The sequence below is a fragment of the Podarcis pityusensis genome (assembly GCF_964106645.2).
Source record: "Podarcis pityusensis genome assembly, chromosome: 11".
Lineage (NCBI taxonomy): Eukaryota > Metazoa > Chordata > Lepidosauria > Squamata > Lacertidae > Podarcis > Podarcis pityusensis.
In genome coordinates, this window is record NC_138036.1 from 37,887,180 (window position 1) to 38,025,112 (window position 137,933).

The window sequence follows — 137,933 nt, forward strand, 5'->3', positions numbered from 1 at the left end:
CTTGTATGCAGTTTCGTACTTATCCTTCTCATTCCTGGAAAGGGGGGAAGTTCAGGACAGCATTTATGAAGTCAATGTCATTTGAAATACTTGGGGGAGAGTCTTGTGGTGTCACAATAATTACATCTATTTACAAAGATACAAACTGAATAGTTTTATAGCTGATCAAGAACAAACATACAAGCTAGCTGTGAATCCCCAAATCTGTGTCAAAACTCTGGAAACTGCATTTTTTTTTTAGAGCAAAACATCTTAATAACACTCTGTAGACAGAGCCAAATTCTGGTGCCAGCCCTGATGCTGGCATGTGGGTGTGACTCAAGACATATTTCAATAGATCTCGTAATCTATACGTATTTCAAATCCAGATGCTTGGAACAAAGAGTTTCTTGACGCAGCCAGTTGTCCATCTGCATCCATTTGTTCCTCCAATGGTGACCAGGACATGCCAAAGCCTCAAAGAGCCCCTTTCCTTGACAGAAAGTCAGCCACCAGCAGTGCTGGCTCCAGGCTTTGGAGGGCAAGGCACCCTTCCATGGGACCCCTTCTCTCAGTGAATCGACTTCCTCACTGCCATTATCACCAGCTCCAGCTCCTCTCCCTCATCGTGGAGGCTGCTTGCTGGCCTGCCAGTCCGGGAGCCAGCGAGCAACCAGGCAGCAGCATCTACTATTCCTCTGTCTGTTGGGTGGAACAAAGAGAGAGCTGGGCAACCAAGCAAGCAAGCAGGTTGTGATGCTGAACAGGCCCAGGGGCTCCTCTCAGTGGACTCCAGCTGAGGTGTGGGCCCTCTGCAAATGCCTGACCATCCCCACTCTCAATGTTGACCTTGGGTCAGTACTCTCTGACACCCTGATCTACTCTAGGGGATAAAAGGGGGAAGTATATTCACTCTCTTGAGCTCCTTGGAACAAAGGTGGTGGCATATAAGTGAATCAGTAACCTTTAAAAAATAGTGATATTTTACCAGGAGCTGAGCGCCCACACAAGGCAGGAGCTGACCTAGTTGTTGAGCATTAAGTTGCCTGTTCATCAATGTACTTGGACTGACCTGAAGAAGGGTGACGAAACAGAGATTTCACCCAGAGGATGTCTCGCTGTCAGAGTCCTCCTCGTACACAGTTTCTCAACCACAAGATTTAACACAGGGAATCTGCACTCTGGTCTTCAGTACATTACAGTTGAAACCTTGAACCTGGTGACGGTGGAAATTAATCTGTAAGTTTCTATATACCTCTTCAAGATTGATCTGAGACTGTATACATATATATTCTTTAAGCTCACGTTATTCTGAGTCATAGTACGTGTTGCGTTGAGATATTTAGTGTACAATATACTCTTATTTCATATATAGAGTTGTGCTTGATGCGTGTCTTTGCACTGCACTGACCTCCTTGCTTCCTCACCCCCACATCCTCTCCTTCCCAGCAAGCATTGGTGGCTCAGATGCCGCCCTGTCTTCCAAGGGCCAAATGCTAGTGGTGGGCGGAGACAGAGGCAAACTGGGCAAAGCAAGAAACATGAATATAGCAGGCTAATTTCTTCACACTCACCCATCCCTCTCTATCCTTCATCTGGAAAAACAAAAAAACACTGTCTGACACATGCCAGTCAGGAAAAAACGCTCAGTATTAGAAACTCTCCCCTTTGGATCTCGTAGAATAAAACCCCTGCCTCCAAAGCTTTCCCAGTGTGGTGTAGTGGTTAAGAGCGGTAGACTCGTAATCTGGTGAACCGGGTTTGCTTCCCCGCTCCTCCACATGCAGCTGCTGGGTGACCTTGGGCTAGTCACACTTCTCTGAAGTCTCTCAGCCTCACTCACCTCACAGAGTGTTTGTTGTGGGGGAGGAAGGGAAAGGAGAATGTTAGCCACTTTGAGACTCCTTAGGGTAGTGATAAAGCGGGATATCAAATCCAAACTCTTCTTCTCTTCTTCCCTAGTTTAGCAGACACTAGGAGAAATGGCTAGAGTTTACTCTCCCGCTTTGCCTTATAAAAAGAAGACAGCACAATAGCAGACCCTCACAGCTTCCACTTCCTCCAGCCTTGGATGATCAATGGGATACAGACTACCAAAGACACCCACACACAAAATCAGGGTCAGAAGGCTGTTAAGCTGATTCAGTGGAAAGTAGCAAAGATAACACCAGTGTGGCTGAACTCTGTCTGACAGGCTGCTGTCTGATCCTAGCAATGTGAAGCCTGCTTGCCAGTGCTTCCTCTTTCAAGAGGACTCATCAAAGTACATCATGTCTGAATCAACCAAAGCTACATTTGCCCTTTGCTAAGGGGTGCAGCCGTGGCTGTCAAAATCAGTTCCTTGTAGTTACATGTCTGAACCGACATGCATAGGATACACACACGTGCCACTCTGCTTCCATCCACTTCTAACAAAATCCGAGGTGGTGACATGTGTGTCTGCTTTCCCAACTAATATCCAGCAACATAACGCTGGTTAGGTGACATAATTCTACCCTGCATTATTGATTCATTGGCTTCTGCAAAACTGGAATGGAAAGGGAGGCAGAAGGGGATCTAAAAGGAAGCAGATTGCATATTCTTTGGTGGTTTCTGAAAAACTAAGTGATTTATTCATAAAATGACCATCATAAAATATCCATAAAACAAATCCCATTGTTTCCCATGAGGCTTATTTCCTAGTAAGTAAGCTTAAGATGGCTGTCCAAAGTTCTGCCACTGCTGTTGTTCTGGAGCCATAAGAAGTGGTTGAGTGGGCTGTGAGAGAGCTCCTAACTTCAAAATAGTGGGTGCCCAAGAATTTGCTGTCCGAAGCTGAACAAATCGTTCCACTCCCCACAAATCATGGTACCATTCTAGTTACTGCCATCAGTAGATTCACAAAGGGTGAGGAAATTTCCTAACGGCTACAAAGGGTAGAGGTTTCAAGCAAGGCTTCTGGACCTTCAAAGCAGCCAGGGGTGCCATCTCGCCCTCAGGGTTGTGGGTGCCCGCCACCAAACACAGACATGCGATGTCACACCCACACACCCCTGCAAGTAGAGCATGTGGTGTCAGGTTTGTGTGTGTGACATCGCACGCCCATGTTGCAGCAGCCAGCAGTGGCTCTTCTTTCTCTTCTTCACAGCCAGTGAGGGACCCTTTTCTGTGGGAAGGGGCTCAGACTTGGAAACAGAGAGACTCTGCCTCTGTGTCTGAGGCCCCCCCCCAAAAAAGGGTACCTCACTCGCTGGCTGTGGAGGGCAGAGCTGAACTTCTCTCTCAGAGGCAGCACCACTGCTGCCTGACAGCATTTCTCATGGAGTTTGTGGGTCCCCAGCCCCCACAATTATATTATTGTGGGTGCCCAAGCACCCACGGCCCCTTGGAGTTGGCTGCTACACACAAAGCAGAGGGGTTTCTGAATACTTACTCCAGGAATCCTCTACCTTCAGAGATGAAATGCAAAGCTACCATGGACAGGGCATTTTCAGTGGTTGCATCAAGACTTTAATACACACTCCCCAGGACCTTTCTCAGGTTTTCTACAGTGCTACCTTTTAGGAGCCAGTTAAAAGCATTTTTATGTGCCATGCTTTGAGCAGCATTTAATTTTCTGACTTCCGACTGTTTCTTTGCTGCTTTATGGCTTCTGTATCTTATCTGTTGTTGTTGTTGTTTTAAAAAAATAGTTTTTATTAAATATTTTATTTGATTACAAAAGTACATGCATGTTTCTATTTTCGGGTTGTGGCTACAGATCAGTTACATTCGATGTGAGACATTGATGTTGTATACATTATAAAGTGATGGGTTGTGCTTTTAACCATTTGTTGTAAGCTACTTATGGACAAAACTAGTGGGAAGGATGGTATAACAAGGTTTTAAATAGATAAATAAATGCCCAGACAGCTAGGTTTATTTTATTGAACGTTATCACTATAGTTATATAAGGCCATGCAATTAAAATGATAAAATACAATTAAAATGCATCATAAGCATAGTTTGGCAAACCAGGCCCACAGTTATCAAAACACTTTATATAAAGCAGTGGTTTTTCTTCTTACCAATTGTGATGGGACGATGAGCTGCTTGTGTGTAAAATCCTAGTCCCTCAGAGTTTGGTCAAGTTTGCAAACCTCTGTCTGTAACGGAGCCCCTTAAACATGGCTCCGTCAGTCGCTGGCAGATTCCGACAGTGGTTGCTTTCGGAATCGCTTCCAACATAAAAGCTCCTTAACGGAAACACGTCTTCTGGACTCTCTGCGTGACAGTTTCCGGCGAGGAGTGGGTGTCCCTACAGGAGGTCCTGAAACCTCCCCACTGTTTTCGCTGGAAGTGTCTCTGAGCCATCCCTCCAGCTCCCTTTCCCTCAGCTCAGCTCCTCTCCCCCTACTGGTTCCCTCTTCAGCTGCTGAGTCTCTCCCAACCTGTGTGAGCCCTTTCACTTCCCTTCCTTCCGATGGCAGTTCCCTGACATCCACCTCCCCTCCAGGGCCCCCTTCATCCCCTCTCGCCCCCTCCTCTACGGGCGGTGAGGAGGCAAAACCCCGGAATGAACTTCCTTCATCTTCCGATGTCCCGAACACTTCTCTCCACCTGTTGCGGTTCCTGGTCTCGAAGTACTCCTCCTCCTCAGAGTCCATCTCCCCTTCCCCTTCCGATTCCGAGAATCCTTCCAACTCCTCCTCCTCATCGGTGGTCCCAAAGTATTCCCTCCGGAACCTCTCCACAGGCTGAGGTTTCCTTGGGAACCTTTGATGGAACGTTTCTATCAATACCTCGTCATTGATATCTTCTGCCATTACCCAAGTGTTTTCTGACTCCGGTTCTCCTTCCCACGCTACCAAATACTCCACCTGATCCCCCTTCCACCTGGCGTCGAGGATTTCTGCCACATGGCTGCTGCATTCCCTTTCTTCTATGACCGGTCCCCGAGTGGCCATCCCTTCTCGTCCCCCCTCATACGGTGACAGTAACGACCTGTGAAATACTGGGTGCAGTTTCATGTGGTTGGGTAACCGGAGCCTGAAAGCCACTGGGTTGACCTGTTGAATGACCTCAAAGGGACCCAATCTCCTGGGTCTTAATTTCTTACAACCTCCTTTGAACGGCAACCCTTGGGTTGACAGCCACACCCTATCTCCCACCCTTATGGTTTCACCTTCCCTTCGGTTCTTGTCTGCCTGCCTCTTGTATTCTTCCTTCGCCCTTTCTAAGTTGAGTTGGAGCTGACGATGGATTGCTTCCATTTCTTCTACAAAATGCTCGGCTGCCGGGACACCCCATCTCTCCCCTTCTCCCCCTGGGAAAGCCCTGGGATGACACCCATAATTAGCCAAGAAGGGGCTCATCCCTGTGGACACATTCTCGGCATTGTTGTAGGCAAATTCCGCCAGCGCCAACTTTTCTACCCAGTCATTCTCTCTGTCATTGACATAACACCTCAGGTATTGCTGGAGGACCCCGTTTGCTCTTTCCGCCTGCCCGTTGGTTTCAGGGTGCCGGGCAGTCGAAAAGTTGACCTCCACCTGCAGTAAGCTCATGAGCTTCCTCCAGAACCTGGAAGTAAATTGTTTTCCTCGGTCTGAGACCACCCTCAATGGCACCCCGTGCAACCTAAAAATGTGTTCTACAAATAACTTCGCTGTCTCTTCCGCCGTGACTGCATGCGAGCAGGCTACAAAGTGGCACATCTTTGTTAGTAGGTCTACCACCACCATGATGGCTGTTTTCCCCTTGGACTTCGGCAGATCAGTCATAAAATCTATCGACACTGCCTCCCAAGGTCGTTCTGGGGTTGGTAAGGGTTCTAATAGCCCCGCCGGTGCCCGCCTCTCCCCTTTGGCTCGCTGGCATTGCTCACACCCTCTTACATACTCCCGTACATCTTCCCTCACCTTAGGCCACCAAAATTCCCTGGTGACCAACCACATGGTTTTGTGTTGTCCAAAATGCCCCGCCGTGGGGCTGTCGTGCAACTGCTTGAGTACCCTCCCCCTTAAGTCTCCTTCAGGGATATACAGTGCCCCTTTGTAATACAAAGCTCCATTTCTTTCCTCGAAACCCCCTGGTTCCTCTCCCTCACCCCTAAGACCTCTGAGCTTATTCTGGGCGTATTCATCATTCTCTGTTTCCTCTACCAGTTCTCTTTGTCCCACCAATGCCGCCCCACACACCCAGCGGTCCTCTGGAATGACATGTCTCTCTTCGGGTGCTCCCTCCCCCTCCAAATATTCAGGTTTGCGTGAGAGAGCGTCCGCCCTAATGTTCTCTGGGCCTGGCACGTAACAAATCTCAAAGTTAAATTTGGAGAACTCCTGGGCCCATCTCACTTGCCGTTGGTTGAGCACTCGTGCCGTCCTCCAATACTCTAGGTTCTTGTGGTCAGTGCACACTTGCACCTTATGTTGTGCGCCAATTAGCAGGTGCCTCCATCTCCGGAACGCCTCATGAATGGCTAGTAGTTCTCGGTCATACACCGTGTAGTTCCTCTCGGATTTGTTCAGCTTTCGCGAAAAAAAGGCACACGGTCTCCACTCTGACTCCTCCTTCCCTGGCTGCAGAAGCACCGCCCCAATAGCTCTGTCTGATGCGTCAGTTTCCACTCTCATCGGTTTTTGTAAATCCACATGCAGGAGTTGTTGTTCCGAGGCGAAGGCCCTTTTTAGTTCCTCAAATGCTCGCTCCGCCTCCTCAGTCCAAACGAACTTCTTCTTACTGCTGAGACAGTCCGTAATGGGCGCCGTCAGGTGGGCAAAGTTTCGGATGAACTTACGATAGAAGTTCCCAAATCCTAGGAACCTCTGCACATCCTTCCTTGTTTTGGGTGTTTTCCATTCCAGCACCGCCTGGACCTTGCCGGGATCCATGGCCAATCCCTTGTCTGACAGGCGATACCCCAGGAATTCCACCTCCTTGGTATGAAACTGACACTTCTCCAGTTTCACCCACAGCTGGTTGGCTTGCAGCCTGCTCAACACTTCTCTGACGTCTCTCACATGCTGCTCCTCATTCTCAGAATACACCAACACGTCGTCTAAGAAGGCCACACAATTCTTGTAAAGCAAAGGCCCCAGGACGTGGTTCATAAACGATTGAAAGCACGCGGAGCCTCCTTGTAGGCCGAAGGGCATAACTAAATATTCAAATGCCCCCAAAGGGGTGAACATGGTGGTTTTCCATTCATCCCCCTTCCTTATTCGTATCAGGTTGTACGCCCCCCCTTAGGTCCAGTTTAGTAAAAATCTTTCCCTTCCTGACCCTTGTCAAAATGTCGTCAATCCTGGGCATAGGGAAAGCCACTGGTTCTGACACTGCATTTAAGGCCCTGAAGTCACACACAAGCCTCGGCTTGTTCGTGTTTTTTTTATCCACAAAAAACACTGGGCTGCCCCCCACCGCCCTGGACTCTCTGATGAACCCTCTCTTCAGGTTCTTGTCAATGAACTCTCTTAGCTCCTGCATCTCTCTGTCTGACATGGCGTACAGCTTGCCTACAGGGAGCTGTGCCCCAGGGAGTAAATTGATTTGACAGTCAAAGGGTCTATGCGGGGGTAGTTGGTCAGCTTCCCTTTCGCTGAAGACGTCGCGGAGATCTGCGTATTGTCGTGGTACCTTCACGTTCTCCGTTACTTCAGTCCCTGCTAGGGTGGCTTGGGCCCCTGCCAAACCCTTTCCCTCTTTGCAGTGTTCTAAGCAATGTGCTGAACCAAAAGAAACCACTCTCTGATGCCAGCCCACCAGCGGATCATGTAACGCTAGCCAGCTCATCCCCAATATAATGGGAGCTCCTCCCAAGGTGGCCACATTAAACGCTATCAGTTCGGTGTGCCTTGCCACCTTCATTATCATTGGGACGGTCTGCAAGCTGACTTCTCCTCCCAACAGCTCCCTGCCATCGATCGTGGTCACCTGCAGGGGGTTGCTTAAAGGGATCGTCTGTATCTGGTGTTCAGCTGCAAACTCTTTGCTCATGAAATTGCAGGAGCTGCCTGAGTCCAACAGCGCCTTTATCTTTAGAGGGTGTCCGTTTGGCAGCTCTAGCGCCACTTCTATCACTAGGGCGGGTTTAGGAGGTTCTGGCGTGGGCACTTTCACTGCTCTTTGGCCTGGCTGCTGTGCCCCGACGGTGGCAGCCAGGCGTTGGCTTTTACTTGCTTCGGTATTTCTTCCTCTCTTCCCTCCACAGCTCCTACCATCCCTTGCCATTCCTTCCTCTGGGGGCAGACTCTGGCAAAGTGACCTGGCTGTTGGCAGAGATAGCATTTCCGGGCGCCTTTTCCCTCCTTCTTTCCCCCCTCACTGGGCTTTGAAACTGCGCGCGCGCGCGCTGTTCCGATTTCCATCGGCTCTGCCGGCGGGAAAGTTGGCTCTGGAATGTCTGGAATGCGGAACTCCTTCCAACGTTCCCCCTTCCCTTCCCGCCTCTCCAATGCTCTCGCCTCCTGGCGCGCTCCTATGGTCAGCGCTGATTTGGTCAGCTGGTCCATAGACTCCGCCCTGGGCGCCCGGGAAAGTTCGTCTTTCACAGCCGAAGAAAGCCCTTCTTCAAAGAGCATTTGAATGGGTTCCGCCGATAGATCCCACCCCAATTTATGGATCAACATGGTGAACTCAGTCCAGTACTCACGGACAGATCGGCTCCCCTGTTTGCAAGCCATTAACTGTCTGCGGACCACTCCCTGTTCAATATCGCTGGAAAACATCAGATCCATGGCGCGAAAGAACTTCATCGTGTCCTTTAGGACGTCACTATTCGCTGCCATCAGGGGTCTAACCCAGTCTCTCGCCCCCTTTTCAAGATGCCCAATCACGAAAGCCACTCGTGATTCCTCGTCAGGGAATTCATCAAACTGCAGATTGAGGGCATATTGCATCTCTGTCCGAAAGCCATGATAGTCTTTGGGCTCCCCCCCAAACTTCTGCACCAATCCTGGTACCTTTCTGACGAGCTGGGTGTCTTTCCCCTTTTTGTCTGCATCCTGAGCCCTCCTCTCCTCAAGCCTCGCCGTCTGCAGCGCTAGCTGGACCTCCAACACCCGGTACCTTTCTTCCAGGCTTGGACCCGCTCCAGCTCCTGCTTCTCCGGTTCCGGCTGGGTTGCTCATGATGCCTTCTCCTGCACAAGCTGCTCACGAAGACTGTCGGAATGCTGTGAGGGGACGATGAGCTGCTTGTGTGTAAAATCCTAGTCCCTCAGAGTTTGGTCAAGTTTGCAAACCTCTGTCTGTAACGGAGCCCCTTAAACATGGCTCCGTCAGTCGCTGGCAGATTCCGACAGTGGTTGCTTTCGGAATCGCTTCCAACATAAAAGCTCCTTAACGGAAACACGTCTTCTGGACTCTCTGCGTGACAGTTTCCGGCGAGGAGTGGGTGTCCCTACAGGAGGTCCTGAAACCTCCCCACTGTTTTCGCTGGAAGTGTCTCTGAGCCATCCCTCCAGCTCCCTTTCCCTCAGCTCAGCTCCTCTCCCCCTACTGGTTCCCTCTTCAGCTGCTGAGTCTCTCCCAACCTGTGTGAGCCCTTTCACTTCCCTTCCTTCCGATGGCAGTTCCCTGACACCAATATACTGGAGAGGAGAAGGAGAAGATAATCTTCCCTTTTGGCTCATCTCTCTCTCTCTCTCTCTCTCTCTCTCTCTCTCTCCCTATTTAAATGTTCAGTTGAAGCTGCTGCCAGTTCCTCCTAATCCTGTACCTTCCATTTGGTGTGAGATAGCTGTGTGTTGTTTTCCGAACCCTTCACACTGGGAAACAGATTACAGGGTGAGTTTGCCTTTGACATTGCAACCAGTACTCCCACTTGAAAGACTTCTTCTCTCAAGCAGGAACTCTTCCCAGTTTTCATCCTCGTGGGATAAGTTAACATGCTTTCAGTTCCAAAAAGGTTCAGACACTTTTCAGATCATAAAAATGTCCCTATGCTTTAAAATCCCCATTAAGTCAAATTATTCAAAATGGAAAATCTTCAAAGAGCCTCTTCTAAGTAGTTGCCAAGGGGAATATCAGGAAGGGAGGGGGTCTTCTTTCTCTCTCTCCACAGATGCCACCCCCTGCGCCACAAGCAGCGTGCTTGGTAAAAGGATAGGAAGAGTATGGATGACATGTTCAAAGGGAAATATTTTAATTTCCTAGATAACCTTCACCACCTTGTTGTATCGAGTGGCAATGTTAACTGATAAGATTACTCTCTTCCAATGTGAAAAATATGTTAGTTGTTGATTTTATTGTATTTGGAAAGCCCCAAATTGTTTTGTCACACAGGCGAGAAACATTTCGGATAAATAAAAATGCACTTTGCGTTCCTAGAGGACTAACTGTGTCAATCTGTAGCAGTAAAAACAAATCATGTAGCACCCTAAAGACTATGAAGCCATAAGCTTAAATTCAGAGTGCTGGAAATGCAAGTAGACTGTGCAGAAAGGAAACTCCAAACTAGGTGAATGGGCAATGGATGATTAAGGCAAGCATAAATAGAAGCAACCTGGGGCAAAAAGTATTGACTTCACCTATATACTGATGGGATCTGAATTAGTGCCGAACAGGAAAGAGACTCAGGACGGGGGAGAAACTTGATTCAGTTTGTATTTAAAGGCCCGTCTACTTTCTGAAACAAAACAGAAAATGAAATGCAGCCATCCTCTGAAACTGAATTTTGCACTTCCGGGTTGGCGCCATCGCCGAATGGCGGACTCCCTCCGAGCTCCGGAGGGAGTCTGCTCGGCAGGGGCTGGGTCCTACCGCACCGGCGATGCGGGGACCCTTAAAAACCACGGCCACGAGGGTCGTGGACATGGAGACTCGGCTGGCACCGCTAGCGCCCTCCCGACTCGTGAAGGAGCCTTTTTAAAGGCTACGGATCGGGTGCCGGGGAGAAGCGTGGTGCTTTGAGTCCTCTGCTATCCCTGCCGAGCGCAGCCGCATGCCATCCGGCGGAGAGCGCTGACTTCTTCTATTGAAAATTCGGACTTTTAGACAACAACCCGTGAGTAATCTGGAAACTGGGTTTAAAAGGAGGAAAAAAAGAATTTCTTTTTGAATTGGATACGAGCGGGGGGGGATCCAAAAAGGAAGTCAGTCCCCCCCCTATTGTAAACCTTTCAAGACAAGGACGGGGCAACCAAGGTCCAAAAAGATTTGTATTGCTGATAAAAACTAAGAATTCCACGATGGGGAATTATAAGAACTGTGCTGGAGGATGAACTGAGGGAGAAGAAACGTAACCCCCCCCCCTGGGAACCGGGGTGATTGAAGAGAGAGCCTGGTAAAAAGAGTCGGAGATTTTGACAGCTGTCAAAGTAGCTGTCAAAGTCGGAAAGCAGAGAGGATTTTATTATGAGAACTTTGCTGGCTAAATTTGTTACAATTTGCTACAACTTGTTAAAACTTGGATACAAAATGGCGAAAACATGGATAACAATCGGACTTTTGGACTAGAGAAGACAAAGTTACAACAATCCCCCTAGAGGAGTTTCGGGACATTACAAAGATGGTCGTAAGTGAAAAAAACACCATTGGAATTTTACAGGACTGGTTATTTTTTGGGAAAGCTGCGAAACGGAAATAATATTTTGTCTACAGGGTGTTCAGCTAAAGGAGACAATAGAATTTTCTATTGAAGAAAGGAAGGGACTGAACGCAAGTTTTTGTTCCTGAATAACAATAATCCCTGCAGACTTACTAAGCTTCTGAATTAGAACGTTTCAGCAGCAGAACAAGAGGAAACTGGACTACAATTTGGAAAGAACAATGGGGGGAGTTTTATTAAAGATCTGAAGTTAAGTGTTTTAAAAATGATTATGAAAGGGGAAAAAAAAAAAAAAAAGAAACAACCAGCAAGGAGTTGGGGGAAATAGGTGATTTATGGATTGTAAGAATCCCAGGCGGATAACATGGTTTGGTGGTCAGGGGGAAATTAAACCGGGGACAGGGGGGGAGAACTACAATCCAAAGGCTTGTTAACTTCTTTTTTTTTGAACTGGCTTTGTCTCATCTATTATACTCTTTATTTCTTATTTCTGATATTTTTATTATGTGGGGTGTTTTTATTATTAAAAAAAGGGAAATTGTGGAATGAAAATGGGGTGGGCCCTGGGAAAGAAATTTTTTGTGTTTTCTTAAGGGTATTGATGTGGAGTGCAGAAATTTTAAATTCGAATAATGGTTTAAACAAATTAAGTTTTTAATTAGAACTGAGAGCTTGTGGAGCCAACAATATGAAAAAGGAATACGGTAGGGGTGGGGGAAGGGGGGAGTCCCAGAAAGTGAATATATGAAAATAAGGCTATGAACGTATTTTAATTCTTGCTTTCTGTATGTTCTTTTTTTTTGAAAATCTTAATAAATATTATTTAAAAAAAAAAAATGAAACTGAATTTTGCAATGCAGTTCTCCATCCAAGGAATGTGTACAAAAATGCATATAATCAGGTAAATTGTGCATTAAAATGCATAGCCGTTGGCATCCATCTGTCTCTCGAAAGACAATGGAGTGCGCCTCATGGGGGTAAAGCCAGATGACTGCAGGAATTGCCAGAAGGAGGCTTATGAGGCACCATCCAATAGAGAAAGTAACATTAAATGCATTCCATCAGGGGAAATTAATTTGCAAAAATGTGTATATTAAAGAAAATTGCATACAAGCATGTGTATATTAGGTGAAATTCACACAAAAATGCTGATTGGTTTTCATGAGGACTTTTTTTTAAAAAAATGGTGAACTGATGTGGAAATATGAAGAACCGAAGACTGGAAAAATGAAAAACTGGGAGAAAATAACACTGACAGATTCCCCCATCCCCTGAGAAGAGACCTTGAAGCTGTGCAGGTCATTCAATGGAAATATTGAATGCTAGGAATTATTAGGAAAACAAATACATGGTGGGGCCACAATTGGAATACAGCAGTTCTGATTACCACATCTCAAAAAAACTATTGTATAGATGAAAATTTTCTCCATGAGAAAAGGGAATCCTTGTAGGTTGCCGGGGGGGAAAAAAAGGTGACAGGGGAAGAATAAAGATTTGCAAATTATGCAAAATATACATTATGCTGAAATTATATGTTTTATTATTTAATGTTATTTATTTTATATTGAACTCTTCTGATAAGCTCCCCATCCCCATTCTGAGCCATTACCATCTTAAAATAAACCCTTTTTCCTTTGGAAACCTGGAAGTTGGCTAGTTGTTTCAGGACACTACAGTATCTCATCACCCAGAGGCTCTAGCAATTTGATCCAAAGTTTGCAAAAACAGAATTTGAGGAGGAATGGGTTGACCCTCATGTGACAGGAGGGAGTTTGCTGGCAGTTTCCCAATTCACTTTTTAAAAAAGAGAAAAAAGCAGGATGGCTGTGGCGACGTCTGTTCCCCACTTGGCAGGGTGTAGGCAGTAGTTCCTAATTGTCAGAGCTTTATCCCCTTCCCCAAAAGATAATTTTTACCTGGAGAGAATTTTTTTAAAAAAGAAATAAAAATCCTGAACTGATCTGACATGTCAGGTTGTGGAAGAGACAGTTCTGTTCTGTTATATTCCTCTCCCTTTTATTATATTGTCCTTTGTTCTAAGAACAGCTGGTGGCTGATAAAGTGCTTGGATTTTTCCAATAATCATGGTGTTCTGAATCTGACAAGTGCTTCATTCTCTTCTGCACCCGGTGCCTCAGAATTTCTGCTATATTTCAGAGCTTAATTTACTATTACCAATGGTGGTATTGGTGAGAGAAACAGACGGACAGACAGACAGATCTCTCCCCACATCTCTCACTCACAAACACAAGCTTCTTATGCTCACAAGCTTGTTATGTTTGTATGTGGAGAATAAATACCTGCAGTGCTTTCTTTCGGGGGTACACAGGGGTACGCATACCCCTAAACATTTTGTGAATCTAAGTTTGGCCTCATTGAGGGGCAGTATTTCAATATGAGTAGGAAAATGAGAGTACCCCTAAATGTGTTTTTTTGAGGCGGGAAGCACTGCATACCTGTTCAGGGCCGGATTTAGGTTTGATGAGGTCCTAATCTACTAAAGGTAATGGGGCCCTTTATATGTCCAGCTGTCCTTTGTCAACAACAAATTGTCGCTGTTTTTGTGTTGAATATATGCTATATGGTAATTTATGGACCTAATAGGTATCTAAAGCCATTTGCACATGCAGAATGTAGGCACCCTATAGGCACTCATAGAAATAAGCAAACCAGTGATGTTTTAGGGAGCGGCTAGCAGGCAGGGCCCATTACTTACATCATAGGAGCCTACACAACACAAAACACTGTTGCTGTATGTAGGCTTTATTTTATTTTATTTTATTTTTATCTCATATTTTTGAAAATGTACATCCAGTTTTTTTTCCTTTAAATTTTTGTGGGGCCCTAAACTATAGCTTGTTTAGCTTATACGTAATCTGGCACTGTACCTGTCTGTAAGCGAGAGAGAGAAAGAGAGAGACTTAAAAGTGTTTGTGTGCGCATGTTATACACGCATACCTTTCTCTCTCCATCTCTCTCACACAAAACCTTTGTATTTGTGTGAGTGAGAGATAGAGAGACCTCTCACATACACACACTCTCTCTCTCACACACACATAGATCTTTATAGTTATGCATTCTCCACACACAAACATACAAAGCTTTAGATTATGCTGAACACTATGCATTATTAATTGCTCCTTCTCTCGCAACCACCCACTGAGCTGCGCACTAATGCGCATATATACCTGAGCCTGAGCAGGCACTTTGTCTTTGATTATTTCTCGATGCCAGGCTGCTAAGCAATGCTCATTAAAAGAGAAAAGGGGGGAAATTATAGAGTTCCTAGGCTATTATTCCCAAACAAACATTTTTATTAATAAATCGGCTTTTATGAACCTCCTTTATGAACTAAGAAGAAATGTCAGCAATATCACAGCAGTTCCAGTAGGTCAAAATGCACAAGGAGGCCTTTTGAAAGTCAGATCATTGCCGCCGAAGAAATGATGAAGGTCCTGTGTGAATGTCTGGAGGCGGTTGGAGGATGGATGGGGGCTAACAGATTGAGGTTGAATCCTGACAAGACAGAAGTACTGTTTTGGGGGGACAGGAGGCAGGCGGGTGTGGAGGACTCCCTGGTCCTGAATGGGGTAACTGTGCCACTGAAGGACCAGGTGTGCAGCCTGGGAGTCATTCTGGACTCACAGCTGTCCATGGAGGCACAGGTCAATTCTGTGTCCAGGGCAGCTATTTATCAGCTCCATCTGATACGCAGGCTGAGACCCTACCTGCCCACAGACTGTCTCGCCAGAGTGGTGCATGCTCTAATTATCTCTCGCTTTGACTACTGCAATGCGCTGTATATGGGGCTACTTTTGAAGGTAACCCGGAAACTACAACTAATCCAGAATGCGGCAGCTAGACTGGTGACTGGGAACGGCCGCCGACACCATATAACACCAGTCTTGAAAGACCTAAACTGGCTCCCAGTATGTTTCTGTGCACAATTCAAAGTGTTGGTGCTGACCTTTAAAGCCCTAAACGGCCTCGGTTCAGTATACCCAAAGGAGCGTCTCCACCTCCATCGTTCAGCCCGAACACTGAGATCCAGCGCTGAGGGCCTTCTGGCGGTTCCCTCGCTGCGAGAAGCCAAGTTACAGGGAACCAGGCAGAGGGCCTTCTTGGTAGTGGCACCCGCCCTGTGGAACGCCCTCCTGCCAGATGTCAAAGAGAAAAATAACTACCAAACGTTTAGAAGACATCTGAAGGCAGCCCTGCTTAGGGAAGCTTTTAATGTTTAATAGGTTATTGTATTTTGTTGGAAGCCACCCAGAGTGGCTGGGGAAACCCAGCCAGATGGGTGGGTATAAATGAATTATTATTATTATTATTATTATTGGTTTATAAACGTATATGAGGACTAACCATTCAAAAGGGACAGCTCACGCTGCAATTATTTTCTTTCACAGATGGTGCCAAAAGAACTAAGAATATAAGAAGAGGCTGCTGGATGAGGCCCATCTAGTCCAGCATCCTCTTCTCACAGTGGCCAACCAGATGCCTGAGGGAAAACCCTATGGTTTTCAGAACTGGTATTCAGAAGCAGAGCTGGCCCACCCATGAGGTGGGATGAAATGGCTGCCTCAGCCCCACTGCTTTCGCCACCTAACCCCACTTACCTGGAAATAAGCCCTTGGGACTTCTAGGTAAACATGGTTACGGTCGTACTGCATGAGTATTAAGGACTGCAGCCTAAGTAGGCTTACTACATACAGTGGAACCTGGGTTTTTGAGCATCTCAGAAGCTTAACATTTTGGTTTTCGAACACCGAAAACCCAGAAGTAATTGCTTCCGTTTTCAAACGTGCCTTGGAAGTCGAACAGCTTCCGCTGCGTGTTTTTCAATTTTTTCAATTGAACTTGCAGCCAGTCCTTTGCGCCTCGGTTTTCAAACGTTTCGGGAGTCAAACGGTCTTCTGGAACGGATTACATTTGAGAACCAAGGTATCACTGTACTTGAATTCTGTGGGGTTGACTTCTGGCATGCATAGGACTGCACTGTAGCTTGCTTGCTCTGTCTTCCACACTGTCCCAAGGGCTCAGAATGAGTTAAAGTTTTATAAAATTTAAAATACACTCAGTTGATTTTTTAAAACAACAACAACACACATCTCTGAGAACATTGAAGATTGGGTTGGGACTATTATCAGAAGGGTGTGCATATCAGAAAATGTGACACAGTTTAGAATGCTGTGCACAAGTGACTCTGGATCAAACATCTGATCTCCACAACTATGTTACGGAAACCTGAAAATTGCATGTGTTAATGACAGATTACTTGTGATGAGGAACTCACTGTCAATAGTAGATAGCTCCCACAGAGCCATATTATCAGCAGGCATAGTTAACGGCAACTCAGTTTATGCCTAAATCTCATACCTGTCAGTCTGGCCTATAAGGCATTTTATCTTCATAGATATGACTGATAAAAATCTCTCTTTCAGCTTGATTTAGCACTTCTTATCAGCATTCAGTTTGCATGACCACTCGTTATTCATTAAGCAGGAGCTGCAAAGTTACTTCTTTGTATTAAGAAGCGGCCAACGGCATTCACCAAAATGATTCAGCATATATTGATGACAAGGCTTAGTTTGTGTGTCACTGATATGTGTATTTTAAAACAGCAAGTATAATCAGTAGATTGGATACTATCCAAACCTTCAAAATTAAGTGTGCTATATCCTGTAGCTATGACTGTAGAGATACCACTATAGCATTTGGAATAGTGCATTTTTACTATTTTCTTGTAAATGTAACATAATGGGCCGATTCAAAACACATTTAAGTTGTTGATGGAACTTAACCATAACTCTTGCTACCAGCTGCCAAATCAGTGAATTCCAGGACGACGACCAGGAACAGAACTTGCTGACTAGTAACTTGATTTTTATTTAGTTTTATTATATACAGCAGAATAAAGCACAGCTTTGTACAAGTCACTATATATACACAGACGAGATTCAAACTCCTATTCCAAACTCAACACTCCAACAACAAACTGCTGTGTCATACTGCTTATAAGGGAGAACTAGCCAATCACCACCTGTTGCTAGGCTTCCTGTCTCCAAGCAGAATTTCTCACGTACAGTGGACGCTCGGGTTGCGAACGTGATCCGTGTGGGATGCACGTTCGCAACCAGTGTCTGTGCGCTTCTGCGCTTCTGCGCATGTGCAACCACCAAAACCTGGAAGTAACCCGTTCCGGTACTTCCGGGTTTCAGCAGTCCGTAACCCGAAGAAACACAACCTGAAGCGGCTGTAACCCGAGGTATGACTGTACTCTGTTTAACTTGACTTGTAGCCAACACACTAATTGTCTACTCCAAAAGCTGCACATACTCAAAGTCTCAACAAGTGGGTTGCCCTTAGAGGGATAGCATCTGCACATTGCAATACCATTTTAGGTTATGGTCTGGATGCACAGAGAACTGCCTTAATGGCCACTCTTACAGATTATGGGTTGATTCCCCCGATACTCCACTTGTAGCAATTTCCTACCATTCACAGTGCAGTCCTCTGTTTGCCTATTATGTTGATTCAATGGGACTTACTCCCAAGAAAATGTGTATAGGATTCCAGCAAATTGTCCCATTTAAGCAGCACCTGCTCCAGCGTTTAATGGTAAACATTAATGCAAAATTGCTGTTCCCCTATGCAAAATTGTAGCAACTCCTCCAGGCCCTTGCTTTTTCTTTCCTAACCGGATCCCTCTCTTGCTCCTCCTCTGTTTTCTTGCTGAAACCTTTATGGCAGCAGAACCACTTTATGCTGCACCTGGAAATGTTCCCTTAATGAGTAGGGTTGCCATACGTATGGATTTTTGGGAAATTGGCAAAATGTCTGGGAAAAGCTCAACAACTTTGAGTTTCATTTCCTAAAGAAAGCTCAACAACTTTTGTGTCCTGAATTTTACTTCTAGATATATGGCAACCCTATTCAGCGGCGTAGCGTGGGTTGTCAGCACCCGGAGCAAGGCAAGTAATTTGTGCCCCCTAACCCGGGGCAAGGCAAGTAATTTGCGCCCCCTAACCCGGGGCAAGGCAAGTAATTTGCGCCCCCTAACCCCTAACCTGCCGCCGCTGCCAGCTTCTTCTTGCTGCTGCCTGGTCTGGTCTGGTGTGGTTCTCTCCCGCGCTCAGCGCTGCGCTGGGTGGCCGCTGCACTGTCCCTCCCCCAGATAGTCCCTCGCTCTCTCTCCGCACCGCACGCCTGGCACCCACGCCCTCCACAGTGGGCGGCGACCCAGCGGCTCGGATCGGATTCGCACAGCCAGCACTGCAGTGAGAGAGAGTGAGTGAGCCAGGTAGGGGCAGAGAGCTGCGAGTGCGAGCGCGCCCCCCCAGATGTTGCGCCCAGTGCGGCCGCCCCCCCCTGCACCCCCCACGCTATGCCACTGACCCTATTAATGATTTTTGAGGCAACTTCCTACACTGGGAAAGTGCCATAGATTAGTGGTAGAGCACATGCATTGCGTCCTAGGTTTAATTCCTGGCAACAGCCTCTGTCAGAAACTCTAAAGAACTGCTGCCTGTCAGCATAAGGGCAATGCAGAAATAGATAGGCAGTTTCCTGTGTTGATATCTTACAGTTGTGCTGGACACATATAAATAATCTGCAATGTTCCAGAAGGAGCCTACTTAACTTGGTCAGTTTATCATAATCTCAACAAACCAGCTCCCTTGTACGCCACAATTTCATTATTGATTCTTCCTAAATCGCTGGAGCAGGAGTGAGTTGCAAGTTAATAATCACAATTATGAGTTTAGTGATAAAAACAGTTCTGAGCTAGAGTAAGAAATTCAATTTCAGAGACTTACCCGTTCCTGGCCTTTGCAATTATGAAAAGCTCTTGCATTTTAAATCTTGTAGTCCCTCACTCAGCCTGAGATTATTCTGCCACAGGCAAACCCCAAAGACACGTATCACTTTCTAACTAAAGTTGTTAATATGAAGTTGGAGGAGCTTTCTGCATTTAAATCAACCTGCTGCAGATTCCCTGAACCTCAATTGCTTTTGAATCCAGACAGCTGCAAAGGAAGGTAGGGGAGAGCAATCACCAACCAGAGTACAGGAATATTCTAAATTGCCAAAGTGTCCCATTTTCATTAAAATCCTACCATTAGCTGAGAAATAAATCAGACGGCAAACCAGCTCCGCAGCTGAATATTGATACGAACCTTAAAATGTAACATGTAACAGCTGCATGAAAATAATGCTCTTGGAAATAAATCAAAATATATGTTCTAGTAAATCCAACTCAAGGCCTTTGTTCAAAAACAAAAGAACAACAACCCCAGAATGCATCACATTAATACAAGGGAGTGGGGGAAGCAGAAAATTAGACATTTGGCTTCTGCTCCTGGTATTATTATACACACTGCAAAAATTAATCTTCACCCTTCACAAAACTCTGCTGATGTCATTGAAGTTTAACCTCAGGTAACCCAGCTATCATTTTCTAAGTGCAGTTTCAAGGTCACCCACCGTTTTATCTGTGCAATATGAATGTTATTTGAACTGCTGTCTTCTCTCCATAAAAGAATCATGAGAAGAAGCTTTCGGGTTGTTGTCGTTTTTTTAAGGGAAGGATCATTCAAGTTTTATGGACTTTATGAGCAAATTAGATAGCATTGTCTTTACTTATTGTTATTTCAGATCGTTCTGTATTTTCCAAACGACTGAGTTTCATGAACGTTTTCATGTTTCATTACCGCTTTGTGAAGAATTTGGGGGGTGGGGTGGCCCTGAAGCAGTTCCCCAGTGATTCTGCGCTAGCTCCAGTTATTTGATGCCAGCCTGAACCTACAGGGCCCCGGAAAGAACATATTCTGCATCATCCCTTGTATCGGTGACACAAGGCCGTCGGCACCCTCACCTTCGTGAGGTCATCCTTCCTTTCCTTCATAAATGTACTTAATTAATTGCTTAGTTTATGGGCTGCTTTTCCAGCAGGAAACTGCATCACTTTCACAGCTGATGCAACAGATTTTAGTTATTTTTTACATTTATATCTTGCCTTCTGTTCCCCCAAAGAGTTCAAGGTGGTATTCATTGTTAAGTACGGGGGTACCTCAGGTTAAGTACTTAATTCATTCCGGAGGTCCGTTCTTAACCTGAAACTGTTCTTAACCTGAAGCACCACTTTAGCTAATGGGACCTCCCACTGCCGCCGCTGTGCAATTTCTGTTCACATCCTGAAGCAAAGTTCTTAATCCAAGGTAATATTTCTGGGTTAGTGGAGTCTGTAACCTGAAGCATATGTAACCTGAAGCGTATGTAACCTGAAGTGTATGTAACCCGAGGTACCACTGTATAAGCGATTTAATTCACACAGAAATGAAAAATGTATGTGTATTAATGAAGGTTTAAAATAGAAAATTGCTGATGGGTTGCTAGCATTTTCCAGTGTTGTTTTCTAAAGGACTCTGAGCTCCTTAATGGGTTAATGAATAACTGTTGATAGTTTTCTACTCTGTGCTGAGAAGGAACCTTTGATCATGTGATGAAGGTATGGAGTTGCAAATTCACCATCTTGGAAGGGTGGTGGCTGTTTCCCTGCCCCCTCTCTCAAACTCCATGGAGTGAGGATGTAAATATAGCTCTCCTGAAGGGAGAATAAACAGCCTAAGGAGGCAGGAATGCAGGCTGTGGAGAGAGACTGACCTCTGCTTCTAGGTCTGTTTGGATTATTTCATATTTTCTGAGATGCTGAGCCTGTGTTGGCCAGCACAACACATTGTATGGCTTTTTTGGATGTATCTTTGATGGGAGTAAGTTCTTAGGCTTCCAGTCGCTGTGCAAATATTAATATCTGCAACATTCATGAGCCTCACAACCACCATACACAAACTCTTAGAATCCATGTGAGGTAGATTAGGTCGAGAACTGGTGGTCGACCAGTGAGGTTCATGGCCATGTGCAGAACTCAGAACTAGCATTCAACTATATAGCGGCAAATTAAACATTTTAAATATGTTGTAAAGTGCAAAACACAAATGTGACACTAGATGGCGACAGTGAGCTATGGCAAATTCAATGTATTTTTCAAAACGTTTTTTAAAAATAGCATTTTCACAGTGGGGTTTGGGTTTTCTTTTATTGCGTGTGTTTAGATTCCACCCTTGTCTACTCCACCCACTGTACTACACTGACTGAATTATTCCCCTTTTCTCCAATTTATGAACGCCAAATCAGCATTGATAAGTAAAGGTCAGTAGGGCATGAGACTCTTAATCTCAGGGCCATGGTTTTGAGCCCCACATTTGGCAAAAGATTCCTGCATCACAGGGGGGTTGGACTTGATGGCCTTTGTGGTCCCTTCCAACTGTATAATTCTAGGTTTCTATAATTCTGTTTTTTCTTGCAATTTATAATACAGACTGGTCCGGGTCAGCTTGCCTAAGCCCCCTCATATTGCTTTCCCAGCAAACTAGTTGATGGACGGAGATTTGAAACCAGGACTTATTAGCTCATAGCTCATGATCTTATCCGCAAGGCCACAATTAAGGCTTTCTCACCTTAATTGCTTATGAATCCATTTGAAAATCTTATCAAGGCATTAGAGATTTAAATTAAGACAAATAAATAAATAAAGATCAATCAGAGATCAATTACTTGTGTGAGGCAGTGGCAACAAAAAGAGAATTTCTAGGGATGTAATTAAGATGGAAAATTCTAGTGGGAGGGCAATTAGGAATTGTTTGGCAACGCAGCAAAGAGTTGCCAGGAGCAGCTGCACAACTGCTATCAGTTCATACATTTTCAAGGTTACTCCTGACACCCATCAATTTAAAAAGTTCAATAGCAATCAAATTATTCTGCCATAGGGGGATAGGATAGATGACCCACGAGAGATCTCTTCCCTATCAAATGATATAATGGACTATTTGAGTTGAAATTAATGAAATGCTAACATTGTTGCATGAAAAAAGTATTAATATTCATTGCTTATCTGACATTCGCAAACTGGAGGGGGGTGGAAACTGTCTTTCTGAGCACACTATCAATCTTCCCAGGTGTCTCCAGCATAACAAATGTATGCAGTATAATTTGGAGAAGAAAGAGAAAGTAAACATGGATGATCCTGGACAGAAGTTATGCAACATGTGCTTCATCTTTCCAAGAGATGCGGGTGGCGCTGTGGTCTAAACCACTGAGCCTCTTGGAAGGTTGGTGGTTCGAATCCCTGCGACGGGGTGAGCTCCCATTGCTCTGTCCCAGCTCCTGCCAACCTAGCAGTTCGAAAGCACATCAGTGCAAGTAGATAAGTAGGTACCGCTATGGCGGGAAGGTAAATGGCATTTCCGTGTGCTCTGGTTTCCGTCAAGGTGTTCCGGTGCACCAGAAGTGGTTTAGTCATGCTGGCCACATGACCCAGAAAGCTGCCTGTGGACAAACGCCGGTTCAGCCTGAAAGCAAGATGAGCGCCGCAACCCCATAGTCACCTTTGACTGGACTTTAACCGTCCAGGGGTCCTTTACCTTTTGCCTTTACTTTTCATATTTCCAGGTCAATTGTCATCAAGGAGCTTGCAATACAAGGATGGTGCTCTCACCAAGAAAAGCAAAATTATTTCATTCCTCAGTAGAAATAATCACTGTTGCCATGCCCTGATGTATTTCATTTAATAAGGCATGGATGGGGAACCTTCGGCCCAGGAGCCCAATGTGGCCCTCAGGTCTCTCTCTATGGCCCCTGTGACTCTCCTTGGGTAGCACACCCTCTCTCCCCAGAGCACCCTGCTTCATGAACCTGCTCCACACCTTTGGGTGCTTTTGCCTGGCTGGAACATGATCTGGGATAAAACTTATGTTTCCTCAATGGAGGGGAGAGGTATCTATGTGGAACCCAGGTTGAAATGTAACCTGCCAAGGTCAGAGTTGCCTCCTCACACTTTTCCTTCTGACTCCACCTACCACTGGAATGGAGTCCATGGAAGGCAGGCATCAAGGGAATGTAGCTTTGGGGCCGAAAAAGATCCCTCACCCTTTTCATGAAGCATAGGCCAAAGTCAAACATCTTCAGCACCGTGGATTCCATGAAGAAGAAGAAGAAGAAGAAGAAGAAGAAGAAGAAGAAGAGGAGTTTGGATTTGATATCCCGCTTTATCACTACCCAAAGGAGTCTCAAAGCGGCTAACAATCTCCTTTCCCTTCCTTCCCCACAACAAACACTCTGTGAGGTGAGTGGGGCTGAGAGACTTCAGAGAAGTGTGACTAGCCCAAGGTCACCCAGCAGCTGCATGTGGAGGAGCGGGGAATTGAACCCAGTTCACCAGATTACGAGTCTACCGCTCTTAACCACTAGTCAAGATCAGGGGTAGGCAACCTAAGGCCCATGGGCCACAAGCGCCCACAGGGGTTGTTTAACTGGCCCATGAGCCACCTCCGAACCGAGCCGCCCATTTGGCTAGTCCCTGCGCTCTGCGCTAAAACGGCACAGCGTGGCGTGGGGACCCGCTTCTGCGGCGCCGGAAATCATGTCTGCACGGGCGCTGGCCCATGGAGGGATCTCCGCCAGAGTGAACCGGCCCAGGCAAGGTAAACCTTGCCCACCCCTCGTCAAGATACATGAGAGTAAGCAGCTCGTTCCATGTGCTTAAAGGAGATATTTGAAGTGAGCAGGGATGTTCATTTTATGGAGACCCAGGCTGGGTCCTGGGGGTGTGAAGGGGTCTCTGGCATCTGTGGGCACCTGGAAAAGTTTATCAGCAATTAGCAGCAACAATAGCAGAAGGAACTTTACACTGGCTTCACAACCACCTCTCACTTTTGCTTGGGCAGAAGTCTGGGGTCCGGGGCTGACAGCTCAGCAACCAAGGGGCGACATAATTGAGCTCCTGAGACACGGAACGTGTTGCCCCACAGGGGAGCTGCAGAAAGAATGTACAGTGGTACCTCGGGTTACATACGCTTCAGATTACATATGCTTCAGGTTACAGACTCCGCTAACCCAGAAACAGTACCTCGGGTTAAGAACTTTGCTTCAGGATGAGAACAGAAATCGTGCTCCGGTGGCACGGCGGCAGTGGGAGGCCCCATTAGCTAAAGTGCTGCTTCAGGTTAAGAACAGTTTCAGGTTAAGAACGGACCTCCGGAACGAATTAAGTACTTAACCCGAGGTACCACTGTAATTGGTCAAGGGAGCCATGGACTCCAAAAGGTTAAAAACCTTTGCTATAGATGTTAAATTGCACTGGGAACAAATTGGCACCCTGCGGCACATCACAGCATAGCAGGTGAAGTACAATCCCCCAGTGCTACAGTCTAAAGCCAGCCCCCAATACTGTGCGCCCCCAGCTCCTGCCTCACAAACCAGTCCTGAAGGATACCATGATCAAAGAAATCACCACAGAGAAATCAAATAAGAGTAACAACCTCACACTTCCCCTTTCCCTCTTGTTGGTAAAGGGCATCCAACACAGTGACCAGGTTCCGATTCTGTCCCATAATGAGGGCTGAACCCAAAATGGGTGCATCTGCAACTGGGTAGCCGACCAGCAGCAGTAGATCCTGCCAGATACCTAGTACCCTGAGAAATGCCTAAGGATGTTGGGTGTTGCCTCCAGGCCTGGTGTAGCTTCATAATAAAATGATGATGACTAGAAGCAGGCACAGAGGGATTGGTTGGGGGATGGATGTGTACCAAATACCAATTCGGGAGGTGTAGCCTCATTAATCTCTTGCTGCAAAGTTGATCAAGAATCTTGTGACCCTCTTAGGTAAAGGGTAAAGGGGACCCCCGACCATTAGGTCCATTCGTGACCGACTCTGATGTTTCGGCGCTCATCTCGCTTTATTGGCTGAGGGAGCCGGCATACAGCTTCCGGGTCATGTGGCCAGCATGACTAAGCCGCTTCTGGCGAACCAGAGCAGCGCACTGAAATGCCGTTTACCTTCTGCCAGAGCGGTGCCTATTTATCTACTTGCACTTCGTGGTTTCAAACTGCTAAGTTGGCAGGAGCAGGGACCGAGCAACAGGAGCTCACCCCGTTGCGGGGATTCAAACCGCTGACCTTCTGATTGGCAAGTCCTAGGCTCTGTGGTTTAACCCACAGCGCCACCCGCGTCCCTGTGACCCTCTTAAAGACTAACAAATTTATTATGGCACAAGGACTAGAATTGTGATGTGGAAAACTTTATCTCATAATACATTTGTTGTTCTTTCTCTTTTGAAATCATTTTTATTTGATTTTACAAATATAAATTTATAACATTCCGAATGCATATCCATATATAGAGATTACTCTGAATCTCGAGACTCTCCCCCCCCCCATCCCCTCCATGGGTCCTATTGTCAACATTTACAACTGCATATTATTCCATATTCTATATTTTAAATCAATACATCTTATCCATAGTATTTGTTACATTACAAGTGGGTTTCAAAGCCTGCTAATGTTTTCATGTGCTTGCAGCGGTCTCCTAGATAAATTATAAAAAATTTCCCATTCTTCTCTAAAGTTTTTGTCCTCTTGGTTCCTGAGTTTTCCAGTCAGCTTTGCTATTTCAGCCTAGTCCATCAAGTTTGTTATTCTTTAAGGGTTTCTTGCTGCTTTTATGGAAAACAAAGTTATCTTTCTTCCAAAACGACTCACCCTTCAATTCTGTACATCAGGATGTTGGATCAACAGCACCCAGCAGCTGGAGAAATCTTTCTGCTTGCTCTCAACAGTCCACTGTGTACAGAACAGCTCAAAGAAGCCTGTTTATTATACCAATGCTAATGTCATTGTGGATTCCCCCGCCCCTCTCCTGCCTCTAACTTTGAAGCTTAGCCAAAGAAGATGGGCAGCTTTCATTGCATCTTCTGCAATGTTTCCAGTTGCTTAAAACCCAAAGGAAACCCCAGAGGGGATCATTCTTCTAAGTGTCAGAAAGGGCTGGAAATCAGACAAAAATCAGGCAAGGAACGGCTGCCAAAGCCAAGGTCCCTTGTGTTGATGATGAACTGAAGGGGCCAATTCTGGACTGAATTACAATGTGTTTATTTCATTACTGTGTTTATTTTAATCCTAACAAGCTAAGTACTTAGACATGCTGCCTAATCTTCCTTGAGAGAAAAGGAAGAGCGGTTTTCTCCTTACTAGAGTTCTCTCATTTCCCAAGCCAGGGAAAGAAAGAAAGAAAGAAAGAAAGAAAGAAAGAAAGAAAGAAAGAAAGAACCCTCATTCATGACATGATACAGGAAGGGGAATGGGGAAGATGCTGGAACAGCATGACAAAACAGCCTCACAGGCAAGCTTCCTGGGATTGCTTTGAACTCTTCCTCATCATTATTTCATGCACAGGATAGCTTTTACGCTTATGAGAGGGGAGGGAGAAGGAAGAGAGGAACAACCAAAGTTGCCTTCAGGATTTTTAAAATCAAAGCTGCTGCTTTGCTGATTCCTGCTGCAGTGAGTTTTCGGTCAGGGAGATTCAAGTCTGGTGACCTATACACGACAACCTTTTTTTTTTTTTTACAAACACCACTGGGCCTGCAAGTGATTTATCAGAGACAACAGATATGGCTGTCCTATTTCTGGAAGATAATCACGCATCTTGACAATGGAGTACAGGTTTTTGCTCTTATTTGATCTGATCTTCTGATGTCACTCGGACGCGTGTGCCATACACACCATCTTATGGACTACGGAAAGATGGTCATTCCAAATGTACTCAAGGGAGAATGGGATGTTAATGATGCTTACGGTTTTCTGAGCTGTACCTTCAATAATTAAGGTGTTATTTGGGGGAGCAGGAAGCAGGTTGTTAAACAACGGTATCTCAGCTCAGTGAGCATGTGGTCAGCACCGCATCTTCTGCCAAAGTGGTTCCATCAGAGGATGTATTTATTTAATATATTGCAATGCAATATACAATTTTAAGACCACTATGCCTAAAAGACCACATTTCCCCATATAAATCTGCCCTGACCATGAGGCACTTTTCTGTATGCCGTATCTGAGTAAGGCTTAAAGGCAGCAGTGAGAGTCAGGCTTTCTCTATACTATGCTCCCCCCACCAATGTTTTCAAGAATGCTGTCCCTGGGGAAGACTGCCTGGTACCCATATTATCATCATTTTGGCACCCAGAAAATGCTTTTTTGATTTCCCAGACATTTGAGCAGCATCAGTAGTAGGCTATTGCACTATAAAATCTGTTTTTAATAATGTTATTTATTTGCATTTTTATTTTTTTTACTTCGGATGTATGTTGATCGCTTTAGGACTATTTTTCGTGGGAAATAAAGTATAAACTCAATAAACGCAATAGATTATACTGAGATTTGTTTCGTTCTAAAAGGAAAATGGAACCAGAGAATTAAAATATTGAAACACAGGCAATTATTTGACTATGTTTCATTAGAATATCAAATAAAAGATCACTATAAGAGATAAATACAACAATTATGTCTATGCACTGTGCTCCACAAATAAAAAAGGAGATCTACACTTGATTCCTAGAATGAGAAAAAAGTATTGATACATTTCTGGGCATTTGGTATATTTATTGCAGCCCCAAAGAGCTAAAATGCTGTTACCCGGTTGAGAAATGTAGTGTTGCATTTTTAGGACCGTTTCTTACAGCACCATCACTGCTGGTTTCTCAAACTGCAGAACTTCAGTGACCTACAAACAGATCAATTTTTGAACCTGGAGTTTCAGGCCTTTTATTAGGCTCCCAAGTGGCTTTGGATACACACACGACAAAGAGCAAAAGATCATTGCTAGCCCCTCTCCTGCTGTCTTCCCTGCCCAGGCTCTTCTCTTCTTTGAACACTGAACAAGCAGCTCTGCTTGAAAAGGCAGAAGCTCCTCCTCTCCTGTTGAGAGGACATTTCTCCCCCTCCCCAATTATACCTCCTCTGTATCAGGGGGCAGAAACATTTCAAAAGGCACTAAACCACTTTTATGAAAACTCCTGGCACACCAGCAATAAAGATACAGGCCTTTCCAATTGTGCTGAAAAATGGCATTCCGCTTTAGCGTATTCAAAACTTCTAAGAACGTTCCTATTAAAACCTATGGTGGCACCACGTTATACAGGGAGGGAGACAAATAAGTCAAAAAGTAGATTCTGAGCAGGCAAGCGCCATCCCTCATACTGAACTTCCGAAAACATGAGCACCATAACACTAAAAATATTGACCAAGCTGATTTCCAACAGTTTTGCACCCAAGTAAGTATAGTTAAGATTGGAGCCTTAATTAAAAGTCTGTTTTAAAAGCCAAACTGCACAATGTCAAAGAGAAAAACAACTACCAGACTTTTAGAAGACATCTGAAGGCAGCCCTGTTTAATAGACTATTGTGCAGTGGACGCTCGGGTTGTGAACATGATCCGTGTGGGATGCACGTTTGCAACCCGCAGCGTTTGCAACCTGCAGTGGCACATCTGCGCACGTGCAGGTTGTGATTCAGCGCTTCTGCACATGCGCGACCACCGAAACCCGGAAGTAACCCGTTCCAGTACTTCCGGGTTTCAGCGGGTGCGTAACCCCAAAAAACGCAACCTGAAGTGGCTGTAACCCAAGGTATGACTGTATTTGAATATTCTGTTGGAAGCCGCCCAGAGTGGCTGGGGAAACCCAGCCAGATGGGAGGGGTATAAATAATAAGTTGTTGTTGTTGTTGTTGTTGTTTCTGGATTCCTCCCATCACTCTCCATTTCCTCCCTCCATTTTTCTAATGTTTTACTAAGTTTTTATAAATGCTGCAAGCTGCCCAGAGTGGCTGGGGCAACCCAGTCAGATGGGCGGGGTAGAAATAAATTGTTGTTGTTGTTGTTGTTTTTCAGGGTGGGGTGAACACAATTGTGTCCAATCCCAGCTTTATTAATTTTATCGAATTTATCCATGGATGTCTATGGCCTGCCATTTCTTCCATCCCAGGGAACATTTAAAAACAGCTTCTTTGTGTGAAGCAGCAAATAACTTACCCAGACAATGAGATGGTTCTTTCTTCCATATTTTTCACTCTATTTCCTCCCTCCATTCAAGAGTCTCTCCGTGTTCCATGCCATTGAGTTATCATGGGATTGTTTTAGGGCTCTTTCCCCCCACCTAGTTTTCTTGTGCTTGTGTATCCCTTGAGGTTACCCTGAGTCTTGTCAGTATTTCTTTCTCGTGTGTCACTGATGTGGTTTTGGCAACCTAAAGCATGAACACCATGGGAAGAACTGAAGAACTATTAGCTGTTCGGGAACCTTCTCTTATTTGCCCTTTTCCTGAAAGTGGGACAATTTGCTTTGAACAATAGCAAACCAGAAAGCCAACTGAGTAAGCTTTTCCTAGCAAGATGGCAAAGTGATGGGGAGCTTCTGGTCTTAAATGCCTGCCTGCCATGCAGCTGATTACGAAACCCTGGCAGAAACACAGGTGAGCACTACAGATTTCATGTTGTATCAAAGGTGCCTTAAGGCATAATTTGGTACTTAAGGCATAAATCTGGATACTTCAAGTTGGCAAGCCAATTAACACACTTCAAGGCAGTGGGGCAGTTAGGAGAATTCCTGGATACTAGCTATCCAATTCAGAGGGGAAAGGAGGACTCACTGAAATGAAAACACAAAGCCGAAGAGAGAAATACTAGTTAAACATGTAGGAGCTGGGTGCAAGTTATTGCCAAAGTTCGGCTTTACTTGACTTGCAATCATAGCTGTCAACGTTTCCCTTTTTTAAAAGGGAAATTCCCTTATTCCCAATAGGATTCCTCACAAGAAAAGGGAAAAGTTGACAGCTATGCTTAGAATACAGGATCCTGCTCATAATGCCCATCTGTCCCCTGCTAAGAAAAAGAAAGAAAGAAAGAAAGAAAGAAAGAAAGAAAGAAAGAAAGAAAACAAAAGATCAACAGCATCAGGACTCATAGTTTCTATGATGCACACAATAAGGCCGAGGATACAGTACTCTGCACCTCCCTGACACCTCTGTGGTTGAAATTGTAGAAGTTGCGGAAGGCATTCCCATCCCACAGCACTCCTAGTTATTATATCACGTCTCAGAGATGTTACGGCTTTGTCTTCCAGACCATAAAGAGAGCTATGGATAATTTGCATGCCTGGCATCTTATTCCACATATCCAGCTACCAGTCTTTGCCTGCTGGTAGCTGGCAAGTCTTGGGATAGGGCACAAGTGAACTGGTGAGTGATCTGCCCCCTTAGGTAATCTGCTGCACTGGGGGTGCCAAGGCTGATTAATATCTGGAAGAAGGGCCACTGAGATTGCCCACGTGAGCTGCATTGAGGAAGCCATTTAGGTGTAAGCATATAAATAAACCAAAGCCAAGTCTGGAATAAGATAACTGGGCTCTTTAACCCAGTCTGCACCCATTTCAAAATTATTTTTACATATGAAAATGCTTTTAAGCATATGGAATGATTTTTGTTACTTGTATACATAAAATTGTTTTTACATACAAAATTGCTTTTAATTTGTTATTTAATTTTTTTACTGTAACTTCACTTCTTGATTTCTCTGTTTGTCCCAGAGGGGGCACAGGAGAACTAATACTTGCTGTGAAATTCAGGAATGACCTCTGATTCAAAGAACGTGTGGAGGGCAAAGTTTCTGCCTGACTTTCCCAGGAGGGTGAGGATGCTCTCTGAAAAATAAAAAAAGAAAGTTTACTCCAACAGCCCTAGTGAATTCAGGAAAGCTACCTAAGCAATGGTGTTGTGCTAATAAAGGGACCATGGACTTTCCTTTTCCTTCTGATTCTGCCTTGGGGGAATATTGTTTACTTATTCATTCATTCATTCCAAATGCAGTCCGGCTCCAGAAATGAACTACTACAACAACAGATAATAACAACTGCTCTGACTGGCAATCAGAAAGGGAAGGGATGCAGGAGGCATGGGGATAATGAAACATCTGGAAATAAAAGAGGGAACCTGGAGATTAAAAATAAAAGAAAAAAGTGGCAGGCACTGTGAGCAGAGTAAAGAAAGAGTGAGTTGCAAAAGGTAGGCAAGAAAGTCACTTCCTGTCTCATGGCAGAGACCAGGAGGGGCAGCCAGCTGATGGTCCAGATGTTCAGGTACATTCCAGCGGTTTCCGCGAAGGGAGGGGGCAGCGAGCGAGAGGCTGGGACTGGGAGCCGAGCCTGGGAGCAGCGCTGCCTTCGCCTCCCTCATTTGTTTGCGGCGAGACCGTGGCGCTGTCGTTAAAGGCACCTCGTCGCCTGCCCGCCTTCTCCCTCCCTCCTCTGTCTCTCCCTCCCTCCCTCCCTTTGTGTCAACGCTACTGAGCGCAGGAGGCCGGAGCGGAGCGAGCGCTTCTGGTGGCGGATCCGGAGACCCCGGAGGAGCCGCACCTCCTCGCTGGCTGGCTGGCTGGCAGCGCGGGGAGCGTCAGCGATGCAAGTGACGAGGCGATGCTCGCGGTGAGTTTCTTTTCCCGCGGGGGAGGGAGGGAGCGGGAGGGAGATGGACTTTCCCTGCCTCTCCCACTCCTTTGCGGCGGGGGGGTCGGCCTCTCCCCCGCCCCAAATAGAACCTGGGAAATCACTTGTGGAGGGAATTCGCCTCGGGCCAACCTCACACCTGGAGTTTGCAGGCGCCGGCGGGAAAAAGTGCTCCGTCCATGCGAGGCTCCGAGCGCTAGTCTGGCTCTGTCTGAGCCTCATCCGGCGGCAGGGAAAGGCTGCGGAGAGAAAGCTACTTAGGATCGAGGAGCGGCGCAGCCGGATCCTGAGCCACACTGCTTTCAAAGTGTGTGTGTGGGGGGGGGGGGTCGTTAGTGTCGTCCACGCGCTTTACCCGGGAGCAAGCCCAGCACACACATTGGGATTTCTCAGTAAGCAGTCAAGAGATGGTGGATCTCGACGACTGGGGCGATCAGGTCATGCCTACACCAGGATCCCTTTATACTGAGTGACCAGATCGTCGTTGCAAAAGGATCTCTTTATAACCAGCGATCTCCAGTGCCTGCCTGAGTCCAGCAACCGGCACCTGCCGTAACAATAAGGAGCAGCGATCTTTTGTTATCAGTAACTGAGATTAGCCCCCCTCCCCTTCCAAAGCACATGGAGGAATTTTCTTTTTTGTATTGTGGGGAAGGCAACGGGGATGAGAGCAGCCAGCTTGCTGCGGAGAATGAAGCAACCACATCCCATTGGTTCTCACCTGTCCGTTTTTATCCTCGCAACAACCCTGAGAGGTAGGCTCGGCTGAGAGAGGCAGGGAGTGCCCACCCAACGAGCTTCGTGGCTGAACGCACGAGTGTGAAACCCGAAGTCCTGGTCTGACCCTCTAACCACTATGCCACACTGCCTCGCTTTCAAACGATTTCCTTGGAAGCTGCCCGTGTACATTACCCTGGAATGTCATTCTCAAGGCTTTTGCTATCCTTAAATCCAGTTTTCCTGGGAATAAAATCTAGGCTCCGGAGCATCAGGCTGCGATCTTTGAATTTTCAGAGCGTGGTGATCCCACAGTCCGCTCCTAAAATACCCCTCCTTGCAAGGATCTCAAGGATTTCAGTGGGCTTCCATACTTCTAAGCAAAGCCGGAGGCGGGGGGTGGGTGGGGGGAGGTTGGTTCCGTAACACCCTCGGTCGATTGGCAGGTAAAATCCTAGCATGTAATATATACTTGGGAGACACTGAGACTCTTAATCTTAGGGTCGTGAGTTCGAGCCGCACGTTGGGCGACAGATTCCTGTATCGCAGGGGTTGGACTAGATGACCCTCGTGGTCCCTTCCAACTCTACAGTTCTGGGATTCTAAGAGTTTTCTGAGATATCTTTCTTCCAAGTAAAGCGTGCCCATTTCCGCGGTTTCACCAAACTGGGAGGGAAACTGGTTTTGCCCGCACTTGACGCTGGAAGGAAAGAAGCCAGGAGCTAACTGAGCTTCGCGGAGTAAGTTGCGTCTGATGTGTCCTTCTCAATTTCAGGGCAGCTAATCTGCAATGTCGGACCCTACCTTAAAAAAGAAAGTGCGGGGAGCCCCACCCCCAGTCTTCCTGACAGCCGTAATAACCCGCGTTTTTAGGAAAGCAAAGAGCTTGAAAAACACATGAAAGGGCTCTGTCTTCCTTGCTGGAAAGCAAGAGGTTAAACTTTGTTTCGGAGGGACGAGCGTGCTGGTTTCCTGAGATAAATGGGCAGGAAGCAAATTGCTTCCCCTGCTCTCTGGCCAGCGGCTCCCAAATGCTTTTTGCACCTGCTACTCTGCATTTTTGCAGTTCGGCGCTGCAAAAAAAAAAACACAAAAAAAACTCCCCCCGCGCGATCGCATCACTTCCTTCCAGCCTGGCTCGAGCAGAAAGCCCCTTTCCCCCGGCTCCGGGAAGAGGGACCGTCTCGCCGCTACCTTGATTTTTTATTTATTTATTTACGATTGCTGTTGTTGTTTTCGCTGCTGATCAGGTCCTGAACTACCCGGCGTCCCATCCTCGGAGATGCAGGTTTGACGACGCCCTCGGTTTGCTCGGCGCCGCAAGGGTTAAAGATGATGTAAGTAGCCAAGTATTTTTTTCTTCTTCTTCTTCTTCCCCCGAAGCGGATTTATTAAGCGCTCCGTGGTGGGTGCGCGCGCGCGCGCGTTTGTGCCCAGACTTCCCCAGATGGCCGGAGGAGAGAAGCGATGGAGGGAGCTGGAATGGGACCCCGGGAGTTCTGGGTTCGAGTTTTACAACTAACCCCCTGGCGGACTGAATCTGTCCACACACAGACCCCATCCACCAAGTTTCCAGGATTAAGAATGGTGTGCTGGCAAAAACAGTTCTGCAAACGGAAATCGCATCCACAGGGGGGCAGTTCAAGCAGCTCACGTCCCTTCTGGGGACTAGTGCTGTTTGAAAGAGAAGCCACAGTTTCTTTCACTAACGTTCCTAGCATATGCTTGACACATGACCAGCTACACGATCCTTCAGTTTCACTTTCCCCTTACCTTGGGTTTTCTGTTTACATGCTGATGCCTCCTTCCTGGACAGTAACTGCTGGATCCTAAGTGTGAAGGAAAGCTGACTGGATCCCCAGTTAGGTGTTCATTCATATAGGGTCTCCCAGCCTAGCTGGGCAAACCAGGCAGGTGTCAGTGGCTGCGAGCCACTTTCAGGTGGAAAGATTTCACCCCTAGATACTTTATCTAAAAGCGTCTGCTTTCAAGGGAATCTGTTCCCAAAGAAAAGTGCTCAAAACTGGGACCTTAATGCCTCTTTACTTGTAAGTACATCTGAGGGGTACTTGCCAATAAACTTGCAAATAAACAAGATTATGGTGCTCACGGCTCTTGCCGTTTGACTTCCATCAAGTAAGGCGGTTAAGGATGAGAGGTAAAAAAACCGAGTGTTCTTGTTACAGTTTAATGGATTTAGGAGGAGTCTGAAGTGCTCTGGTGCTTTGTGTGGATTTAAGCTAAAACCGTGTGTGGATCTGTCTTGTTGATGGCAGCACTGGCCATCGGGGGGGGGGCTGGCACGTGTCCCGGGGGCGTGGTGTGCCTCCTGCAGGGGCGTGACGCACGTCCTGGGGGCATGGCATGCTGCCTGCGGGGGCGTGGTACCCAGCATGGGCGGGGGGGCAGCCATGATGGCACCCCACCGGGATCGTGCTGCTGGGGGTGGTGCGCTCCCCCCACACTCCTCTTCCTCCGCCAGTGGATGGCAGCGTTTTCTTGCTTTCTCAAAGTCCCGGCAAGGGATGGAGTCGCCCTCAAACGGAGGCCAACTCCTATCATCCCTCACCATTGGCCATGTTGGTTGAGGCTGATGGGAGCTGGAGTCCAGTAATATCTGGAAGGCCGCAGGTTCCACATCCCTGTCTTAAAACACACACACACATTCTTCTGAGTAGCCATATTTAGGCTTGAAACTATGTCACACTGAATTAAGTAGGGCCAACTAGTGAGTTAGCAATCAAGGTGACCGTGGCATTTCCTTCAAAAGGCTCCTGCCATAGGAACATGGTCGGTGGATGACAGACAACATCTACTATTGCAGCTGGTAACATGTGGAACACATGTGGTCCAAACTTAAGGGGGTCCTCCGTCAGCATAAGGAGAAACTGAACTGCTCAGTGGTTTATTTCCAGTTGATGGTTTTGTTGGAACTTTGCAAACACATGCCAGCACTTCAAACACCAAACTTTTTGGTCACAACAGATCTAAATAAGACTTCATTAGTGGACATCTTTTTTTTTTAAAGCGGGGGGAGTAACCTTTCTAATTCAGGGGTATTATGTCGGCATCAGCATATTTAATAAATAAATAAATAAAGACAATGTATATGTAGCACATCTCTTAACAGTGGCATTTATATCATCGCAAAAGATGCAACTGAAAAGCATCATTTCGCAGCCTCTCTACAACTGAACAATCAAGCCCCCTTTGGTGAAATGTAGCTTCTTTTAATGAAAGCTGTAACATTTCATGACCTGTGTGTTTACAATAACTCAAGAGCGCCCTCTACAGTGTGAAGGGCTGCCATGCAGTAGAACGAGAGCAGAGAGAGCCGTTTCCTCCAGCGTTTCTTTTTTTAAAAAAAGAAATTTTCTGCATTCAGTGATGGTCTTCCTGTAATCTATGCTGAAGAGTCAACTGCCCTGAAAAAAAACCACTTGCATTTTATATACTTATATAAGTTGACATATTGATTTTTTCCAACTTCAATTCATTTTCTCTATATACCCTGAATCTAGTACAGGTTACAGCTGTTAACAGAGCTTTAAAGAGGGCAGGGCCCCAACTCTTCCAGTGGTCATACTTCAGAAATGCATAATTGTCTTAATGCAGGTGGAGGTGTAGCACAAGTCGTGACCAGTGTCTCTTTATTGTTTAAAAAAATTACCAGAGACAAATCGTTTGTGAATCTCTGGCAAAACAGATATTTTACTATTTAGGCAAAGTGCACTCCTATGCATATTTATTCAGAAGTATGTCACTGAATTTAAAAGGAGTGAGTCAAAAGTAGATGTGTATATAACTGCAGACTCAGTTCTACTGAAGTCTGTGGGACTTGGAATGAAACAGATGGGCTGTAAACTAGCTAAAATCACACAGTGGTTTTATAAGATTTTATGGTGATATTAGAAATTTGTACACCTTAAGTGGTTTACTTTGCCTCACAAATGTATCCAATGAATGCAATGACTTTGTTGAGAAGCACTTGGTTTTGAGGCAGTAATTAAATACACTCTATTTAGTACAGTTTGGTACATATTTACTCAGGAAGGAAGTCCTGGGTTCAATTGAGCTTACTTCCACATAAGTGGTAAAGAACTGAAACAACAGGTTCTCTGTGGGAGTTCATGCATCTCAAAAGCCACTTTTGCTAGTCATTATAACTTGATGGATGTGCAGTGTGTACTGTCCTCAAAACTAGATTAGGGATCTGGAACTTGTGGTCCACTAGATGTTGTCAGACTTCAGTTACCAACAGACCCAGTCAGCAGAGAAAATGGCCAGGTTGTGGAGGTTCCCCATCCCCGCTTCAGATCTTGCTAGACCACCAGCTGTTATATAAACCAACTGAGTGTTGATTGCTGGCCCATGTTTGTGTGAACAGAGATGGCTGGTGCCCATTGAGGTTGGAAGGGCAGAATGCAGGGATCCCAAACAGTAGGTGGCGCTTGAGCCAGTACCAGACAAAGTCAACTAATTTTAGTTTCCCCATCATCCTCTTTCCTGCTAAATTATACAAGGGCAACTCTGGGACTAAGGAAGAAGTTGATGGGTTCTCCCACTACTCACTGCACTAGTTGTGAGAAATAAGGTGGGCAGGTGGGGGCTGGTTGGCAAGGCACTGCCCCACTTGCCCCAATGAACCAGCCACCACTGTTCACGACTCTCTGCCTGTACAGTGGTGCCTCGGGTTACATACGCTTCAGGTTACACACAGTTCAGGTTACAGACTCCGCTAACCCAGAAATAGTACCTTGGGTTAAGAACTTTGCTTCAGGATGAGAATAGAAATCGTGCGGCGGCAGCGGGAGGCCCCATTAGCTAAAGTGGTGCTTCAGGTTAAGAACAGTTTCAGGTTAAGAACGGACCTCCGGAACCAATTAAGTTCTTAACCAGAGGTACCACTGTATAGGTAGGTTTGCATTCTCTTATTGACATGGATATAATCCATGGGGGGGGGGTTGGGGGACTTCATCTGATCAACTTGTGCAGTTCAGACTTTTGCCAAAGGCACAGGAGCAGCATTGGTTAAAACAATTGCAAAATAAACTGCCTGGATTGCTTGCTTGAAATGTGTGACTATACTGTTGTTTATAAGTGAAACCTGAAACACTCCCTCAAATCATTCCAAAGGCTTTAGAATGATGGTGGTATTTCAAGTTAGATTTTGTGACCTTGGTGGGACTTCCAAACACATATTTTGGGGGTTGAGGGCACCTGTTTAACAAGGCCCTTGTGCCCTTGCTAGAGAGTCACTCCCCTTGAACTCAGTGGGGGGTACAGGGATGCTGTGGCTGCAACTAATAGCAAGTTCTTGCCTAAATGACTTCAGGATTAGGTTAAAGTAGGATCGGTCAACATTTCCTCTGGCTCAATTCCAGGCCTCTCATTTTTGCATAACAATTCTTCCAAGAAACAGCCTCTATCCAGGTTGGAGGAAAGAGGGTTAATTTTTTTTTAAAAAGGAGCCCTTCTGACTGCCCCAAGGAGATATGCGTGCGAGCTGATGAAAAGGAAAGTGTATTCAAGTGTTAAAGCAATTCGTGAAGATTAGATTCCACTTCACACTTACAGATAAGGAAACTGGATGCTGTTAGACACCCCCCCCCCTCGCTTCCACGTTGTGTATATCCCGCCCCTCTCCGGCAGACTCCTTGTCCGCGTGCCTGGCAGCAATTTAGTACACTGCCTTCAGCCTCTGGATAGGGGAGAGACAGAAGCAGCAGCAGCTCAGTACGAGATCAGTGCAGCTAACGTTTACATCACAATCCATAAACTATTTCAATAAGAGCTGCCCTCCTGCCAATAAGTCATTATTCTATAGATGCTTAGTCAAGGTAGCGTAACGCGGATTAGTTGCTCTTTAAATTGCCCTGTTTCGCTTAAGCCGCTTTAATGCACCAACCGTACACCAATTGCTTGGGGGGGGTGTAGCCCTCTCTCCCCCGATCTTTCTTTCTAGAAAATACATTCGACCTAAGAATAGGCAGGTTGCTAATTATAGACACCCCCCCCCGCATGATAATACACCGTATATAAGTGGAGCTTCCGGTCTCCTTGTTGTTCTTTACAATTCACTAGAGAAGGGTGGTTGTTACGGATTAATTATACCAGTTCAAACAAAACAACACCCTTTTAAAATGAGAACTGGAAGTGACCAATTGGAGGACGCCTCAGTCCTAATGATGACTAATTTCAAAGCATGCTTGTTTAGGATGGCAACAATAAAATCCAGCCCTTTCTTTAGGGATGCCTAGGGAAGTCGTACGCCCCACTTTCCCCGTCTAACAAATAACTTCGCTGCTAAATCGAGGAGGCAAAACGTTAACAGGAAATTTAACTTGAAGCTGAATCTCTACTGGGGAGAAGACACAGCGCTCTCTCGACCCCTTCAGGCAGAATCCTACGGGCAAACCCCACCCCTACTTTCCAAACGTGTTGCTGAAAACAAGCAGCCTTCAACCTTGTTCCAGGATTCTAATTTGGAAGGTTTGTCTAGTCAACGTTCCAGTTTTAGGAGTACGGGGCTGCGCTGGGCCGGGAACGTGATTGGCCGCTTAAAAGGAAAAAAAAGTTGAATCACGTGGGGGGACCCCCTCCCCTCGAAAGAACAGCTTAGATTACATCAAGCCAGCGCTCACCGGTCGGATCTCTAGTATAGTCTCGGCAGGAATGTGTGCGCTGGGAGGAAGGAGACGCGGCCCGGGGGTGGTGCGTAAAAGCGCAGACTTCCCGGCAGCGAGGGGGTGGGAATCACTGGAGTGTGAGGGCTCCGCAGTAAAAACAAAAAAGTCTCTTCCAGGCGGGTCGTTTCCCTCCTAGTGTAAGGAGACTCTGCACTAGATCTGCAGCCTGCTTTCCGCTTTTTTGTGCAATTGGCCAGAGCAAAAATAATAATACCGACAGCCAGCCATTGCAAACAGTAAACACCTAAGCAGTAGTACAGGCTCCTTGGAGAAGAAGAAGAAAAATCTACTCCAGAAATTGGTTTAGTTAGGTGGAGGAGGGAGAAGGAGGAGGAGGAGGTAAGTTCCGGCCTCCTATGAGGGTTGCCTTTGTTTGGCTGAACGGGCTCTCGGAGCCAATGGGAGCGCGCCGGGAGGAGTGGGGCGGGCGGGCGAGCCTGGTGTGAGTGTGTGTGGAGAGCCGAGATTGCTTCCAGTGGGAAGGGTGTCGGTCTGCTTTTCTGCTGCCAGGTCTCGCTCCGCTCGGCGTGAGGACGGGGCCGACCATCTCCGGGGCTGCTCGGTGGCTTTCCGCTCACCCGCTTTGTGTCTCTCTTCTTTCTCCCCTCTTCCTCCTCCCGTCCTCCAACCAACCGCCGCCTCTCCGCGATGCCGCCCTCGCTGGCCTCCGCGTCTGCTCCCGTGTGGCCTGGCGGCCTCTTTCCGCCGTGGGGTTGATCCGAAGGAGGAAGAAGAGGAAGCGCGGAGGCCCGATCGCCTGCTCATGCAGCAGCCCCATCGCCGCCGCCGCCGCCCCACCGTTGGAGTCCCGTCGAGCTGCATGGACGGGCATGGGGAGAGCGGCCCCTCTCTGCGCCATCGCCGCCGCCAACGCCGCCAGGGCTGAGCAGCAGCAGCGCCGCCCCCCGCCTGCCCTCCTCGTCCTTTTCAGCCTGGGGCTGCTTCTACACACAGGTACCGCCTGGGCCCCTCTTTGGGCGGGGGTGGGAGGTGGAAACCCCCAAGAAAACGGGCCGGGATGGAGCGGGAAGCGACGCCTCGACGGCTGCGGAGCTGTATAGTGAGACGTGTTTGTTCGCGAGTTGTTGGTTTGGGGGTTCCCTTTCTTTCTTTTTTTAACGGGACGTTTGGTGGGCGAGCTGGGCGGCCCAGATCCGGAGTTTACTTCCTCGGGAGCAAGTGGAAAGCCCGCGATCGCGGAAAGTACGCGCGCGCGTATTTATATGTGTGTGTAGAGGAATCTGAAGTTTTTGCGCGACCCACCTGGAGCGTCGCAGGCGGGGCGGACGGCTCCTTGCTGAAGGAGCGTGGTGTTCCGAGGCTGCTCTTGCAAGTGGGAGTCGCTTGTGCCAAAACGCTTGTTTTGCAGCCCGGAGGAATCTGACACACACGCGAAGGCTTCTCCCTCCTCCTCCTCCTCTCCTTTCCTTTCCTTTCCGCGGTCTCTGCTTTTAAAAAGCAAGGCTGCGAGCCTTCTCTCCCCAGCAAGGCGGGGGCGCGGAGCTGGCCCCGCTCGACGGAGCGGGGGAGGGGGCTGCCGTGTCTGGGTGAGTTTGATTGGCACCGCTCCCTCCCTGCCCGGGTGTTTACTAAGTGAGCGCCGAGATCAGGTTTCTCTTCTCCTCGCCGCCGCCTCCGCCTCCTCCTTCGCGACGCAGGAAAGAGAGCGCCTGGGCTCTCCTAATCTGCAGCTGGCGTTGAAGGATTTTGGGAGGAGAAGGCGAGGCGATCTCGGTGAAAAGTCGTCGCTTTCCCTTCTTCCCAGCGGCTGAACTTTGAATGCGGATCTGTTTGCGCGGCTGGAATTCTCACTTTTTCTTTTCTTTGCTCCAATGGTGCAACTTGATGAGGCTTGCTGCTCCTGTTTTGTTTTCTGCAAGATGCCTTTGTCTTGTCAGCTGTCATACTTTTTTAAAAAATTGTATTTCTGTTGGCCTTCCTGTAGGAGCCCAAACCTTGCTGGGTTGTAGCCTTTTCCTTTTCCTTTCGCCCAGGGAAGCTTGCTGGGCAAAGGACTCCTCCGGCTCAGGCAAACTCATGAACAAAGGTTGGGTTTGTAACATGGCTTGGGTGGGTGGGGGGACTTTATGGTGTGCATTGGGGAAGGGCAGAGTCTGGTTTGTGTGCAGCAGGTCCCAGCTTCAATCCTTGGCCATCCCCAGGTTAGGGATGGGAGAGTCCGAAATCCTGGTAGGATTCCGCCAGTAGAGCTAGATGGACCATTGCCTGACTCCGTATAAGGCAGATTTCGTCTGTTCTTCCTAGCAAAGCTTCTTACATCAGTGTGTGAAGGGGATCTGGGTCCCCAACTGTTTTTCTGATAGGGCTTCTGTGCCTTTCACACTTTTGCTTACAAATCAAGTAAGACCTTTTCCTGTAATATTGACACACCATAGCAATTTTCAGCTTCTGAATGTCTTGCTTTTAAAGATTTTATTACTGCTTTTCTTTATTTCGGAGGGAGCACCCAAGAAGTTTCCTAAAAATGAAAAGTCTCTGAAATCAATAGGATTTTGTGCTGGGGTATTTGGTGAGGCATACAGTTTTAAATATTTGTAGGCCCCCTTTCTGGACAACGTGCTCTGAAGGTGACAGCGGTGATATGATACAATATCAGTTTAGAAACTATTTAAAACTACAACAGTTAGTAGAAATACTTGAAAATATTGTTCAGTCAGTAGAAAGAAACTGAGAGAGGCCCACTCTTGGTGTTCCTTGGTGCAAATGCAGAGATCAGATACAAGAGTCTCAATGAAAATCTACACAGACGTATTTTGTGAAGTTCTAGATTGCACAAAATTATGCAGTAATACAACCTTGGACTGCTGTGAGAAGAGCTTACTAGAGACATTTCACAGAGTGAGATCACCGTGTCAGAGATTTGTAGAATTGTAGAGTTAGAAGGGGTCAATCATCTAGTCCAACCTCCTGCAATGGAGGAATCTCAGCTAGATCATACATAACAGATGTCCATCCAACCTGTGCTTTAAAATCTCTAAGGAAGGAGAGTCCATCACTTGTGGCAGTCTGTTCCACTGTCAAACAGCTCTTACCATCAGAAAGTTCTTCCCGTTGTTTAGTTGGAATCACCTTTCTTGTAACTTGAATTGATTGATAGAGGTCCTAGCCTCTGGAGCAGGAGAAAACAAGCTTGTTTCATCTTCTATGTGACAGTCCTTTAGATGTTTGAAGATGGCAATCGTGTTTCCTCTCAGTCTCTTCTTTACCAGGCTAAACATACCCAACTCCCTCGACCATTCCTCATAAGGCTTGGTTTCCAGACCCTTGATCATCTTGGTCACCCTCTTCTGCACACATTCCAGTTTGTTGATATTCTTCTTAAATGGTGGCGCTGAGAACTGGACACAGTATTCCACGTGTGGTCTGTCCAAGGCATAAGAGAGTGGTATTACTGTGGTTGTTTTAAGGAAAGAGTTGATTTTAGTTTTCCCAATGAGATTTAACTATATGAAACTGTATTATATAGCTTCTGACAGAGCACACCACAGCCAGTGTGGTGTAGTGGTTAAGAGCGATAGTCTCGTAATCTGGGGAATCGGGTTCGCTTCCCTGCTCCTCCACATGCAGCTGCTGGGTGATCTTGGGCTAGTCACACTTCTTTGAAGTCTCTCAGCCCCACTCACCTCACAGAGTGTTTGTTGTGGGGGAGGAAGGGAAAGGAGAATGTTAGCCGCTTTGAGACTCCTTAAAGGGAGTGAAAGGCGGGATATCAAATCCAAACTCTTCATCTTCTTCTACTTATTGAAGTACTAGAGGCCAACATTGCTTGAATTTTAAGGAAGAATGTGTTGACAAATTGGCTCCTGTCCCAATCTGAGAGCACCAGCTAAATTTAGGATTCCGGGTGTAGAGTAGCTTAGCTTTCAATAGGCTTCATGCTCCCAGTGGTCCACCGAGAGACGTGATTGTCCTTAATCAAAAGCGAACTCGTGTTTGTGGCTTTTGATTCTTGTGTGTAGGTTACCAACCAGCAGCCATAGAATGTGTGAGGTTTTTGTTTGCAGAAGGTGTAGCACTGACAAGTCAGTACTGAACAAAGAACAAATTCTCTTTGTGACTTCCTTTATGAAATATTCAGAAATACTGTTTCTTTGGATCCAGAACTTCTCTTTCTGTTTACAAAGAGGCCCTACAGCAAAGTCCTGTCTCTTTTGGAACTTTGTAACAAATACTATGAACCAAAACAGTAAGGGAGAGTTCATAGTTTTGTTTTGTTTTAAATTCAGTTTATTTATTACACTTTAGAATCATAGAACTGTAGAGTTGGAAGGGTCTGTGAAGATCTTCTAGTCAAACCCCCCGCAATGCAGGGATATGCAACTGGATCGGACCTGCAACCTTGGTGTTATCAGCACCACACTCTAACCAACTGAACTATCCACATTTCCCCCTTCCCCAAGGGGTTAAATGTGGTGTACATGGTTCTTCTGCCTCCATTTTATTTTTTCACAACAATCTTGTGAGGTAGGCTAGACTGAGAGATGGTGACTGGCAGTGGCACAAGGTCATGCAGTGAGTTTTATGGCCAAGGGGGGAATTTGAACCCTGGGCTCCCAGCAAGCACTCTTAAATGTACACCACACACTTGCTGCATTCAACAGGTGTACACTCTTATGTCCCATTGGTGTGCAGTAGTTGAGTTGTAAACTCACATACAGTGGTACTTCGGGTTAAGTACTTAATTCGTTCTGGAGGTCCGTTCTTAACTTGAAACTGTTCTTAACCTGAAGCACCACTTTAGCTAATGGGGCATCCCACTGCTGCTGCGCCGCCGGACACTTCAGGTTATAGACTCTGCTAACCCAGAAATAGTACCTCGGGTTAAGAACTTTGCTTCAGGATGAGAACAGAAATTGCACAGTGGGAGGCCCCATTAGCTAAAGTGGTGCATCAGGTTAAGAACAGTTTCAGGTTAAGAACGGACCTCCAGAACGAATTAAGTTCTTAACCCAAGGTACCGCTGCACGAGTAAACAAGTTTTTACAGATAGCACTGTAAATGCGAACATGTGCAGAAAGAAGCAAGATGTTGACTGTGGCTACTCCAAGACGATACCAACTCAGTGGGTTGCAATGGATTGAAGCACCTGTGCGTTCAAGGCTGGTTACATTGCCATCTTGGAGCAGGTGGGCGCACACCTACAAGCTGCCCACCCTCTCAGCCCCACCACTGCAGTTCTGCCCCCTCATGTGCCACGACGGATCAATGCCACCAGTTGTTGGAAGAGCTCAACGCAGGAAAAGTACAGTATTATATTTATAACATGTTTTGATTTATAAAAGAACCCAGTGTTCGACATTAGCCAGGTGCCAAGCGCGTTTTATAACCATGTGCAGATCTCTGGATGCCAGGATGGCGACTGACATCTCCATCTGGCTGGCCCCTCCAGCTTTCTTAAACAGAAGAGCTTTTTTTTTTTTTGCTTTTGCGCCCCATCTTTTCCTTCAAGGGGTACATGGTTCACCCCCTCCTCAGTTAATCCCTACAAAGACCCAGTGAGGTAGGCTAAGAGGTAAGTGACTGGCCCAGCGTCACCCAGCGAGCTTTATGCCTCAATGGGGATTTGAACCCTGATACCCTGTGTCTTAGTCCGGCACTCTAACCACTATGCCACACTGGCTCCCTAGAGTACTTCTGCTCTATAAATTAAGTAGGCAAATAAATATGGGGAAAGCCAAATGTCCCTTAGAGAAGGATCTGAAATACTTTCCTTGGAAGCTTGAGTTTGTTATAGTCTGGATTGTTTTATTTGATGTTTCAACGTGTTAAAGCTCAAGCAGAAAGGTAGGTACACCAGGTTTTTTCATACATGGGGATAAGGGAGTAAGGATCAGGGTGAGTACCTCCACCCAATTCCAACCCCCTTCTGGCAGAGCTTCTTTCTGCTTCCTGAGGCTCAGTCTCACAGGTCTTCCAGTTGTGACCTGCTGCTGGCCTTGTCCTGTACTTAGTCATGAAGTTGTAGGCCTGTAATCTTTTATTATTTTCAGTACACACCAGGGTGGATAAAAATCAATTATATATATGTGTGTGTGTGATTTTTTAAATTTAAATCAGATTTTTTAAAATTTAAATTGGATTTGTTTGATTTAAATCAGATTGGATTTTTAAAATAAAATGCTTTTGGAGGAAAAGTCTTCCTAAAGATAGTTTTCTATTTAAGTTACATTATAGTCCAAAGGCTACTCATCAGGAAATAAGGATTTCTTTTAAGTTTTTCATGTGTGCTAAAACTCAGTCTAAGTTTTTTTAAAAAAAAAAATTAACCACATCAGTTAACAAACATGGATACATATGCTGTAATGTTATTGTATTAGTTAAATAAACGGTTTGAATTGTTATTAAGGAAATGATTCTTTTTCTCCTTCCAATAAGGTACAGCAGAAAAGTTGTCCAAATATAAACAGTGAACTTATTAAACCTCACAATAATTTCATAAAAGGCTCTGGCTGCAAGCTTGCAACACTCCTCCCTCAGCAATAGGAAGTAGGCTCTCTGCTGGAGTGCTATAACAGGTCTTAAAGGGACTATTGTGAGTGCAGTGCCTAGACGGTTGAACTGGGACCTGGGAGACCAGGGCTCAAATCCCCACTAGACCAAGCTCCTAAAATGCTTCTTTCTTTCTTTCTTTCTTTCTTTCTTTCTTTCTTTCTTTCTTTCTTTTTCTTTCCCTCCCTCAAATCTCTCCCCCCCCCCCAGTTTCTTAGAAAGCAGATTCTTCTCAGAAACAAGTGCTTTTATTGCCATGCAATCAGAGACTGTCTATTTCTTTATTTCTGTTGATGTGACGAAACAGGTCGATCTATAAATCGTAATGCAGAAGGACATGAAGTCGGCAACACTGATTTTCTTTCCCAGTGAACAGGGAAACCAACAACAGCAACAAAACCCCTCAACGTCATGCGTTACCCTTATTAGGGCTTTTATTCCCTGGTGCACTTTTGTGTTTAATCTGAGTTTGAAAACAAGAGCCGTTGCATTCTGGTGTCCATGGAAACCAGTTAATTAAAAGGGGGAAATGAATGCTATTGTCATTTATTTCGGTTGCTTTCTCCATTTACAACCAAACACAGATGCCCTACTGTTTCTGTGTTGCTCTTCATCTTGGCATTTTGATTAGTTGGGAAATTGCTTACTAATGTGAGCACAACTGAATTTTACAGCTTGCAGTGGTGGATTCTCCTTCCTTGGAGGTTTTTAAGAAGAGTTTGGATGGCCATCTGTCATGGATGCTTTAGTTGAGATTCCTGCATTGCAGGGAGTTTGGACTAGGAATTGTATGATTCTACAGTTCCCAAGACACCATCCTTTCTTAAGAGAGCAAAGCACATTATGGCACTACTTTGAAATGCTCCCGTGTGATGCTCAAGCAAAATCCATGGTATATGGCTTAGAAATAGCTTTCGCTAAATGAGCATATCCTTAGCACAAAATGCAGGGCAATTTAATATGGCTAGCTTTTCACTGGGCAATGTAATTAAATCTGTTTTGAAAAGTGGCAAGGCTTTGTGTGTGGAATGCTGTTTTAGACTCTTCAGAAGTTTATCCTGGGTGGAATGCTGGAGAGTATGAAAAGACAAGTGTTCAAGATATTTGAGACTACACCCTTTAGCTGCGCAGTGAGCATGCAAAAAACTGGATTTAATTATGTCGGTGCATAGCACTTCCAGAGCACTTCTCTCGTTTCTCTCTCCTCTAAACTGCCTCCTCACCAACCCCCCAAATGTGAAAAGCTATCTAACTTTATAATGGAGAAAAGATCATTTTATTCCTTCCCTTCTCCATCATACGTTTGTATGTGTGTTAGCCAGCTTTATTTTTGGGAGGTTTGAAGATAATTCCACAGGTCTAGGACATTCCGATTTCTTTTCAAGTATCCTTTTAAAAAACTAAACATGTCAGAATTACATGTGTAAAGTTTGCATTAAAAGATGCAGAAAAACACTCAGGATTTCATCAGTTTGTGGCGGAAAGCTTAATTCCCTTGCAGCCTTCTTTGGTTTCAAATTAGCATGATAAATTCTCTTTTATTTTTAAAAGGGCATGTTCTTAATTCTCTCCCTTCCCCCACTTGTGGACACAGCCCATCAAGTCTTGCATCTACAAACTGGTTTAACTGAAACATGTATTCAAGTAACATGATAAAAGCCCTAACATTTACGACAAGTGAGCCATGAAATTATATTCTTTATCATAATTAAGTTCTTTTTTTAAAAAAAAACCTGTCTTTTAAAGCTTATGCATAACATATTTCTGTTAGCCCCACAAAGAATGCTAGCTTTTCTAAATTACTTAGCTTTGGATCAGTACCTTTGTTCAGGGGGTACGCACAGTGCTATTTTTCTAGAAAAACTCACCATGAACTCTTAGAATGACGCTGAGGCTCACCTGAGAGGTGCTGGAACTAAGTTCCGGAGAGTTCCAGCTGGAAAAAAGCACTGGGTACGCAGTACCAGTATCTTTTTTCTACAAGAAAAGCATTGTGTCTGATACTAGGGTTAAATGCGGGCATTATGTACAGTGGTACCTCGGGTTACATTCGCTTCAGGTTACATACACTTCAGGTTACAGACTCCGCTAACCCAGAAATAGTACCTCGGATTAAGAACTTTGCTTCAGGATGAGAACAGAAATCATGCTCCGGCGGCGCAGCGGCAGCGGGAGGCCCCATTAGCTAAAGTGGTGCTTCAGGTTAAGAACAGTTTCAGGTTAAGAACGGACCTCCGGAATGAATTAAGTACTTAACCCGAGGTACCACTGTATTTTTAAGGGGGCGGGAGTTGCCCCAGGATCCTAAAGTGAGTTCCTTCCCTGCTCACTTTACTATTTCATGTATACAGTTGTACCTTGGTTCCCAAACTTAATCCGTTCCAGAAGTGCGTTCCAAAACCAAAGCGTTCCAAAACCCATAGAAAGTAGTGCAAAATGGATTAATCCATTCCAGACTTTTAAAAACAACCCCTAAAACAGCAATTTAACATGAATTTTGCTATATCGCGAGACCATTGATCCATAAAATGGAAGCAATAAACAATGTACTGCAGTCACACAATCAATCAGTAGCTGAACTGGGTTCCATACAGTCACAAAAACAAAACAATAAAGCCACAAAAATGCAAAATAAATAGCAAAAAACCAGACAAACCTCAGCGTAACGCCCAAAACGGAAGTGTGGCACTCAAAATGGAAGCGTAACACTCAAAACGGAAGTGTGGCACTCAAAATGGAGCACGTTTGGCTTCTGAAAAAAGTTTGCAAACCAGAACACTTCTGGGTTTGCAGTGTTTGGGTTCCAAGTTGTTTGAGTACCAAGGTGTTTGAGTACCAAGGTACCACTGTACCTCACTTTTCCTGCAAAGCGCTCAAGATGGCATGCGGCTCTCTTTTCTTTTCCCCTCCCCACCCTTCCATTTTATATTTGCAACAACCCTATGAGGTAGGCCAGGTTGAGGCCCCACTAGGCCTGTTTTGCTAGGCTGCATCATCAGGGAGTGAGCAAGATACCCTTGAGGGACTAGCATTACGCACCTCTGGGAGGGCAGCTAGAAAACTAGCGCTGTTCAGCTGCAAGATTTCCCTGCTGTTCTGTGGCTGAGGTACATATTGTTAGTTGGCGTCTTCCATGCTCTTGGCAAACGTGCTTTAAAGAAGCATATGCGCAACAGGGGACCTCTGTCGGGTCGGGAGCTCCCTTGCGCATTATGGTTTGGCCATGTGCTTTGCATGCGCCTGTCGAAAGCATTATGTGCATAGCGGTCCCAGAGTGCAAATGTAGATGGCCTATTGTGTTGATTTTACTAGGGCTGTCCTGGCTTGTGGGCTTTCAGTTGAATTAGAGCAGGGGTCAGCAAACTTTTTCAGCAGGGGGCCGCTCCACTGTCCCTCAGACCTTTTGGGGGGCCGGACTATATTTTTTGGGGGGGAAATGAATGAATTCCTATGCCCCACAAATAACCCAACGATGCATTTTAAATAAAAGGACACATTCTACTCATGTAAAAACATGCTGATTCCTGGACTGTCTGCGGGCCGGATTGAGAAGGCGATTGGGCTGGATCCTGCCCCCGGGCCTTAGTTTGCCTACCCATGAATTAGAGCGTGGTACTGATAATGTCAAGGTTGCAGGTTCAATCCCTATGTGGGACAACTGCAAATTCCTGCATTGAAGAGGGTTGGACTGGATAATCATCAGGGTCCCTTCCAGCCCAGCTCTACAATTCTATTATTCTATGAGTTTCCTTAATAACTGGGAATGACAGAGAGAGAAAACACTTTTCCAGGCACTCACTGAGCCAGACTCCTGCCCCCCTCAAAAAACCCAGGCAGTCATGAAATAGTGTGAAGTTGGGAGAGTCTGGTTTTTTTAAATTTTATTTAAATGTGAATTGAATTGTAAATTTACCACTTGCATTCCATAGCCCGTCTCCCCCTTAGGCTAGCCAGGCGTAGCTGCAGCATGTGGTTTCCGTAGTTAACAAATATTAAGTGTAGTTTTACATAATTATGGGACTGTGGTCGATAGGGAAAGGTGGGGCAAAATCTCTGTTAAAAAAGAATAAACCCCAAGTACTCAGCTTTCAGCCATGAAGGAAAGTAAGACTAAAATCTGGACTCTCCCAAATAAAGAGTGTGACTTAACAGGCTCTTTTCTTTCTGCTTTGTAGAATATGTGCAGGTTATGTGCATGGTCACATTCACACCAGATGTTTAAAACACTGTGACGCCACTTTATTCAGTCGTGCCCCCACCAAATTCTGCGAGTTGTAGTTTGTTAAAGGTACAGAGAGTTCTTAGGAGTCCCCTGTTCTCCTTGCAGAGCAACAATTTCCAGACTGGTTCAATAGTCAATCCCTCTTTCACAGGGAACTCTGGGAATTGCATCTTGGCCAGCCTTCAGCCAGGTTGAATATTAATAGAATCGTAGAGTTGGAAAGGAACCCCAAGGATTATCCAGTCCAACCCCCTGCACTGCAGGAATCTTTTTGCCCAATGTGGGACTTGAACGCATTGCCCTGCGATTAAGAGTCTCATGCTCTACCGACTGAGCCAGATGACAATGGAAGCTGCAACTCACTCATCTGGAGTTAGTCTCACTGAAGTCGCTGGTGTTTTCTTCTGACTGAGCATGGATAAGATAAAGCCCTTTTGGAGCATGCTCACATGGAATAATAAAAGAAGTTTTGCTGAAAGTCCTTCTGATGCGTCTATTTGAGCATATCATATATATAATCCAAGGGCCTTCTGGCAGTTCCCTCAGTGCGCGAAGTGAAGTTACAGGGAACCAGGCGGAGGGCCTTCTCTGTAGTGGCACCCTCACTGTGGAACTATTTGACTTTTAGAAGACATCTGAAGGAAAGTTTTTAATGGTTGATGTTTTATTGTGTTTTTAAATATTTTGTTGGCAACTGCACAGAGTGGCTGGGGCAGTCAGATGGGTGGTATATAAATGTTGTTGATGATGATGATGGGTGTTACATAAATAATGTTGCTGATGTATGTATGTTTGCTTGTTTGTTTTATGAAAACGAATCACGCCCAGTAATGTCCGCTCTTCTTTTGCCCAGGCGATTGCCAGCTGCAGACGCCGTGTCGAATCCAGAAGTGCACCACGGACTTTGTGGCGCTGACTTCTCACCTGAACTCTGCCCTTGATGGCTTTGATTTGGAATTCTGCAAAGCCCTGCGTGCCTATTCCGCCTGCACCTACCGCAACTCCAAAGTCTGCCGCGGGAACCTGGTCTACCATTCGGCTGTGCTGGGGATCAGCGATCTCATGAGCCAGAGGAACTGCTCCAAGGATGGCCCGACCTCCTCGACAAACCCCGAAATCACCCACGACCCGTGTAATTACAGCGGTCGCCAGGGAGCCGGCGAACTTCGCGGGGGAGGAGAGCAGACTCCGCCCACGTACTTTTTCTGTGGCCTGTTTGGAGACCCCCACCTGCGGACCTTTAAGGATCACTTTCAGACGTGCAAAGTGGAAGGGGCGTGGCCCCTCATAGATAACAACTACTTGTCGGTGCAGGTGACAAATGTGCCCGTGGTCCCCAGATCCAGCGCCACTGCCACAAATAAGGTGCGTACAAGGCACACGCCTTATTTTCCTCTTTAAAAAGTTACAGTGGAATTTGAAATTTATAGACGGCAGGATTTTAATGAATTGGGATATGGAAGAAAGGACAAGCCGCAGAGCTGTGCTCGCAGGGAATCCCTGGGCTGGCTTATGCAAACCAGCCTGGCTGGCCTAGCGGAAGAGCAAATCTGTTAACATGATGAAAGGCTGTTGATGGGTCACCCCAGAGGAATCCTTTGGCCTGGAGAGACAGGTGTTGCTGAGGTGATGGGGTGTGTTTTTGAGGTGACAGGGAAAGAGGGGTGTTGGGTTTTTTTATAGCAAGGTGTTCTGGGAAGAAGAAGGGAGAAGAAAGATTGGGATCCATCTTGGGCAGGCCGGCTGAAGGCTGGCTTCACTGCTGTGGGGGACAAGCCTCTCTTGAAGTGACCATGCTGTAAGATCTGGGCTTCCTCCATGCAGACTGAATTGGTAAATCGAGATTTCTTAAAGCTACGGCAGTCTCTGACGTGTCTCAGTTCTGCAAAGGAACACCGACCCGGGGTGAGTGCCTGGAACCCCCTGGGATCTTGCAGAGAGTGGCGGTGGCGGCACACGATTTTTGTAACAATATTTTAAATCTTAAACTTTCCTCCCTCCCCCTTTTTGGTGATGGTGGCGAGAAAGCAGAGCTGTTGCATGTGAATGCATGTTTAATTCTTTCAGACTAGAGAACATGTAATCAGAGCATGCTCACAGATAGGTGGCCAAGAAGAGACAGCTGGTTTTAAGGAGCAGCTGACCTGCTATGCTATGCAGAGACCGATGGAAGGTCTCTTGTGCTGTGGGCAGAGAACATTGGCTGAGAGTTGATGAAGAATGGAGGGTTTATGAGCAGCATGAAAATTATCCAAATCCCGAAGGAAAGGTGGGGTTGGGAATAACGTGGAAGGAATTGCATTGTGGTGAAGCGCATTTGTTGGTTTACAGTCTGTAAATAAGGTTTGGTGGAAAGGAGATTGAGCTCTACTAGCTAGTTTTCGATTGGCTGTGTTGTGCCTGGCGACTGAGTGCAATAGGAGATGGATTTTGACACGGTAGAGCATGGTGCTGATAAGGCCAAGGTCGCAGGTTCGATGTCCATAAGGAGCAGCTGCATATTCCTGCATTGCAGCGGGTTGGACTAGATGATCTTTGGTGTCCAAGTGTTCAGTTCTGTGATTCTACAAATTATTCTGTTCTTTAGCAAGAGTACATACTTGGGATCACACAACAGAGATGTGTTAATGCCAACTGTTAAAGAGACCCTGAAACCGCACTCTTGTAAATGTAAAGAGTATTCCTGACTATGAGAATTCTAAGTTTTCTTTTTAAATGTTTATTATTAGCATTATTAAAATAAATACATTCAAATTAAATTATACAGTGCTGATGCTAGTGGGCTAAATGGCACTTCTGGCATCTATTGTCTTAAATTTTGTGAGTAGTAGGATTAAAACACTGAAAAGAACCCCCCCCCCCCATGAGGAATATTTCCGACTGAGAAGAGCTGTATGAAAGACGTGACTTGTTTGTATGAATTCAAAAGGTGGAGGCTCTGGGTCACTGCTCTTGGCAGATTTAGTCTGACATTATTCTAGTGGGTGGGGAACTTCCCTCTTGACTCAAAGATGGCTTTGGCCCATATTGAGCCAGTGTTGTAGTCCCATTAAGTTCAATGAATCTTAAGAGACCTGAGTTTAAATGCTAAGACCCAAGGAGGGAGAAATGGAGATTTGTCTTAGAAGTTGCTTCTGAGAATGACTTCATTAAGGAAATGCTGTTAGTGCCTCTGGGCTTTTGGGCTAAAGAGCAATCTGAAGTGCAGGGTGGTTATTAAAAACAACAACACAAAAGTGACGTAATTCTGCTTTCAGAGTGCCAGTGGAAGCATACAATTAGCAATTTGTAAGATAAGTATTTTGGGAAGAACAATATGTTTGGTCCTTTTCTATGCATAATTGACCCTTAATGCCTGTAATTTGGTGTCGAGGATCCCACCGCAGCCCCTGTCCCCCTCCCCCCCCCAAAAAAAAACTCCTGCCTGCATATCAGCTCCAAGCTGCACACACAATTTGATCTGGAGTGTGTTAATGTTTTTTTAAAACAAAAAAATCCTCATGACCTTCCAAGGTGCTGTGTGTGTGTGTGTGTGTGTGTGTGTGTGTAGTGTAGCCATGGAGTCATTTTATGACCTAAGTATTCAACATGCTATCAAGCCCAGTTCAAGATCTTAATGGTGACTTTTAAGGCCCTGAATTGCTTGGAACCCAGTTATCCAAAGGCCCCCTTCTTCTTACTCTGTCTGTATTGTCTGTATTGCTGCATTGTTTTTAACACTCGATTGGGAGCAGCCCAGAGTGGCTGGGGAAACTCAGCCAGATGGGTGGGGTATAAATAATAAAATTATTATTATTATTATTATCCGTCCTGTCTGGGATTAAAGTTCTACTGGGAAGGCTCTTGACACCATCTCTGAACGATGCTCATAGTTCAGCAACTCAAGAGAGGCCTTCTCCTGGGTGGTACCCCAGCTGTGGAATGCCCTCCCCTTTGTAAAATGGCTGACACCAATATTACGTAGTATCGCACGCTGGCTACGAACTTACCTTTTCCACCAGGTGCTTAATTTGTCAGGCCAGCAATAGTGATATTGAAGAAGAGCAGTTGCGATATTTGTGGTGGTAGTTTTTCATAGAATCGTAGAGTTGGAAGGGACCATGGGGGTCATTTAGTCCAACCCCCTGCAGTGCAGGAATTTTCCCCCTAACATGGGGCTTGAGCCCACAACCCTGAATTTCTATTCCACCATTTCTCAAAGCACCTTAAGGCGTTGTACACCTCCCTCCCTCCCTCCCTCCCTCCCTCCTTCTCTCATCCTCACAACAGCCCTGTGGGTAAGCTAGGCTGTGAGAGAATGATTGACCCCCAAATCACCCACTGGGCTTCATGGCCAAGTAGGGATTTGAAATCTGGTCTCCCCAAATCTTAGTTCAGCACTCTAACCCAGGGTTCCTCAAACTTGGGTCTCCCACTGTTTTGGACTACAGATCCCATCATCCCTGACCATTTGTCCTGCTAACTAGGAGTGATGGGAGTTGTAGTCTAGCAACAGCTGGAGACCCAGGTTTGGGAAACCCTGCTCTAACCACTGGCTTTTGGTAATTTTTTAATCTTAAACTATGTCACCCACCCCAGGATCTCTTGCTGACGAAAGCTGAGCTAAAGGTGAAATTAAAATAAATAAATTTCTGTGTGACGTTTAGTTCTCTTGGATAGAGAGGTTTGAATAAGTGAGCTGTCAGATACCGAAGTGGATGCTCTTCTGAGTGGTGCTGTCTTTTGTTACTATTTAATGTGGTTTTGAAGCTGCATCGCCCAGGCTCGCAATCCTGGGGAAAGCGCTGCGTTCAACACCCTGCCTTTTAACAACAGAAGCCGGCAAGCACAAAAAATGAAAATGGAAAATGAAAATACCATCGTCAATGTTAAGAGGTGATTGATCCAAAGCGTGCATCTGCATCCACAGGGATGTTCAAATAGGCAGAAGCAACTAATGGGATGTGGGTGTGTTCATTAAAGAGACTTCGACTGTAGGATGTCTGAAAGAGGTTTCTTGGCACTGGTGATTCTATTGGATGCTACACAGACCTTGAGGTTTTGCTTCCACTGCCAGGCAATTAGGCTTTTATCAGAATACCTTTGTGCTGTCATGGAAGCCGTGCATGACATACCTCTGAAAGCCTTAATGCATTTACTTGAAACCCTTTGAGTTCTGTTGCTTAAACATTCCCTTTTTAAAGATGCGTTATGGAAAAGTCTTCCATTTTTTATAGTTCTTTTCTCATGTTTACCCATGCAAAGTTGCATAAAGCGTCCACCATTTTCAGGGTGGCCTCGTACCTAGCTTAATGACAACAAGTCAGTCACTTCTCATCTTTTTAACAAGACACGCCCCCCCACCCGTGAAATTATTTTTTTGCTGTCAAAAGTGATCTCCTCAAACAGGACATCTAGCGAACAAGAACTATCACCTTTTGTTTGGAAGGACGAGGCTTCGGAATTAAAGTCTGCATATTGCAAGTTCTGCTAAGCAGTATATATTACTCATTAAAAAGAGAACAGGCAGAATTTAGATTGGAATAAATATCCCCCACCTCCCCCAGAGCAGACTGGGGTTTAAGCAGCAGGAATTTCAGCAGCATTCTTGATGGGATCTTGTTCTTTTCCATCCTTCCTCACTTTTCGCTCTTCTCAAGAGATTGCTTATTTCAGGTAAATCCAGGTAACCATCTGTTCTGGTAAGTAATATCCATAGGTTCTGTACTTCAAAAATGGCATTGGGCCACAGGCATCTTTTTTGAAAATATCTGTCAGAAAAATGCAAGGAGTAAAACAAACAAACAAAAAAAAGTCATATGTGGGCCTCCTGTTGAGTCAGAGTGCCATTTCAGCAGCCTGCATGACGACTGTGCTTTTGAAAAGATAGATAGATATGCTAGCTAGACAGACCTGTTTTGGGATTGCCTTTGACTTGTATGCCAGCCACATTTCCGGAAGAGAATTTGGTACAGTAAAATATACAGTAGGCCTTCCTGGGTACGGCGAGAAAACAACTTTGTGTTCATCAGCATGAAATGGAATTTGCATTGCTTACCTACCTCTGTAGTTAGAAAATGCACCTGGATTTAGGCCTTGTGCACAGAACCATTTTGAATGCATAAGGCTTTCTGGGTCAGATGGCAATATAACTCCTGCACCATCTGGTTCTTCATACAAAAGCAGAACAGGCTAGTGGTGGATCTTTGATACTGTTGATGGGACAGTAGGGACAACAGGGTGGCACTGTGGTCTAAACCACTGAGCCCCTTGGGCTTGCTGATCAGAAGGTCGGCAGTTCGAATCCCTGCGACGGGCTGAGCTCCCGTTGCTCTGTCCCAGCTCCTGCCAACCTAGCAGTTCGAAAGCACGCCAGTGCAAGTAGATAAATAGGTACCACTGCAGCGGGAAGGTAAATGGCGCTTCCGTGCGCTCTGGTTTCCGTCACAGTGTTCTGTTGCACCAGAAGTGGCTTAGTCGTGCTGGCCACATGACTCGGAAAGCTGTCTTTGGACAAACACCAGCTCCCTTGGCCTGAAGCGAGATGGGCGCCACAACTCCATAGTCGCCTTTGACTGGACTTAACTGTCTAGGAGTCCTTACTTTACTTAGTTTACTTTTGATGGGACAGTATCCTACGCTGCATCTCAGAGCAGCAGGTCACTCTGCCCTCACTCTGCCCCTCATCAGGTGCATGAGACGGCTGCCTCTCTCTTTTCAAGTTTAAGCACAAACTTACATTTCCGTAGCGATAGGCAAGGTGCTGCTGGCTCTTTGCTATGGCTTAGAGGATGCCTGGAAAAACTTAGGCAGAGGGCCTTCTCGGTAGTGGCGCCCTCCCTGTGGAACGCCCTCCCATCAGATGTCAAGGAAATAAACCACTTCAGAGCTAATGTCTCCTTGATTGTAGTTGTGAGAGGTTGCCTTATATTGAGGTAGGCAATTAGCCCATCTAGGCCAGCACTCCCTGTTCTAATGGGCACGGTTCCTTCATGTTGCCTGATGTTCTTCCTCGGTGGAAAATAGGAGCTGGGACTTAAAAGATGTTGATGTACCTTGGAGGCGGGTCTCAGACTGGGCAGCTTGTGCCCATGAAAATGCCAGTTTCCTAAGAGCACAGGAAAACAAAAACTTTCACCAGGACAACTTTTGTGTTTTATTTTTTGGAAACAAAGCACCGGCGTTGAGACTGTTGGCTTGCATGGATTATGTAAACATAAGCAAATTTATGGAAAATTTCTGTAATTTATAGTCTGATTCACCTACTGATGTGCAGGGACAATGTGCTCCATGGGGCACTGGAGCTTCAATCTCTGGGTCCTGTGAATCATGCACAAACCCACCTGTGGCATTAGAAGTTGCCTCTGTATTATCAAAACATACTTTTGAAACCCATGAGGCCTAGAAACTCTGCTATGGGATGCTGAATTGGTGTCCCAGTATCCAGTTTTAAATTTGAACCCATGCAATAGGAACATACATGGGTCATATCCAACTAACTCCTTCCACCAGCGCAAGAGATTTTCCTTGTGCAATAGATCTTTTCTCTCTGGTCATGCGTGAGTGGGGATTCGAACCCTGATCTCCCAGGTCCTAGTCCGACACACTAACTACTACACCACATGGACTTCCTAGAGTACTTCTCCTGCAGGGCAGCTCTATAAATTGAGTAGGTATATAGGGAAAGCCAAATCTCCCTTAGAGAGAAGCATTCAAAATACTTTCCTTGAAGTTTGAATTTGTTTGAATCTAGATTGTTTTATTGGATGTTTCGATGCATTGTAAACCACTTCTGAGATCCACTCCCCCCTTAAAATATAAAGCAGTATGGAAATGAAAAGAAAATAACAATAAAAAATAAATCCCATTGGTGGGAAAGGTGCCTAGACGTTCCATTGTGGCCACTGCAACAAAGGTTTACGGTGCCATTTGGCGATTCGCTGATACAGTGGAACCTCGGATTTTGAGCCTCTCGTAAGCCGAACGTTTTGGTTTTCAAACACCGAAAACCGGAAGGAAATTCTTCCGTTTTCGAACGCGCCTCAGAAGTTGAATGGCTTCCAAGGCGCATTTCTCCTTTTTCTCAAAGGAATTTGCTGACCGCCCATTGCGCCTTGGTTAACGAACATTTCAGAAGTCGAATGGTCTTCCAGAACGCATTATGTTTGACAACCGAGGTACCACTGTATACCTGAGCTTCGAACACTCTTTCATAGGTAACCTTTGACAGGCTGAGAGCGAGTGAGGTTGCTTAGCACCACCCAGTGAGGTGACACTGAGTAGAGCTTTGAACTTTGCGCATTAAGTATAGAACTCAGGTGTTTGTGTGGCGTAGGTTGTCTTAGGAGAGCTGGGATTTATGGCAAGTGCTCCTTACTGGTGAGCTGAGAGGATCGAGTGGAATGGAAGTATTAAAAATGAATGAGCCAAAGTAGTTCGGAAGGAAAGTTGGGGCGGGGTGGGGTGGGGGGGAGAGAGGCGAAATGTTTAACAAAGGCATTGATGTTTTAAATGCACAACAATATTACCTATTAATAATAAATGGTGTGGTAAGAGACCAAATGTGCCAGAGTAAGTTATTGCAGTTTATGGATTAGGTCAGAGAAACAAGTAAGCAATGCGGATGGTGTCTAGAGGTTCAGTGACTAAAAAAACATTTGCATGAGCCTCCTCAAGGTGGGCCAGTGTGGGGTGTGTGGGAAGAAACATTTAAGGGGCAGTAATTGACACAGCAGCTTAGCCTGTAGCTTGGATGGGGTTGTCCTGAGGGGATACCTCCCCCACTGTGTCGAAGAATAGCATCCTGGGGAAAAATGCATTTGCAGTTCCTGTGTATTGCAGTTACATCCAAGATGGATGTGCTTTCTTAGCTCATCCAGGGCTGGGCCTACCGGCATTGGGAGCCTGCTAGCTAAATTTGGAAAGCAGTTAGTGACCATTGGAGGACTTTGAATGCTACCTGGAGAGCAGTAAATCATACCTTGATTCTCTTTCATAGCAAAGACCGAAACAGCACGTTCGCCGGCGGGTCTGCTACAGTAGTGGCTGGCTGCCTCTGCCAAGACCCCATACTCTCCAACATTTCTCTGATGAAAAAAGGAACGTTCTGTTCAATACTGCTGCTACTACTGCTATTACTAGTACTACTACTAATATTTATACCCCACCCATCTGAATGGGTTGCCCCAAGCCACTCTGGGTGGCTTCCAACATACGGTACAGTCAAACCTTGGATCCTGAATGCCTCCGGTTTCGGCTCCCAAACACTGAAAACCCGGAAGTAAATGCTCCGGTTTCCAAATGTTTTTTGGAAGTCGAACGTCCAACGCGGCTTCCGCTTGAGTGCAGGAAGTTCCTGCAACCAATCTGAAGCTGCGCCTTGGTTGTCGAACATTTCGGAAGCCGAATGGGCTGCGGAACGGATTATTTTCGACAACTGAGGTTTGACTGTATATGAAAACATAATAAAGCATTAAACATTTAGAAAACTTCCCTATACAGGGCTGCCTTCAGATGTCTTCTAAAGGTTGTATAGTCACTTATCTCCTTGGCTCGGGGGTCGCATAACACAATACCCTCCAACATTTCTCCGATGAAATTAGGGACGCCCTAAGGAAAAGCGGGACATTCCAGGATCAAGTCAGAACTGGGATGGCTTCTGTAAATCCTGGACTGTCCCTGGAAAATACGGACATTTGGAGGGTCTACAACCAGCCTTTTTCTCCTGAAATGTTGTTGGGCTATTTATTTATTTAGAAAGATTCATAAGCTGCTTGATCACAAAGCTTTCTAAGTAAAAAGATTGCAGCCAAGCTAAAATACGCAAAGCTGTTGAAAAAACAAATATACATAAAATCACTGTCTGTAAAGCACAGATAAAATCAGCAAAACCCTTAAAAACTAATAGAGGTAACTACAGTATATGACTACAACTCCTGTCATCTCTGACAATTTGTGATGCCGGCTGGGGAGTCTGGAGTGTGTTGACCCAACAACATTGTGTTGAGAGTACAGTGGTACCTCGGGTTAAGTACTTAATTTGTTCTGGAGGTCCGTACTTAACCTGAAACTGTTCTTAACCTGAAGCACCACTTTAGCTAATGGGGCCTCTTGCTGCTGCCGCGCTGCCGGAGCACAATTTCTGTTCTCATCCTGAAGCAAAGTTCTTAACCTGAAGCACTATTTCTGGGTTAGCGGAGTCTGTAACCTGAAGCGTATGTAACCTGAGGTACCACTGTATAGTGTTGAAGAAGGCTGTTTTTATAGTCTAGTCTGAAGCATCGCATAGAAATAGAAATTGTGATAGGAGTGGATGTTGCAGTTGGTTACTAGACAGTGTCCAATGTTACTTCGAGTAGACCCGTTGAAATGAATGGCCTTAAGTCTATGGTTTTCAGCGGGTGGTATTCTGAGTATGATTGACATTGGACACTGCCCTGAAGCAGGGCTGGAAAACCTCAGATCCGGGGGCCAAATGCATCCCTCTAACTAACCCGTGAATTCTCCATATGTCATATTCCTTACCTGTCCTACTTTGCACCCTCCTTGAGAAGTTGTTGCTTGGCTAGAATGCCATTTTGAACTCTTATAATGCCTTTTCTTTTCCTGAATAGAGGTTAGGAGTGTGTATAAGTTAGTCTACCGTAAAAGTAAAAGGACCCCTGACAATTAAATCCAGTTGCGAACGACTCTGGGGTTGCGGTGCTCATCTCGCTTTACAGACCGGGGGAGCCGCCGTTTGTCTGCTTCCTCAGACAGTTTTTCCCGGGTCATGTGGCTAGCATGATTAAGCCGCTTCTGGTGAAACCAGAGCAGCGCATGGAAAACCGCTTACCTTCCCACCACAGCAGTACCTATTTATCTACTTGCACTTTGACGTGCTTTCGAACTGCTAGGTTGGCAGGAGCAGGGACCGAGCAACAGGAGCTCACCCCGTTGCGGGGATTCGAACCGCCGACTTTTGATCGGCAAGCCCAAGCGGCACAGTGGTTTAACCCACAGCACCACCCGCGTCCCTCTACAGTGGTACCTCGGGTTACGTACGCTTCAGGTTACATACGCTTCAGGTTAAAGACTCCGCTAACCCAGAAATAGTACCTCTTGTTAAGAACTTTGCTTCAGGAAGAGAACAGAAATTGTGCTCTGGCAGTGCGGCAGCAGCAGGAGGCCCCATTAGCTAAAGTGGTGCTTCAGGTTAAGAACAGTTTCAGGTTAAGTACAGACCTCCGGAAAGAATTAAGTACTTAACCCGAGGTACCACTGTACTGTACAAAGGTAAAAATGATAAGAACATAAGAATCTGCTGGATCAGGCCAAAGGCCCACTGGTCCAGCATCCTGTTCTTGCAGTGACTGCTAACTGTGGAAGCCTTGTAGGAAACAAGAACACTCTTCTCTGCTGTGGTTTTCAGAAATGGTATTCTCCAATCCATGGAGGCACAGCATATCCATCACGGCTAGTAACCTTGGCTAGCTTTCTCCTCTCTGAATTTGTCTGCTCCTCTTCAAAAAACCGTCCAGGTTGGGGACCACTACAGCAATTTCCATAGTTTAACCACACTTTTGCCTCTGGCCCCATCGCCCACTGGCATGTAGCTCCTGCAAGATTGCTTAGAAGGGAATGCTGTCCTTGAGCTGAGAAATGGTTAGCCAGTTGAGTCACAATCTGCGACTTCCCTAATACCTTAGGGCAGTTTGAGGATATTCTGTAGACCTGTTAATAATGGAGCTCTGCGCCTGATTTAAAAGTTAAATCCACGAAAGATGATTATTTATCTGCTTGATCCTGGCCTTGCTGGAAAGCAGCAACTCGAAATGTGTGGTTTAATATATTTTTTAAAAGGTCCTTATCCCAAAGCCAAGAATACTAATACGTTTCAGATTATATTGCATTATGGTTTCTAAATTGAGAGAGAGATGTTTACATTGCCTTGCATAATGCATCCATTTCTTTTTATAAAAAACTACCCTACTTAATACAGACTTTGGAAAACTTTGCTGCCTTTTAATAGGAGTTGTGTGGCCTGTAGAGACCAGCTGCAGATCAGTGCTGCACTCAGGGCAGCAGGAAGGCAGACAATTGCTTGGCACCTTTTCAAGGCTAAGTGGTCTGTGGACAAAGCTCTACTTCCCTGGGTCTTGTTTAGGCTTAATTCTCACCCTTGCATTTGTTGGTGAATACCAGGAGTGGGGAACATGTGCTGCTCCTTGAAGTTGTGGAACTCCCATCAGTCCTAGCAAGCATGGCCCAATGGTTGATGGGAGTTGTAGTTCAGCCACATCTGGAGGGCCAAAGTTTCCCTTTAGTTCATGAATAGTAGTAGTAGTAATAATAATATTTTTTATTATTTATACCCTGCCCATCCGGCTGGGTTTCCCACCACTCTGGGCAGCTCCCAACAGATTAAAAACAGAATAAAACCTCACATATTAAAAACTTCCCTAAACAGGGCTGCCTTCAGATGTCTTCTAAAAGTCAAATAGTTGTTTTATTTCCTTGACATCTGATGGGAGGGCATTCCACACGGTGGGCACCACCACCGAGAAGGCCCTCTGCCTGGTTCCCTATAACCTCACATCTCGCAGTGAGGGAACCGCGAGAAAGCCCTCGGAGCTGGACCTCAGTGTCCGGGCTGAACAATGGGGGTGGAGATGCAGAAACCAAAAGAGAGCAGGTGACCTTTTATTGTCCTTTTCATGGTACACGCATCCCCCCATTTAGTGGGACTGCGGTGCCAGGATGTTGGGCGAGCTCAGTGTTTCCTCAGCTTAAGTCTCCAGCTGTTTTTGGACTACAACTCCCACCATCCCTAGCTAGCAGGACCAGTGGTCAGGAGTGGTGGGAATTGTAGTCCAAATGGAGAGCCAAGTTGGGGAAACACTGGACTGGATGATCCTCACCCTCGCGATCTTGCTGGCCAAGCCTGCATCATCAATAGTCAGGAAGGATCTGAATTGTGTTCTAGCAACATTCGGAGGGACACAGTTTCACCATGCCAGCCCTATTAGGCAAATATTGGGAGCAACGGTGTTTGGGTTTTTGTTCTGTTTTTACCCCACACCCCCAAAATTCTTATACAGTGGTACCTCAGGTTACAGATGCTTCAGGTTACAGACTCCGCTAACCCAGAAATATTACCTCGGGTTAAGAACTTTGCTTCAGGATGAGAACAGAAATCGTGCGGCCGCAGCGCGTCAGCAGCAGGAGGCCCCTTAACTAAAATGGTGGTTCAGGTTAAGAACAGTTTCAGGTTAAGAACAGACCTCCAGAACGAATTAAGTTCTTAACCTGAGGTACCACTGTAAATCAAGTTCCTCCCAAGGATAGAACTAGCTGATTGATAAAAGAAAACAAGCCCCTTTCTGTGATTTCTCGGAGAGATGTTCCCCTTCATCGTGGCTGGTGTCAATTTTATGGCACATGCAAAGCGAAGATGGCAGTGGGGGAGAGAGTTCTGTCTCTCATTAGAAGTGATTTGTCCTGCTAATCTCTCACTTCAGTGTGAGCAGACTTGCACTTATTTCATCCGGCCTGCCAAAATTAACTTTCCCTCGCTGAGCGGCACTGGCAAGGCTGCAGAGAAGGGCCCGAAGTCATGTTGCTTTTTGTGTTTGGAGCTGCTAGATCATTCTGCTTCCTGTTCTAGGGCAAAGCAGCTGTTTTCAGATTGCTCTTTTTCTCTCTTCAGAGAGAACTCCTCGGCAGAGGAGTTGGCTACACAACAAATTACTCGGAGAGACAATCTCCAGTATATCCTCCCTCAGGGTTCTCAAACGGAGCTTTAACATGATTAATGCCAAAAGAGGGATTGTGAGTTGCTTCAGTGGAGTAGAAAGGGGCTGAATTCTTGCTCCAATCCAGACAACACTCAAAGCCAACTGCTCTCTTCCCCCCACCCCCCAAAGGGGGGGAAAAAATCCCCGCTGGTCTCAGCTGTGGCCCCCGGCTATGCATTTAACAGATTGCTTGGCTGCAGCTGGTCTGCAGATAGCCGTCGAAGTGATTAAACCGAAGGAAACCGTTGGAAAATTCCAGTCACCCAGCACCGGTGGGAACATGTGGTGCTGAAATAATGAGGGTGTGTGTTTTGGGGTGGAGAGGAGGGAGGGGGTTGGGGGGGCAGGGCGGATGTCAGGGCAAAGGGGTGTTTAAAACACTGCTTGCAATTTCACATTTCACTTCTTTCAATGTCCTGTCTTCTGCAAAGGTCTGGATAAGCTGTGCAGACTAATAGGCAACCTTGCATTTATCTTGTGCCGAGGACCTACTTTCCTTGTAGCACAAATGGGGTGGCGAAAGCAAAATGGGAAAATTTGGTCTTTTGTGGAATAAGGCTTTTGTTTTAATGTCATGGTGGGGGAGCCCTCCTGCGTACCTCTTTCCTCGATTTCTTTGTAATCTTGCCCTGGAATACTTGTGTAGATCTGTGGCCTTCCCCAGGAGGAGTGTCCTGTCTTCTGCAGCCATCTTGGACAGCTGAGGGGAGGGCAATAACAGAGAACAGCCAGTCCCCAGGCTGAGTCCAGACTCCTCTGAAGAAAGGGCTCAGAAATAAGAAAGGCTTCAATGGAAGGATCTGAAAATCCCTTTGCCCCTGTGAATGAGCATAGGCTGAAAAGTGGAAGGGCATTTTGTAACTTTCTGTTTCTGAGTTTGGAGGGTTTACTTCTTCTCCCTCCCCGACTTTGGCTTCCTGGATTTTGGCGACACCCCAATTCTGTCGCTTTCAGTGTGCCGAAATTGGGCCTGCAGGCCTGGTCTGGGACCCTCAGGCATTGCAAAGTCTGCAAGTTTCTCAGAGTGCTTTTCCTGGGGTTCCTATGGGCTGCACGTCTCTCTCTCTCTCCAGGCAGCGTATTTCAGTGCAACACGTTACTTGCCTTCAACATTATTTCTAAGTCCCCCACCATCTGCTAAAGTTACTGCTGCATAGCTCTCTGAAAACTCAGGGTTCAGGCAGCTTGTCTGTATAGGAATACCTGGAGGAGGCTTCCCCAAGCTTTAATGTTCAAACCAGTACTTCACAAGGAACTAAGAGCTTCCCAATCCACTTCCCCAGGGATGGGTTCATACTCACAGGAGGGCATCGTAGAATTGTAGAGTTGGAATAATAATAATAATTTTCCCCAGCCACTCTGGACAGCTTCCAACAAAGATTAAAAATACATTAAAATGTCACACATTGAAAACTTCCCTGAACAGGGCTGCCTTCAGATGCCTTTTGAATGTCAGGTAGTTGTTTATCTCTGACATCTGATGGGAGGGTGTTCCACAGGGCAGGCGCCACTACCAAGAAGGCCCTCTGCCTGGTTCCCTGTAACTTCACTTCTCGCAGTGAGGGAACCGCCAGAAGGCCCTCAGTGCTGGACCTCAGTGTCCGGGCAGAACGATGGGGGGTGGAGACGCTCCTTCAGGTATACAGGACTGAAGCTGTTTAGGGCTTTAAAGGTCAACACCACACTTTGAATTGTGCTCGGACATGTACTGGGAGCCAATGTAGGTCTTTCAAGACTGGTGTTCTGTGGTCTCGGCTCCCGAGGGTCTTTGCAGGAATCTCAGCTAAAACAGAAGCCCCTCCAACCGCTGCTTAAAAACCTCCAAGGATGCAAATTGTCCACAACCTCCCGAGGGAGACCATTCTACCATTGAACAGCTTTTACAGTCAGAAAGTTCTTCATGGATCCATTTATGGGACTCAGGGGAGTGGGGGAGCCTGTCTCACAATCATTGCAGTGAATCTTTCTTGGTTGCTTAGCATGGGACAGGAGGTTGCCCTCAGAAAAAAACTTGCTTCTTCATCCCTCAATGTCCCCAAACTCATTTGGCCACTCTGAAGGGGTGTTGTTTTTCCTACAGCAGACTCCTTGGCCTGTAGTGAAGCCTGAGGAGTTTCTCTTCACTACAAGCATACTAATGCACATTTATTTCATGCCATCTTTTCTGTGGCATAAAACCCTCTTTTTATCACTCTGTAAAAGTATCGTTCAATAGTTCTGGAGTTTGAGCATACCCTCGCTCTGTTAAGTGGCAATTCAGCTAGAACTTAACAATACAGAGAGTTGCTAATTCTTCTTTCCCTCATGAACTGCTCCGTCTTGGAGTAGTAAGCCCAAGCGCTGGGAACGAACCTTTAGAAAGGTTGCATGTTAACCTGCTTATGATTTCTAGAATTTAGGACAGCCTTCCTCAGCCTGGTGTCTGCAATCCAAAAAATCTGGAAGGCATCAGGTTGGGGGAAAGGATCATCTGAAAGTGTTTTTCAAACTTGGGTCTTCTGCTGTTGTGGGACTACAACTCCCATCTATCCCTGGCCACTGCTCCTGCTAGCTAGGGATGATGGGAGTTGTAGTCCAAAAACAGCTGGAGACCCAAGTTTGAGAAAAACTGGTAGAAGATGTTGTTTGCACCGTGACATACAATTCAGATACACCATTTTGTGATGCTCCAAGACTACTTTGGGGCAAGGTTGGTTTCTGTTTCATTGAATGTTGCATGCTGATAATTGGACGGTGCTAATGGTAGCATCCTAGTGGGTGTTGAATTTGGTGCCCGGCAGCGAATGGAGTCTTTTTAAGTGGAATTTAAACAGCTGCACGTAGCCAAGAGGTGTGTCGTGTCGTTCCCTGCTCTAATTCTGCTCTTCTTGGCTTCCCTTTCCTTCTGCAGATCACCATCATCTTCAAATCTTACCAAGACTGCACAGATCAGAAAGTGTACCAGGCCGTGACCGACGATTTGCCTGCCGCCTTTGTCGACGGCACGACCAGCGGTGGCGACGGCGACACCAAGAGCTTGCACATCGTAGAGCGAGTGAGCGGCAAGTATGTGGAGATGCACGCCCGGTACATTGGGACCACGGTCTTTGTGCGCCAGCTGGGCCGCTACCTGACGCTTGCCATACGCATGCCGGAAGAGCTCGCCATGGCTTATGAAGAGAGCCAAGACCTCCAGCTCTGTGTGAACGGCTGCCCCTCCAGCGAGCGCATCGACGACAGCGGGCACCTCCCTTTGCCCGTGATGGGGCAGCTCCTCCCTCCGGGCGCTTCCAGCCAGACCCGGTCCGTGTACACCTTGGAGAGCGCCACGGCCAAATGCCACGAGAAGATGCTTCTGAAAGACATCTATTTTTACTCTTGTGTGTTCGATTTGTTGACCACCGGCGATGCCAACTTCACGGCAGCTGCCCACAGTGCCTTGCAAGACGTCGAGGCTCTGCACCCCAGGAAGGAGCGGTGGCACATCTTCCCCGACAACGGGGCGGCTGGCCAAGGGCAGCAGCTTTTGTGTCTTAGTCTTGGACTCGTGTGCTTGATGCTTGTTGTGTTTTTGTAGGGTTGTGTTGGGTTCCCCCATCCCCGAGAACAAAGGTTTAAAAATATATATTGTCATAATATATTGACTTAAAGATTATATATGTATATACCATGTATATGAAGGGATGCTTCCGCCTTTCCCACCCCCTCCTCCTGGGACGCCCAGCGGATTGTACATATTGTGTTAGTTTTTCTTTCCTCATGTACGTGGATGTAATATTCTTTTTTTGATTGTAATAATTTTTTGCTTTGCAGTTGGTGAAATGTTTTATAATGTCCTTTCATCAGGACCCGATAGAAAGCACTTTATTTTTTATATATTGAATATTTATGTGTATCTAGGTAATATGTAAAGCATTTAGCCACGTGTACATACATCATACCCAGTGCTCCCTCTAAGTATTACCTAGCTGAACTCACGAGCTTCTGCGGTCCTTTCCCCCTCCTCTCTCTGCTTCGCCTTTTGAGGCAAACACAAGAAGTTGGCTGGAGGGGGGAAGATAGGTGCAGGCCTGGGATGAGCTAATTCTTCCTTTTGGACCCTGGGCCAGTAGCCAGCCTGTGTTCCATAAGAACAAAAAGGTCATTTGATATTGATCCTCACAATTGGAACCGCCCCTTGCTGCATCATTCCTGATGCAGATGTTTCCCGCCCCCTTCTCCTGAGGACTGCTTTCTTGTGTGTGATGGGGAGGTGGTATTTTGTGCTCTGGTATTGACTCGCCAAGTGCAAAATGCATTTCTCGCCTCGGGTCATGAAGGGCACGAACGTAGAAAACGGTGTCTCTGTCTCCTTCCCAAACGTACACGTGTGAAACCCAAAACTCGCCGAGGTTTTTGGGGCTTGGTCTCTTAATATATATCGATTATATGGATATCTTCAAGTGGTTTGTATTAAGTGTGTTCCCTATGATAGTGGTAGGCCTCACTGGGTTAATCATGTCTGATTTCTCTCTCTCCTCTTTGCCCCCCACCCTCCCAAAAATGTAGGCACCTTCAGCCTACCTAAATAAGTTTTTTGCAACAACTACAAAAAATAATAATCCCAAAGCCTTGGAGATAAACCTTTTAGAATTCTGACTTTGGTGTTTGTCTAAAAAAGGAGAAAATAAGGGAACCCCCCCAGTTTGGTCCAAAAAGCTTGCTGTGCCGGCCTGTATTTTACGTTTGGAGCCTGAGCAGCCTAAGGCAACTGGAACATTTGCTCAAAGATTGCCTGGTCACCATTCCCAGATCTAGTTTTTTGTTTTTGTGTTTGCAACTTGCTAAAGTGCAGTAGCTTCTTCTGTTACAAAATTCAGACACCGAAAGAGAACATTGAGGCACCTTTAAAGATCTGACTGATTTTACCAGATTGGTGATGCAAGCGGTAACCCACAAAGCCGCAGTCCAACTTAAACATGTCTGGATTCTACCTCCCACCATTCCTGACGTCGGCCATGCTGGCAGAAGCGGATGACATTGCAACAACAACTGGAGAACCGCAGCTTTTGTGTCTCGGGGTGCAGCTGTGAAAGTGTACGTCATGTTAAATTTTTGAGGTGCCCCAAGATCGTTCCTTTCATACGGCGCAGGCAATCATATACACATTTCATGTTTAGAGGCTCAATTCCCACTCCTGTGTTTTGCTAGAGGACCCTGTGGCATATTGCAGCTGCAGTTGGACCTACACCCAGCTCTTTTTCAAAAGGCTCTCTGCCAACGTTTTTCCTCCCCCCTATGCTCTCTTGATCATCCTGGGGGCGAGGAAGCTAAGAGTACTTCCCCCCTCTCCCTTTTTACCTAGGAAAGCCCACTGGGACACTTGGGAGAATCTTTGAGCTCTAGGTTGGCATCTAGGCGGGTAGCAAAACTCGCATAGCATCGAAGTGCCAACCTCATTCCAGATTTAGTGAGCAGGGGGTAGCTGAAATTGCTAAGTAAAGGAAGGTACGGAGCTAGGGCTTAGCTGAAACTTCTCAAAATATTTTTTTTCAAAAGAAACAAACTTCTGAACTCCTGACAATTTTTGCTTCTGGATAATTTTTGGCAAAATAACCTGGTCCTAGATGAACATGAAGAATTTTGCCCTGGCCATTTTAACTGGAGTACCCAGAGGTGCAACCTGACACAGACCTGTGGCTCCATCCACCTGTTTCTTTGGCTTTTGTGGTCCTGGGCCAGATTTCCTCTGTCTGAAACGCAGATGGCAATGACAAAGGCATGAGAGTTGTAGTCAACAACACTGGGAGGGAGCCATGTTGACTAGCCTTGGGTTAGGCTAGGGGATACAGGTGAGGATTGCCTTGTTGGGATGAGGCTAAATGCCATTTGTTCAGCAGAATGAGCTGTGCACCTACTGACGCCCTTGGAAAAGATGCTCCTTTTTAGATTTGCCTCAAATCTAAAACTTGGCCATAATAAAATTGGCCTGCATTGCAGGACCAGTTCAGGAAGTAAGAAGTACTGGAATAAAGCCAAACAAAAGCTTCATAATATTTGGTTCCCTTCGTGGGAATCCTGATCAGTTTTGGGAGAAGAATATTTACGTCCTTTTTTATATAATTGTGGAAAAAGTTGGAAATGCTTTCGGAAAAGTTCCTAAGTGAGGTGAAAATGCTGGCCACTGTGCAAATGAATTGGGCTGGCACTCGGAAGTATAGCGCTGAATTTGCCGCTTAGTCCTCTTTTCCCCACTGCCAGAATGGTTTTAAAATGGCAATTTTGTGTAAAGCTGTCCTTTTTTTTTTTTTTGTTGGTCAGGGCAGCAAAACCTCCTCCTCCCCCTCCCCCTGAATCTTGTCTGGAGAGAAGCGTTGATGGTCTTAGAATAGTTGGATTTTCCCATTTTTTTGTGTGCCAAGTGGAAAGGTATTTGTGGAAGAAGCCCGATAGACAAGCTTAGAGGTGTAACTGCTGTGTGAGCCCATCGTAAAGAGCAGCTGTGTGCTAGCTAATTTCCTGTGTTCCCAAGCCCCGCGAGTATCTATGTACACTAATATCTAAATCATAAAGTCCAGAGATAAGTAATATTTCAGAAATGTTAGAACCTGGAGTGTGTGGGGTTTTTCTTTTCTTTCTTTCTTGTTCCTGCTGTGGGATTTCTTGAGAAAATGTTATTTGCACATGTTGGCTCTCGAAGTCCATCACAGTCAAGAGAGCTTTGGTTAATGCCAAACATATGGATAGTTTGAAGCGAGCGAGTGGTGTCTGGGGACAGCTTGCGCTTAGAAGGAACACTAGTTTTCACAGACACTCCAAACGGCTGGCTGTCTCTCTCTCTCCCTGAAGGCTTCAAACTTATTTTTATGCTTGAAAGAAAGGGGGAGAAAGAAAGAAAGAAAGAAAGAAAGAAAGAACCCACAGTGTGCCCAGTCTTTGCAAAGCCCCCTTTAGATGTGGTTCATGGATATACGAATAAGTATACATTTGTGTAAAAACAAAGAAAAACAAAGTGACCATGCAGTGTACAAATACTTTTAAATTATTATGATAGAATAAAGCTACATACCATGTTGTGGAATGTTTGTAATGTGGTTTTACTGACCCCTGGTGGACGCCAGTATATGACACACGAGACGACGGGTAATGCTCATAAGCCCTGTGTGATGTGGCTGGGCTACAAGGGTTTTTTCTAGCGCCAGCTCCATTGTGCCAAGGCAACTTCTGCCCTCCTGCGTGTTAAGAAGATGGAGCACAGCCTTATCCTGAGCCAAGGCATAGGGCAGTTTTGTTCCGCACTGTCTACATTGGTCCAGGACCTCAATGGGTCTCGTGATCCCAGGGATTTGGACCTGTTTTTTGTTCTAGCGTGCAAAGCATGTTCTCTGCTGCTGCATTATGGCCTTTCCTAGTAAGGTAAAAGGTAAAGGACCCATCAAAGGCGACTATGGGGTTGCTGCGCTCATCTCACTTTGAGGCTAAGGGAGTTGCTGTTTGTCCGCAGACAGCTTTCTGGGTCATGTGGCCAGCATGACTAAACCGCTTCTGGCGCATCGGACCACCACAATGGAAACCAGAGTGCACGGAAACACTGTTTACCTTCCTGCCACAGCGGTACCTATTTATCTACTTGCACTGGTGTGCTTTCGAACTGCTAGGTTGGCAGGAGCTGGGACAGAGCAATGGGAGCTCACCCCGTCATGGGGATTTGAACCACCAACCTTCCAAGAGGCTCAGTGGTTTAGACCACAGCACCACCCTGGTCCCCTTTCCCAGTAGCAGCCAGCTTTCCAATGTGATTCACTGCTGAACATGTAGGAGTCTCTCATTATATAGAGTCAGGCCATTAGTCGTTCTGGCTCAGTTTTGTTGACATTGCCTGGCAGTGACTGTTCAGGGTCTCATACAGGGATCTTTCCTCAGCCCTACCTGGAGAAGTGGAGAATTGAACAGATCCTTCCCATGCAAAGGGCCCCATCACTGAGCTACATACCCTTGCACTACAAATTTATAGGATCACAATGTTTCGCTATAAAGGTCAGCACACTAAAGTAAAAAAAGATACTGCAGGCGCCAGTAAGAATTACAAGTCATCCTCAGCAGTACGTAAATTGCTTTTTTAAAAAAATACCATAATTGTGTTTTATTTTTCATGGTTCAAAGTCATTCTAAAAAAAAAAAAAAAGACATGGAATCACTTTGATGTGTTTTTTTGTTCCACTTTTAGAGACCTCCTTTCTCAGCAAAACTTTTTTTTGTCGTTATTATAAAGATGCTTGCAACAAGGCTGTTATCTTGCACATACTATACTGCAAAGAATGGTTGAAATGAAAGGGCAGTGGCACTACACAACCGCTTTATGTGATTGTTCATTGACAATAACTCATTTGTTTGCGCCAAGGACAAGATGAGCTTTACCTTTAGACTGCTTCAGCTAGGTCTACGGAAGGCCTCTACATGTTCAGAGAATTGCAGAGAGAACATGGTTCTTTTTGCCACAACTCATTGGGATCGGGACAAGAAAACCTGTGAGTCGGGCTTTCCCCATGCTCTCTCTGGACTGCTTGACCCGAGTAAGATTTAGCTCCCTGCCCCCCATTAGATGACAAGCAGATTGCTTGCTGAATTCCCACAGGCATCTGGTTGGCCACTCTTGAGAATTAAGATGCTGAACTAGTTGGGCCATCGGCCTCATCCAAGCAGGCTCTTAAGCTGTATCCCTGGACAACAGTAAACATGAATGTATGCTCAACGTAATGTACAGTGGTATCTCGGGTTACACACACTTCAGGTTACAGACTCCGCTAACCCAGAAATAGTACCTTGGGTTAAGAACTTTGCTTCAGGATGAGAACAGAAATCGTGCAGCAGCAGGAGGCCCCATTAGCTAAAGTGGTGCTTCAGGTTAAGAACAGTTTCAGGTTAAGAACGGACCTCCGGAACAAATTAAGTACTTAACCCGAGGTACCACTGAAACACGATTTTTGACACGTTCGGTTGAACGAAGTCTTGGATTAAACCAAGGGCTGCCTCACATCAGTCTTACAAACGCACAGGCCTACTCATGGCCTCTGCAGGGACTAGCTTCAGTCACTAATTCTTCAGTCATCGTGAAGCACCAGAAAATCCTGATAATGTGGGGAGCCCTTATACAGGGGCCCAATCCCCACTGCCTTATATATGAGGATTGCCTGGGTTCAAAAGCCCAGTGGCAACCAGTATTACTGCATCTCAGACAGACATAGGATTTGGGTTCCACAGCATTGTCTCTTGCAACTGGAAACAAGAGAACAATGCCGTTACTCACTTTTATCACCTTTGCTTCTAAAACATTTGTAGCAATTCAGATCATTTCCCTAAAGTCCATTTATAGTTCGATGTAATGCATGCTTTAACACATCTGCGACTCCTCTTGTTTTTAACTCTGTTCAACAGCATTCCGCTCAGCAAGAACACTGGATCCCTTCACATTCTTACAGATCGCAAGATCTCCTGGGGAATCTCCAATTTCACTTTGCAATAATCACATAGCGCTACCATCCAAAGTTTGCATTGTTGCCAAATCGTAACAACCAGCTTTTCAGCTCGGATTCCTAGAGCAACGTAAGAATTTAAAATCAACAAAATTATGAAAGCAAGTAGAAAAGGGGGGAAGGTCTTTAAAGGTTTAGGCAAATAAAATGCTCTTCCCCAGGTGATTTAAAAAATGCAAAGAGCTGGCAGACAGCATTTCAAAGATGGCAAGCCACAGCTTAGCTGCCCTATCACTACTGCCACCTGCTGTTCTGCTTGTGACACTACAAGCAAGTTAGCCTGGACTAGTTTCATCCATTCTCCCAGGATGGAGAATTCTTGGTACCATCTGACAAATCCTCCTGCAGCCAATTCCTTGTGTAGCTGCTCGGCTTCAGTGAACTCCCCGAACAACCTGTCCTCTCCATTCAAGGTGGACAAGTTGTATAGATAAAATTGACTTCAAAATTACACACCTCAGTTGGTTTTATGCTTTTCTTCGCAGATTCTCTTTGTTCTTGGTTTCACTTGGATAAATCATTTCGATATCCTGGTCCGTCCCCCCCGTCACTCATGTTGCTGAATCTGTGCTGAATTTACCAAAGTTCACCTGTTGCCAACACAATCATAGCTCATCAAACTGCAGGTCAGTAAAAAACAGCGGCTTGCAAGAACCTGTGAATCCAAAAGGTAGGAATTTTGAGTTTGAATAAAGCAAAATTTGCCAATTACGTCTCAGCTAATGAGAAATATTTTCAGGTTTTAAGCACTCAAGAAATTCCATCCATCTCAGCAGCAGTGGCTGAGGTGACAGTTAAATTAAAATGTATCTACAGTAGTAGAAGCCAAACCCTCTTCAGTAGCTTGACAGAACATTCTGAATCGTTTGCTGCATACATACTCCATGTGCATTAAAACACAGGGACTACTAAGGATGATGTGTCATCTTATATTTGCTATGTAATTGGCACGGCACCCCTGCTAAACCCTTCATACAGCATTTCTCAAACTACATGAGCTTCCAGCGTCACTCTTACTCCCATTTCACAAGCATGAACTTGAAAGGGCCAGAGACTATTCAGTATATTCATAATTCAGCAAGGATGTTAACACAAGCCGTGCAGAACAAAACTCAAATACCGTATTTTTTGCACCATAACACTCACTTTTTTCCTCCTAGAAAGTAAGGGGAAATGTCTGTGCGTGTTATGGAGGGAATGCCTACGGATGGCGGGGGTGGGGGGTGGGATCTGCTGCAGTCGTGAGCAGAGGAGCCATGGTTCCCCTTCCTTCCCTCCTCCGTGGCTTGCTTTGAAACAGCAAAGCGGGAGAACAGCCGCTGAGTGGGGAGGAGAGAGGGACAGAGAGCCTGCTTGCTTTAAAGGAGCAAAGCGGGAGAGGAGAGGAGCCACTTACACGAGTGTAAGCGGCTCCTGTCCGGTTGGTTCCTTTAAAGCAAGCAGGCTCTCTGTCCCTCTCTCCTCCCCACTCAGCTCGCTAAATAGCAGCAAAGTTTTTCAGCTCGCTAAGCCGGCGATGAGCGGGGAGGGAGAAAAGCAGAGCCTGCTTGCTTCAAAGGAGCAAAGCGGGAGGAGCCTTCTCCCCTTATACCCCTCTTCTTCATTATTAGCAGCATCCTTCTCCACCCACCCCACACATGCTTCTTCTCCCCTTAAACCCCTCTTATGCATTATTAGCAGCATCCTTCTCCTTGTCCCTTGAGTGCTTTTCCTTCCCTCCCCACTTAAAACATGGTTACAAAGCACGGATCCACATGGATCCTCAGGATTTTTGCACTGGGTCACCCCAAATTCACCATCAGATCACATAGCATGTCCATGGGTACATCTTGCACCCAAAAAATCACGCACCCACTGTTGCCTGGGGCCGCAGTGGTGCAAAAACGTGGTTACAAAGCATGGATCCTCAGGATTTTTGCATTGGGCTACTCCAAACTCACTGTCAGATCACATGTCTGTGGCCACAGCATGAACCACAAAAATCATACATGCACTGTTTCGTTTAGAATTTTTTTCTTCTTGTTTTCCTCCTCTAAAAACTACATGCGTGTTATGGTCGGGTGCGTGTTATAGAGCAAAAAATATGGTACTCATCTGCCGGGACTTGGTCACTGTCTTCCAGAATTAGAAGCAGGGAACCCCACGCCCCCTTTGATTGCGTCTCCATATTTATAGCAGTAGTGAAACATCTGGGTTGTAGTCTTCTCCTTGCTCCAGTTCAGAAGTACCATGGATTAAATTAACATTGTTGATTCAACCTGTTAATTCTGGAACGTGCCTGCTCCGTAATGGTAAGCATCTATGGTGACTACATATGCTTTTAAAATATTCATTTGACCTTCAAGTAGTATGAATATAGTCAGTACTGTACCAACCAGTAAAATCGCTGCATCGAACCAGAGCATATTTATAAATTGGCACTGAGGGTAAAGTAAAAACATTAGCCAGGGTCCTCTGATTCAGGATACATTTCGAAGTTGCATTTTGGTACTGAACAAGTTGTCAATCTCAGTCCTTAGGGAACAGCAGAAATAGAAATCTAAAGTAACTATGTACTGCTTAGTCTTGCTAAAATGAATTATCTCAAACTAATTGAAATTGTGATGGCCAGTGTTTAAACACTGATGAAAATTTATTGAAATGACTATGCATATGCAATCTTCAAATCCATGCTCACTTAGTGAGACTTGTTTATGTTATAAAAACAATATCCAAGCATCACTCGAAGTTCTCACACTACAACATCAAAGCAGAATTTTAGTTTTTAAAAGGCTAACCAATAATTTAAATAAAGTATCTTATTATATAGCTATGATAAAGAGGTTACTTTTTCTCAGTTTTAGTCTGAACAATGACTCCGCAGCAGATATTTTATTTTAGAAATTAATACTTTTTCACATTTGAGGAAGGTAGGCCAAGTCTGAACGGAAATGTCTGGGGGAGGGGGGAGGAGAAGCTCATTTAATTAATTTACAATAATTTACAGCCATTTTGTAAAAGGGCATTACAACTGATCAAACTGGGGAACATGTGGCTATTTTACAATTCTAGGTACAGAATTTAAATATTCAAGCTTGTGATGAAAAAGCGGCAAGGTGGTCGCAGTGTACAATGTAAACAAGTAGCTTTGGAAAGTGAACAGAGTCCTTGAATCTTTATTTTTTTAAAAAAAACAACAACCTCTTGATTCTTTCCTGAAATATGATCACAGGTCAACATGTAAATGCTCATCTAAAAACATAATTTAAATTGTGTTCAGAATAAAACCACTTCGATGAGGAGGAGTTCAGATTAAGATCCAGTCTGAGTGGGGCAGTGTTGAGGTCCCTGTAAAAAGTAAACATATTTTCTTTAAAAAAATGCGCTACAACATTTGTAGCACAGTGCAGCATTAAAACTTTAAATACAAAAATATTTTCTCTTCTGTTGGGATAATAGACCTAGCATACTGGAAAGTAGTAACAATACTGCTACTCATAGCACATACGGTCCATGTCTTTCAAGTCATGTAAGGCAATTGCTGTGTTAGTTTATTGTGTATGGCAAAAAAAAAAAAAAAGTCCAGGAAATGTTAGTCTTTGCTATGTCTTCCGGCTACTCCACATATGTTCCGGTGTACTTTTGTGATCTGATGAATGTTCAAAAGGAGATCTGTGTCCTAAGGGAGATCTGGAGTCATAAGCTCTCTGATCTAATGGTGACCTAGGACCGCTGCTGGAAGCTCTGTGGTCCATTTGCCAGTCCGAGTGATACCTATAGTCCCTCGAAGATTTATGATGGCTGTAGTCTGAACTGGATCGATGGTCTAAGTGTATCCGATGATCGGAGTGTGACCGACTGTCTTTTAAGCTTCCTTCCAGACTGGACCTGTGATCTCTGTTCCTATGGTCATCTAGCTTTCTGTGCTTTCCATCACTGTAGTATCTGAAACACAAAATAAATACTAGTAGAAGCTATCTTAAAAGAGTAGGCCTTGTAGAAACACAACAGGATTTTTTAAACACACACACACACACACACACACACACACACACACACACACTTGTTCTTCTAAGAACAAAACAATAAAAGATTCCTGAAAACTAAGGGAAAAAACCAACTGATTCTAGCATCCTGGTGTGCTCTGTGAGGTGGACAGGATAGCACAGCGTAGCATTGCATCACTTTTCTCTCTCAGCAATGCAACTGTGAACCAAACTACAGGTGACATTAAACTTCCCCCTGCATGGACCACTTAAAAATGCTATGGGAGCCGACGGACCTTTTAATGTTATATCTGCCTGTTGCTGAAACTGTAATGTCCTATGTATGACTTTTATTCATATTTTTACAGACATGCCACAGATCGCCAGGATTGAAGCTTGCGGACCAGTTTGAGGGATCTTGCATGAAATAGATCTTTGCATCTAACCTGCTGTTCTTTTAAAATGCAAACTGCATCAGTTGTGGGGTTTGTACACCAACAAACTGCAGCCCTATCACACTCCTGGCCACCCCTTTTTCCAAATATAAAACCAAAAATAGCAGTGCGTTCAGACATGTATTATCATCATGCATGTTTTTGCCCTACACACAGCCAACAGTTTCTTAGCAAAAAGTCCTAATCATCTCGTTAGTGAGAAATATTGCACAAGAATTGTGAAGTAATTGGGAAAAGAGGGTTCTGTGGATGGCTGTCACGAACTCACCTGCTATCCTGTTTATAGTGATCCCAATCTCTATGATCTTTTCCATTGCTGAAGCTAGAATAAGGCCTTTTCCTAGAGTCACTTTTCTTGTAGGTATCTCCGTGAAGTCTGTCTTTGTGATGATCGTGATATTGTGATAAGTGTCTGTCAGAGGAATAACTGTCTCTGCTACTATCGTCATGATTCGTATTCTCTTTTAGGCGTTCCACATCTGCTTAAATGAAAGTACAGAGATTTGTTTAGCTGTAAACAGGCAACATAAATTACCAGGTGAATGTTTTCAAGGTCAGCAAATGGGCTGAAAAGTGAAGAACTAAAGAAATGTATTTAAATAATCCATTTGACAACATTTAAACAGAAGGCTTTTGCTTTTCCCACACATTCTAAGCCTGATTCAAAAGCACTGAAACTTGCAGCCTGAGCCTTAACACCCTTAGTTGTAAAGAAGTCTCACCAATTCCCAATGTTCTCATGGCTGGCTGTAATAAACTGAAATTCATAATGAGAACTACCAATTTCCATGCATTTTAATGATTTGAGTAAATTGCAGGCTAATCTCAAGACTTGTCGCTCAAATAATTTATACATGACAACTGAGATAGCAGTACATCGCTACACACTGATATGATGCTAGCTTCATTCACATAGGTAAAGGTAAAGGGACCCCTGACCATTAGGTCCAGTCGTGACCGACTCTGGGGTTGCGGCGCTCATCTCGCTTTACTGGCCGAGGGAGCCGGCATACAGCTTCCGGGTCATGTGGCCAGCATGACTAAGCCACTTCTGGCAAACCAGAGCAGCACACGGAAATGCCGTTTACCTTCCTGCCAGAGCGGTACCTATTTATCTACTTGCACTTGACATGCTTTCGAACTGCTAGGTGGCAGGAGCAGGGACCGAGCAACGGGAGCTCACCCCGTCGCGGCGATTCGAACCGCTGACCTTCTGATCGGCAAGTACTAGGCTCTGTGGTTTAATCCACAGCGCCACCCGCGTCCCTGCTTCACTCACATACATATATGCATGTTTAGGCAGCTCTCACAGCCCCCCAGGTTTCATTCAGAGAACACGCCTGTCTTTCAGGGACTACTCCTTTCCCCTCAGTCCTTCCCACCTCCAGTCCCCAATTCTTTGGGTTGGAGAGCTGCTGGGGTGAGGAGTGGGGAAGTCAATTTCTAGCAGCTCCATTCATGCAATTTTCTCTACATCGAACCTACTATCTAGAACGGGAACTATTTGTTTATTGTATAAAATTTAGCATCCCAACAATGAGGTTCTTACCTGGATTTCTAATCAAATGTGTATTCACACTGCTGCTGATATTCTGGTCATTGTGCTGCTGGGGAAAAAAATAAGGAAATTTTTTATTACCAAATTAAACTGAAATAATAAAGTTCCAAATATGTCTCATTTGCATGAAGTACTAATACCAATGTTAGAATAACATAGGCAAAAGCTTATTTGTTCTGTACTACTTGGCAGTCTATTAATACCTGTGTCTCTTGGCGTTTTTTAATTGCATGTTTGTACAATTTGTGTAGCTTTCTGGCATCAAATTCTGTAAACTTGGAAACAAAAATCCACAGGTTTCTAGAATGGAAGAGGAAAAAGTGGTTTAGTTTTCTAAAAGATCATTAGCAGGTCATGTTCCTGGTTCTACAGTACATTATTTTACTTGTATGGCACTATCACTGTTATTGCTTTTACTATTATGAAGTGAATTGCATCATATTAAAAACAAAAAATAATTTTATAAGTAACTCTGAAATAGTTACACATATATACCTCAAGCTAGTCCGAGATATAACAGAATTGAGCCTCCATCTAGTGGTTAGTATACAGACTGCACTATGATATAGCAGATATGTAGCTCTGTTGGTTCACATAACTTTAAATTAAAATATAATTTAGCTATCATCTTGCAAAATGTAAATGGGCTGAACACATTTTCTTCAAGCCATATTTACTACTTTTCCCTCCATGTGGCCATAAAGAGTAGGCAATTAAAAAGAAAGTGCCTAGGCATTAAAAAAGCTAGCTAGGCAGCAAACCATACTGCTTTTGCAGTACACCCATAAAAACTGAATAGTTGAACCTTATGTACAAATGGGGCATTTGTACACATAAGCGTTTTCAGAAGACTGTTTTTCTGGATCTCTTCTCTCCGGTAACTGCAGGAATTTCAGATGTATGAACCAATGCTGAACCTTCTCAATAGGTTTCATTAATTTGTAAATTAAATATGCTATTAGGAATCTCCATGACAGGCTCTGACACTCCTTCCCCACCTCCACCGTCATAATTACAAAGGCTGCTTTTCACCTCATAACAGAGAGAAGTGGCTGGTCCTGATCAAAGAAACGGCTGGCAAAAGGTTAGCCTCTCTCTCTCATGATATCACAACACTTCCAAGTGCTTTTCCACAGGTTGGGAAATATATTTTTTGCAAAATAGAGGTTTTGCCCATAGGTGCCAACAGGGGCACTTAGAAGACAGATTTTTTTTCCTTCCTCAGAGATTACTTACTTTCGCCACTGCTTTATTTGTTCAGGATTTGTGTATTCTTTTAGACACTCCGTAATATGATCTCCAATTTTGATAAGACACTGTCTAGTATGTTCTAGTTGTTCCCTTTCTGAAAGACCTTTCTCTGGTCTATCCAGCTGTTTCAGTGCTGCTTTGACAGGCCTCATTCTTTCTTTACACTGTAAAAATAAATAAATATTCAGAGATCTTACATTCTATCAACATAATGTGACATTTATAGACACTAGACATCTATAACATGAAGATTCTGCTCTTGCTTTTACTGTTTTCTAAGAAAATGCCATTTATCTCCAATTTAGCCTTCTGGTAGTGGCACCCACCCTGTGGACCGCCCTCCCATCAGAGGTTAAGGAGATAAATGTACAACTTTTAGAAAACATCTGAAGGCAGCCCTGTATAGGGAAGTTTTTAATGTCTGATGTTTTATTATGCTTTTGTATTTGTTGGAAGCTCCCCAAAGTGGCTGGGGCAAACCAGATGGATGGGCGGGGTACAAATAAAATAATATTTAAATTTTATATGGAGCATCAAACTTAATAATCCATATAAACATATAAAGAATGGTTTAAAACTTTTTAAAGACAGTTTGCAGAGTACAAACTGGGTAGCCATCATCTTTCAAGAGCCATATTTAACCAACGGCCTAATGAACGCTTTTTATGCTAACAGGGAATCACATGCCTCATGCCAATTAGTATGACCAAATGACAAAGTATTCTGAAGAAGTCTTACAATACTGAATGTCTTCTGATCCAGTTCTTCAGATTCTTCAGATATAGGAACTGGCTCACTACTTGCTGTTATATGAACAGGAGTGTCTGCCGAAGGAGATTTCTTGCTTTTGTCTTTGCTTTCAGATTTGGACTCATTCATCTAGAAATTAAGAGATTCAAAATTTCTTGATACGCTAAATATTCACTTCATTAAAAAAACCATATACTGCTTGATTGCGAAGAAACCAAAAACCACCACTGAAGCAGAGTGATGTACATTAAGGTAAAGCAGCATTTTACACATAACATATATAGACTGGGTACACAATGGTGTTACTAGAGAGCAAAATGAAGCATACAAGGCTTAGTCACAATCCATGTGCATACAAGGCTTAATCACAATCCATGTGAAGAATACAGGAGAGCAAGGAAGTTCCACCAGGAACATCAGGCCTACGCCCCCTTCATACCCCACCCCTGCGGGAGAGCAACTAAAAACACAGCATCCTTATTATGGGCACGAAGTGGTCTAATAAAGCTCCGACTTAATTACCTTCTCTTCTTTTACTTCTTTCTCTCTCTGCATGTACTCTTTTGCTTTACTTTCCTTCTTCTCTTTTGCATCTTTTTCCCTTAATTCTTTTTTGTCCTCTTTTTCTTTTCTCTCCCTTTTCAGCTCCCTCTTGTTTTCCTTGGCCTCTCTTTTGTCATCAGCCTCCTTCTTCAGGACAATATCTGCATCAGATTTTTCTTCATTTTCTTTTTCTGCTTTTATCTTTTTGCTTGGATGTTTTACTGCAGCCATTTCATCCTGAAGCATACACACATGTACATCAAAATGCTAATTTAAGAAGTTCAGATATAAATATTAGAATCATTTAGTACTTGGTCATTTCTTTTGGTGACATAGCCCTCCATTCAGTTCTATTGCCAAACTTTTGTTTGCCACAGCTGCCTCTTTTTTCACCTACACATTCAATGGAGCAGAGGTAGATGGAAAGGAGAGCTTCAGCAGACTGGTGCACCCACTTCCAATTTAAATTCAATGTTCAGTTTGTTCCACTTACTGCCAGTCTCTCATGGGAGCCTCCCAGAGCTGGGTAAGAAGACAGGCAGAGCTTAGAAACTCTCTGCCTCATGTGGGAGGCAAGGCCCTCTCGGCTCCAGAAAGGTGGGGTGGGGGTTCTGGGGTTGTTCTGGCTATGCGCGGTTTTAGCTGTACGCTCGATCCCTGGAACCTAATTACCATGCAAGTTGCAAGTTGTCTATCATTTGCCCAATAAATTATACTCTGGCCCTATTTCAGTTGCTATTGGTTCAAGTCAAGAGAGCTAGTTCACCAGAGGGGTGAAGTCATGAGATAAAATGTCATCTGAATTTGTTGTGGTCTGAGGAAAACCACTATTTCCTCCACTACAGCCCGCTGGCTGAAATATGGGGGCTATCTGAATAAAATTTAAAAACGGCCAATCGAACAAATAAATATAACACTTAAAAATTATTACTTTTTGCACAAATTCAAACTTCTCGATATTCACCTTACTATCTTCCTCTTCTTCTTCTTCAGACTTATCTGAAGGTGGTGGTGATGTATCACTCTTTGTCTCCTCCTTAATTTTTGCTGCTTTTATGGTCTTACTTTTCTTAGCTCTCATTTTCCTTCTTTTTGAGCCACCCTGAATATCAGAAAAGTGCCATGTTAGATATTTATTCAAGTTCAAGTAGCTGCACTTAAAACGATAATACACAGAAAATAACTTACTGCCCCAGATAGTCTTTGTGCTTCCTTCCTTGCAAGATCCTTACTGAGTAATTTTATGAGGTAGTCTGCACGGGTCTGCAACTGTTTGGCTTGGGGTTTCTTATCTGGATCATCTGGTAGAATCTGAAAGGGCAATTTAAGATGCTTTTTTTCCAAGTACAGAGAGTTTTATCAGCTTGATGGATAAGAAAAGATTCACTAAACTGGGAAAAGCTGTCTGAATTTAGATCTTTTCAGCACTACTTTCTTTTTCTTACCAAAAATGGAACACAAGAATTCTTAAAAGGCCTGGTTTTCACCCCATCCCTAAAGATATCTAATGAAGGCGCCAGGAAAGGCTCCCCAAAGAGAGCATTCCACAAACAGGGAGCCATCACAGAAAAGGCCTGTTCTCATCTTGCCACCCTCTGCACCTCTCATGGAGGAGGCACACAAAGAACAGCCTCAGATGATGATCGCAGGGTGAGTCAGTTCATATGGAGAGAGGGGGTTCTTGAGGTACTGCAGTCCTGAGCCATTTAAGACTTTCAAGGTAAAAACCAGCACTGGAAGCTAATTGGCAGCCAGTGCAGTTGACCCAGGATCGTGGTAATATACCCAAACTGTCTTGCCCTGGTGAGCAACCTGGCTGCCGAATTCTGCACAAGCTGAAGTTTCTGAACCATCTTCAGAGGCAGCCCCACGTATAATGCATTGAAGTAATCTATCCTACAAGTTACCAGAGCATTGATAACAGAAGTTAGGCTATCCCTGTCCAGATAGGGGGGCAGCTGGGTCACTAGCTGAAGAGGCCACATGAGCCTCAAGCAACAGCAATGGATCCAGAAGTACCCTCAAGCTACATACTCGCTTCTTCAGAAGGCGTGTAACCCCATCAAGAGCAGGCAACCTCACACCCACACTGTCTAGGGAACCGCCCAATAAGTGCCGCAATCTTATCTAGACGGAGCTTCAATTTGTTGGCTCTCATGCTGTCCATTAGAGAGGAAAGACAATAATAATGCACCAGTAACAAAGGAAGCCCTCTGTAAAATTTTCCAGGGATACCATGGAATAACTAAAAATATAAAAGACTAAAGTGGGAATGCAGAGTGTGAGAAATGAGATACAACAGTCAGTCTCATCTAAATGTCTCAAATCAGAATACAGTCCACTTGGCTACCCCTGTAACCATTCAACCAGCAATTTTTGATCTCCTGAATAACATTATGTTCAGACAGACAGCAGGGCTTACCTTGTGTGTCAAGTTGAGATCTGGGTCCATTTTGATCATTTCCCAACTACCATATCCATATTCATAGATGCCTATTAGAAGATTAGAGTCATCTTCTCTGCCCCAGTCTATATCAAAATGAGCAGCCTTAGTGTGACAAGGAATGGTGTATCTAAATGAAAAACAGTAAGTTTACAAGCTATTTGTATTACCTCTACTGGCAGCTAGATACAATATAATCATTAAAAAAGGAAGCAAAAACAGAAGTTTAATGGCACTCTTCTCCTAAAGAGTTCAGTGTAGAACACATGGTTCCCTCTCATTTTATTTTTTACATCAGTGCTATGAGCAATAGTGACCCATGGAGCTACCCTCTGGTACTGCTGCAGATTACCTGGAAGGGCTGGGGAGGGGGGGGGAGCATGGTGACGAAACTGTGAAGGCACACTGGTGAGAGTGCCATACTGACTCTGTTGGTCCATCTGCATGGCCTTGACCTCACCACACCTCCGCCCAACCCCCTCCCAGGTAAGTTGCAACAATGCTGGTATCAGAAAGGGGGCTCTACCAAAAAGGCCATGAGTTCCTGAACTATCAGGCACTCCAACCACTCTATGACACTTGCTCTGCTCTTCATGGGTCTCACTCCTCCGATCTGTGCATAGGAGTGGCTAGAACAGGAAAAAAGCTAGTTCAGCTGTGGCAAAAGCAGAGGGTGCTGTTATGTGAATGGAGATATTCAAACTCCTGAGCAATGATGTGGTCAGAACTCCCTAGAAACATACTGCCCCCCCCCAATCAAAATAAAACAAATGTAACAAACCTCTTCCTTTCCTCTGGATCGGAAGGAATGGATTTATGCAACGGTTCCAGCTCTTCTTCATGAGAGATGACTAGTTTTGCATTTACCTGCACTCCCGATATTCGGAACGTTGGGCCTTTAACTTTTCCAAGTCTGCCCCCTTTCAAATAAGAATATAAAACAGGTAAATGTTAGATCAGTTTTATGCATCACTATTCCAAAATGTGAAGGAACAAGATGCCCTTTCAACATGAGGTCACTAGAAGGAAGAGGTAATCAATACAAATGTGCTTCAAGGGCATGAACCAACACTGTGCCAGATAGAAAAAAAGCAACAAGGAGTGCTGCTGACATGGACTAACAGTTTCAGGTCAAGTGAAGAATATGGCCTCATTTATACCTCACACATCTACATAAATCTTATCACAACATAACTTAATCCATTAATTGGTAACATCCAGCTTTTGTGATTGAGCCAAAAAGACACCCAGAGCAGTTTTAAAAACAAGCAAGTTACTGTCCTGAGGTTTATAATCTACACCAGAGGTTTTCAACCTTTTTGAGTTCACGGCTCCCTTGACCATCTACATTCTTTCTGTGGCACCCCTGTGGGGCTCAGGAGCCCAGTTATGTCACCCCTTGCCTGCAGAGCTGGCAGCTTCTCACCCTTTTATTGAACACCCTCCCTTGTGGAGCGTTCCCTCAGCCTCCTATCTCCTCTCCTTGGGAGACCGCCGGGCAGCCGCTGCTGCAACTAATAGCTGTGCAAGCCTTTGGAAGGCAGAGATGCAAGAGGGCATCAGAGGAGGGAGGGAAGGAAAGAGGGACAGAGGCCAGTGTTGCCCGTGGCACCCCTGACCATCATTCAAGATACCCCATGGTGCCATGGCACACTGGTTGAAAACCACTGATCTAAACAGACACAACAGAAAATGAAAAAGGAATGGGGAGAGAGATTGAGGGGTGGGGAAGTAAGACCGGGCTCCAGTTTTTAAAGTGCTTATGAAAACAGGCTGATTTGGAAACAGTTCAGGAACAAAAGGAGCTGGTCTCTAGGCAGTTAATGGAGGGCTCTGCATCCCATCTCCTGCTCTCTCCTGCATGCATCTGAAGAAGTGTGCATACACACAAAAGCTTATACCCAGAACAAACTTAGTTGGTCTCTAAAGTGCTACTGGAAATTGTATTTATTTGTACAGTTATGAGTATAGCTGGTTTGGAGCTAGGAAGAAGCACCAGAACAATCATGGGAACTACTGCCAATCCCATATCTCTGTTCAAAGGCTGTGTTTGTCCACTCAGGAACATGGCCAAGGAAGGTTGGGACTGCTTGTATGGGCAGAAAAAGAAGTGTCACAGGAGCTCACTTCTTTAGTTCTTGGCATGGGTTATAAGCAATCTCTCCCTCCGCCCCCTGGAAGCTGTACCTGCTCTTTCTTGTCCAGATGAGATGTCCTTTAAAGCCTTGATACATCCATTATGTACCAGCTCTCCAAGCCGTCTGAGGTCTGTCTCAGATTTATCAACTAATTCAGCATCTCTTGCTATGGCATCTAACCTGCAACAGAGCAGAAGTATCATAGCTCTCGTATCAGTATGTGAGAAATGAAAAACAGAATATGCATTAATGCTAGATATTTATACAACCTTCTTATTGAGGAAATTCAAGACGTCAACCCTCCCCAATAGCCTCTTGTGGTAGCATTCCCTGGTGGTCACAGCAGGCAATGGATGCATATATATATATATTTAAAATACCTGTTCTACCCTAGCCTCACCAGGTGCTCTAACAAGGCACACTTGTTATTTGGTCACTCAGCATACTGCACTGGCAAATTCCTTATCCATTGTTCTAGCAGCGGCTGATCTCCCCTCAGAAATATGAGTAGATTCCTCCCACCCCAAGCTTCTAACACACCCAGTAGGAGCCCGCTGCTAGTTTCAGAGAAAGAGGGTTTGATTAGACATAGTCCCTTGCTAAGTGAGTAATGTAAATTAGCTTTAGGACAATTTTTCTCTCTTTCTAAAACACACACCTGCTCTCTCTGTGTTAGAAAAATATCACACTACTGAACATCTCAGGTGTGAATTATGCTTCTGACTTTGCTTGCTGCCTCTTACATCTTTGGAGTGCAAGTCTCCTGTTATGTCCAAACATGGCAACTATGGTCACCAAGCTCAGAACAAGCCAGGGTCGTCATCCAACTTCAAACCAAGAAATAGATTTCCTGATTTATCATGGAGGGCCAAGCAGAAAGAAGATGCCATGGTTTGAGGCAAGGCTTGCACTAAGCTATGATTTGTTTGTTTGAACTGCACCACTCAGTTTACTGACTCCCCCCAAAATAGCAAAGCCACCTTATCTGTGCTCCTTGAACATGCAAGGAGCAGTATTAATAATTATACTTTCCCATGAATAAATGGATTTTAATACCTACAATCATATTTGCATTGGAAAAATCTATCCATCACCATTTCAATGAATGATCACCGAAACTTCAAAGCTGTTTTTGCCTTTTAAAAAATGCAGTGCTGAAATACTTCATTACAATTTAAAAAGTTCCCAGCTGCTAGGTAGGCAAGCTTACCTTTCAAGAGGTCCCCCAAATTTCTTGTAACTCTTGATAAACCTTTTTTGTAAAAACAAAAAGCGTTATGTTAAGTACGTAGTCCTTATATCATATCTTTTTCAAGATAAACCAGTAAAATATGCACGCAAGAAAAATACACTAGGTAAAGTTAAGAAGGGGAAATATTTGGTAACGTCAGTGAATAAAGACAATCTATATAGGATATTCTACTGAAGTTAGCGTGCCCATAAAGAATCTTTATGAGAGAATATAATGTGTAAATACAAAGCTAAGTTTCAAAATTCTTTTTTAAAAATTGTACTATCTTCCACAAATAATATAAAAAAGGTCTCGATCCTATATGCATTTACTCAGATGTAGGTTCCACTGAGCTTTTTGTGGGGATGGGATTGAAACCAAAGTCACTTCAGAAACCGATGTTTTAGGTTGTCAAAATATGGCAATGGAGAGTAAGAACACTTTTTAAATTATGAAAGTAACCAGATTCATGTTTACTACAGTAAAGTGTCTAATCTGTCAAAATAGATACTATTAAATATTTCCATACACTACCAGATGCCACTCAGAGAGAGAGAGAGATGCTGGACTACAACCTTCTCTATACTGAATTGCCATTATATATTATATAAATATTAATTTATTTCAATCCAAAATCCATACTATTTGGCAATCCAAACAAAAGGAAATAATTTTATTTTCTTTCTAAAATGGCTTGTGGAACTTTAAATGGGGTGGGGAAGATGCAGGTACTGCGATATAAACCCAAAATTCTGTAAATGTAACCACTCCATTTGAATTTAAACAAACATGTACCCTCAATTTAATAGCTTGATGTAATGTGTGAAACAGTATTTATCAAAGTAATTGAAAAGGAAGCGTGATTTTTAAGACATGTAACATATAAGCATATAAGCATTTCAAGCTTCCAGTGGAGAATTTTCCTATTACTTTCCCCTTGTAGATCTTCCCCCTTCCCTATTTCTTACCGCCGAATCTCTGCATCACTAAATCCTTTAATGTTTTCCCGTGGAATAGTCCGTGGTCTTCCACGTTTTTTGGGTCGTTTTCTTTCCGAGATGGAGTCACTATCTGATCCAGAATACCTTCTGTTTCTACAACGTCTGCCTTCGCTTCCATTGAAGCTGATCTGTATTTTTTATTAAAAAGAAAGTGCAAAATTTAAGTGTTTCATTTGTGAAGCCAAAGCAAATTTCAACATTTCAAGTGCAATTTGCTCTAACACAAAACTCAATGGGAAGGAAAAATCTCTCCAAAATAATCTTTACCTGTTTTGCACAGTTTCTCATTCTGGGTAACATATAAATTTCTTCCAGTTCCTTTTGCCTTTCCTCTTCTTCTAATCTTCTCCTATGGACCTCTGGAATGATTTCTTCCCAGTTCCTTGAATTTTGTTCAGGCTCCAGTTCAATGTCATCTTCATCCATATTGGAGAAATTTGCCACCTGTTAAAATGGTAGTTTTGATAAAAGTAATTACAAATGCACACACACTCCAAATACAACAAACAGGGCTAACCTGAGCATCATGACTTGAATGGGTCAACTCTAAGCATGATTAATCCGGGATCCTATCCTTTGTGCACTCTTCCCCAAAGGTGTTTCGGTCATCTTTTCTGTTTGTCTGTGTTAGAGGCCCTAGCATAAAGTTACTGAGGGCTTCCTAACTTACAGACCAATCTTATGCATGCTAATGTGGAAGTTAAGTTCCAGCGAGTCCAAATACTCTCAAGTATGTTCACAGGATAGCAGCCACAGTGTCAGATGATTATATATTTATTTATACACACTATGCGTCTCCAGAAACTCAAGGAAGTTTCTAACAACAGCAATAAGCTTTCCTCTTTTCTCTCTGGAGTACATACAGGTAGGACCGCGCAGAGTTTGTCTGAGGCCCAGAGCAGGAGTCTTGCTAGAATAAAGTTATAAACTCGAACAAAAAACCAGCTGGTCCCTGGTGGGGGGGCCCTTGCCAGTTTAGCTTTCCGAGGCAAGTGTACCTGCCTCCCCCTTTATGGGTCTGCATACAGGGAAGAGGCACAAAAGTTCTTAGTGATCTTTAAAAAAATTAAACAAATCTCAACATTCAAGTGTTTAAAAAGGGACAGAGGTGACTACATTCTTCTAAACAGATTTTGAAAAACTGTTTCCCGAGGAAAAACTTGGAGCTTTTAACAAAAAGCATTTCTAAAATGGAGTTGCTTTTATTAATTTTTGCTTAACATAATTATGGAATGAAAAAGTACAGTACCTTAAACTGGGAAAGCAATTCATCTCCGACACTTAACGGGCCAGTTTCATTTTCCCGTGTTTCAGCCCTCTTCAAGATTTCATCTATGTCCATTTCCTGAAAAAAATAAAATAAAATAAAATCTTACCGGTGAAATGTTGATTTGAATAGACCAGAAAAATCAAATGCTAGGATGTTAACCTTACTTGTGGCTCCTGTTCTTCACCTTCCAGTTCCTTAAAAAGTTCCTCAGCGCCAAACTTTAAAATAGCTGACAGCTCCTCTTTGTTAAAAGGAGTAGAGCTAAAAATAAAGGGAACATGTTACTCTTTTACTCAGCACAAGGCACAAAAATGTGTGTGTCTAAGATACTAGATGCCCACAGACAATGAGCTGACACATTCAATCAATAACATAAATTCAGAGTTTCTCCTAGAATTGTGTCTTGGTTCCTTAAGCTTCTTAGGTCACCGAAATCCACAGCAATAGGGAAAACGTCAGGCAGAGGGATTCTCTTCCTTTGGTTACTGCCCTCCTTTCTTCAACCCTCCCCCATGTTTATCTTTCCATTATTATATTTTTCAGCAGTTCTGGGTCAATTCAGTTTGGTTCCTTCAGAACAGTTGCTTTAATAAGGGAGGAAGGAATCAGTCTGAAGCCATCTTCTATCTTTGAGAAGGGCAGAAAGGACTGCATGATGGGAAAGCAAGTGATATCTCAGGTGATGCCTATCTGTTAGCTTCATGAGCCAGGAGATTTAGCCCTGGCATCCTGAGGGAAAGAAGATGATTGGCAAGTTTTGTAACCTTGGATAAGTCAACATAACTCCCTTAACATTGTGAAGGATTATCTGCACATTTTTGGGAAGCTGTCTGTTAGATAGGCTTACAGTTCATCCCCAAAGGTATACCTAGAAGGAGCAGAACCTGTGTGCAGCACAGTCTTTCCTGTAGTGTCCATTCTCTGAATGACAAGGTGATCTAAAACCATTTTCTTCTTGGCTCTTTCCAGGATATCTTCCTCTACAGATCCTTTAGTGACTAGCCGATAAATGTTTACCTGTGAAAAACCAAACAAAAAATAAAGATTTACGGGAATCACTGAAGTAATAGGAAATAATGTGAAGTTTTAGTCACAAATAAAACTCCCGATTGCCTTGGGAGTCGAAATTTCCGGCTCCCGAATGATTGAAAACCGGAAGTGAGTGTTCTGGTTTCCGAACTTTTTTGGAAGCTGAACGTCCGGCACGGCTTCCGCTATTGTTTCTGGCGCGCCTGTGCAATAGGAAACCAATCGGAAGCCACGCCTTGGTTTTCAAGCGTTTCGAAAGTTAAACAGACCTCCGGAATGGATTCCGTTCGACTTCCAAGATACGACTGTGTATTAAATTTAAAATGGCATTCATATTTTTAACTCCTCTTAAATGTGTAATGTGCTTGGAGCAATTATGTGACAGTCTTTTAGAGGTATTTGAATGAACAGTATATTCCAACGAGACATGTTTCTACTTCCAGAGGCTGCAATTCTACAACAAGAAACCATGCAAGCCCTCAATTCTGCAGTGAGAATCCATTTCTGCTCTAGCAACACAGGGGGCAGTGGCCCAGGAGAGGATATGCTCTGTGGCAGCCGCTAAGTTGTAGAATTCCCTCCCTACAAAGGTGTGTCTGGCGCCTTCAATGTATAGCTTCTGGTGAACACTGAAGATGCAGCTTTTAACCTTGGCTTTTACATTTGAGGTATATATTTTTAGGATCCACCTTATTTTTGGGATTCTAAGTTGTTATAACTAGTATTCATACTGTGTTTTAGTGTTGCAATCTGCCCTGACACCTTAGGGTGAAGGGTGGGCAATAAATAAATAAAATTTCATATGTGAGCGCTGTTGCTGCTGTGAAACCCAAATCTAGTTTCCTATGGCCTTGCTATCAGCACCATCCCCTTTTGTGAATCATCACTGCACAGATGCAAGGAGATGTCAGGCTGATCACAGTGGTGGAACATCTCCCGAATTCCATGGCCAGCCTGAAAGCTTTGTGCATAGTTTATGGGGAGCAGAGCTCCTCTGTTTCTGTGGAGATGGGAGCACACACAGTTCACTGCTGGTGGACTGCAGCCAAAGTATACGAAGTGTACTTGCACTCTTTTAAATATACTCTATCATAAACATTTATATGCTAGTACTGTGTCTGTTGGAGTCAGGCTGATAGTTTGGGAACTGGGCACATTAAAGTTGTCTTTCTATTAAAAAGTTGAATTCTTTAGTTAATTGTAAGACACACACACACACAACAAACAAACAAACCACATATTGATAAAGACAAGTAAACTAACACATCCATAAAACATGACCCAGACATTCAAACTACGTCACTTGAGGGGCGGGGGGAATAAACACAGATAAACACGCGTTTATATGTAAACTGGATTTCATATAATTTGTTCCTGTCCCCAACCAAGTACCTAAATCAAACAAAACATACGTACCTGTTTCTTCTGCCCAATCCTATGAGCTCTAGCCTGTGCTTGCAGATCATTCTGAGGGTTCCAGTCAGAATCAAATATAACAACAGTATCTGCAGATGCCAAGTTTATGCCTAGACCTCCAGCTCTGGTAGACAGTAAAAAGCAGAAGTCCTGGAATTAAGAAAGACGGGAAGACTGAAACAAAAACTGTAAAAATATACCTAACAGGAGAGTTAACTGATACATTTTGACATTCAAAGTACTGTATACATTAAAATAGTTTTAAACTACTGAAGAATGCAATTATTCCAAAACTGTACCAAAACATTTGTCTCCAACACAAACAATGTTGTAAAATAAACTGCTAACCTTAAACAAAGTACTACAGTTCAATTTTGTAACATAAAATCCTGGATTTCACTATGAAAGTTTTTGTTTATAAGATGGCAAATAATCTTTTCTGCTGCTAGAAACAAAACACATTCCTTAAAAGATAAAACAAAACACAAAACAGGCAAGTGAACACATTACCTCAGAACCTTCTGCATTAAAATGGTCCAGTGCTTGTTTCCTCAGTTCTCCTTTTATTGACCCATCTAGCCTCTGGAGAGAAAAAGACCAATTAGACTAAGACTGTGCTAGTCTGTAAACAGCGTGAGGCCAATAAATAAATGTGTGCACAGTGATATAATCTAACAGTAAGCTCTTACCTGAAAGGGAAACTGACGGTATTTCAAATATTCAGCAAGGATGTCCAGCATCCGCACCATTTGAGAAAATATAAGCACTCTGCTGCCACGTTCTCGTAAGCGAATCAGCAACTTGTCTAAAAGAATGAGCTTCCCACTACTCCGGATTAAATTCTTGAAAGAAAACACAAGACATAAAAAAATCAACGACTGCATGGAAGACTATGTCTGTACATTAACGTTAATGCATTTTGTGGGAACTACCAGAAACCAAAGGCAGAAACCACAAATCAAAAATTTAAGGAAGTCTGAATATGCCTAACACGATTACATCTATTCCTGTGCATAGAATTCTTAGATTTAAAAAGCTACACTACGCATTCAGCATATTGCTATGAAACAAGGTGAGGCAGTGGGCAAGCAGGGGGAACATTCTCAACTGCAGCACCATGTTTGTGGAACTTCCTCCCTAGATATGTTTACTTGGTGGTGGTAGTAATAATAGTAATAATAATAATAATAGATATAATCATTCCTAGGTTATTTAATTAACATTTAAAAACCCAGTAATCTGATCATTGCATTTTAATTTGTTTTATATACAGAACAATATATGCAGAGCAGTTTTACAAAGACATGAAATTTTACCTGTAAGGCCTCCTGTTTAATATAGAATTCATTATCATCTGGTGGTTTAATGAGGTAGCAATGATTGCAACACTTTTTGAGCTCCATCATGACATTCAGAAAGCCTGAGGTACTGCCCTTTGAACCTTTACTTAAGGCTTTGTAATTCCTAGTTAAAATCCACCTGATATTTAAAAAAAAAGTGTATTGTCAGTAATGAAACTGTGGAAAACAGAACATTTTAAAAAATGCTTGCAGGCAGACAGGCAAACTCTTTACTGTATGAAAGAAACCTGCTCACTTTTCACTGTGTAAATTATTTTGACAGCCACAATAAATTACTTACTTATAATATTGCTTTTGCAATGCACTCATCTCCATTCTTAAAATTTGTTCAACCTTGGCAGGAAGAGATTTTTCTACGTCCTTCTTAACTCTCCTTAGTAGAAATGGTTCGAGTTCTTTGTGAAGACTTGCGTAGCCAAATTCCCTTCCTTTCCCATGTTCCTCTTCAAAATCTTCCCAAGAAGAAAACCTTCAATATAAAATGTAACATTCTAAATTGTGGCAAATTTTCAATATAACCATTGTGGCAGATTTTCAAAATAAACATATATGCTATGCCAGTATTCTTACTGTACTATTATACATGACATCCTGGACATACACACAAGTTCTCAGACTTGAGAAAAACAAGCGTGTAATCAGCCAAGTTAGTAAGCCAATAGAAAATTTGAATTATGAAAAATAAATGACCCTTGTTTTTAAACATTTCACTAAGTTCTATGCTACTTAGTTTTACAGCAGCTTAAGCACTGTACACATTCCTATACACACTTACTTAGGAGTAAGTCCCACTTGAATTCAATGGGACTTACTTCCGAGTGACACGCCCCAAAAAAAAAAAAAAGCTCTGCTAATTTATCCTCCCTTCTTTTCTGACAGTTCATCCCCATTTTAATTTCCTTCCACTTTGTTCATACTTGTCCATAAGAAAAATAAGGGCAAGTAGAAATATTTAGGCTGTTGTCACTCTCTCAACACAACACACCTTTTCAGCAGCTTTCTGTAGTTACACAAATTTACAAACTGCTAACGTAAGCACCCTTTAAAATTAAACTGGTCTAAGTGACTCTATTTAATTTATTTAAGCTGGCTGTTGCTGTTTGAGGGTTTTTTATTTGCAGTATTAGTTTTCTGTATTATTAGAATAATCATTACTATCATTTTAATTTCCTGTTTCTTATTATTTTGCTTCGCTACCCTAAAAGCAAATCTATGTTGAAGATGTATGGTTTACATAAACAGATAAAAGTAACCAGTATATCAGAAGACCATTATTTACCTCTATTGCGAGACTATATTGAAAATATACAAAACAAAGGGTGGTTCTCAACTTAATTCTACTCAGAGTAGACCCACTGAAATTAATATACATAAATTGGGCATGCCCATTAATAGCAGAACTTAGCTAGACACAAGCCAAAGCAGCTAAAATAGGTGACCTCTGATGGCTGTCACCATTATGTTCTGCCTGTAAGCTTCCCAGAGGCATTGGACTTTTTGTTTTGTTTTAACATGGTTCCAGTGTCACTTAAAGCCGGCTAACAACATAAACAAATAAACTCTCCAGACATTCTGCACCAAAACAAAGCAATAGACAAACCAGCAAAGCTGCAGTCCCTACCATTTTTCAAGGAGTGCTAGTTAAATAATTCTACTAACTGTACATGGCTAGTATAGTAAGTTTACCTACTTATCTGGCATGATGAAGTGAAGCAAGGACCAGAGCTCTTTCAGGGAGTTTTGCAGAGGTGTTCCAGTGATAAGGAGGCGATGATTGGACTTGAAGTCTATTAACGTCTTGTACAGGAGGGAATCATCATTTTTTAATCGATGGGCTTCATCTACTCCTATAAATGCCCAGTTCAGACCACCAAGGAATGACTGTTCAAATAAAATACAAATGAATGATTTTTTGTTTCAGAGATTAAGCATTTAAAATGGCAATTTAAGTGATGATGTAGAAAAATGAGCATCTAATCTATTAAAAAATTTCTACCTTCTTCCACAAAATTGAAAACGACTGCCTTTTTCAGTAATAAAATTCACAAGTCACTTCTTCTATTGAACCTAAGAACTGTTGACAGGCAAGTCTAGTTCCTTCAGTATTCTGCTTTCATTTTGAGAAGTGAGTGGTGGTCAAATTACTTACCTTATCCTTCAGTAAAATTTCGTAAGTTGTCAGAAGGATGTTAAATTTCAATCTTTTGGTCTGTGGATGCATCCATTCATGTGTTCTTATCTGCAGACAAAGTTGGTGAGAAATTAAGGTTATGAAATAACGCAAATTCTGATAATATTCGACGCTGTTAGCTTCTAAACATTAGCTTACACACAAGCTAAGTGCTCATGAATATGAAAGTGAGTAAGTAGGATCGGATTAGAATAGCTACCTATTGAGAAAGCAGCTAGTGCTGCACAACCAATACAATATACTTCTGCAGCAGCACAGCTTAACCTGTTTCTTTGTAACTGTCCCTTTGCAGCTATGTTACAAAACAGAGAAACTGATCCAACTTTGAGTGTAAACCACACATGCAGTACACAACACAAGCAATTACCTTGCTCATTCTGGTCCTTCTAGAGAGCCTTTATGGAAGAAAGATCCTTTACACTAACCAGAGGCAGAAGCCAGGGAACTAGCTTTTATTTACAAGCACATTTCACAAAAGAAAATGCATATTTTGTCTTTTTATTTACTTGTAAATCTCCATTTCCCTTGAGAAACAAGATAACAGCCCAGACTGTGGCAAAGTCATTCCCTCTGGGATGAGAGGAAGCAAGATTAAGATTGATGAGGGAAGGGCTTTCTCTTAGGTCCATTGAAAAGTAATTTATTAACTTATCAGCCTAACCTTTTCCACAAGGTTGTTGTGAAGATAAAATTGGAATGGGAACCAGAATCAAGCAGGTCGCCCAGACCTCCTTGGTGGCGTTAAAATGCTGCATTATATCTATTTATCAACACACATTTTATATCCATGTATCTCTACCTATGTAAAACCTGTATCTAAATATCTGTGGAAGTGTGTGTAGGCTTACAAAGATAACTATAAGCAAAGGTTCATAACTATATGAGAAGTCCGTAAGTAAAAAAAACAACCACCACCTTTTCAAGATGCCGACCTAGGAACTGTGCCAAATAACCTAATGAGACAAGTTTCTGTTACTCAACTGCCTGCCAATATAAACCTTGTTAGTACACCTGTTTATATGAATTACGCCTGTTTATTTGCCAACTGATACTGAAAGTCCAGGAGACTTAACAGCGCTGCTTAGAGCTCAACATATACTTTGACTCAAATGAATTCTGAGGAATTCTATGGAATTCAAATTGTAACACAATTTGCCCAGGCAAGTGGTGATGAATACAGCAACGGACTTCTGTTGTATCTACAAAGCAAGGAAATATCTTGGTTGTGCTGCTGTGAACTTCAGCATCCACAACTTGGAGCACCTTTTCTCCAGCAATTTGCTGAAGTACTTCAGAGACAGAATGGCTCGTTTCCTCCTACTGATTTCCAGAATGGTGAAAAAATATGCCCAATGCCTCATGGGCTGGAACCATTTCTAAAGCTTGAAACTGAAGCAGATATGACTGATTTTGAACAAGTGCCTGAGAAGGCTTTTCAATCATGTACTGGGCACAAACCAATTTCTAGATTAGTATCATCACTCTATCATGCACTGTTCTCTGACATTTTCCAGGATCAACTGATCTGATGCTGTCATCTCTCAGATTGCAAAGGCTATAAATGACTGCCCACTTACAAAGCAGGACAGGAGGGTAGTGCCACTGATTAGAAAGCACACTGAGATACTTAGCAGGGTCTTGGGAAACCCTTTATCCTCTGATACCTGAAGTTGCTACACTACCGCAATTCCCACCACACCCTTCTCTTTGGACAGTAACATCTAATCCAGATTATGCTATTGGGCCTTTAGGAGAGTTGGGTACTATGGCGTGATGGGGATCTGTAGGGAGACACATGAAAACATTTCATTGGTTCGAAAATTGGTATCTGGTGAGTTGGGAGATCCTATAAACAGGTCCTTCTGAGTCTAGGTGAGTACTGCCTGAAGGCTCAATCATGATAGTGACAGACAGGAGAAGTTCTGTGGAACAGGATTGTTTCTGGCACGGCTATAGTCACTACTGCTACCTGGCTAAATATATCTTACCCCGGAAGAAAGAGGGATAAAGAGTAACAGTTAATCATGTTCTTGCCTGAATGGTTTGTTTCTCAGAGTGGTCATCTGCCCCACCCCACACCTGCCCTGTTTTACTGTACAAATGAGGAACTGAAAGATGGGACTGTTATTCTGCAGTTCTTTTTTGTTTCCTAGCTTTCCTTCCTTCTTTCTCCCCCTCCCTTTTGCTCCAAACACTTCTTTCTCTTTAGAGGCAGGAAAGCATTTCACCCCTGCAAATAAATTACTTTGAGAATAACTTGTCAATCTGAATCCTGCATTCTGCCATCAAAGAGAGACTGACTTTAAAGTAGCTCAAACTGTTGCCTTGTTCCCAAGAATTAAAGCTCCTAAGGTACCGGAGTTAAATGTGCTTAATGCTTGATCAGTATAACACTTTACTTCTTGATCAACTATGAGGAAGTCATAACAAACAGCAAAAAACAGTCAGTGAATTTTATTAAGAAAATTTGTAAATCAAAAGACTGTGTTAAAATATTGCTTAGTTCAAGGATAACAAAGAAGATTAAATCAAAATGATTGGAAGTATTATTTTCAGTTGCATTTGTAGCAGATTCAAAAGAACTGATAAGCATAATGTAAATTCCACATAAAACATGCTAAGACCTATAGTTTCATGTTTTACAGTCCATTTCATTACTGAATAAAGCTATTATCTGTAAATACCTCTCTAATGAAAGTAATCAATTATTACATTTTAACTACTTGAGTTCAGTAAATTGAAGCTTGAATGAACACTGCTTTTTGGTTATTTGGCCTCCCTCTGTCTTAGCAGACAATGGAAGAGTCTGTACCATTTCCTAGATAGCAGCAATGTATTTGGCAAAAATGAAAGGCTAATATTTCTCTGTTATTCAACAAAGTATCAAAATATTGGAGAATACACACTTTATTTTACTTACAAAAATATTAAATATTACCAAAAACAAGCAACTCTTTAAAATAAATGTGAAATTTGGTTAATTTTAATCTTTCCAATACCATCTCTGTATAAGCACTAATTTTGGATCTACTAAGAATACAGTGACACTGTAGAATTTGATCACTTACCACATTTCTGCTAGTAATATCCCCCAGATAAACTACAGCATTCATCTGGGGAGCCCATATCTGGATTTCTCTTTGCCAAGATGTCAAAGTGGAAAGTGGTACTACCAGCAAGAAAGGCCCATATAACTGGTGTTCATGAAACAAATAATTCAGAAAGGAGATAGTTTGTATTGTTTTGCCCAAGCCCATTTCATCTGCAAGAATGCAACTGTTGCTCCTGTAAAGTGAGGTATATAAAACATGGCAAATTTCAGAATGACAGTTGCAGTATTTCTCCCACAAGAGCAGATTTCACCATTTTGCAGTGGGTACAAGAGGAATCATCGGGAGGGGGGGGCAGTGGGAAAAAGACAATAGTTCCCCAGGAAAGACTGGAGGAGGACATTTCAGAGCCTAGCAAAGACCCTGCTACCCCAAGGATTTTGAGAGGGGCTTCTGTTCCCTCCCACAAGGAATTTTGGGGATATAGCCTCTAGGATAGCAAAATTTCATCACTGCATAGTGCAAAAAGGTGGCAAAAAAGGCCAGACTCTGAGGAGAAAGTCTAGTGTATGGAAATATCCCCCTCGGCATATGTCACTGGTGGGGTTAGGTCATGGGCATCTGTACCATTGGACAACGAGTGCAGCAAAGCGATTCAGAAGCTTAGGTAGTCACTGACAGGACAGAAATGCTTTGTTAATGGCACAATTTGACCTAGGATCTGAGAACCTTCCCCAAATTTTTCCCATTCAACTTGTAATTCAGGGTACACACAGAATCAACACAGACCGCTCATTTAAACACACATCTCAAACAATAAAAACTGAACCATGTCAGTTTAAGTCCTATCTTCAGATTTTAACTAGCTTACAATTTTTGATGATCATGCTTTTTTTTAAAAAAAGTCTGCATGGCAATAAGAATGGGATATAAGTAACTATTTTTGTACAATCCATTAAACATAACTGCCACACACACACAGATATTTATTAAGTGGCAAATGTGTATGACTGTGTTCCCATTAAGCTTGTAAAATAATAAAAATATGCATGTGTATTTAACATATAATTGCAACATTTTATTATGTACTTACTTGCACCAAGAGTGAGCTAACCAGTTCAGTCCATTTAACTGATAATCTCTTAGCTCTAAACCTTCATGCCCTCCAATGTAAGATGGTTGTTTCTTTAGGGCCACAAACCTTGGCCTCTGCTTTAAAACCTGGCAAAAGAGGGGTGGTGAGAATTAATTTTCTATATTTGAATTGGAAGAAAAAAATGATAAATCGTTATGCAAGTGAAAAACTGAATCTACTACAGCCAAGGACCAACTTCCACCCTGAGCATCGTGCTTAAAAAAGTAGTTCTTAAATAGTTGAAACTATTAAATCTTATACTACTTCTTGTTGGATTAGATTTCACATACAGCAGATGAAGTCGTAAAGCTATGCCTGGCATCATTCAGTCAAATGCCTCTCTATACAAAATAATTCTCTGACACAGAAAATAAGATGTCGGGAAGAATGTTAGGCTTAATCCCTTATTCCTAACCAATAGTATTCTATGCAGGTTTCTTCTTTTTGAATTGAGCTGCCATTTGCAAAATGGAACTGGTATAGCCTGACACCGGATACCACTTCAACTGAAGGAGACATTGTTAAAAGAAACACTAATGTACCCACCTTACAGTCCTTAAAAGGAGTTGTCTTGGATTGATTTCTGCTAAAATACTCGTCAATGCGTGACTGGAATTTTTTTGCAATGAGAGCACCATCTTCCCAGCTGCATTCTGAGTAAGGGAGACCCTGCCATTTACAATAATAGTCTGGATAACCTGCTGCTGACTTCTGATTTGAATGAGCTGTGGGAAATATATGTTTAAAATGAAATTTAACACTGACACATAATTAGGCTGAAATAAGGCACTATGCTGAACAACTCATGAATAGATGAACAACTTATGGATATAGCTGTAGGGACACTGACATGTACATTGAAAGTCTTTAAAATAGTTTATAAAGTACGATGAGATACAACTTCTTTCCAACTACATGAACACAGAAAAACTTAAATGCATGCATTATGCTGGTATATCATCATTATTTCTAGTTTCAAAATCTGTCACTTACCAATTATTCTTTCTACTATTTGATACTGTTTGTGCAAATCATCTGTGAGTTCTTGCTGGCAGTTATAATATTCCACATCCTCTGGAGAAGCATTTTTTAACCTGGAATGAAATTACACAGCGTATTCATTACAGCCCTGTAGAATGTAGAGTTTACTATTCTTCTACCTTTCAACAGAAGTACAGGAAGACTGATTAGAAACTTTTCTTGTGGGGGCGGGGGGAAGAGACGAAAGGTAAGTAAACTGGAAATCTATAAAGTTAGAAAGCACAACCTGGAGGCAACATTCTATTATTCTCCTCTTCCTCTTTTTATCTTTGCAACAGTCCCACAACATAAATGAGGTTCAGTTGATATATGTACATAAGAGATTCTTGCCAATAGGATGGGGGGGGGGGGGTTAGAGATGCAGAGAGCTCAATCTGCATTCAGTGAACTGCATCCAATGAATCCTGTTGGCAATCCTGACAAGTCAATAACTACTATTAGTGTTTTGAGTCGAAGAAATATATTGGAATCCATATTTTCACTAATTCTTTCTTACCCAATGTAGCCCCTCCATCCTACCAAAAGGCTATTGATTCTTCTGGAACAGTATGGAATATGGCAAGGACCGCCTACATGGAGTGGTCTCCAAGTGCTGTGGACTACAACTCCCATCACCGCTACTAGCATGGCCCAGGATGCTATGAGCTGTAGTCCAAAACAGCTGGAGGGCACCACACTGGTTATCCCTGTAATATGGCTTAAAGGGCTGCAATTGAGAAGACGGACTGGTGAAAATGGGGTACCTCACCTTGTTGTAGTGGAAGCGTTTCTGCTGGCACAAAGCCACAACTGGATACAGCACACACTAACCATTAAGAATCCTGCATAATGCCGAACCTTAAATCTGCAGATCATCAGTACTACAGTACTTTGAATTTTTTTAAAAAACATTATGAATGAATTACATCTGCCTTATTCAGCATTCTGCCAATTATGTTCATGCATGAATAAAGAAACGTGCCAAATGAATACTTCAATAATATGCAATATGTGCTTGTATTATACGTTTACAATAAACAATACTTGCCACCGTTTTGTTTCTTGATCCTTTTTCTTATAGTTGTCCAGTTTCTTCATTCCTCTAACATTCTGCTGTTTCAGGGTTTCTTCCGTTTCCCAAGTGTTATGGATGTGAGACCAACCTTTCCATTTAATCAAGTACTGCACGTCACCAGGTTCTGTTGCTTTATCAAATCCTGCATTTGGATCTCCATCAGCTTCAACTGCATAGATAGTGGTTGTAGCACCAGTTGCTGAAAAAGAGCATGACAACAGCATCAACTGCAATACTAAATGGCTTTAGATAGAACAGCAAACATTGTTAGATTGGTTTTAGATGACAGAAGCATCTATAATCACTCCATTAAGTTGTACTAGAATGCTGGTACATCGCTGTGCTATTTAAAAGTTCAATACAAACTATATTAATGCCAGAAGTATGTGTTGAAACCAAAATATACAGCAAAACTACAGCAAATAAAGAGAAAAATAGGACAGCACCTAAACAACATATATAACCAAAATATTTTGTAATACATACAAAAAAACCTAAAAGTTTGATTAACAAGATTGTTAAAATATCAGTTACTGTATCATTCACAACATGTACTTCTCATATATTTCATCCAATAGAAATAATTTTAAACATTATTCATCAGCTTGAGAAGTTTTAAAAATATAAGTCGATATTACCTCCTTTCCGTCCAATGCGGCTATCCATAAATTTTTCAATTGTCTCAAATTCATCTTCTTCAGGTTGTGGGACATCCTCTCCACAGACTTCCAGCAGATCATCTGAATCTGTCTTTGCTTCTTCAGCTTCTTTGTAACTAACATTTACTGTTGCCTGGCGGCGAGATCCTCTTTTATCATAATCGTCGTCATCATCATCATCATCTGATGAGTCAAGCTGCCTTTTCTTCTGCCCCCCACTTTTCTTTCCACTTTTTTGCTTTATTCTTAAACATTTGAAGAACAATAAGAGAAAAATAGACTTTCATAACACTCATCAGTAAAAGCCCTAGAATAAATGGCAGGCAAAGATGCTGAGAACCCTGTAGGTTGTGCTGGAGCACCAATTTTTATTAACTTCCTGTAGTAAATTTCTGAATCTGCAGACTATCAGATTATTATTATTATTATTGACATTTTAAAAAGATTTTTATTATACTGTTTGTCTATTCAAATAAAATATCTAACTGTCCCAACACCATTAAGGAGTTGAGTCTAGCCAGTTTCTTATACCATCCCAATGGAATCTGAACACATCAAAAGGCAAGGGCCAAGGTTGTGAAAAGAATAGCCCTTTGGGGCATTAAGACACATTATAACCTTGGTTGTTTTGTTTTTAACCCGCAGACATTGCTGGCATAGCATTTACTGTGGACGGATTCTGAAGTACAGTGATATCCACAACAGGGAAACATCTAAAATGCTCTCTCTCGACAGCCAGCTTCCCACGCAGTTAATCTGCTGGGTTTTATTACTTTTATGCTCCAAATGGAGGAAACACATGGTTGAAGGTTTTCTCTTTGGGGGTGGTGTGGTGTGGTGTAAGAGCTCCCAATAACCACTTCTCCCATCTTTCCAAGCCTTCTGTTATCAGATGGTACTTCTTGAACAGGTCCGGTTTCTTTTAGCAGCTGGGTTCTAGGTCAGGCTTCTAGGCTCCACCCTAAAGAAGCATTGTGGCTTCTCTGGCCACATTGAAGCACATCAGCATGGATTAACATGCCTGAGGTTGCAAGCTTCTCACGGAAGAGCCTTAACTGGACCTGGCCTCACTGGGAAATAAAAAGTCATCACATTCCCCAAAAGCAAAACAAAGCAGATGGACAAAGGCTTCAACGGGCCCAACTGCACACTATCCAAATAAGAACGGCCATTGCGAGCCTTTGTCACCACATTCTAATCAGTTGACTTCGCCACAGCCCAACGCTTTCTGTACTCTGGTTGCTGCCACTCCAGTCAATCAAAAGGAATAAAATATAATATTGACAGCACCCAGGAATGCATTTGAACACTGTAAAATAGTGAACTAGCTTATATGTGCCTTCTCCTTCTGTCTCATCTGAATATGATCCAGACACAGGGAGATATCTCTATAGAATAGAAAGCAAGTTCTTTAGAAGAAAAACTAAGCTGACGGCTAAACTAGGAAGCATCTCCCATTAGTATATTTTAAGGACGCACCTTGTTTTTAAAGTTTTAAGTTGTTTTTAATTTAATAAATTGTTTTTAAAAGTTGTTTAAATTGTTTGTAGCACTGTAACCCACCTTGGGACTTTAGGGTGAACCACCACCCTAATAATTACCATAATCATCATAATTTTTCTTAACTATCTTCAATAAAGGAGGAAGACAGGCAGCTGTAAAATTGACTCCACCTGCCCTTGGAACACAAAAATTGCAAGACAGAAACTCAGCCCAAGTAGGTTCAATGCTCAAAAAGACTTCTACCTTCTTTCTTTCTAGTTCGCAAACAAAGACAAGCTTTGGCCTAAAGCAGTCTAAACTAGGTAGCAGATCATTCTGCAATGGAGGCAAGAAAAATAGTAGATATATGGAGAAAATGGGAGATGCCCCCTAAGCAAGAAGACAACTTTTCTTTCTTCTGCATCCCAGTGCACAAAGACTAGCTCATCTACTTACTGGACTCATAGATGGCAACATGTAGAGAGGATATTTATATTTTTTTTATCCAAACAAGGAGGAAACTTTACAATCGAAAATATTTTTCACATACCTGCTTGGAGGCTTCCTGCTCTTGACCTTGTTTTTTGGCTCATAGTCAGATTCGCTCTCTTCACAACTACTTTTATCTCTGCTTTCTTCCAAATCAGAATCTGAAGCAGTTCCAGAGACAGATCCTGACCCAGACATTTGCCAGTCTTCACTACACAAATTAAAATTACAAAAAGAACATTTATATACCTAAATGTAGATCAAAAGAAGTAAAAATAATCTTACAAAATCAAGTTTTTTTAGTATAAAATGTTAAAGGGAGTGAGCCACTATCCTGACACATTTTGAAAACAGCAATGTTGAACAACTGAAATTAGCAGAAAAATTAATGTAGATGGAAGGTGTTACAGGAAAAGGGTTAAACCTTTAACTTTGCATGACTAAAATGAAGTTAATGATTTACAGGAATTTGTGAATATGTCAGTAAGTAGTTATTTGCCACTTTCTTTAAAAATTCTGTCTCTACAGCTTTCACACAATAGGAGAACTATCTGGGATAATTCCAATTTCATTAAAATGAAATGCTAACTATATAGATTTTCCACATTAATGACTTTTTCTCACTGCCATCAATACTCAAACCTTCATATATTAAATAAACAAAGCAATATGTAAATTCTAGGAAAAACTTTTAAATGAAGCAAATCTCAGTGAAGCAAGGGGCTACTTAAAAAACCAAATATGAACTGAATATATGAACCTTAATGAGACCTGCTGTGGTCCACAAATATGTTAGCAGCACTGGCCATGATCCAAATTCTCCCCAACCCTGATGAGCCTCAGCCTTCCTTCTAAGTCTGTAGCTGGAGGTAGGGGGATCATCCTTATAATTGTACTGTACTGCTTTTTGGAGGCACTCTGAGCCCCATAGAAGTAAAGCACAACTTTGGATAATCCAAAGGACAATTCCTTGGGGTGGATAATTTATAAGGTTAAGCTCAGTAGAAAGGACAGTGGGAGAAGGGGCAGGGGCAAATTCCAAATTCAAAAGGACAGTTAGAGCTCCTTCAACATCAGATGCAGTTCTGAAAGCTTCAGAAGTGCAGTGGGACTGCAGAGATGACTACTCTCTCTCCCTTCAGTATCAAGCTCAGGAGGGAAGGGGCATGGAATTGTCCTGAGCTAGTAATATGCTTTGGAGGCATTTTATGAGTGTATATAAAACAGTGTGATGTCAGAGACCTGATCTGCCTCAGTGAGATAATGATGGGGTGATAGAAAGCAAACATTTTGGTTGGCCAATTGCACAGAAAACATTCACCAGATTATGCTTAAGGGGCTTTAACCTCTTGGAAAGAAATATGTTCTGGGCAATTAAACTCCTAATACTGTTGCAGTTGTCTGTTTCTAAAATGAGAATGTTTCCATGCAAAGATCTTAAACATGCAAATCCTAACGTGTCACTATATGGATAGCCATACAAGTATACAGATAAGCAAGTAGTTTATTCACTGGATACTAAGCAACCACTGAGATAAAATAACATTGATAACATCATGTGCTCTACTGATCAGATAAATTTAAAACACTACATCAAGCTATGTAATACTTAATTTCCTACTCTTTATGTTTCTTCCTCTTGATTTCACTGGATGAGTCATCGGCAGAATCTTCACTACTTGATGAGTCCTGCATAGAAAAACAAAATATAAGGTCCATAAGGAAGTAAACAAACAGTCATTCTCTTAACACTGCTATTCCATTTCAACACCAAAGTTGCAGGAAATTTTGCAGGTAAGATGAGGAAGGATGGCACATTAAGTTTGGATGGCAAGGGACATTTGAAAAGTTGATCCTCAGTCCAACTACTGGTTGCCTCATTAAAGCTGCTTGTCAAATTAGCCCCTGAATTGGTCCTCCAGCCCATTTGAACTCGATACCTTTTTTCTTTTACAAGGGAATTAAACTACATATATTATAATCTTGTGAATACTGAAAGCAAGTATGATATACAGTCTTAAAGATACTGTGCTGGCCCCAAGAAAGGTAACAGTTGGCATCTACAGTAGTATACAAGTCAATGATTTGAAAGGTACTTTACTTAAAGGATACTTTGACTCCGATTTCTCTTTTAAAATACTGGCACTGGCTAGTAAAGATCTGTGTTTACATTTACATTTAAAATACTAGCTAACTATTCACCTCTTCTGAGCCACTGTTTGAAGATGCTGCTTTTGACTGCTGCTGCTGTTTCCTGAGCATTGCTGATCTCTGTACAGCCAGAATACTTGGGTTTGATTTCCAAAACTAAAGCAGAATTCAAATAAAAACATTATGTAGTCACATAAAACACAAGCAATAAAATACATTCTTCAGTAAAGTCCACAAACTTTACAAGTAACAGGTAGATCCAAAATACAAGAAAGGTTATCTTAATCACTGTTCAGAAGCCTTACCTTAAGAAACAAATGAACACAATTGAAATATATCTACATTTCTTCCACTGACCACATAGAAATAATAAATTAATTTCAAACTGCAACATCATCAAATGGCACTTTTAAATAGCACTTTTAAACACTGTCTCACCAGGCATGCTATATTGGAGGGTCTATTGTGAACCTGATTCCATTGTTTGGTTGCAGGCACATCTAATATGGGCTTTAAAATATTCGCTCATCTGGGATGGGGAGGCATCATTTGTTGCACAGAATGGCCACAGCTCTTTCATGGAAACCCTCTGAGACAACCAGAGGGGGGGATGGCCACCTGGCCCCGCCCACCTTCGACTGCAGCAGACCTTCCAGGTGAGGGACAGGCATCTCCTTCTGGGCCTATTGGGGCAGAGACTTGGGGACTGCACCTAGCCCAGCCCTAGTCTATATAAAGGGGGGAGGGCCAGGTGCAAGCCACCCGCTTTGCAGATTTTGAATGGCTCAGGTGAAATATCACAGCATGATACACCAAATTCAAACCACTCCAACTAAAATATGCCATGCTGAATTTGTGCATGTTTTAAGGTGGGGTGGCATGGGGACTTGATTCAACAACTGAAACGGTTTCAGTTATATTGATATGCTAAGGATATCATGCCATCATCAAAATTGCATCTAGAAGGCTATAATACTGTTGCCTTTTGTGTGGCAAAAAATAGACATGATTCTTTAATATATTATTTTGTAAGTTCCTTCTAAATGTAAAAGAGACTTTTACTTAAGGGTTGCCACAAACTTCCAATGTACTCACTGCTGCATGAACTGAGTTCCACATGTGGTACTTCTCTTTCCTCTTGAATCCTTGCACCCACCAGACCTGCTCTGGAGGGTGTTCCAATCCTCTGGAGCAGATTTTGAGGGTGCATGGGAGAGGAGGGTGAAGTTGTGGAAGTGCAAGTCTGCTCCACAAGTGGAATGGCTACAGTGGATACAACACACGTTGCTAAATAACCCAGGCAGTGTTAATGTCAACACTGGGTATTTCTTGGAAAGGTGAAAGTTTGGCACTGCTGTCATCTGATATTTTTATCAGCATTTCCAATGTTTCATATTACTAAAGTACTTTCTAATTTGCACTATTTATGCAGATGCTCACTTAATACAACAACCATTTAAATAGAGTTTCTCATATGTGGAGAGAGTCCACCTTACCTCAGCTCCATCAACCTTTGGAGGTTTAGCCTGGACTTTCTTTTCCTTAGATGTATCAGACTCCGATTCTGATTGACTGCCAGACTCTGAACCAGAGTCTGAATCGCTGCTTCCCGACTGGCTGCTACTTCCATTGCTACTGCTTCCAGAACTGGAACCAGATCCAGAACCTGATGCTGAACCAGAATCATCATCTGACTGGCTGCAATTTTAAGTTAAAAGTAAATATTATAAGAAGGTTAAAGAACAGATTCAGGTGCACAGTCCTCATTTAAAAGCCCCTTAGCATTAGCCTTAGATAGTAAATGTTGCTGCTTCAACAGTATGCCCAGCTGATTATCTGTCTTTGCAGTAATGCCTGCATCTGCAAGTTGGAGTTCTCCCAATAAATCTCTCAAATAGAGTGTCAATGAATTAAGGAGCCTTGAATATGCTTTTTTTTTTTTTTGGTAACACACATACTTAGAACATAGGATAAAGTACAGAATGGAATGACCTTAGACATCTAGTTGCTAGGTAACTGAACACTGCATGCTGGACACAGGAATGTTAATGTTTCCCCATCCAAATAACAATTGCTCAAATGTTAAAAACACCCTATCAAGACCTTGCCACATGCTTTAGAGCTATGGACATGCAGTTGCATGCTTTTGCTTACATTTGCACATAAGCAACTTCCTCCAACAGACAGACAAAAATGTGTTTTAAACTTCAGACTCATATATTTAAAATGTAGAATGGCTTGTGTTGTGGAGCTTGGCAACCAATAGTTGATATATTTCAAACGGAGAGATGCACACAGATCTCCGACTGGTTTGAGGCTGACATTAAGGAAATGGAGCCTGTTATTGCTTGCAAAGTGAGAGCTCTTATGACCTACAATGGTGCACCCTGCGAGAAGATGCACTAAGACAGGCAGGAAGTGATGCCCAGTGGATCGCCAGACAATGTGCCAATGACTACTGTCAGAGCATTCAACTTGCTACTGTCAGTGGCAACACTTGCAAAATGTACGCAGGCATGAAGAAACCTTGTACAAACAGTCAGGAAAACTGCACCACTGAAAACCTAGTTGGGAGAGATCATCACAAGCTGCAACAAGCAGATGAAGCAGTGGGCAGAGTACCATCAAGAACTGTACTCATGAGAAAACATGGTCACTGAAACAGCAGTTGACAGTGTCCACACTCTCCCTGTCTTGAAAGGGATGGATGTTCCTCCCTTCCTCCTCTGGCGAGCAGAAGAACGCCATAAACTCCCAGGAATGCAGTAAATTTAAAAGAGAAATAACAAACTTCTAGTACTCCACTCTGGCTCAGTATCATTAAGTAATTTTCTGACTTGGTCCTGTTTCCATTTATACTATTTTTAATGGGAAAATAGCACTGCAGAAAGGTCTCCATTAATAATTATTAGTGACAATAGCTATTGGTCCTATGGCTCTGAATACCTGTTGGTGGAAAACATTAAAGGGTGAAAGCCATTGTTGTCAAGGGGCATCTAGTATGCCACTGTGGAAAATTGGGTGGTGGCCTATTTTCAGCAGGTGCTCTCTTTACGTTTTTATAAATATTCTCACACCTACACATCCAATGGAAATGAGGTGTCCTCCAAATGGTCATTTGAATAAAGTAGGAGCTCTCTCTCTCTAATCACCACAGCTTGCATTAGTAATCTTTATAGGTATCAGGTGGTCTGCAGAGTACTTGAGATAAGACTATTCCATTTATGATTTCCAAATACTAAATTGATTAACATTGAGTCTTGGAAACAATGATTTTCTTCAGGTCAAGGAGGGGGCTATTCTACTGATAAGCTCCCTAGGTCCGTTGATGCAAAGGTTTTATTTTATGTGTTTTTTGAGCTTTCACATCTGTAGCAGAATAATCTCTTCATTACTATTTGCTAAATCTCAACTTCTATTATTTCAGTATGTTTTTTCTAACTAGATGGATGTGATTTCCCTACTAATACTTGATGTTAGTGATATACAATTTCTCTATTGGCTAGGATTATTCATCTGTTCCCAAGCTAGCTAAGGTGTTGATTTATTCAATTTGACCATATTACACAAGTGCCTCCAGATTGAAATATCATTTCCCCCTCCCTCATTGCATTTCATTATCAGCTTTCAGTTTCCTGTTCACCTACTAATCAGTTAATAAAAAGCAATTATGTAAGTATCAGTTAAATCTGTAAGTGTTTCAGACAAACTAATTAGACATCATTGTGTTCATATTTGAGTATAAGATTGCATTCAGATGATCACATCTTGGCCTAGTAACAAAAAAAAACACATAGACAATTTGTTCTTTCCTTCTCACAAGTTGGGAAATAAGCCGGGAATTCTCAGGATCAGTTTTACTACTGAACTGGAAAACTATGGCTTCTAAAAAAGGTCAAGATATAAAGTCATAGTTTAAAGTTAGGTTCATAACATGGCATATTTAGAAACCATTAACCTGTTGTGCCCAGTTTGGATATAGTGAGAAACTATAGTTAACTGAAACTTCCTGGCTTTTCATTTGCTCATGCAACATGAAATAGCTGCATGAGGAGGAACAGGTTTCATTCATATATCCTTTGAGATATGATCATCCAAACAAGACGAGTATCTTGCTATATTTACTTCATACACTATCAGAAACAGTATTTTAAATTAGCCAAGACTGGACTTTGTTGGAGCAAGGATAATATCCAATCCTTAACTTTAATATGAAAACTCACGAGCTCCTCAATTGTCTCTGAAGAATTATGTGAAATGTTGGTTCAAGAGACAATGTGATTTTTGCCAAGTCCCCTTCCTACGGTAAAGGTAAAGGGACCCCTGACCATTAGGTCCAGTTGTGACCGACTCTGGGGTTGCGGCGCTCATCTCGCTTTATTGGCCGAGGGAGCCGGCGTACAGCTTCCAGGTCATGTGGCCAGCATGACTAAGCAACTTCTGGCAAACCAAAGCAGCGCACGGAAATGCCGTTTACATTCCCGCCGGAGCGGTACCTATTTATCTACTTGCACTTTGACGTGCTTTCGAACTGCTAGGTTGGCAGGAGCAGGGACCGAGCAACGGAAGCTCACCCCGTCATGGGGATTTGAACCGCCGACCTTCTGATCGGCAAGTCCTAGGCTCTGTGGTTTAACCCACAGCGCCACCCGCGTCCAGTCCCCTCCCTAGGTAGCTCCTAATACCACCCTCAACATCAACTCGAGGTTCAGAACATTTTTTGGGGGTGCTGCTACTCCTAGGATGTTGGGAAGTGGAACAAAAATGGCCTCTCATCTTCCTTTAATTGGCATATCCTACTGGATCAAAAGTCTTTGTACGTATACAAGGGGAACAACTGGATATTATACAAAGCCCCAATACAAATATGGCAATTTATCAAAGTTCTGCATTACAAAAATGAGCTATGGTAAGACTTAGGTCTGTGTACTTCCTTTGTGAATGTGGGATATTAAAGCTTTCACTTTTAATTTTGAATACAGCGGTACCTCGGGTTAAGAACTTAATTCATTCTGGAGGTCCATTCTTAACATGAAACTGTTCTTAACCTGAAGCACCACTTTAGCTAATGGGGCCTCCTGCTGCCGCCGTACCACCAAAACACGATTTATGTTCTTATCCTGAAGCAAAGTTCTTAACCTAAAGCACTATATCTGGGTTAGCAGAGTCTGTAACCTGAAGCGTCTGTAACCCGAGGTACCACAGTACGTAAGTTTTCTGTGATATCCAAAATCAGGAAACTGGCTTATTCCAATTGTTAGTTCAAACCAACTCAAATCTGAACTCACAGAATCTGAACAAGTGTAATCTAACATGGAATCTTTCAATCTCCTCCCCTTGCAAATGGAAAAGGGAGGAATATGTGAGGCCAAGATTTGCTGCAGATTGTTATTATCAATTTTTAAAAACAAACAAACACACAGCTTGATTGGAAAACAGGCCTTTGAAAATAAAAACATTTTAAAGTAACATCAAACAATAAAAACATTGTCTCAAATGAATACAAAGTACGTACAACTAATGGTACCATTTCAGAAAATAGTAGGATCTACAATGTTACGATACATTTCAGTGTCACACTGAAAGCAAAGAGCTAATGATTTTACATACTAACAGCTGCGCCAACAAAATTAAGTCTCAAAAACCTCACGTTAAAAAACCTTTTGCTCATAAAAGAATACCTAATTATTATTATTAATTTTATTTCTATACCGCCCTACACCTGAAGGTCTAAGGGCAGTTCACATAGAGGATCACATACATAAAATCAAAATACAAACAACCGAATAAAAAAAAACCCCTAAAAAGAGCCAGCATTTTAAAAAGGGTATAGGATGTAGATCAGGTCAGGCAAAGGCCTGGTTAAAAAGGAACATTTTTGCCTGGCGCCTAAAGGTGTATAGTGAAGGTGCCAGGCAAACGTCCCTGGGGAGAGCATTCCACAGATGGGGAACCACTGCAGGAAAGGCCCATTCTCATGTTGCCACCCTCCTGACCTCTCAAGGAGGAGGCACACGAAGAAGGGCCTCAGAAGATAATCTCAGGGTCCAGGTAGGTTCATATGGAAAGAAGCGATACTGGAAGTATTGTGGTCCTGAGCTGTTTAAGGCTTTATAAGTTAAAACCAGCACTTTGAATTGGGCCCGGAAACTAATTGGTACCCAGTGCAGTTGGACCAGGATCAAATGCACATTAAATAAGTAGACCAACAGAGTCTACTTACTATTTTCAGTCTAAAAATTATGCCACATTAATCTTTTAAGTTCAGAAAAGAACTATTTCCTGTACATGTATTGGCACTTTCAAATAATCCTTATTACAGATTTTACATTTATCCAATTTTCACAAGTTAAGAATTTATACCTCCCACAATATGACCTCTGTGACCAGATTTGACTCCTAAAGACCTTTAACTGACCTTTGAAGCCTAGCTTTATTGTTCTGCCTTGCAAAGAATTGAAGTACTACCAAACTAATAAAGCCTGTTCAATGTATTAGTTGAAAAAAGTACTCAGTGCTTCCCAGGCTCCTCTGAAAATCAAGTTGGTTGAATTCAAAGCAGTTTTGTAACTACAGATGTCACAGCTCATTTGGATCATAGCAGTGTTGAGGCAAAAGGACAGTGTACCAAGAGAAAAAAAACACACCCTGATTTATAATTTATAAATTAAGTTATAATTAAAACTGTCTCAGACAAAAGAACTAGAGACAGTAGGCTGCAATCTGTTGATTCCAGGGGAGACTTGAGAATCTAGAATCAGTTTTGAGAATATGCGCCATGACACCTAAAACAGGCTCTACCCCAACAAACTATTTGTTGGATAGGACACATTTACCGGTACTTATTACTAGGGCTGTCAACCAAACAATAAATTCTATTCTTTTGAATATAGTTTTACAATATGCTACTTTGATTAATCAAATGATTAGATCATTTACTAAACAATAAATTGAGATATCAAATGCTACACCCAGATTTCACAATTTTTCATTATTTTAATTAAGCATACTTCTAAGGATCAGCGTGGCAAACCCAGCAGGGAAAAAGTAGTATCATCATGCTAACTGCTAATAATAATCACACACATTTATACCGTTCTTTAGTCTCTAGAGTGTTTCAAATACATACATATATATCAGACTATTCAAAAAGAAAAGAAAACCCCATAAGGTAGGTTGTTCGTATTGCCCTGCTTTCACAAATGAGGATTAAGACAGAGGGACCATCTTATGAATTCATGACAGAAGAGACATTCAGATGGGAACATGTATTTTAATGCTGTAAGCAAGAGTCAGAACCAGCAGCGGAACATGCTTTAATAGCACCCGGGGCGCACATGCGCTGGGGGGACGGGCGCAGGAGGCGAAAGGAGCTCACTGCACACCAGCCCAGCCCTGAGCCATTTTGTGAGGCTGGAATGATCCCAGCCTCACAAAGCAGCACAGGGCTGGCTTGGGGAGGGCGGGGTGAGCAGCAGCACCACTCCCCTGAAAAAATACACCCAGGACAATCACTCCAGCAGCCTTCCCCCATGCTATGCCCCTGGTCAGAACCCATTTCCCCTCCCTCATCCCTGAGTATGTGCATCCTACATTCATTTTCTCATACAACGATATACCTCATGCTTTTCTAGTTTCCCCACCACTCCACAGACACTGTTCCAGCCTCCTCCTATCTCATTCCCTCAGCCTCCTGGCCTCTGTCTGCTAACTAGCCCTAGCCCACCTCTCTCCATGTCTTCTTTCCTCCTGTCTTACACAGCTACAGTTAATCCTTGGGTATCTAATACACATTCTCAGTAGAATACAAATAGCTGAAAGAATAGGAAAGCATGGGACTGAAGTGGTAGTGGCTGGCAATATCACAAAGCCTTCTCAGGGTGCCTTAAAGTGATTTTACTCAATGTAGTTCCCTGAGGGAAATAGACATTTTGGGAGGGTTTTGAAGGGGCACTTCCACAGCTGAGAAGTCAGATGCCACAAAGACACTCTATTGCATTCTGCAACTTTCTGACCAAAACTTTCCCACGAATGCAACAAAGCCGTTAAGAACAGCAAGTAGACAGGCAGACTTGATTATTCAGACATATAGAGCATCTTTATAAAAGATATGAATGGCTTGATTACAAATTTATCTTGTTTCATATTAGCCTGCCAATGAGCATGACCAGGGAATCTCTTTTATATTCCACTAATATGGAAAATATATGAATTATTCCACCAAATACACTTATAGAAAGGCATACTCAAACTATCAAAATTCTTAAAACAGAACATAATCTGGCAACTTCATCTGCACCCCAAGTTGTATCCATATAAGCACAATTATACTGCCTCTCATGCACTACTTCCAAGTCTCCAATATATTTCCAGATGTATTATGAGAAATGACAAACTACCAATCTGCAGTCTGCAGGAGATGAAGGCTGGGATGGAAAGCGGGAGCATTTCTGGGTAGCTTCTGCTCCACATTCCACCAGGCTGCAGAAACAGGCAATGCCAAACCTCACTAGTAACTGCAGGCTGCTTCTACAACTAGTACTGATGGGGATCACCTATCTACAAATCAAGCAACCATCTTTGTGACACAGCTGTCTGTGCCATAATAGCTAAGGCTCAAATGACAGCTGCCCTTGAGTTTCCATACTACAATAAAAATGGAGGGTCACATTATTTTTGTACCAAAACATTACCAAATACAGAATATTCATAGGAGTGTTAGGACAAAGGAAAACCTTGTAATTATAATCTAGAAGAACCACGAAAATAATTGAGCTGTTTCTCACATTTTAAGTTCAGAGCGGTAGTAGGTTCGAGAGAAAAAACAAACTACATCTTCCATACAACACAATTTATGGAATTCACTGCTGAAATTTGGTGTGGTGGCCACTACCTGAGATGGCTTTAAAAGAGGATTAGATAGTCATGAAGTACAGGAATAAGCAGCAGTTGGCATCACGTTCTCACAAGCTTATGAGAACCCCACAAGCAAGATATGAGCACAACAGCATTCTTCTCACTTGCGTTCCCCAGCGACTGGTATTCAGAGGCATGCCATCAATATACGCTAAGCAGTGCATGCAGGTTCAGAGGCGCTATGCTACTGAATAGCAGTTACTGGGTTGTGGGGAGAGGACTATTCCTTTCACGTCCTACTGGTGGGTTTTCCACAAGAATTCACTACATACAGTGGTACCTCAGGTTAAGAACTTAATTCATTCCGGAGGTCTGTTCTTAACCTGAGGTACTACTTTAGCTAATGGGACCTCCCGCTGCCACCGCGCAATTTCTGTTCTCATCCTGAAGCAAAGTTCTTAACCAGAGGTACTATTTCTGGGTTAGCGGAGTCTGTAACCTGAAGCGTCTGTAACCTGAGGTACCACTGTATAGCCACACTGTGATCAGGATGCTGGATTAGAGCAGGGCTCCTCTTACATTCTCTAAAGCTTCCAATTTATAAACATGTAGTGTTTTCAACATACATGAACAAACAAACCTATCCATTTGTTTTTCTGGAATCCCTTAAAGAACAAAAAGAGAGATTAAGTCGTCTTCTAAGACAGGCCTTCTTATCAGAGGCAAGTCCAATTTTACAGCTAGCTACTCAGCTAGGGAGTGTTCTGATATCTAGCTTGTGAGAACCACTGCTCAAGACACGCTACAGAACATAAGATATGAACATATAAGGAAAACTACATGATATATACAATTCAATTCATTATACAGTAGTGCAATTCAGTACAATTCTATATATATATTCTTAAGTCCCATTCAACAGTGTTTACTTGCAAATAAGACGGCATAGGATTGGATCCTTTATCTGCAAGGCTGGGTAACACACAAGTGTATATAAGTGTATATAAGAACTCCGCTGGACTGGGCCAAAGGCCTGTCCTCAGCGGCCAACTGAATGCCTATGTGAATCTCATAAGGAGAATTTGAATACAACAGCAGCCTCCCCACCTGTGATTTCCAGTATTCAAATGCATACTGCCTGCAAAACTGGAGAATGAACATAACCCTCACTGGTACAAGTCCCGAGATACTATGTGCTACTTCACATGGGTTTACTCTGAAATAAGGTTCAAATCTTAAGATGGTAAAGAACTGGATTCAAGTTTATTTAACCAGGTAAGTATGGAATGCAGGAATTAGCTACTCCAGTTCCAGCACTCACTCTAGATGAAACCATTCCTTGGTTCCATGCAAATATGGAGGTGGTACTCCCTCCTCTCACCCCTAAAAACACAACACAAGGAGGACATGAAATACCACTGAGACAGAAAGTGAGAAATGCAAGTGAGGAACATGATTCTGGAGCAGGAATATGTCTTAAGATATGGTCACAAAATGTATCCTATAGAGATCACTTAGTCCTGTGTCATCAGATACATATGACAGGCTGGGCTAAGCACCCTATCTAAACCATTACGCATACTGTTGTTGCAAAGACATGCATATTTGAGTGTTAGTTAACCATATTCTATTACTGCCTGAGGCACACCATTAATGGATTCACTAGAATTGGGTCCTGAGCCTTGTGCACACTCTGATTTCTAAGTAAATTCAATTAGTTTCCAGAGTCCATATTTGAAATAAGAATGCTTGGTCCGATACTTCAAAATAAACAATTTAATTATGGTAAAGACTTCACTTTCACAAAAATGTAAGATTTACCAGAAACAAATCTTTAAGTACATACCTTGATTCTCCACTACTGTTCCTTGCACTTTCTTCATCACTGTGCCCATTCATTGTAAATATTCACCAAAATAAAAATATAAATAAAGTTCTTCCAGTTTGGAAGCTGGATATGAAATGTCCACTTAAGAGAGTTGTCTTCCTCGCTCTTCAGATATTTCACATGTAACTTCAGCGGTTAATTGTTTTTCCCAAGTTACCCTAAAAAATGAATACACAAATAATAAAGATGTGAAATGTTTACAAATCTGTAATCTATTTGAGGATACTGCAGTAAACTAGCTGGATATGTGCAACTCATCAGATTCTTGAATTATTTGTTACATTTATAACCCTGCATTCCCATCCCCCAACCATTTTCTAACTACACCAAACCCATGAGAGTGACTAGCCCAATGTTGCTTTGTGGCTGATTGGGGGATTTGAACCTGAGTCTCTCCAGTCCTAGTTTGACAGTGAACACTCATAATGGATTCTCTCAGTGATCTTTACCCTGTAAGTTCTTACAGCAGGGTCAGTATTATTCTTCAGAGGCTAAGTAACTTCATATACTGGAAAACCCAATTTGATCCTTTCTGAAGCATTTTGACATTGATCTAATTAGCAGTGCCATTAGTGGCAGTGCCAAGGGAAAGCAAGGAAGTAGTGCTGGTGCAGGCTGGAACTTTGTTCTTCTGAAAGTAAAACTGCAATCCTAAACCAACTCACCAGAGCATGTCCTATTATAACAATTCATCTGACTTCTGAGTAAACATACATAGGACTGTGTTGTAAGCAACATGCATACATGAACCATTTTATAAATTTGCAGCACCAGTAAAATGCAGCTTGCTCACTCCCGTTAAGATTACAGTCTCCTGTCTGCTTACTTGAGAACGGAAACTGCAAGTAAACATAGGGAAGACTGATTTATAACAAAATTGTTTTCCTGACCCAAAGCGACTGAACAAATCACAGATCCAGGCTATGATTTCTATGGCATTGCCCCTTTCAAAATCCTATACTAAGGCCAGCTCTGTTAAGTAGCTGGAATTACTCTTGTGCTGCTAATTCTTATTGCCACCAGCAAAAGAGTAATTTCTAGCTACTTAGAAAGTCAGCGTCCTTTGGATATCATACAAACTTGGAATATCACAGCAGCAAAGATCATCCACTTGGTCTCAATCAACCCAGTTATATATATATTTATTTAAGGGAACCCAAGCAAAAGGCGGGGCCACTGATCAGAGCAGCAGGAAGGCACCGCACCGAGTCCCTGATAGCCAGCCTGTCAGCCAATGAGCAGCGGGCCTCGTGGATTTAGTGGGTGCCAAAACAAATGGGCTTTCTCCCCTCCCTCCGGTTCCCCCCTTATCGCGGCGGGTGTCTCCTGCTGCTCCTCGCGGGGCGCCTTTCCCACTATTACTGCCGCCGCCGCCGCTTCTTTTTTAGGCCGGCCGCGGTCCTCCCGCCTTTCCCCTCCTCGCCCCGCTTGCGAAAGCCTCGCTGCGTCCTGCATAACCGCCTCTCCTCGGCCGCCTGGTAAACAAAGGGAGATGGCGGGGGAAGCCGGAGGAGGGGAAAAAAGACAACCAGCAGCAGCACCGCGGTCGGCTCCTGCGAGCCTCTATATGGGGGTGGAGGGCGGGGGCTGAGAGCGAGAAAGCGAAGGCGGTCTGACAAACGGACCGGCCTGAGGCGCAGCGGCTGAACAAAAGCGGCGTTTCTCCCCCACAGCTCGCCCGGTGTCCACCCGCTTTCCACACAGAACCGAGCAAAACCGCCTGGGCCGGGCCCTTTCCTTCCTTCCTTCCTCTCTCAAGCCGGAGCCTCGGCTCCCAACTCCCGTCTAGCTGGCTGGCTGGCTGGCTCCCTCCCTCTCCGCCCCTCCATTGCCCCACCGCGGCCTACACAAGGCGCCCAGGCCGGGTATGGCGTGCCTCTCTCCGATCCCCACAGCCTGCCCTCCTCCTTCACTCTCCATCGGGCCGCACTTACCGCCAGGCCTGCCTGGGCCTCTCCTGAGAAGCCAGCGAGGGGGAGAGCGCTGCAGCCGGGCCTCGAGGAAGGAAGGAAGGAAGGAGCGCTCCGGGGCCTGCCGGGATCTCTTCCCTCTCTCCTCTTCCCTCTGCCGCTTCTCTGGCCCTCCCTCTTGGCCTACCCGAAAAAAAGAGAGGAGGGCGGGAGGGAGGGAGAAGCAGCGCGAGCCCCCTCAGAAACAGAGAGAAGCGGTTTAATAGGGAAGAGCGCGGCGGGAGGGAAGAGAACGGGTTAAAAAAAACCACCCCGAGGTGAGCGGGCGCGCGACGCCGTTGCTTTAAGTCCTCCCGGCCGCCGCCGCCATCACGCTGCCGCAGCCGCTCCGTACAGCGTCCTCCTCCTCCTCTTTCCTTCACCCCCCTCCCCTCCCCTCGTCCGATGGAAACCCCGGGCGTGATGTCAGCCCTGGGACAGAGCGGGAAGGGGAGGGAGGAGTCACGGGCGAAGGGAAGCGGGCGGCGCGGCTCGCGCAGGACGACGACGGCGGCGACGACGTCGGCGGCCGCGAGGAGGCAGGAGGAGGGAGGGAGAAGGAGAAGAGGGCCGCGCCAGGCCTGCCGGGAGGGGAGAAAGCGGGGAGCCTGTGGCGCGCGTGGAGTGGTCACGAGGGGTCTGTGGGAATTGCGGCTCGTGGGGTGAGGGAGGGCGCCGTCAGTGGCTCCGCTTTATAAACCCACTTCGCTTTTGCTGCCCGCGTGTGTAAATACTCTTCTCCATAGCAGCCGACTCCTTGGGGCCGAGGGGGTCTTCACCCCACCAATCAAATTTTTAAAGGGGCTGAGCCCCTCCACCCCCACTTGATGGGCATTGCCATTCACATAGTGTGTGTGCAGCGCATCATGTGATGGATTATGTGGGGCGGGGCTTACCTGGGAGCCCCCCTCCCATTTTTTTATATTCAAGTTGGCACCGCTGCTTTTCTCTGCTCCCCAAAACTTACGATCTCTCAAATTCACTGTACCTCGATGAGGGGTTATGCAAGCCTTGTTTACGATGTTGAAGGCAAAGCTCTGTGAGGAAGAAAAGCAGAACTTGTTGCTGTCTCTCTCGTCCCTTCCCCCCTCCCTTTCTCTCTTTTTTTTTTGTTTGGGTTTCTACATTCATCCTTCCAGCAGGCAGAAATTCAGCAGGTGGGGAGGATTTCCTTTCAGGATTGTTGTTGGAATGTTTGCTGTTACAGTTTGAACTTTGCTTCCATTTGATCATTGTAATAGATTGCTTTGAAATCATTTTTGCACTTTTAAGTCCCCCAATCCCCCCCCCCACAACCTGCCTTTTCATTGCCTGACCTGCCCCATGTTTTGCCCAGCCAAAAGTGGCAACCCTACTTGCTGTATTTTCCACTTCTCGGCTGCTTGAGAACTCAATAGTTGTGTCCTACTTCCTTGTAGTAGTTTCAGGCTGCAAGTCAGTGGCTATTTTCTTCTGGAGTTAGCTTACTTAGGGACAGGCTTCCGTGCTTGGTTGGTGAAAGTCCCCCCATTCATATGCCTTTAAAGTGTATGTGCTTTATAACTTCGAAAAGATGTAGTTGCTGCTTGTGGAAGCTATATTGCCCTCCCCTTTCCAGTTGGGAGGCTATGTGCACTGGTTTTCAAGGCGGGAAAACTGCTCAAGCTGTGTATTCCTGACTAATAGCTGACTAATAGGAGCATTATGTAAGGCTGTGAACTGTGGTTGAGTTCATGGAAGCTGTGATTATTAATACTGGGACATAAGTGGGAAATCCAAAATTTGGTTGGGAATATAGCCTTCTAGTGCCAGGTTTGTAAAACAGCTCAGTTCACAGCCACACTTCACATCTGGCAAATGCTTGTGGTAGGAAAGGCTGATTTCAAGTGAGATTTCAGAATCAGAATTCAAACTTAACTTCCTGCTCTTAATTATCAACTTGTGTTCCCCCACCCACTTCTGAGACAAATTTTCCGTAAAGCACATTAACAGTTTTTATCTCTCAGATCAAAACTGGGCTACAAAAGAGAACTCCACACCAGCAAAACATGTATTCTGTCCAGCTTCTTCCGTGTTTCTTCCTACCTTATGTTTTATGGCCATTGTCATCTCTAAAAGCACAGCTGTCATGAATATACCTATGCTTCCAGCACATCTCATGACATTTGAAAGATGAAGCAAATACATGGGTCACCCCTCATCCAGTAGAGATCAGTTGCTCTCTACAGCACATCCAGTCTTAAGGCATCTGTATGCTATCAACTGTGTTTTAACTAAGATCAATTTGGTTTCTTGCAGTGAAATCTGAGAACTATAGGTTGTTGTTTTTAAAAGTTTTGGTTAGAATTCAGTTTTATAGATAGTAAAATTGTGTTCATGGCTGCTAAATTCCTGCTTCCCTGCTTCCCACACTTCAAAGACTCTAACTCCAAAATTCATTGGAAAGAATCTGTGGCTGTTAAGTTTGTTTGTAGCATAGGTCTTAAGGCAGGAGTGGATAACCTATGGCCCTCCAAATGTTGTCTGACTCCCATCAGCCCCAGCTAACATGATCAATGGCCAGGGATGAAGGAAGTTGTAGTCCAGCAATAGATTGTCCATCCCGTCTTATCCCTGCAAATCACAGTAGATTTCTAAGAGAATACAGGGTGTTTGTTGAAGGAAATAACCCAATTCTTCCAGGTACAAACTACAAAGTTTTCAGATATTCAGGAAGACATTTCTCAAGAAGGCATTCTTTCCTTGATTATACTTAGGTTATGCAATATATTTGCAGCCAACAGTATTTATATTATTCATGATGCCCCTTTAAATACTTAGGCATAAATCCAATGGAGACATGCTTAATCCCACTGATTTCAGCAGGCTTAACCATGCCTAACTCTGTTGGGTTTAGTCCTTTGCTCTTGAATTTAAAACAGGTTTATACTCAGTTTAATCAATCAGTTATGGAGATAGAAAGCCAGCAGGAGTAACTTCCTGTGTAATGTACAGGGCATTATGTATGATTATCTGCTGGCAGGGAACAAATTGTTGGTGTGTCCCTAAGACAATGAGCTCCTGGCTCTTTGTTCCTTTGAGGCTAGGGTAGCTAACCTGGAGAAGCTAAGAGAGGTCTGTATATGAGATCTTCAAGGTTATGGCACAGTATAATCTGTTGTGATGGAGAATGGAGCCTTGGGGATAGGAAGGCATCATACTGAGGAAGAGTTGCTTAAAAGGGGTCCATTTGATGATGAACAGCAATGAGGTGGAGCTTTAACAGGCATGCTTACTGCAAGGTGGCTTGCCTGCAAGGTGTGAAGGATATGGATATTGAATGCCATCTAGAAAATGCAGAAGAGAAATCCATGGCTTTGGTGCATGTTGATCCCAGTGCTGTTGAGAAAAGTAGTGCTGCAGTCCTAGAAGAAGAAGAAGAAAACTTAGCTAAGATTTTTAAATTCAGGATCTCCAAAGAAGCATTTCAGGGATAAAAATGTCCAAATCCGGGGCTACTTTCAGTGGATAACAGGGTGGTGGTGTGGGAAAGGGGTTTATATAGCATAGGTACTGGGGAAATTTTGGTTGAAGCAAAGCTGGTAGGATGATCTACAGTTAAACCACTGCAGAACTGGAAAACTGCCACTTGATATCAGAAAGCTTGCAGATCAACTTTTAAATTCTTTTCTATTTGAAAGCCATCAGGAGCTTAGACTCATTGGGTTCAGGATGATCCTTCCATAAAGAATAATGGTGTAAGTCTTCCAGGTCATATAATTAACAATAGGGCAGAATATGCAAGAAGTCATGACATGACATAGATGAAAAAGGGGAGGAATGCTGCCTATGGGAAGAACTGTAGCAGCAACATACCTGCCATGCTTTGCTTTGTTCTGAGGGAGGTAGATTTGGTATGATAATTGTATTTTCATGCCTTCGCCAAAGCTATGAGAATAATCTTGAAATGATTCTTTATTTTCAATTACTGGGAAAGTGCACATTGGAATTCTTAGAAAGACCCACATCCTTTTGATACAGTAAATGCTTTGGAACACTTAATCATAGGATTCAGTCCAGGGTTGCATCCCAAGAGGTGCCCAAGATCTGGTGTGAGATATATGTGCTGTCAGACTGATTGGAAACAGTAACCACCGTGCTAACAAATATGTAAGTGGAAGGCATAGCCACATTTAATTCCAAAGTAGGAAAAATAAATAAATAATGAGTTAATTGGTTAAAAGAGGGTGTCAAGAGGGCCAATTCTCTTTAGGATGCGTGGAAGTTATTTAAAACCACAATAACAGAAGCTTGGCTAGCATGTATGCTACTGATTGAAAAGCTGCAAACAAATCCAAGAGCTTGTCAATGTCATTTACAAGTAGAGTTAGGGAAGCTGTAATAGTTGAGAAGGCTTCCGTGGAGCCTGGAGGTCTTGTCCAAGCAAGGGGAATGAAAAGAAGCAGTAATACTGGGAAAAAGGATTGCAGGTAACAATAAGTGGGAGGGGAAAGAAAGTAAGAAATAAATGGCAAAAAAGATAAACAATAAACACTGCATTAAATATATCAGAAGCAGGAAACAGCTAGGTATTGGACTATATGTGTCAACAGTTTGGAGACAACAGTTTTGCTTATGCCTAGCCATATATCCTGGAACTCTACTTACGATTGAACCTGTACTTGGAGTTGATGCTAAGATCGTGTGGTGATTTTATCAATAAAGCTTTCATGATTTCCTGACCTGAGAATTGTGAATCCTTCATCCATGGGTGAAAGCATTAAGTTACATATATTCCTAACAACAATAACAACACCTTGAAAGGGACATGAAGCAACTGAATGTTGACATGTATAAATGTTGCTGTTTTCATTGGCAAAAAGGCATATTATCATGGTATAAAGGTAAAGGGACCCCTGACCGTTAGGTCCAGTCGTGAACGACACTGGGGTTGTGGCGCTCATCTCGCTTTCCTGGCAGAGGGAGCCGGCGTACAGCTTCCGGGTCATGTGGCCAGCATGACTAAGCCACTTCTGGCGAACCAAAACAGCGCACAGAAACACAGTTTACCTTCTCGCCCGAGCGGTACCTATTTATCTACTTGCACTTTGATGTGCTTTCAAACTGCTAGGTTTGCAGGAGCTGGGACCGAGCAATGGGAGCTCACCCCGTCGCGGGGATTTGAACTGCTGACCTTCTGATCGGCAAGCCCTAGGCTCTGTGGTTTAGACCACAGCGCCACCCGCGTGGTCTAAACCACATGGTATATGTTGCACTAAATGCCAGGAAAAAAGCAGCAGCACTGTAACAGAAAGCTAAGAAGACATGGGATATTGTGAGAGAGGCACATAAAAAGCATTTAAAGTCTTGCTTTTGTTGAGCAGTCCATAATGAACAATAAAGAAATTGTATATGGTGAACATACACAAAGTACATTGCTTTGTTGTCTGAAATCTACCAAGGTAGTTTTGAAGACACTGCAACTGTGCGGAAAGCAATCCATTAAAAGAGGTGCACATCAGAGTTGTCTGAAGGTGGAACAACTGGCAGTAAAAAAAATTACTTTGTGTTGTTAGGGCGGGGAGCAGAGTTGCTATTTAATCTGAATGCCTCTACTTATGCTCTACTGCATTTGTTAATAAGAGAAATATTGCAAAGTTACTATAAGTTCCAGTGCTATCTCATCCAGAGAAAATGACCCAATAGCTGCTGGCTGAGAGCAGCAGGGCTTAATCGAACGATGCAACTGGTGCTGGATCCACAGAAGTTTCATGGGGTGTGGGGTATGTAGGAAAAATGCTTCTTTGCTGTGCCAGCTCTCGGGCTGCTGCAGCAAAGAGACCTGGATCAGGCCTGTAGCTGCCATGTGTCACAGCAGGGTCAGCTCAGGATCTAGCAGGTTCTAAATGTTTAAAAAAATAACCCACAGGCATTCCTTTTGGGAATGGTACAGATGGAAGTACCCAGGTATCAGAAAAAAATATTTATTCCGCTATACCAGCTCAGATCTTGTTAGCCCCAAAATGGTGGGTGAGTGAGGATTGGCAATCAAAAATGATAGAATATGTAGAGTTAGTAGGTCTAATAAATAAGAGAGCAAGAAGATCAAGTATATAAAGAGGAGTGGGAAATTTTTGGAGTATTTGGAAAATAACTAAACAAGTGATTAAGGTAAATTCAACAGTATAATATATAATGAAGAATAAAGGGAGAAAGTAAACTAAATGGAAGGGGAAGAAGGGAAGTCATTACAGCGGTACCTCAGGTTACAGACGCTTCAGGTACAGACTCCACCAACCCAGAAATAGTACCTCAGGTTAAGAACTTTGCTTCAGGATGAGAACAGAAATCGTGTGGCGGCGGCAGTGGGAGGCCCCATTAGCTAAAGTGGTACCTCAGGTTAAGAACAGTTTCAGGTTAAGAACGGACCTCCAGAACGAATTAAGTTCTTAACCCGAGGTACCACTGTATAAAGAAATATATTAACAGTGGAGATGTATATTTGAATGTCAATGTGATTTTGGAAATTGTAATAATGAAAATTATATTTTAAAAAAAGAAAGAAAGAAAAGGGGATCTAGCGGATTCTGTGACAACTCAGCCCTGAAACAATGTTCTTTGTGGTGTAATTTGAAAGACCCTTTCTAAATGATAAAGAAGCAGCTTTGAATCTTAAGAAAAACTGCTTGTGGACATCTGAATTCACTTCTAAGTGTTCAGTTTTTTAGATTTGAGCTACCCATCCAGTTTGCAATATCAGAAAAAGCTGTGACACATGCTTGTCTGCACAGAGTCAGTGCAAAACGGGGCAATGGCATATCAGTTAATGGCATTAAGAGAAAAGCATGAAGGTCAGTCATCTGTTGAAGCGAGAGCATACCGACAGGCTTTTAATTACTGATCTTAAAGCTGAAGAAAGGAATCAAAATAATACCAAATAAATAAATGTGCAGATGAGGTGGAGGGAAGATTGACTCAGTTGTCCAAACCATGTTGTTATATGAAATCATTATGACAATTTATGATATAAACATCTGTTCTGATTATTTAACTTGATCAATGCTGTTAAAACATGTCAAACCCGCCAAAAGTTACTGTTTTAAGGTTGTTGGGGTTGTTGGTTTTTTTTGCTCAAGTATGTATTTCTTTGTTTTGTAACAAAAACTAACAGCAAAGGAAACACAACATTTAAGTGGATGTTTTCTTGAAATAAGTAGTTCCAAAATGTTGCACATAATAGCCCATTTTTCAACAAATTTGTTTGTTGCAGAGAATATAGTATTTTTGTTGGTAATGGAACTTTTCTGTGTTTTTTCTACAGCACCCTTTCTTGATTATTATTTCAAACGGTATCAATGAAGTGACTGCAAGATCCTGAAATAGTGCAGTAATACCTCTAGGACTTGCCAGTGTTATTAATGTGGATTTAAATCTGCCAAGATGTGAATGAAAGCTAACTGGAGAAAGTCTGCTGCTGCCTCAGTCTCAGAATGGGATAGCAATACCAAGCAGAATGCATTTTTAATTGAAAAAAAGGAGATCCACATTCATACTAATAATCATTTTGATTCTCAGTGTTGTTCTTTATGATGCCAGAATAGTGCCATCAAAGTACAAGAGGGCTTGGGAGGACACCAAAGTTTGCATTGTATAAAACACTTGTAAAAAAAAACCGCTTAAGGGGAGGACCCCAAAAGTAGCCCAGTGAGGGCTGAGCATGCTCAGTGAGCTCAGAATTCTCACTTAGAATCATAGAGTTGGAAGGGAACACAAGGGTCATCTAGTCCAACCCCCTGCAATTGTGAGAGAAGCTGGAATGGAATGGAGCATCTGCAACCTTAGAACTCCAACTGTCCCCCTTTTACTTGATCATAAATCTTACACAACAAGTTCATTACATTTGGAAATGTGTCCTGAGAAAGTGTAGATTTGCCTCGTCCCTCGCAACACCTTCAAGCTCTTCTAACCTTTTAATTACATGTTCAGGTTACAGTTCTGAAATTAAACTTGAGCTCATAAATCGTAACTGTTTGCTTCTAATTTTATAGGCTCTTAAGTAGTTTCATAATATTGGGGCTTGCGAGCTGTAAAAAACAAATGAGAGGAACATAATTCTGTTTGTGGCTCAATAGTTCTGAGTCATTGCAGATCCTGACTCCCTCTAATGGAGAAATATGTGTAAGGATAGCTGGAGATAGGAAAGAAGGAAATTGTCCCAAGTTAGTTGAAATATACCAAATATCGATGTATAAAATGCTTGCATGTGAGAGGTCACATGTAGAATTTCATAGCTATATGTGAAAGCAACACATTCCTACATGGAATAAGGAAACTGTTCGTAAGACTCCACTGCTAGAAACTTAAATTTTTATCTTTTTTTGAGTGCCACATGGCTTGCAGGGATCAGGTTTAGTGAATAGAGGTCAGAACCCATCTCCCAGAAAGCCTCGTGTAGAAAACCGTTGAGAATGTTAAGCCCCATTTGCCACCTCCTCCGGCTTACGTAAGTTGGTTTCCTTTTCTTAGGATAAATATATATGAACGCAATGTAGACAAAGCTGGGGGTGTGTGGCACTGAGTCTGAGTACAGAGGAATGATAAACAATCTTAGGACAAGGTGGTTAGAATAGGTGCTCCCTGGTAATTATCCTACAAAAGCCTAAATTCATGTGTCTGGAGTTCAATAGTATCTGAGGCTCTGCTCCAACAAAGGCCTTGGCTTAACAGAACAGAGGAAAAAGGCTTCTCTAGGCATTATCCCCAGCTCCTTTCTTGTAAGATTTAAAAGCAAAGGCAGGCTTCTTGTAGTTTTACCTGTGCTGAATTGGTTCAATCAGGTTCTGTGACATTGCCAACTCAACATCCGGGGAAGAGAGTTCTTATGAAATTGGTTCTACTTCCTCATGTGAATTGCGTAACTATAGCTGCAAACTGAGTTTACAGCTGAGGTGATTTTGGGACTCCCTTCTTCATTCCATCGTCTGTTGAGAAGCCCTATGTTTCTAAGGCCATCCATTTGGTGAAGAGAAGCTTTCAACCACTTGGCTGTAACTTGTCTTTCAACTCAGAGTAAGAAAGCACAGCGGTACCCATTTGCTGTTCCTACTTCTCAGCCCCCAACACTTATCACGCTTGATATGCGCTCTATGGAGCAAATAAAATTCTGACTCAGGTTGCTAGATCTCGGACAGGGATGTACCTATGACGAAGAAGACTGGGGCAGTAGAACAGCTGTCCTTTTCATCCCCTAGGCCTGGACCCTTGTCCCCACTTCCTGTTGTGAGCAGGGCTCTAATTTTGCCCTACAGCAAAAATAAATGTATGAGGAGAGCGGGAGGCAATTTTGGTGGACAGAAGAGGCTGTAACTACACCCTTTCTCCCCTTGGCCCTTTTACAAAATATGTATCTCCGTTAGTGGATTGGGTATTTTGTAATTTCAACAATAAATTAATCAGTTGTGTGTTTCTCCTCACCTGCCTCATGGAATCCACATCTTGAATAAGAAGAAAAGGCCAAGCATCTATCTTCTTAGGAGGCTAACAACAATAACTGGTTGCAATGACTTCTTCAAAGGCTAGTCCATTCTGAAGAGAATTGCTGACCTGAGGTGAATTCTACTCATTAATCCCCAGGAAGTTCCCTGTGTCTTGGTCATTAAGGTCTAATTGCTAGGTTAAGCTTAACTATATCAATATAATTGTGTGTCACTTGTGCTTTTTAAGTGAGAGGTTAATGGTCGTGCTCCACTAATTTAAGGCACATGGGATTTTGTTTTGCTCATAAGATGCAGATTAGCTGGCTAGAGCTCCACCAGAGGAACAATATTATCGTAATGAGTCTGCACGTGGCCCCATGCTGACATTACAAGTCTCTTTGGGATGGCCTTGGGCAAAATACACACACAAGGAGTCATTTCAGAATATGAGCAGGTGGAATAGATTGAGCAATTTGCCCTTACTGGTAATGGTCGTTTGGGGAAACGTGATTTTATTTTTGGTTCCCTTTTCCTTCCCTAGAGTTTTCTACGGCACTTTAAAAAAATGTAACGGTAACAAATGATAAGTTAATTGCAGACACGTTATCCAGCAGTTGCCAATAGCCATCTCATTCAACTCCAGCTTTGCAAGCTTTGAAAGCAACTGCAACAGAGAACATTACATCAAGCATTGTTGGGCTCGGGCAGCTAAGTTTTCAGTTCATTGTGATAATGGCCAAAATTGAGGAGCGTTTGGTAAATCATCTTTCTCAAGGCGTATTCTAATATGTGAATGGATGATTCAAGGGACAGTGAAAGGTTGCCTGGGTAGCCCAGTTGGTTAGAGTGTGGTGCTGATAACACCAAGGTTGCATCCTCGGTCCCTGTATGGGACAGCTGCATATTCCTGCATTACAGGGGGTTGGACTAAATGATCCTTCAGGTCCCTTCCAATGCTACAGTTCTACAATTCTATAGGTAAAGGTAAAGGGACCCCTGACCATTAGGTCCAGTCGTGGCCAACTCTGGGGTTGCGGCGCTCATCTCCCTTTATTGGCCGAGGGAGCCGGCATACAGCTTCCGGGTCATGTGGCCAGCATGACTAAGCCACTTCTGGCGAACCAGAGCAGTGCACGGAAACGCCGTTCACCTTCCCGCCGGAGTGGTACCTATTTATCTACTTGCACTTTGACGTGCTTTCGAACTGCTAGGTTGGCAGGAGCAGGGACTGAGCAACAGGAACTCACCCCGTTGTGGGGATTCGAACCGCCGACCTTCGGATCGGCAAGTCCTAGGCTCTGTGGTTTAACCCACAGAGCCACCTGAGTCCCTTTCTATGATTCTATAAGTGCTGGTAAATTCTTTTGCCGCACCCCTATTTGCTCTACCATCCTTCAGCCCAAGTATATGAAGGTTCTATGCCATATGGATTAAACACTTCACTGTTTCCTTTGCCACCGTTTTGTCCCCCAAACTAGTTTTCCCCCAGAGTTGACTGGATTATTTAAAAAAGAATGGTAATTGCACATTAATAATAATAATAATAATAATAATAATAATAATAATATGCACCAAGTACATGGGTAAAAACTACTGATGGTGACAAATTTCAGTATTTCAGAACTACCCTCATTTGAGTCCAAAATGCTCAATCCAGAATGCCCTAATTTATTTCAACATGTATACTCTTGGGGTATCCACTGCCACAAGCATGGGAATTGTGGTTTCCGGTTCCACTCAGTTTCATAAATTGTGCTGGTAGGCACTGGAACTTACAATTCCCACGCATCTCCTTGACAGAGCCCTTGAGAATGAGCCGTATGCAGCTTCTGCTTTCTCCAGCCACCAAGACTGCCAACATATCCTCTTTTGCAAGAGCAAGTTTGCTTGGGGAAATGACAGGTTGGCAGAGAAGTCTGGAGACCAGCTCCTCGGGGCTTGTCTACCACCCCATCCCACCCACCCGCAACATTTCTTAGTGACTTTTTATGAAAGTCTTAAGTTTTCTCTGATAGCTCGTTTTTACTGAGTCTTTCGAGAAGTCGAAGTACAACACAGCTTGCAAGAGAGGCATCTCATCCACAGTACCACTGTGGGTGGCATAACTTTTAGCCTCAATTGACTGAGTCAGGTTAACATGGTAGAGGGATTCAGCAGGCAGGAGTGTACTTGGCTGCCAAAGGCTTGGTATGGAGAAGGAATGGGGAACCTAGTTCCTTCCAGATGTTGAACTCCTAACAATGCCAGGGAGTTGTAGTCCAATAATATCTGGAGGATCGCAGGCTAGCCACCCCCTGGTAAAGAGGATTATGCAGATGGAGGAGGAGGAGGTATGAGAGCTACACATGGCGAGGAGCTGTGGAGAAAAGGAAGGAGCCACATTGGTTTGAAATAATCAGGCAAATTTGTGGCCTCAGATCTCTAGTAAGGATTATTAAGCACCATACAGTGGTACCTCAGGTTAAGTACTTAATTCGTTCCGGAGGTCCGTACTTAACCTGAAGCACTACTTTAGCTAATGGGGCCTCCTGCTGCTGCCGCGCCGCCAGAGCACAATTTCTGTTCTCATCCTGAAGCAAAGTTCTTAACCTGAAGCACTATTTCTGGGTTAGCGGAGTCTGTAACCTGAAGCGTATGTAACCTGAGGTACCACTGTATTCATTTAAAATTATATATATATATATATATATATATATATATATATATATATATAATTTTTTTATTAAAAACTTCAACATAACAATTATCAAAAACATATCATCTTCATCATTTCCCCCCATTTTTCCCCTCCCCCTCCCCAAGAAAAACCCTCCCTCCCTCCCCCCCAGACTTCCCTCAGCTCCTCTGTTTTTTCAACCCATGTTATTCTCTGCATATTGTAAAATTGTAAAGATCCTTAAATTATCTGTCTATTTTGTTAACAATAATAAATTTGTGTGTGTTTATTCAAAACCTGCCAAGGAGTCCAATTAATTTTGTTGTTTTTTTAAAGTAGTTTGTAAAAAGTTCCCATTCTAAAAAGTTCCCATTCTAAAATTCTGTATAAATATTTTTAAAGGTGAGGATAAGAGACATCATCCCTTGCTGTGATCTTACCAGTGGAAATCAGCTAATCGTAAAAGATGGCCACAACTCAGCAAAGAGCAGTCTGCACACTTTTCTCCATGTGACTCTTGGCTACTGCATACATACAGCTCATACATAGCTCAGTTGGTTAGAACGTGGTGCTGATGATGCCAGGGTTGCAGGTTTGATCCCCATAGTGGGATAGCTGCAAACTCCTGCATTGCAGAGGGTTGGACTAGAGGATCCTCAGGGTCCCTTCCAACTCTGTGAGTCTATCATTTGCAAGTAGGTGCTGCAGAGGAAAATGGAGGCAAGAATCCATTGACTCATGCATCTTGCTTGGGCATGCTGTGAGTTTTCCAGAAGACTATGCGTACCACTTTGCATGCCCTCTTTCCCTGGCAGGTGATGAATGTCTGGTCATTAATAAAGCACACATTTTTTGTATGTGTAAGGTCTCAGGTTCATTCCTTGATATATTCAGTTAAAAGCATCTTGTGTATTTAAGCTACAAAAGACCTGTGGCTGAGACCTTACAGCTGGTCAGAGTATGCCAATGGCCTCATCTACATGTGCTCTTTTTTAAAAATAGCATAAAATGAATTCTTGTGAGCTGCATAAACACTGCAATGTAAGCCACTCTATATTTTACTGCGTTATTATAATTCTGCTTTTGTTTGGTTTTGCATAGCTAATCATGGCAAGGGGTAAATTGTGCTGCTGGATTTTGAGATTTCTGCAAGCGTTGCCCACATACTTTCAAACTAGTTTTTACCCTCATGAGGGCTAGAAAACATTTTGAAAAAATGAAACCTGAGCTTCTCAGGAAGCTGATTTCCCTCCCTTCCCCGTATCGCTTCCTGCACTGCTGTGGAATAATAGCTTATACACTTTTCTAATTAAAGAAGCAGCTCCTTATACCCATTCTGTGAGCTGCTTTATAATTAGGAATGTGTCTATGCTATGATTCTGTGGATTGGGGTGTTTGTTTTTAATGACATCACTGCTGCATAAGTATAGGAATACATCTGCATTTCCGATATCTAGGTAGACCATGAAATGTCAATGCATGTTTTATTTGAAAACTGTGCTAGACAATATTCTATCATTTTAATCAATCTGTTTTTCAGGATTATAATTTTTCTCTGAAAATAAATATGTATGCTCCATTTTGCTTACTTGTGCTTAAAAAACACACACAATCTTTTTCCAGATTTGCCTGAGGCTGTTAAATAGCAACTAAGAGTATTATTAATGATTTACACAGTGAAAGCCTCCATTCATCTAGAAAATGAGCCCCTATGCAAGGCAAATAACTGTTGCAGGTGTGAGATTTTAGGATCAAAATACAAGGGTTATTGATTTTATAATAGCTATAATTAAGCAGTAATTGGGTAAATCTCTATGTTGTTATTGACTCAATCTCACTGGGGTAACTTCACACGAACAATCAACTCAAATAAAAGTAAATATAAATATTCAGACTGTAGATCTTAGCAGGTGCGTGGACTTGCGTGCTTCCAGTTCTATTACTCCTGAACAGATGGTGTGTTGCTGATTGTTTGCTTAGGACTTTTAAAGTTCTCAAAGGTGCAGTAATGGGTAGAGCTAGACAAAACGGAGGATGTAACATTGAAACCAGACATTATAGGCCTGTTTGGACGAAAATGGCTTCTAAAGTGATTTGACGGGAAAGTGACTGTGGAGGAAATGGGGGGATGGGGGAAAACTAACAAAATTTAGGAAATGGGTAACTATTTCAGTTAAATTTTATATTTATAAACTTTATAATTTATAAACAAATCAGGTCCGTTCGTGTTCCGAAGAATGACTTCTAACAAAAATATTCAACTCGCCCCGAAAACCAGCCAACATACCTGAAAACTGGAAAGTGGCCAGTGTGAGACCAATTTCTGAAAAGGGATCCAGTGAAGATGCTGGAAATTGAAGGACAGTTAGCTTTATGTGTCTTCCAGGAAAATGGATGGGGAGTATGGTTGAATATAAACTAATGAAGTATATGGCAGAATATGCAGGTGCTGAAGCAGAATCAGCATGGCTTCTGAAAGGACAAGTCCTGTTCCATTAACCTATTAAGAGTTCTTTGAGAATGTCAACAAGCATATAGTCAGAGGTGATGCTGTTGGCATAGTGTTCTTTGAATTCCAAAAAATACCCCACCAAAAACTCCTGAACAGGCTTACCAGTAATGGAATAAGAGGAGAGGTCCTCTTGTGCCCCAGGAACTGGTTAAGTAGCAGGAAGCAGAGAGTAGGAATAAATAGACAGTTCTCCCAACGGAAGGATGTAGAAAGTGGTACCCATCAAGGGTTTGTTTTAGGACAACTGCTTTTTAACTTTAACAATCTAGCGTTAGGGGTGAGCAGTGAGGAAGCCAAGTTTGCCAACTGTCCTAAATTCTTCAGGGTTAAAACAAAAATGGATTGGGAAGAGCTCCAGAAGGATCTCTTGAAACTAAGTTAAATGTGCGTAAGATACGATCATGCGGATTAACCAGCAAAAACCTCTAAGCACGTTGTATACGACAATATAAAATATTCAAAACAAATACAGATAAAATCAAACTTTAAAAACAAATACAGATATAATGCACATCACTATGTGTAAAATCAGCAGTATATTGAAACAATTTCTTAAGTTAGCTTTCTGTCCCAATGATAAGTTTTATTGCTTTGTCCCCAGTCGTATGAGCCTCCATCTCCAGCAGGCGGCACCCCCCGTAACTCTCCCCACCGCTGGCACCCCCACCTGGGATGCGCATTGCCACTGGCACACACCCCTGGGATGCGCAGCGCAGCTGCTAGCTCCTCCTCTGCCTGTCCCTATGGGCATGGTGTGGCACGCCCCATCCCTAGCCCCTATGGGCACCGCGTGGCGCGGTGTGTCCAGTCCCTATGGGTGGTTTGCCCTGCCCCTGGGTGCAAAAGGCTTCCTCTGCCACTGTATGTGGTACAGCTCAGAAATATGCTCTGTTGTTTGTGTCTTAGGCTGGAGTAATACTATGAAGTGGTTGTGCAGTATGCACACGTGTGTGTGTGTGTGTGTGTGTGTGTTAGCAGTGAAGGCCCAGCGTCTTCCCTGACCAAGAACATCTCCACGTGGAATAGATCATCTTCACTCTGCCAGCAAGTCAGCTTCTGGGGAAGGGCTGCACACAATACTTGGACTCCCCACTTGCCCTTCAAACAGGAAGTTTTTATTGGCAGGGTTGATTCATTCAATAGGTGCACCAGGGGCAGCCTGCCCTGTTTTACCGCCTGAGGCAAAACAGTAAGGTGCTCCACCCATGCCCCCCTGCCTCGTGTATCAGAGACATGTGGCTTCTGGGTTACAGCAGTGGCTCACTACCACCACAGGAGAAGTGCCAGAACCTGGAAACCAACGCTGCAGCTGCTTCTCCTGCAAAGGCAGGGTCAAGACATGGGGGGGGGGGGGCGGCAAAGAGGAGCTAGATATGCTCCCTTCCACGTTTCTGACCAGATTGCAGACGTAATAATTCAGCCGGGCTCTTTGTGCTGTTGAAAATGAATTAAAAAGTTGCAACCAAGGAAGTTCTTCGAATCCCAACAGTTTTAATTCGTCTATCAATTTAAAGAATGCATGATGAAATTGGGATCTTTCCCCTCACACAGCCTTTGCTCATGATGGGATGTATACCAGTTACTGGCAGTGGTTTAGTATGTGTGTGGGACAGCACAAGGGATGGTTGCCCCAGGTGGAGAATTGTTAGGGGTGCAAAATTTACAACACCCAGTGCTGCCTCAATATAGGTGCAACCCCATAGTCACCTTTGACTAGACTTAACCATCCAGGGGTCCTTTACCTTTTACCTTTATAGCTGTGGGATGTTGGTGGTGCTGTAGTCTAAACCACTGAGCCTCTTGGGCTTGCCAATCAGAAGGTCGGCGGTTCGAATCCCCGCAACAGGGTGAGCTCCCGTTGCTCTGTCCCAGCTCCTGCCAGCCTAGCAGTTCGAAAGCATGCCAGTGCAAGTAGATAAATAGGCACCACTGTGACGGGAAGGTAAACAGCGTTTCCGTGCACTCTGGTTTCCCCCACGGTATTCCATTGCACCAGAAGCAGTTTAGTCCTGCCGGCCACATGACCCGGAAAGCTGTCTGTGAACAAACACCAGCTCCCTCAGCCTGAAAGCGAGATGAGCACCACAACCCCATAGTCCCCTTTGACTGGACTTAACCATCCAGGGGTCCTTTACCTATTTACCTTTATAACAGTGTGCTTCCATTACTGGGCTTCATTGAAAACCGCTTATCCATGTGAAACAGGAAATGGCCTCTCCAGACAATGGAGGGACTCTTCATTCCTTAACTCAGTGACTGCAATCTCCTGTGTGACACGGGCACCGTTAGGCAGTTGAATGTGCATCCTCACTCTGTCTGTTGCACTTAGATTTCACTTGCAGGCTTAATATAGGCATCTTGTTGGCTGCTGGGCTGGACAGGCCTTGAGGGCAAATCCAGCTGTGCTCTTCTTATGTTCTCTAAAGGGGAAACGAACAAATGAGTATAATAAAAGATTAGTGCCCTGAACTGCAAAATGATTGGCCAAATGGCAAATTTAGCAATGGAGTTCAGTTTGCAAACTTAAGACCCTTATCAGAGATTTAACTAAAGCTAATGACCAAAGGAAAAGAACTTGCTCTTTCTTCTCTCGCCAGAGTCCTATTTACTGAAGAAATAATTCTCTCCAGCTGTCAGTAGATGTCCTCAGTGCCACACTTTATCATCGTGCTTGCCTACTCACAACAGCTCTGTCCTCAAATTACAGTTTCCCTGGTATTTGTGTTTCACATTTCACTCCTTGTAATTAGCCAGAGTACCTTCAAATCATGGCTCGTGGAGGTTCCTTTCAGGTGTCAAAAAGCCCAATGGAATTAGCAAGGTGCTCAGAAAGATATATTTATCGCACAACATGAGCAACTCTGGGACTTGTCTGATTGGCACCAATGAGCAAAAGGACAAGGCAACAGAGAGGTGGAAACATACATGGGCTGAAGTAGGAATGAAATGGGCACGTCAGTTAGACTGAAGCATTGTGGGTAGTCTCGTGTTTACCCTCTGCAAGTTTCTCAAACTGCTGCTTGGGAATTTTTTTGAAAGTTTGGGTCAGGAGACTTTGACAACAAGAACTGAGGATAAGACAAGGCTGAGAATAAGTGATGGTGGGAGGTTGAGGGGGGCACTTATATCAGCTAAATTAAGATGCCTTTCAAGGGGGAAAATGGGATTCTAGCAGAAATAACTTCTGTTTTTACAAAACCACTCCTCTTGCACTTCCGCGGGGTGCTTTTAAATTTGGAATAACTTTATCTGAGTTCTCTCTCCTTACCCTGAACTCTGTTTTCGTCTCTGAACTGGGACTGCGGAGCTGGAGTGGGGCACACTTTGCTTTCTTCCACAAGTTAGGAGCCACTGGGAGTTAGTACCTCCTGCCACCTAAGAAGATCATCACACATCAAGGGGAAAGACTAGTCTGGCTCCATCCATTATAGAACCTACAAGTGTCCCTATTTCCCAGGGACAGCCCGGAATTTATAGAAGCCATCCCGGTTTCTCATTTGATTCAGGAATGTCCCGCTTTTCCTTAGGACGTCCCTATTTCATCGGAGAAATGTTGGAGGGTATGCTATTGGCCAGTGAAGAGGCAGTTGCAGGGAGTTTGCTTCCTCCTCCCATGGCTCCCAGTTGCATGGGGAACCCTTTTCTATGCTTGTTGGAGAATGGGGGTGAGGGATTGAGGTTGTGCTGCAGCCTCTGGCATCCGCTGGCATTTCTGCTC

General features: G+C 43.6%; 2 protein-coding genes across 6 annotated transcripts; one reads left to right on the forward strand and one right to left on the reverse strand.

Annotated features, from left to right (window-relative positions):
• Nucleotides 1-31,718: 31,718 nt before the first annotated feature.
• RGMB (repulsive guidance molecule BMP co-receptor b) lies at nucleotides 31,719-70,805 on the forward strand. Of its 4 annotated transcripts, none has more exons than XM_080972863.1 (5): nucleotides 31,719-31,853; nucleotides 33,842-33,928; nucleotides 40,005-40,234; nucleotides 50,866-51,377; nucleotides 66,657-70,805. In XM_080972863.1, exons 2-5 carry the CDS (start codon nucleotides 33,924-33,926, stop codon nucleotides 67,320-67,322), a joined length of 1,413 nt encoding a protein of 470 aa, XP_080828989.1. In that variant the 5' UTR covers nucleotides 31,719-31,853; nucleotides 33,842-33,923; the 3' UTR covers nucleotides 67,323-70,805. The 4 variants fall into 4 exon arrangements, with proteins under 4 accessions (XP_080828989.1, XP_080828991.1, XP_080828992.1 ...); XM_080972865.1 differs by lacking the exon at nucleotides 31,719-31,853 and adding an exon at nucleotides 31,882-32,629; XM_080972866.1 differs by lacking the exon at nucleotides 31,719-31,853 and adding an exon at nucleotides 33,315-33,331.
• Nucleotides 70,806-76,109: 5,304 nt separating this feature from the next.
• Nucleotides 76,110-119,746, reverse strand: CHD1 (chromodomain helicase DNA binding protein 1). Of its 2 annotated transcripts, none has more exons than XM_080972205.1 (37): nucleotides 119,599-119,746; nucleotides 117,623-117,822; nucleotides 108,417-108,618; nucleotides 106,972-107,076; nucleotides 106,391-106,458; nucleotides 104,831-104,980; nucleotides 102,778-103,043; nucleotides 102,113-102,338; nucleotides 101,038-101,138; nucleotides 100,591-100,769; nucleotides 100,003-100,130; nucleotides 98,928-99,144; nucleotides 95,818-95,907; nucleotides 95,359-95,549; nucleotides 93,949-94,137; nucleotides 93,624-93,786; nucleotides 92,997-93,149; nucleotides 92,818-92,889; nucleotides 92,308-92,457; nucleotides 90,731-90,879; nucleotides 90,027-90,123; nucleotides 89,842-89,937; nucleotides 88,860-89,036; nucleotides 88,560-88,720; nucleotides 87,571-87,612; nucleotides 86,410-86,540; nucleotides 85,004-85,142; nucleotides 84,202-84,352; nucleotides 82,968-83,090; nucleotides 82,744-82,881; nucleotides 81,759-82,016; nucleotides 81,225-81,365; nucleotides 80,472-80,650; nucleotides 79,439-79,535; nucleotides 79,227-79,281; nucleotides 77,946-78,156; nucleotides 76,110-77,181 (listed from the first exon to the last, which is right to left on the reverse strand). In XM_080972205.1, the coding sequence occupies exons 2-37, from the start codon at nucleotides 117,673-117,675 to the stop codon at nucleotides 76,839-76,841; spliced, it is 5,391 nt and encodes a 1,796-aa protein (XP_080828331.1). In that variant the 5' UTR covers nucleotides 117,676-117,822; nucleotides 119,599-119,746; the 3' UTR covers nucleotides 76,110-76,838. The 2 variants fall into 2 exon arrangements, with proteins under 2 accessions (XP_080828331.1, XP_080828330.1); XM_080972204.1 differs by having other exon boundaries at nucleotides 79,227-79,284; nucleotides 119,599-119,745.
• Between the last annotated feature and the right edge of the window lie 18,187 nt (nucleotides 119,747-137,933).

Bases quoted from the DNA above. Each gene is read 5' to 3' on its own strand.
- RGMB (XM_080972863.1), top strand. The intron at 40,235-50,865 runs GTACCGCCTGGG...TCTTTTGCCCAG, and splicing joins GGGGCTGCTTCTACACACAG to GCGATTGCCAGCTGCAGACG. The intron at 51,378-66,656 runs GTGCGTACAAGG...TTCCTTCTGCAG, and splicing joins GCGCCACTGCCACAAATAAG to ATCACCATCATCTTCAAATC.
- CHD1 (XM_080972204.1), bottom strand. From the start codon at position 117,675: ATGAATGGGCACAGTGATGAAGAAAGTGCAAGGAACAGTAGTGGAGAA. The intron at 93,787-93,948 runs GTAAGTAATTTA...TTTAAATATCAG, and splicing joins TTGCAAAAGCAATATTATAA to GTGGATTTTAACTAGGAATT. The intron at 83,091-84,201 runs GTAAGCCCTGCT...TTGCCCTTTCAG, and splicing joins ATCTCAACTTGACACACAAG to ATTCTACCAGATGATCCAGA.